This window comes from Apteryx mantelli, chromosome 1, assembly GCF_036417845.1.
Source record: "Apteryx mantelli isolate bAptMan1 chromosome 1, bAptMan1.hap1, whole genome shotgun sequence".
Taxonomy (NCBI): Eukaryota; Metazoa; Chordata; class Aves; order Apterygiformes; family Apterygidae; genus Apteryx; species Apteryx mantelli.
The window spans coordinates 62,455,645-62,599,823 of record NC_089978.1 but is presented as its reverse complement, the minus strand read 5'-3'; the positions used below and the strand labels follow the sequence as shown (position 1 = coordinate 62,599,823).

The following is a 144,179-nucleotide window of genomic DNA, read 5'->3' as shown; positions in this document are numbered from 1 at the left end:
TAGCCTTACTTCACATCTGGTAGTTATGAACACCACACCCCAGTGCCCTAACCTCATCAAAAAGTACTTTAAACTGGCTGCATAAAAATAACAGTCACTACTTATTTGTTGTTAGAGAATGGCTTTCATTTCCATGAGATTTGGAATTTGATGCATCAACCACTGGGATGAGCATTACCATTTTGTTTTATGTATTCATTATATTTGTCTGGGTCAGGTCAGAGCAGAAAAAGGTGAGACAGAAAAAGGTGAAGTTGTGAGTTCCAGGGTAATCAGGGTGCAGGGTATTTATCTGGTTGCAGATACATTGATATATATCAATAGGAACTAAAAAGGATGCTGTAGTATTGCAATATTACCAAATTAGTAAAAACAAAAGTAGGTCAATGTTGTATAAGGATTAAATGAAATGGTTTGGAGTTCCTAGGGAAATCGCCCTCCTGCCTATTGACCGTGGTCCTTATCTGAGAAGATTTTAGGTCCAGAAGCAAGCTTCAATGCACCTTAAAAATTAAAACTCAGACTTTGAATTGGATTTGACATTTTATGGAGAGCCATACAGAGCATCCAAGGCATCTCTGATTTGCTGGTGAGTCAGGACTCAAAGTTTCAGTCTGGCCTGGGGAAATGGACAGCCTTAGTAGATTGCAGAAAAGCCTCTCTTCCTTTAGAGCCTTAATATGTGGGCTTCCTTTCTATGACTTTCTTGACTTTTACTTTGAATCCAGATGCTTATGGAGTAGTTTGAGGTAAAAAAGATTGAGTTTTCTCTCTATATTCTAACTCTGACTCTTCTTCCACCTCTACCTTCTTTTTATCATTACATTAAGGACCTCTAACTGTAACTATGATGCCTACTGGATGCTCCTTGGTAGCCAGTACAGAGGCCTGCGACCCATATAAATTATAAATGCATTAATCAGGGTATAATTAATACTAAATTGCCTTGAACATGAATATAAGCATACTAAAATAGTATAACTAACAACAGTATGTAAGTATTTTGTAACACTGAAATGGCATAGCCAGATACCATGTATAAGCATTTTACATAAGTGTGCAAGCAACATGATCACCAAAGGGGCAAAGGATGCGTGCTGTGTGTAGGGAGATCCAAGTAACAAAAAGTTTCCAGACAAAAGACAAACACAAAGCACAAAGGCTGCAAATAGGCAGGACAACCTCCCAAATATACAAGAAGGATTACTGGCAAAACCAAAAATAAAATAAACTGTATCAGGTGCAGACGGGATCAGGAGTCATAAGCAAGAAAAACCAGAGAAGAAAGATGAGAAGCCCACTTCGGTTCTGACAACTCTCATTGAAAAGCTCTCAAGCCTGATCATCTTGATCTCCATGACAAATGGCCACCAAGGACCTTAGCCTTAATGCTAACTATGTGGCATCAGCTCTGCAGTATTGTATACTCACAGCTAATTTAGGATGTAAGTGTTAAAGACTAACAGGTTTATATGCACAACGGTGACGATTAATATTGCGTAAGATTTCACAGAATCACAGAATAGTTGAGATTGGAAGGGACCTCTGGAGATCATCTAGTACAATCCCCCTGCTCAAGCAGGTTCACCTAGGGCACGTTGCACAGGACCCTGTCCAGACGGCTTCTGAATATCTCGAAGATGGAGACTCCACAGCCTCTCTGGGCAACCTGTGCCAGTGCTCTGTCACCCTCACAGTCAAAAAGTTTTTCCTCATGCTTAGACAGAATTTCCTGTGTTTCTGTTTGTGCCCTTGCATCTTGTCCTGTTACTGGGCACCAGTGAAAAGAGTCTGGCCCCATCCTCTTTACACCCTCCCTTCAGATGCTTATGCACTTTGTAAGATCCCCCCTTAGTCTTCTCTTCTCCAGGCTGAACAGGCCCAGCTTTCTCAGCCTTTCCTCATATGAGAGATGCTCCAGTCCCTTCATCATCTTAGTAGCCCTTCGCTGGACTTGCTCCAGTAGCTCCATGTCTCTCTTGCACTATGGAGCCCAGCACTGGACACAGTACTCCAGATGTGGCCTCACCAGGGCTGAGTAGAGGGGGAGAATCACCTCCCTCGACCTGCTGGCAACACTCTTCCTGATGCACCCCAGGATACCATTGGCCTTCTTGGCCACAAGGGCACATTGCTGCCTCATGCTTAACTTGGTGTCCACCAGCACTCCCAGGTCCTTCTCCGCAGAGCTGCTTTCCAACAGGTCAGCCCCCAGCCTGTACTGGTGCATGGGGTTATTCCTCCCCAGGTTCAGGACTCTGCACTTCCCTTCTTTATTGAACTTCATGAGGTTCCTCTCTGTCCATTTCTCCAGCCTGCTGAGACCCCTCTGAATGGCAACACAGCCCTCTGGTGTAGCAGCCACTCAGATTTAGCCATTAGCAAGAAGTGTGCTGTTAATGAATGGATTTAGTAAAGCTGAATTTTAAAGTTGAAAACTGGTCTGATTTTTCAGTCTTCTAAACACTCCCATCACACTGATCTCTACTTCCCTAACAATATATGCTCATTTGTAACATTCTGTTTGCCTTTGGCTTCCTCCTATTCCATGAAGTAGGCATAGTGTTACCATTAAATTGAATGGAGGCAGATTCAGAGAGAGATTGCTCTCTTCAGTTAGGAAATATTCACTTTTTTCTCACTTTAGCCATCTTATTTCTCTCTCCCTCATATTGATTCTCATGCCTTTTTTCTCTTCCTTTTAAAACGGATCTGCTTTCTCTCTCACTGATCTAAAAAATTCTCTGTTTCTCTCTTGTTATTTTTGGTGAATATTTATTCTTCATGAAAGACTGCAGAGGTGCCACCCTACGCATATCAGTACACTGAAGTCTTTTATTTAGCCACGGAACCTATAAGGAAGAGGTAGAGTGAATAGCCAGGTCAAGATGTCTAAAATAGGTGAGATAAATCACCATGTGAAGGTGGTTATTTCTCCTCATTAACTAGAAAGGAAGTCCAGGCACTTAACTTTGAGATGTTTCAGGTTAGTGAAACAAGGGCTGCTCAGAGAAAAGAGCTGAGGAACATTGCTTCACAACACTGTCAGGAGTTCAAGGCCCTTGTTTAAACATGAGATAATACAGGAACAGGAGTGAGCCTTTCAGTAAGGTGGGTGGGCTCATGATGGATCTCTTAATTTTCTCCCCAAGCTTCTTGCTTCCAAGAAATATTGGAGATATGAGCTTTAAAGTCCTCACTTAATTGGTGCTGGTAAATATGACATGGGGATTGATAATTGAATAACAATGATGATGATAAACTACATGAATCAAAATTATTTCCTCTTGGGTTAAACTACAAAAATGACAATGTGACAAAAATTGACTGGACCATATGATCTTTCTATCATTGCTACAACAATTCATCTGAATTGCTCTGAGATTACTCTGCTTTCATTAAAGACATTTGTCTATTGTAATGAAAATGCATTTCTTGGTAGCAGAAGGATTTAGACTTCCTAATAGGGTTGCGTATTGCTTCCTGTTATTATATTTTTTATTGATGTTTCAGTAAGATTCAACCCTTCTTTTCTTCTAAAGATGTAGACACATAGATCTGGCTCAGAAAAGCACTGAACAGTACAGAGTTTGTGCATCTGATTAACAATATGTAGGTGAACTAACTTCTCTTTCTCCTTCAGCAGCATAATGATATAGCAAATATGGTATATGGTTTCCACTGAAATGCTAAACCATCTCACATTTCATGGCCCTCAACTCTGCATTCAAGTATGCTCTTGCAAACAAGTTTTTGCTGAAATACACATCTAAAAGGGTAAGGAAATGAAATTCTGCACTCTATGTTTGGTTCCTCCATCAAGGAAAATGACAAATGTTAGTTACTTCTTTTAATGCATTGAGGGATGACACAGGAATGGTGCAATGTTTGTTTAGCTAGAGTAGATGCAAACAGAATAGAAAAGTTACACTTACGCTTACCTCAGCAGAAAAGAAAGGGCCAGAAGCAAATAACTTTTGAGACTGATCAAAAGTGCCTAGAGCAATAAACATTGCCAAAATTGCATACTCTAAAAAGCTAGTAGTCAGCTAGAGTGGGATTCATCCTCACCTAATTTTCAACATCTACAATTTACACCTGAGTTAGTCATCCCCAGTGCCTTGGTGGATGCATTTTCAGGGCGTGATTTGTCTGACCTGTGTTTGACATCTACATTAGGATGGAACGAGTTGTACCCTAGACATGCTTATTTCTCCCTGTCAGCTAGATAGGAAGTTGACAGAAGAAACTCAGGCATAGATATCTCCCCTGTACAGGTGTATACTTGATACCCTCATGTTGTGAATTCAAGTTAATCTGCACATTTTGATTTGTCATTCTTGCCTTTTCACAGACAGTATTCTTGAAACTGTGCAAAGCACAGAGAAAATGGCAATTCAGGAAGACATTTCATCTTGGATCATTGGTGACAATTTGCCAATGACACTTTCTGTCAATGATGTGGAGTGGTTTGCAGGATCACAGATCCAATCCTTACCTATGCTGCTCCCCAAGGACAGCGAAGGACCTGAAGCTCAGTGACACTTACCATATGTTCACTGGAAGTAAAGTTCAGAATAACCATAAAACTGTCCCACCCTCCTAGGTGTTACCACATGCTGAAATTACTGCTGAGATTTGTCTTCCTAACAAACATGTAAATATTTTTAGATGCACTTTATCAGCATTTTTCTCCCACTGAAATATTCTCTAAATGGCTTTCAGGTCATTTTTAAATAGAGTGTTGCATTTCAAGGGCTGTCTCATATTAGAAACATATTAGCACACAATCTGTCTGTGTTCCACTGGTGCTGTGTCTGTTCCACAGGTACTAAGTAAGAATTGATTTATTTATACACAATACAAGAAGCCTAATTTAACTTTTAATTTGCTTTGTTCTTTGACAGGTAGTACTCTAGAAGTTCTCACTAATCAATACATTTTTTGCTCACAAACAAAAAACAAGAATGCATATGAATAGGAGACTTTCCAATTTCTAGATCCACTGCCAACACCTCAGTGTTTCCAAATCATAAGCATTGGCCCAAAATACATGAGGCTTTGAAACTAAAAGGATGTTGATTTCTGTTATTTGCTTGGTATCTCTCGAACCTTTAAGACAGAAGTCTTCCACCTATGCCATTCAGGCATCATATTCATCATGATCCTTCAACATTCCTCACAAAAGAAAATGATTTCTGCAAGGTAAAAAGGGAGCAAAATATGATTGTGCCTGGAGTACCTTACTTGTTTAATAAGGTTGCCTGGGGCCGCTGAAAGTTAGGGACCATTTCTTTAGAGTGCATTTGCTCCATATTTTCAAGCTCTTCTCATAAACAAAAAACTCATGGGTTTTGATTGTGTGTTGATTTGTAGACCTGAAACTCTCATGATTTACCTCAGTCCTGGTAGTCAAGAACCACAAAAAAACAGGAAGGGCAAAAATTGCTGTATGTTGAATTAGAGAGCTGAATGTTAAGTGGCATTTTGCAAGGGAAAGAAATCACTCTGAAGGGACTCTGGTAAGGGTCTGATTGTCATATAAGGTTGCTGTCATGAGAACACCTTGGAAGATCTGGTGAGGAGTCAGGTGCCTGGCAGAGTACGTGATAGCAGCCCCGGAGCGTGCTCTCCGCACACTGACTGAAACCTGTCAAGGCCGGACATGCAAATTCTGGTTTTTCAACAATGTCCAGCTGCTTCGCAGCCAGTAGCTATTCAAGGTTGGCACAGCTGAGATATAGAAATAGTTCTAGCAGATTTAAGGGGCCCTTAGGAAATGATGAGTTCAGTTCCACCTGGATGTCCGACCTGCGCATCCAGCAGCTTCCCATGAGTGACCCCTCTGTGCAGTTCCCAGAGCTCCCCACGCAGTTTGGAGTGTAAGGCCTTTATTAAATCGATCCTGTTTAACCCCTCACGAACACTGAGCATCTCTATGTCAGTATCAGACTTTTCCCACCTTGCAGCCACAGCTACTAAGTCTAAAGAATGGCAGTGGAGGAGATAATGAAGAGCTGTTTGTGCTCATTTGATATTTTGGCTAAGAATGGTCTGCTTTTTTTTGTGGAAGGCACTGTTACTGTCTATAGAGGCTGTCTTTAGGGAGACTGGCATTAAACCAAGCCCATGACAAGAAAGTATGGCTTTCTGGGATGAAATTTCAAACACATAAGACAGAATGGAAACAGAGAGAAAAATTCCTCAGCAGTTATTACACCTTCCCTTTTACACACTCCAGGTGGCCGTTTTTTCTGTCCACTTTTTTTAAATGAAGAGACTATGCACAGAAGCCTCTCTCTCTGCATTTTGCTAGAGTAACAGTGTCTGAAGTCCCAAGAGGTGGGAATGAAGTGCCAACAGCTTATTTATGGGAGTTCCTTGGCCCAAGGTTTATTCCCCTCTTTTATGCACTGAACTGACCTTTCCCAGAAGAAGTTGGTCTGACTTGTACCTGGCCTGTTGTCACAACCTCCTTGATTTTCTAGTTTTTCATGATGCAGCTGTATTTTTCATCTTGTTTCTGGCTCCAGCAGCAGAATCACCGTCTGCATTAAATTTACAAGCAGTATCTTAGCATTCAGAAGGGTAAAGCATGAACATCAGGTTGTCAAATAAAGTCAATAAATGCTTGCAGTTCAACAGCAAAGGACAGCTGTGTAGGCAGAACCTCAGTGGGCAAGAGCTATCCTAACTCCCTTCATTTTGGGATCATGTCAGCTGAGGGCAAGGATCTGCCCCCAGAGTATTGCAGTCATGAGGAGGCTGCTTGCTGGAGTACAGGAAGGGGTTTCCGTTCTCAGGAGACCATGGCACATGATAAAGGAGCATTAATTCACATGTGCGCCTCAGTCCAGTGCGGAATCAGGATATAACCAGGGCACACATTCAAGTTAGGAATTTAGAGGCACCCCATGATTTTGCAGTCTACAGGTTGGCCAATAACACCAAAGTTAAGATAATTGTAATTTAAGGACAAAAACATGCTTAAATAAAAATCTGTTTATAGCACATGTCACTGAGAAACACCTTCCAAGTGGAGTGCATTAGCTCCATACAGGGCATTAGCTCAATAGAGCTCTAGCTAAGAGACAGTTTCAGGGCCTAAGCTAGCAAACTGCTTGCTAGTTTATATCATTTCAGTGTTAAATTAACCCAACCATATCCGTAAAGAGAAGGGGATTAAAGTGTCAGAAATTATGGAACTTGAAGGGTGACGCCCTTAGACCCACTGCAAGGAAGTTCTATCCTGGTTTGCAAAGGGATTTTCTGGGAATCCATACTGAAAGCTTCCACAGTTAAGAGGGGAGAAACAAAGAGGTAGAATAACTTCCTTGGCAAAAGAAAAGTATTTTGAAAAATGAGGACACTGTGTAGTAGGAATGCTTTTCTCTTCACACTCCATCCTCTCTTTCACACCAACTTCTTACACATGCTTATCAATTTATGTCTAAAATTATATAGTAAGTATTGTGTAACATGATTTCTTTCCCTACTGTTAAGTGCCTGTCACTCTTTTAGGTGTTGAATGCATGTGTTAATAGTTACAATTAAATATTATTTGTAAGTTTTATCTAAATATAGACATTTAAATATATGACTATTCTTTAACTATAACAACCCTCAAAAAGTTATCTCAACTTTCCAACAGACTGACTTTTAGTATCCATAATTTTTTGTACAAATGTGTGTATGTCTATTTTACATTTCAGATTGTTTGTATGTATTTATAATAAATCCATCATAAAAACAATTCAAAACATAGGACAATTTCATAAGTAATGGTAAGGTGTTTCTGAACAATAATATATCAACTCTATCAAAATTAATAGGAAATTATTAATATATAATTATAAACAGATGTTTACATCAAAGTTAGCAGCTGATAGACTAGAAATTATCAAGTATCTAAAATTAAAATGCCAAAGCTGGATCAGCTGAATAATGAGAAACTGATTGCCTCAATTACCTCAGAGGAAATGAGTTCAGCAGTACAGAAATAAGCAACTGGGTTGATGGGTATCAAATAGAATATTTTATAGATTTTGAGAGAGAGCAAGCAGTCTTTTAGATGAGGAGTGTATAACAGAGTAATGCATGGCCGATGAGATGGACACCTACAGCTGTGATTCCTAACATGAATAAGGTAGAACTTCATTCAAAGCGACAACATTTGTCCTGTTTAATTAATTAATTGTGCTTCAAAATCCTATCAGGTAGTTTAAAAGAGGTCACAGATAAACTAATTCATAGAGATCAGGTTGATTTCCTCCATGGCCAATTTATGGCTGATAATTCTTGTAAATTATCTAATTTAATACAGCAAGTAAATAAATTAAACATCCCCTCTACAGCAATCCCTGTTGATACACAGAAAACCTTTAAAAGGCAGTTTACTCAAGTTCCCAAGTGAATTGAATTCCCAAGGTCTCTTACTAATATTTTACAACATATTTTAATGTCACCACATCTGTTTTTTCTAGCATTTGCCTACACACATTGAGAAGGTGGGGAGGGAGTATTTGGCCCTCCCTCCTTAGACATTTGTCTTGTGTCTAGATAGGATCAAGACTGAAATAAGCAGTCCTTCTCCTCTACAGTAGTTGTTTATATTCCATATATAGTCAATGGAGAGAATTAGGCGCTTCCTAAAGCCTCTGCAATCCTGACTGCTTAAGCCGAGATACCTCAGGTTACCTCTGCCTTTCGTGCATTTCTTATACACCAGCCTGAAAACTCTGCAAAGACTGCTGCTCATTTTTTCACACACAGCAATTTTCCTGGAGATGGAGCCATGCTATGCACCAATCCTTGTCAAAACAAGCGAACAAAACAATACCCTTGAAAAATGTGCTGTCATACCAGCGTTTGGTTTCCAGAGAAAAAGGAAAAAGGAAACAAAAACAAAGGGCTAGACACACAAGCCTATTAAAGGAGATGGCACATCCTCTGTCCAACAGCCCGATGGTTACAGCGCTCACAAATTGGTATTGCGTTGCTCCAGGAGAGCCTCCTAAGCACCCAGCTCTTGTGTAACTACCCACCCACTGTTCCGGAGTAGGTTGTAATCCCTCCTGCTGATGCCTCTTTGTTTTGTGCAATATTTTGAAATACTCAGATCAGGAGAACAGGAATGATGTATGACTTGAGGGAAACTCAAATCCAAAGCCTCTCTCTAAACTGGGTTATTCTTTGGCTTAAATGCACAAATGTGCCAGCGTTGGAGGAAGAGACTGAGCAAACCTTGTTGGAGAATCCCTGTGTCCAGTTCACGTCCCTGGGAAGGAAGAGAAGTATGTAACAACCTTTTGGCAGTGGAAGAAAATGGACCCTTGTCTCCTACATCCTACAGTACCTCCTACAGTAAGAGAGATATACAGACACATCTCAGAGAGGTCAGCCCTGCCTCCATTGAGCTAACATCTGCTATAAGGCAGCAGGTGAATAAAAACAAATTTGTTTTATAAAAGTAAATGCAAGGAAACAGTGTTAAGCAGCATGATGTACTGCAGCTTCAGCATACCAGCCAAATCACCATAACTAAGGACTAAAACACTTCTAATAAGGATTTGAAGGAGAAGAGAGAAGATAAGAAGGAGACTTTGTGAGTGATTATGGGGAGACAAGCTACCTAGGTATAAGGAAAAAGTCAGCAGGTTTCTGCTCTTCCGGCTACATGGTGACTGTCCCGTTTTGCTCCCGTTGGTATGAAAACCACCACCCAGTAGACAAATTTGGAAACAATTGTTCTGAAAAACATCAAAATAAACTTCTCTAACTTTTCCTTGTAGCTTTCTGACATTTCCATGTAACCAAATCTTTTGGCAAAACTGAGAAAAACATCATGAATTATTTTCAGCCACCTTGAAACTGTAGGGTTTTTTTGTAAATAGGATATTCAGAGAAAAAAACACTTTGCCTGGGTCTAATCAGAAACTAATTAGAATCAGCATATGCTTTTCTGCACAGTTACAGTGTCTTCTGGAACAGCTAGATATACAAATCCAGATTTAATCAAATTGAAATGCTTAAGTTAGGAACATTATCATCTGAAGAGGCTTCTACAGTCAATAGAAAAATAAATAACAGCATGATTCAGCTTACCTAGGATGTGAGCCATCCTCTAAAAATGACTGTTGCTCCCCACTGATTATAAGGGGAATCTGAGAGTGTGATTTAAGCCCCTGAATGTAGATAGCTAGCACTATTTTAGATGCCCCAGATATAGAGATACCCACCTCCCTCCTCCACCTGCCACCTTAGAGGAGCACAGATCTCTCACAAGTCCTGTGTCATATCTGCCAGGCCCAAGGGGGTTTTGGGGTACCCTGGAGGATCCCAAATGGCACCAGACACTGATGAATTGCACTTTAATAACTAGGATCATTTCCTGCATGCTTCAGATAGGGCCTACAGTCATAAAAGATGAGTTGGGCCTTTTGGGCGCTGCAGTAGCCATGAGTTAAGAGTAACAGAACTGGCAAAAGCTAATGTCATCGTTAAGCTGAAAAATAGCCAAAAAGTGAGGGAGCTGTCACAAAGCAAGCAATGAGTATGGACCTCAGTTTGATCTTGAATGAGGCACTGTAACGTTATGAGGTGATTGTTCAGACATTATAAAGTTGATGTGTCAAATTGTTTGCCTGAACACCCCAACTTAAATAAAATCATACAGTCATCACACACATACTTGCACCAACCCCACTTTTCCGTAACATTTTTGTTTTAAATCCATTGACATTAGTACAGATATACAAGTTATACTTAATGAGAACACTATACAGGGACAAGCAAACAAAATAAAAGCTAGAATCTGCTAAACTGTAATCTTTGATCAACATAAAATTCTTCTCTCTTAAATTTCCCATTCAATGAACTTCCTACTTGTACTTACAGTGTTTTCTTTTAGACAGAGCTAAATTTTTTCCTCTATCATAAAAGAAATTCTTCAGTTTTATCATTAATCCTAGAACAAAGACATTTATATGAAACAATTAATTTTATGGCAACACACTAGGCTTTTAAAAGGAGATATGAGAGGTTTTTCATCTTATGAGGATCAATGTCATTGTACAACCAAGAGCAATTTCAGTCCATTTTTCAAACCATCTGAAGTCCCATGTATTGAAGAAAAATCATTTAGCAAATATAGTTTCAATTCAAGTGGTAATTTATGATTGCAATGGCATTTGTAATACTGGCCACCAAAGTTTATCATCAGGACTTTGCCAAACAAAATAAAACAGACTTCCATCCTAATTGAAGTGTTTCTTTTTAAAAAAAGTGCTAGATTGGACATATTATTTGTATGATTGAAAACTGTTCATTTGATTTACACTCAGTAGATAGTGTTGTATAGTTAAACATGTTTAACAACTGGATAACTTCAAAGCATGCAGTTAATTCAGTCCCATTGCTCTTTAACACTATCTAGATTAAGGAAACTAGCGTAGGTCCCCGAGCTGGAAATCTAGGCAGTTTGCATAGAGAAGCAGGCTCTTAATCCTGACCTCTTTCCATAAACTATATGTGGAGCCTATGCTCTTTCCGAATTTAGGCACCTGCTTTAGATTCCTGAAGTTAGATCCTGTGGGTAGCCCCTACTGTGTGTAATTCTGAGGCTGAATGAGAGGTGGAAAGAAGTGTTAACATTGAAATACCTTTGGAGATGGCTTGAGGGCTGCAAACAAGCAAGAGCAACAATAATTTAAAAGAATATAGTAGGTTGCTTATGGATTATTTTGCAAGGTTGTAAAAGTAGTTAGAAAGGATGCCAAATATTAAAACCTAAGAGTAAAGGAATCTGTGCTGATATCCTGGCCTTCAAACCTTTTTCAAGACCAAACAAGACTGACTAAGAACTAAGAAGACCATGAAAGAAGACTTTCATTCATTTGCTATATGCAGAAATACAACTGTTTCTGTCTTCCATATTCAGGGATACCAAACTATCACCCAGGTATTATGTTTAAAACAAATGCTCCAGCATGTTCTACTTGCTAGGACCACTATGCAATCGATAAGGGTGAATGTGCTTTGTTTACAGGGTGAGTGGAACAGTGTTTGTGTGTGATATTGAACAAGTGCAATCTATGGAACTGGCTGAAGAACAATCAGCTTGTAAGGGTCTGTTGTTCCAACCTTCAGCATATGATAAGAGAAAGAGCTGTAATGAACAATTGATCTTAAAGAAGAACGATGCTTATTGATAGGACTAAGAAAGACTGAAACTCTTGATAAGGCTGAGGGAGAAAGACACTGTTGATAAGGCTTGGAAAGAGTAACACTGTTGGAGACCAGGAAAGAGGACGTGACATAAATCTTCAAAGACTACAGCCTGTATAATTTGAAGAAGGGTTGTTGCACGTATTCTGTGTAAGTGCCTCAACAGAGCAACCAAACATGTTGGACAGAAGCCCACTTCCACATCCCAGGGCCTTGGCTGGCCACCAAGCAAAGCTGTGGGCAGCTGAAATTGGTTAACTGCAGAGACTAAGAGAAAGTGTGAGTGAATGCATATGTTTCTGCTTGCAAGTAGTTTTAGCTAAAAAAAACATTTACGCTCTTCCCTTTGCACCAATCACACTTAAATAAGACAAAAATAAATGTTAAATATTAACCTGCTGGTATCAATTATACTTAAAACCTAACTGTGTAACATATCTTAGACTCCAACCAGTCAAATATTTGTGCCCATGACATGTTCCTACAGCCTGAGTAGATTTATCTTTGTCTTTTTAAATGTTTATAAAATTATAATAAAACTTGCCCCTTTAAAAACTAAAAACTTAAGGGGAAGAAAGCAAGGTCAATCCAAAACTAACAAGAGCAGAAAAAATCCTTTGAACAGACTTTGAAGCTGAATGACGTGCTAGAGCTACTTACTAGTGAGATATGCAGTGCATGCACCTGATGGCAATAATAATGCCATTATCAACACGGAAATGCTGGATTTAAACTTAATCTTTTCCCTGATAAACCATTCATCCAGCCCAAGGATTTATAGGCTAGACTTCTAAAAGTATTTCAGACTCAAAGTCAGGACCAAACTGTATCCATTTGCTCCCATTTACGTAGGGATTGGAAGATAGTGCATTTTAAACGCTAATAGCTAAAGTCCAGAAACTAGCAGACTAGCAGAGCTGAAGGAGCTGAGGAGGTCCCTAAGGAGACACACTGTCTGCACACTCCCTCCTCATAAACCAAGTGCAGTCAGCTGTGCTCTGAGTTGGCCTGGGGGGATCAGCAGCGCACCATGAAGCTTAACAGTAACGGAGCAGTAGGTGAGGCAGCAAAAGTGGGGTTAGCTGTATCTGCCTGGCTGCAACTAAATAGGGGAAATAAAAGTAATAAATTGATACTCAGCATCATGTCTATGGACTTGTAAGGAAAATAAAAGCCTTGTGGTAAAAATGCCAAAAATTATCCTTTTTTCTTTTTTTTCGGAAGAATGAGAATGGCTTCTTTGCTTTTCCCAAAGCCCTAAGATGCACGTTCACTTTCAAAATCATGGATAATAAATATTTTTATGTTTAAAAAGTTTATAGTTTTGGTAAAGTTTGGGTAATTTGGGTTAAAGAATCAATAATTCTTGTAAACTGCTATAGAAAGATCATTTTACTTTCGCTGAAACAGGACAAGTTCAAAACAGCTGAAATCAAAATAATGATTTTTGTACACATCATTTTCATGAGTTGTTCCATCAGTTCAACAGAATTTTTCCTGCACTTACTGAAGTGACAGACTCATGTGACCAAAGACAGTGAGTCAGAGCTACATTGGGAGGAATGGACATAGGCAATTTTGCTTTCCACAAACAGAGACAGTCAGTCATCAAGGGACCAGTCAACCTCATGCAATGGTCATTAATGCCTCAATATACACTTTGCATAGATAAAAGCGAGTAGATACTTAGAGATTTTGCTAATGTTCAGTAAAAGAAACAGCAGTGCCTTTCTTGTCTGTTACATTGGACTAGCGTGTGATGAGGGGGAAAATTAGTATGTCACATTTAAAGAGCACAATTCATTTTCTGATGGTGAGAATAGTATGTACAAACCCTCACTTGGGTTTTGTCATTGATAGGCCAGTAGTAATATTTGGGTTGCAACATACAGCTTTACAATACAATAACATTTATTTGGTACAACATATTTTTATTAAAAACTGCCTCCCAAGATGCTTTGCCAAATAAAGGACTAGTCTCAATTAAATAATAAATACAGAAGCAGGAGAGGAGAACAGTTAAGTGCTTTAGGCAAGGAAAACAATGTTTCAGTGAGATTTGAACACGGGGGATGTCTTTCATCCTTCTGAAGTTATAAGTGGGTCTCTTTTCAGTACATTTGTGCCCACCGGCAAGCAATTAGAGTGTTCATTGGAATAAGGAGAGTTTTCCAAAGAGAATTTTGTTCCCTTTGACATTTAATTTGTTTTTCTTCAAAACAGAAACTGTCATGCATCACCTTCCATGTAAATTTGTATAGGACAGTCCTAGGCAGCTGAACAGGAATCCTACCCTGAAGCTGAGGACAGCAAGCCTTAGACTTCACCTGTAACCTTCTGAGAGCCCATAGGTCACAGGGGGAGAAGGATGGATCATTTTATATCAAAGTTGGCAATCTCAGCACTTGCCCAAGAGGTGGGATGCTTTGACTCTAGAGCAAAGAGTTCCAGTTCGTGTCTTTCCTGTTCTTCTAGTGAGATGCAGCAAAGCCAAGGATGTATTCCTCTGAAGCTTTTTGCCTAAGTGTACTTTCAAGGCAAAAATGAAAGCCAGAATAATATCACACCTCTTAAAAAGGCCCCAAAAATGCACAACATAATTTCATGCAAATATAACTATAAAAAACTCATGGAGCAGTTATGGACAGGTCAATAGATGTAATCAGTCTCACATAAGCCAAAGCCACTTTCAGTGTTAGTCTCAAAGTTGCCATATACATTACCACCATATACACACATAAAATTTTCAATATGCCTTTTCAAATTAAGGCAGAATTTCTGCTGCATCCAATGTCAAAGTCATCTTAGTATTAACTACTGTTATGCTAAGGTGGAAAGTATCACATCCCACTGTGCTTATGCACACAAAATACATGCCTAAACAAAAGACAACCATTGCCTTTAAGAGCTCTCTATCAAGGTGGTGAAAGACAAATAAATGCAGAGAATAGAGGGGACCAAGGACAGCAAAAGAAAGAGGCCCTATTTTGACAAATGTGATGTCTCTGCAACCAGAGCCTGAAAGAAAATTTTTGCTCCAAAACATTGTCCTTTCCCAGCACCTGCCCCAGGTGCTCTCCCTGCCCCCTTTGATGCCCCTTTTTCCTCCTGCTCTCCCTGTCCCCACCAACCTGAGCCCCAGGGGAGTCTCCTGTCTGTCCTCCCCAGTCCCACGCTTTACAGTGTCCTTGGTGTCCTTCCAGCTGCAGCCTGCCCAGCTCATCGCCTGAAACTCGCACACTTGTCCTGGGTAGCAACAGCAGTAACTGGGGCTGCAGGCACTGGCAAGGCTTGTCAGGTGCCTGGGGAGGGCAGACCTTCTTCCCCATCTTCCTATGTTTCCTAATGACCATGCTTTGCCATGCTCCTAGCCATGCCCATGCTTGTAGCTATCACAGAGGTGTGTTTGCAGAAGAGATTAGGGATCAAGGATATATTGAAAGGTAGTATTTCCAAGCACAGGAGGCAGCATGGAAGAAAATAATTTACGTAATGTCATTTCTGTAGTAAAATAATACATTTTCAATTAGATTAGAAAATACTGATAATATATCCATTTCAAGTCCATTCTTATGATTTTGGGTGTCATGACCCACTGTGGGTTTTTCTTTTTTTTTTTTTCCCAGGGGACAGAGCCAAGACAAAATTTAATAGAGCACAGCTTAGTTTTATTTGGAGTATGTAGTCTTAACAGGAAGCCATAACAAGCATTTCTCATTCCATTTTCCCTTATAGGAATACCCTTGACTCTCCCCATAGCAGCAGATTAAAAACAAACTAGGTAAACACTATATGTGATCAACAGAGTGCTGTTTCTACATTATAAAACATCATGGAATTCCATATAACAAGGCTCAGCATATGAAACGGTTAATCAGGGTTCCTCATTTTTCTCTTTTTATTAAAAAATAATATATGTTAATGCAAACACTGGGACTGCTTAGGTGAGTAGAATGAAGCATTTGCACAAACAGTCACAAAATCAGGTCTCAGACTGTAAAATAGTTGGATACATGCTGAGCTCTGAAAAGTCAAAAATCAGTGACTATCAAGGGGCTCATGATGCCCTTACTAAGACGAGCTGGCATTTTCTGATGCCAGCCACAGCAAAATGACTATGAAATTATAGTAGCAATAAATGGCTAACACTGGAGGATGGATTAATAGCCTGGTGGCACTTTGAAGTCTAGATCCAGGAGTGAAAATGAAGTGCAGTTAAACTCTGAGTATCATGGAAGTCACGAAATATAATTCTTTCCTCATTCTCTTCAAAAGTGAGTTTAAAAGTTGAAGTGGAGAATTAACTTCATACTGAAAGTCTGTATTTAGACCTAGCAAGAAATCATTGAAAAGAAAGAATGACAAACCTGAGACACAAGTGAAATGAACTGCCAAGCATATTTTTCACAGTCATGATAATTATTTTTGAAATCTCACAGCTTGCTTTTCTTCAAGTATAAAGCAATTCTCCTCACTATTCTCTTTCATGACAACTTGGGCATCAGCAGTCTCAAAACTGATTTTCACTTGCAGAGGTATTGTTAATTATTATAATGAGATATTTAAGAATCTAAGGGGTTTTTTTTAAAAAAAAACAGATATGGTGCCTCATTGTCTATTTAATTAGAATACAATAGAGCAGAATTTATCCTTTTTAATGTTTTCCATGCAATTTTCACACATGTGGTAAGCCTGCTAGAAATTTCATGCATAGTTAGGTTTAAAGCTTCCCTGATGTTTGTCAGATACAACTGAAGCAGTGATTTTGTGTTGTAGATATAATTAGGTGGCATATTGCCATGAGTTTCCTTTTTTCCCCTCTTCTTTTTGCAACTCAGATGTCAAAACAAATTATTGATCAGCTGTAAGATGTGAAGGGACCCTGTTTTAGGAAAAAAAATAATGTTAAATTTTCATCAGCTTTCCATTGTAATTTGAGAGCTTCTAAAGTATATTCTTAGCTAGCTGGACTGTGCCCCCCCAATGCTCTCCTGTTACTATCTGATTTTAAGGCAATTTGTCATTGAAATGTTCTCACCTGGCAAATAATTACCTGTTTCAGTCAAGTTCTTGGTGGCTGTGTGTCCTCATCACAAGAACTACCACCCTGGTTGGTCTTTTTTGATTCTTTTGACACCAGCAAGGCCAAGAATTGACAGAACAAGAAATACGTCTGTACATCTTCTGAGAGCTCACCCACAGCAACGCTAACCCAAGAGTCAAAGCCTGTATAGCCAGAAAACCTGCAAGTGATGCCCTGGCACAAGCGAAGGGAACCTTCACTTGAAGAGCAGGCCTATATGCTCAAGCACAGTACATGGAGTAGTATGTGTGAGGTGAAACCACTCCGATGAGCTCTCTGCAGGTTGCAAGCCAGAAAGTCAAGTGGACAAAGTTTTGGGGCAAGCCAAGGCATACCTTGTGCTAGCAAGTGCTTTCACAACCACTTGTCAAAGATTGTATAGACCTAGTTAGAGAAATTACATCTCCCTTTCATCCCTTCTCCATAGCTTTTCTAAATTGAGGGCAAGAGAAAATGGTAGGGAAATGGGAAAATGATCCACTGCCATTTCCAAACTGTGGCTGCTATATGCAGACTCAGAAAACAAAAGGGGTGAGTTCATATGAACTTGTGTCATTTCCCTTTATAGTTAATGTTAAAAACCAGACTGTTCTGCAATACGATTCATCCCATCCTTAGGTAAACATCTATGGCAGGCGAGATGAATCACATTTTCAAGCATCTATTTTAAGGAGTTCAGGAAATCTGCTATCTATATGAAAAGTAGAAAATGACGACATAGGTACCTAAAACTAAGTAAGATGACTCCCAGGCCAAGGTCTAGAGATAATGATCTAAGCTTTTCCTGGATGTGTTATAAAAGTGAAAAATAAATATTCATCAGTACATTCCATAATGACAGATAAAAAAAAAAAAAAATTAAGTCGTATTTGCTTTTATTTTAAACCCCTTTCTTATGCTCCTTTAAAGCTTTGGTTCCTTCATACAGAAGCTGAAGATCCCTCATATTATAACCTTTCTTATAAAGGTTCTTATAACCTTTCAAAGCATAATTCTTTAATCTGCCTGATTATCATTAGAATTCTGTACTTTTTTTTTTGACTCATCAGTTTTAGAAAGCCTCTTAATATCTAAATGATGCTAGATATAATTATTCATATATTAAGAGAATTATATATATAATCTTATGCAATAACAGTTCCCTTAATGATAATATATACATTTCTCACTCCCAACTCAGAGGACAAATTCTTAAACAATTCTGGTGCTATCATCTCAGTTGTATGAACAGTTATTGTATTGATACCTTGAAGATTTCAGCAATGATAAATCAAGCTCACAGAATCTTGAGATATGTCTGAAAAGCAAGAATGATGGCTCTTCTCATTCGTTTTCTGCTTTTGAGTATATTTACTTGCGCTTGAGTTGGTTCAAGTTGTACTGGGCCGAACTAAGACCTACCTGCCTCTCTTCTGTAAATGAATGACAGCGTCTCGTGCCCCTGAAGTGTCCATCCTTCTGGTGCAATTGCATCAACCAAGGGTCATCCTTATTTTGCAAGGTGAAGGACAGTGATGAATAAATCCTAAAGGAAAATCTAATCACAAAGTTATATGATATTTAAACAATTGCAGAATCACAACACTACCTCCCTGAGCTGCAGCCATTATTTCCTGCTCTGAACATGAACTGAGTAATGATTTTTCTCCTGACCTATTTCTTCATACATCTGCAGCTTGCCAGTGAATCATGTAGCATTGCTAACATTACAGCCTTCTTGCTTTCAGTTTCCTGTCGAACAGTGTGTCAGTAGGTGGCAGCCCATGGCTCATTAAGGCAGTTCTATGGTGCCAAACTTATAGCAGAGTCTGGATTTACAGCTTTTTCAGTGGACAATTTATTATTTTTATGCCTTTCTCCACTGTCTGTTATACCAGGAATGATGAAGACTAGCAGTAATGTGTCTAAATCCAAATTTTACTGCAAATTGCCCAACTTTATGTTCTCTAAACTGTGGCACACAGTCAGACATTATTATTCACCATGTATAACGTGTAATGAAAGATGGGCTAGATATGTATGGTCACATGTGCAGCTGCAGTATCTTCTGGTGAGGCTACCACAGGCAAGTGAGAATAGCAGTCTAGGAGACAGACCCCAGCAATTAAAAAAAAAAAAAAAAAAAAAAGCAGAAATATTTCTTTTGTTTGTTTGTTTTTGAGAAAAATAAAAATAGAAGATGAAATTCCCTTGTAATTTTTTGATTCCAAGAGATGATGTTTCAGAAGCATATAGGTATTATGCATGTTGTAACCAAAGTCCCAACAGCTAGTAACAGTCCCTGCTAATTGCCCGCCCTCTGTGACTTGAGAATATACAACGCCACAAGGAATCAGAGAAAATGTCTTCTTTGCCTACACAAGATGTGGAAACCAGGCAAACGAGCTTATACGAAAGCAATGAGCTGCACACAACATATGCACATGAATGACTGCACATACATGTCCATCTGTGACCTCTTTCTGGGTCTTTGTCACACTCACTGCCACATGGCCAAGTCTTGTCAAGCTGAGGGGGTGGGACTGATGTGTCTTAACTGGTGGCTAGCTCCTGATAAGCCTAATAAGCTTTTTGTTTGTTTTTTTGTTTGTTTTGTAGTCTTAAAAATAAGAATGTGCAAACTGTTGCAGAGGAATGCCACATCTCCAAGCTCCTAGATGGCTCCAAGCCATCTAGTGCACATTCCCTGGCAGAGGTGACTTCCAGTGGAGCAAGAACAAAATGCAACAAGAACCCCTGGCTGAGAAAAAGCTGAGACCCTCAGGACAGCCCTGGCAGGCTGGCAAGCAGAGAGAGCAGGGAGGCTGGGAGCTCATCCTGGCCTGGTCTGAGAAAGGGAGCCAGGCTGGGGGAGCAGATACACTTCCCCTTTCACTCCCTGTTCTCTAACAGAAAGTTGGGGCAGTCTTTCCACCTTTGGATAAGGATGAAGCACAGAAATAAGTTCACTCTTACCACAGAAGTACCATGGCAAAGGCCAATATGATGTTCCGGTATTTGTTGGCAATGCTTTGATTGTCTGGAGCAGCCAACAGGTAAGGCTCACCTGTTTTAATAAAAAGAGGGCTTCATAAAGCCTGTGTGCCTGATGTGCCTTTCTGAGCTCTGCAGGAGCTGGGTTTTGACGATGAAGTCTCCTGGAGAACTGGGAAGCCCCCACAACCTGCCTGTGCTTCAGAATCACCCCAGTAGAGACGACGTACTCGCAGAAAGTTCAGAGGAATAAAAGGAAACAACAAATCAAATTACCAAGGACTGAGTCTACTAAAGAGGAAGAGAAAGTGAGAGACTGAATTGTTCCTCTGAAGGTAATTTGCTGTGAAGAAACTAAGAAAGGACATAGTGAAAACTGTAGGCATGAATTGACACATCCAGTTATCACTACCACCCCCTTATCTTATGTTTCATGACCCATAATAGCACAGGCTTTTCACAGAACTAGACTCACTAGTGCATGCAAAAATGACTTGCTTTAATCTGCTCCCATCAGCTAAAGATTGGGTAGAAGTTACAGCTACCATTTCATAAGAATTGGTATTGATAGAAAGTGCAGGGAGAACGTGAGCAGTTTGAAACCACAGACCCTGCAGGTTCTGATTATTGCTCTGAAATGTGCTACTGTGGCGGACACAGCTGAAACAGAAGGTGTCACATAACCTTTCAGGAAGTGAGATGAATTAGGGGCTCCTTAGAGAGATCTAGGAGAGGAAAGTAACTCATCCAACAACTGTCAGGCATTCCAATCAAATGCATGGGAACAGATCAAGCCCAGGAAAAACAGAGGGATGAACTGGTAAACAGACTGGAAATACTGGAGCATCTGAGAGAAGGCAGACCTCATAGTTCTCAGCAGGAAACCAATATTTGATGGATGGAAAACTGAGGCAGGAATGCAGCAGCTTGCCCAAAATCACTCAGTCAGTTAAAAATAATTAACACAGTTGAGCTCCAGGTACATCACTCTGCATTTGGTCCTGTTTCTCTCAGAGATGCTGATGTGGTGTTAAAGACAGACTGATGAATAATGTCTTTCAGATGTCAGATCTCCTGTTTAAAGCCTGGCTAGTTTTTATAGAGTCGTCAGCCACACATTCTAATCAGCAACTAGAGAACTGATTTTCCAAATTACATTGGATGTCAGGATCAAATGGTAACTGTTCTAAAAAAAATTCCTTTTAAGAAGTTGTCTGACAGTGAATTCCTTGCTGTGAATCCCCTGGAAATTACATTCTCTACCTCTGAAATCCTTTCGTCTTTCTGACATTCAAATTGATTGGTAGAAAAAGGATGTAAACACAAAACATTTGAAAACAACTGAGCTAGCTGATGCACTGTTAAGAGCATGGTTTCAATTTCCTCTCTGCAGAGGAATAAAGGAGGTTTTTAAATAACGAGTGGAAGCACCGGCACCCCGCTTCTCTCAGGACTCTCTCAAGTGCCTGTTGCTGCCCTTCCATACATGTCACTGACAGGCGCCACATAGGCAAGCGTGGGACTCTGGATGGTGCAGCCCATAGAAGAGGAGTTTGCTCTGGGATGTTCCCCAAGAGTTAACAAACTCTGGGTGCACCACAGCCAGAGCCACCACACTGTGGGGTTGCTGCAGCCTGGGGGCACACCCTTTAACGATCCCATGATTGACAAGTCCAGACAAAGGAGAAGTGACACCACAGACCCGTACCATAGACATCTCAATGGCCCTGTGGAGCCATTCCCCTCAGAACGACCTGCTGATGGGCACATTGCTACACGTGGAGCAGGGCTGTGGGCTGAGCATGAGGTGACCTGCTGATGCGCAGGCTGGTATTGACTAGAGCCATGTGGCCTTGGTATGGCTGTGGGCCGGCATTGTTCTGACTGGATATAAAAGGGAGTAAGCCACATAGCTTGGTGTGGACTTGGGCCCACCGTCAGCTGGTCTGTGGACCCAAGGACTCATCCACCAGCAGGGACACCCTGATGCGAGAGTGGTCATTGTACTGTGCACCCGTGATTTAACTTTAGAGCTCTGGTATGTTATAGATATTTTCAGTTCTGTTATGTTTCTAGCTTTACTATACTTTTAGCTTTGTTATAACCTCTTATTTTCAATAAATTCTCATACTTGACAAACGATGATCTCTTGGGTTCAGTGCAACTAACCCTGGAATCCGAAAGAATCCTGGACACCCCTCTAGTGGCACATCACAGTCACCCAAACCCATGCATGCACACACATGTCACCCTGGGAATCATAGCTGCTCCTGACATCTTCTTTGTCCCTTTTTCTCCAGGTCTGTCCTGGAAGTCCAGGTACAATCTCCAGGCTCAGCTCTCCCTCTGCATCAAAACCAGACTCCTTTTCTTGGCATCCTTCACAAGGGCCCTCCTAGCTCACCTGGTCCCACTGCCCTCTGCATGTCTCTGATGTGAGTCAAGCATAGGTTCGTGCAGTAGAAGGAAAATTGTGGCCCCCAGATAAGGTCTCTTCCCGCACTTGACTTTCAAAGAAACAAACTCAAAAGGCTAGTAAATCAGATCAAACTTCAAAGTCAGCATTTAAACCTCTCCAGTTTCTGCCAGCTGGAAACAGCAGAGCACATACCTTGACCCTCACATGGTGTCCTTTGTACCAGCCTCTCCCTTCTTTCTATAATCCTGTCGAGACAAGCCTTGCAACAGGCAGGAATTCAATAACCCCTTTGTGCCAGAGGATCTGTACAGGTTGTGGTACCCCTCGTGCTCTGCCCAGCAATGACACCAGCCATGAATCTTTTCTCCGATTTTCCCACTGTCCCCAGATGTCTTCATATGCATTTTTACCCTACCATTTACACATGGGAACATGCAATGAACCAACCTGGAATAGCATTTCTCTGTCTTTCAAAGAGTAGCTCAGGACTCAATTCAAATTATGTATTGATTGCATTTATGCACATTGTGAAGTCAAACATGTCAATATTAACATCCTAACTATTCCTTAGACAAGCAAGAGGTGCTGTGTGAGTCCATGAAAACACTAAACAACTCTTAACAGATAACTTCAGCCTCTAAAATAAGTGGCAACACTCGTAAGAAAGGGCTTGATGGGACAGTCACTAACGCCCGACTCTTAATCATTTTGAGCATATCTGAATAGAAACAAACATGCTTAATCACTCAGAAAAATCAGGCAACACATGATCTGAAATGGAAACATCAAAATTTACAGTTTCTTATTGCCTCTTTATTGAGATATGCTGTGATGCAGACATACAACCTGCAGCTGTAGTACAGTAACAGACACATTACATACCTATCCCAAATACCCTGCAGGGCTGTTGATCTCTGCGTAAGTTCGTTACAGGAGTGATTCACACTGACTGTATGCAGGCTAAGTATATAAGTATACAGAAGTATCTATAGGCTTCCACTTTGCAACTTGTTAGTCTTTTATCATACAACATGGTTGTCTTTCAAGCATATTATCCACACTTTGTGTTATCAGTGTCAGACAGTCAGATGTCAATACATATAAAAAATAATCAACCCTTAAGCATGCATGACTTTTCCATTGAACTGGTTCATTATGATTCCCTTCAGAAAAAGGTATGTGATGGAACATGGCTTATGTCTGAAATGCCCCAGCTTTGTGACCTTTTCTGCCATTTGGTTTGCCAGCCTGCATAACTTGTAATGAGCCTATTCCCGATGTAACAGGCAGATTGCGCCAAGCTAAATCTCTTGGCAGCAGCTCATGCTGACTCATCACTTTGACAGGCTGGTGGGATGCAGGGGGAATCCCCTTAAAGCTAAATTATAAAAGGAAACCAAGGTGACTGACTTCTAACTTAGGCAGGCCGATCTAGACCTCAGTGCTTTTAGTAGATGTAGACCTACTACACCAGAATCTCAGTCCCTCTGTATTTTCATCCTCACTTGTACTTTCCATATGCTGTTTGTTTTTAGCTGAAGGCTTTTTGAGGCAAGATCTATATCTTTCTGTGAGAGAGCTCCAAGGAGCAGCTATTAAAAGTGCAAGAGACAGGAAGCTTCATAAGCACCCTGGTTCAAAAATTTAACAGATTCTGCATCTTTTCAACAGTTTCTACATTCTCCAGTCCAATTCCAATTCAACATTTGAAGCTGGAGACATAGCTATGCCTGAGCATGTGCTAAAGCGCTTTGCTGAAGGAAAACACTTGGAGAATATCCGTATTACTAATAAAATTTTAGCATTCCTGAGCTGGCTTTAAACTGGCTGGCTCAACTACTGATGTCAGTACTGCTGCAGCAACAAGGAGCTCGGTGAAGGATAAAGGCTAGAAAATCTACCCACCTTTTCAGCTGGGTCTTGCAGCCTTCCCTGCTGTTAGTGCTATAAATACAGCAGATAACAAGTTTAAATCAAGGCATTTCAGTGACAGAGTAGCTATAGCTAGTTGCCACACTTGCTTATGCATCAGTGATCAAGGGCAACATGAGCTGCTTTTCGATCTTGCCCCAAGAACATGAGTGCACTGGGGCTTACTGTGAGCAGAGCACAGCATGTGCCTGCTGGAGGGCAGGTGTTGCACTTTACCATCCAGAGAAGACAGAGAAGGATAAAGGTAAACTTTCAGGAAATCTCAAAAAAAAAAAAAAAAAAAAAAACAATGTTTCCTATATCCTCATGGATTAGGTTTCCCAAAGAGATAGCCGGCTAAGGGAAGCAGGAAGAACTGTATAGGGCAGATGGCAGTTGCCTGAGACAGAAAACACTTTTTGATAGGAAAAGACCTTCACTATGTAAAGAAAACGGGCTCTAGCCTAGTTCCTCCTCTCTCATACCAAGCACTGTAAATTTTCATGGCGAGTAGAGAAGGGGCATGTGGGAAGTGGATTCCTACATTATTTGCTCAAAATAGTTCCTGGATATGCAGAATTTGCAAAAAAATGTGTCTAAATATGTCACATTTTGCAATCGGATTTTATTGTTTTTATCCCACAGTTTTCACACCGTTAATGTATGAAGCATAGAACAGCTCAAGCTTTAAACCTTTTTCTAGACAGTCACTTGCTAAGAAATGGTTCTCCCCTTTGGTAGAGCTATAGTGACCTCAAGTGGCCAATATCATCTCTTAGGTTTTTAAACTTATTTTGTGAAAGGTAAAAGTATCCCTGATCATTATCTGAGTGTGACAGGCAGGTCTGGAATTGGAGACAGAAATTGAAACCATGCACTTCCGGATGAAAGCTGAAGACTGACTAACTAACTATGTTATCTCAAAGTAAATAGCAAGAGAGAATTTTAAAGAATTCATTATCTCACCATTTCTTTAGCAGGTATGCCTTTAATTAAATAAGCTTTGTTTATCTATCTATCTACAAATCATCCTAGCAGAGTCTTCATTTAGTGTTAACAACTTTCATGGCTCCTTATCAAAAATGAAAAGCATCACAAGTTAAAAAAAATCATCCAATATTGTAACATGTGGAAAAGCTAAATTCAAATTAGAAGAATAGATGGTGGTGGAAGAATGCAGAAATACATAAGCTAAACATCTAAATACTTCGTGATGCTAGTACTGAAAGACATTTTGCATTTCAGCCTCTGAGGAGTGCAACAGCTTTGTTTCAGGTGATAAACCTTTCCTATGCTGGAAGATACTGAATTTTCATGGGAGAGGGAATGAAACTGCCATTAACTGTCTCTTATATAGCCCACAGTTGGACAAATCCTGTTCTGTTCATGGTCCCTGCCACTTACAGTCATATGCATACCCAAACATTGCCAAGCCAGCAAGCTCAGCCTCCTCAGACTTGGCTTTAAAGTGGAGCTACCATTTTATTCCACAGAGATTTTGGTAGGTAGCACTCATCATTATGGTTTTAAATCATCTCAAACACTTTAAGGTTAATGGTTTTCAAGGACAAATGCTGATACAGTCAGTAATGTGATTGTTGACAAGCACAAATGAACAAGTGTAGTTTTAAGAAGAGATCAAGCCATGGAAAAGTTACTTTCACTGTTCTTTTTCAATATGTTATTACTGAGTTCACATATGTAGTCACAGGCAGTATTAACACAAAATTGTTTCTCTTCTACATTATCTGTAGGGGCATACACAAGCATACACTCCCCTCCACAAAAGTATGTGCAGCCATAGAAGAGCTGCTTCATGTTCCTCTGTCTCAGCCACAGATTTCCAGGAGATCCTTCTAGGTCTAAGTAGGACAGGTAGGACAATTTTCAAAGTGCCTGCAGATAACACACCTTTAAAAGGAGTAAATAATATTTCTTTCCCCTTCAAGAGCTTGCCTACAGGTACCTTCATTTTGCAGGTGACTCCCAGCAGTACGAACACCTGAGAGATGAAGGGGTGCTTGGATGAATAAAGACTGAAGGACAAATGTAACAAAGCCAGCATCAAATTGAGAAGTTCTGGTACTATCACAAAGCTCCAATTAGCAACCTGCAAATCCCAAGAACAGAGACAGTAAAGTTGCCTTATGTCTGACAGAGTCCACTCCCAGTGCTCACAGTTGGTTCTCTCTCCTGTTTTCCACATATCTTTTACCACCATTGCATCAAAATGGCTAGTCCTCTAGATATTTCTTCTGTAGACAGATACATTTTCTTCTGTACAGATTTCTTCTGTAGACAGGGGCTTTGTGAGCAGTTTGAAGAAATCCATCCCAGCCACTACTGTGCTTACAGCTTTGGAAAAAAAATATTGAGGACAGATGTACCCATTATTGAGTGGACTGGTTTCCTATATGGGCAGATCACTGATCGCTGGAAGGGAAGGAAGACTCAAAACAAGCTGGTGCTGTGCATCTCTATTGACACAAGGTGGCCCTGAACACGCAGAAAGATGGCCTGATACCCATTTCTCACTTCTGAGAGCTTCAACACATTTATGTGTAGATCGTATTTCACAGGAGAGCACAAGCCAGTGGCTAGTTGGAAGAAACTTTCTGGCTGAAAAAAGGTGCACCTGCCACTGTCAACCTGAATGGGAAGGAATAGCAAAAAGTGACATGAACTCCAGATACTTAGACAGGATCAAGTGAGATGTTGCATGACAAGGGAAGAATCGCTCTCCTATTGCAGTGAGCTCTCATAAGAAGAATCCTTGTAAAAAGAAAATGGAGAAGGATGGGCTTCAGCAGAAACACAAATGGCATTGTGCAACCTTGAGGTAATACCACGAGTGTCCTGTCTGAGTATTTGTCTGTGATAATTAGGTCTCAGACATAGAAAAACCTAGACACTTGCACTCTGAAAAGGTGTATCACAGAGGATTATTGTGTCAGAAAGCAGGAGAGAAGATAAGGTTCGCAACTCTTGATGATATATTAAAATATTTGCTTTGACCCAAATTACCTGGTGCTCAGGACCTGACATGCACCGATTTGAGTTTTTGTGAAGACTTTATGGCTTCAGAAAGACCAAAGATAAGGAAATCTAAAAGACCTGAGCTATTCTGGGGAGCAGATCAGTAAAAGTGAAAGGGCGTCCAGAGATATGAATGGTAAGCGGAAGACTTCTGTGGAACACAGGTCTCCTTTATGTGAAAATTAAATGGGTCTCTTCCTGAAAAATAGGTGACTAGCTTCATACTTCCCTTTGGAAGACCTGAAAGGTCCAGCCAAGAATATTTCTGAGGTATCACTATAGGAGCAAATAGGCAGACTGAAAGAGTCCGGTACCTCCAATGGGGCTTGCAGCATTGCGTATGATAATAGTTAATCACCAGTTGCCATATATCAGAGGCCTATATGTTATGCAATGAAAGTCTCACAAACATCACCAGGTAGTCAAAACACTTGTCTGTATTCTTGGAAAAAACAGAACTGTGTTAATACCAGGAGCATCAGCTGCAAACTGTACATCAGGTTTCGAAGATGCTTTAACAACAGATGTGTTGGCATCTGTATCTTTCTTGAACTGCATCAGCTTCAAGTGATGATGATCAATTTTATATGAATAAGGTATCTGCATTTCCTTTGGTGATACTTGGCTGATGGACAACAGCAGACTGAGTTCTCTCTAATATCTATCTAATATCTAATATCTTTTGTCTGAGAAGTGCTGCATTATTTGGAGAGGAGATCCACTGGGAAGGAAAGGCTATCAACCAAGTGGTCTGGTTCAGTAAAGTCTTCTAAGGACTAAGAGGAATCTAACAAAAAAAAAAGAAAAGAAAAAAAGGAAATTAAGTTCTCTCATTTAAATGCTTGACTTAGGCATTGCCTCCATGAAATGTTAGGTGTTTGCCTGCAGGAACAGGGAGAAATCCAGTTCCTTTAGTATTATTATCCCGATAGAATTTACACACCTCAGCAATGCTATAATCTGCTTACATTGTTTATCTTCTTCTCCTGTTGAAAGAAATGGAAGGTGTCTCTATTGATTCAGACTGGGCAGTGACTGTGTTCCAATTTTATGTAAATGTCTAATGGTTACAGCACTTTTTCAAGAAGAATGAAACCCAAGCTCAAGGTCTCTTCTCATCCTGGAGTTAGGTGGGAATGATCTCCACCTTGTTTTGGGGATTGGGCTGCTGTGCATCCAGGATTGTAGGAGTTGTGGGCCAGACTTGGAAGACCCAAGAGTAAGCTTGGCTCTGCACTAATGACAAAGAGGGGAAGTAGGGAAAAGGCAGCAAAGGAGGCTCCAGATCAGCCCTCTGAAGTACATTTACATTTTATATCAAACCATGATGGGACAGAAAAAATGCACATCTCCTCTTTCTGTACTCTGCCACCCCTCTTTCTCCAACCACTAGAACCTGTGAGGAAGAGACAAAAAAAACTTGGGGACCAGCTACGTTTGTGCAGAGAAGGTATGAACAGAGTGTTTCTGTGTCTGGTGCTGATGTGAGGCCAACAATTAAAGACTCATAAAAGAGATCTTTCTTCCCCCTGACTAGACCTTACTAAATTGCAGCTACACCCCAGAGGGCTAATATCTATTCTACCACTATAGGAAGTGATGAGGTTACAACTGGGGATTATTCTATAGACTTATTAAAAGGCATCTTTTTCTTCACTGACTGCTTCAGAGACTTTTCTTGTTTGAACTTTCTTCTGCCTCCATTATTCAGCTGCTTATGGCTATTATATGGACTATCTGCTAGTTCAGTGAAAAATGGGCATTAGATTGAAAACAAGTATTGAATAAAGCTGAGCTATTTAAAATCATACAGCAATAATTTCCTTATGATTTCTTATCTCTGCAACCTTCTGAACAGCTTGTTCAACAGATTTCTTTCCACTGTGTTTTCCTAATTAGAATTACCTGGGAATCTTCTGACAAAGTAGGCTTACAGTACAAAATGCCAGTTCACTAAAACCCCATAGTTTTGCAGAATGTCTCAGGTTTAATGAACAAACTGATTCAATTATGTACTTGACTATTGGGCTGCTAGGAAAACCAGATTTCAAAAGTTGAGTCTCTGTCCACTGTGTAGTCTGAGCCAAAGTCTTTCAGGCAGCTGTGCTAGAGCATTGGGTACCAGCCATTTTGGGAGACAAGGCAGTAACGGGGCTCCTTGGACATTCAGTGTCATCACTGATGACTCTATAAAACTGTGAGGTTTTGGCTTTTCATCTTAATTCAGACTAAAAGATTTCCCCAAAGCTTCTTTCTTTGATGAAGGACTTCAATCTAGAAGGAAGCAGACTGTCCTCCCTTTTAACAGTCATCTATATCAGGGCAACACAGTGGTCTTCCAGATTACAGTCACTGTGATCCTCTGAATCAGATTTATCATCTGTCTCCACCTGTTTCTTCATACTGTAGATCAAAGCAACACTGTCCAAGATTCAATAAACTGGAATGAAACCATGTGTTGTTCTTACCCTTACAGTAGCAGAGCCTTTCCAGAATTTCATTGTCAGGACAACAGGACCAGTTTTTGTGATTGTTCAGGCCACTTGGGGAACACTGCTATCATTTTTATTTTGACATATCAATAAAAGAAATCACACGCCATGTGTTCCAAATACAGACTGCATCCTCCATTAATAAGAAATCCTTTCAATTACCCAGAATGTCCATACTTTTCCGTCAATTAATATAAGAGTGCTAGTGCTACTATAAGCTCATTGACTTCTGGGAGGAACACAGCCAATATCTAATAATCCTTTTACACTGCTGCCAAGTCTGAGCATCTCAGAATGCAGCTGTCATTGCTGTACACATGGGAGTAATCATGGGCATCAAAGGAACAACAATCTTTTCTATTTTCATGAACTCCTTTCAAATCTGAAAGAAATGTGAGTGGAGTCAGTAACATAGAGGATGGATGGTCTATAGCTAACATCACATAATTAACAATCTGATGATATATAATCTGAATAATCAGATAGTACATTGATCGTATATTAGAGATAAATAATCTCTAATAATCAATAAACAGTGTCCTATATACAAGTCTGCGTAACTATGGACCTCCCAGAAAATGAGAGCTCAGGATTTCAGTGCACTTAAACCTGATGTCTGGATAACCCCTAAGAGTCTGCAGAACCTCTTAAGTAATATTTTTGTACGTGCCTCTCAATCTGTAGTTACCACTCTTCCTCAGATATGGTAATAGAGTCATATTCGTATATTTCAGAGCCTTGTCTCTCAGATGAACAGCAGGACTGGAGCTCTGTGCTGGACAGATCTTTAAGGACAGGAGGGGAAGACAAAGAGAGGCATTTACACTCTATGTGAGGAATAGGTTCAGATGTATGGCACTCCACTGTGGAACAAGTGATGGGCGAGCCAAGAGCTTATGAGCAGGATCAGAGGAGAGACTAACGAAACATCTACTGCAGACCATCTTGTAGAGAAAAGGTAGTGGACAAAGCCTTCTTTAAGCTGCTGGAGGAAACCTCACGATCATGGGCCCTAGTTCTCTTTGATGAAGGACTCCAATCTAGAAGGGAGCAGACTGTCCTCACAGAGGTCACATTTGACTGTTTTAACAGTCATCCATATCAGGCAGAGATGGGCAACACAGTGGTCTTCAAGATTACAGTCACTGTGATCCTCTGAATTAGCCCGGAGAGGCTTTAACCAAACCTGACACCTGCTTGTAAGGCAATGCGCAGTACTGCAAGAAATCCAAGAGATTTCTGGAGTGCTTTGGAGTCAATTTTTTTGTTGCAGGTGCTAGACTGGCCAGATAAGGAAAGTGCTGTGCTCAATCTGCTACTCAAGAATAAGGAAGAACTTGTCAGTAGTGTGATATTCTAAGGCAGCCTTTACTGCAGGGACCCCTGAGATGGTGGTTGAAGATCCCAAGAAAAGTGAGGAAGGCAAGTAGCAGAATAAAGACTTTAGGTTTCAAGAGAGCAGACTTGAGCCTGAGCAAGGAACCAGTAGGTGGGATCCCATCGTAGACTACTCTGAAGGGCAAAGGGGCCAAGAGTCTAACTGATCTTCAAAAACAACCTCCTCAGAGCAGAATATTGATCTATTCCATCATGTAGAAAGTTGAGCAAGAGTGGCAGAAGACCAGCATGTATGAAAAGGAATATCCTGACTGAGCTCAAATGTGAAAAGGAAGTACACAGAGGAAGCAGGGATGGGCTACCTAGGAGGAATACAGAGACATTGCTTACAGGGATGTAATTAGGAAAGCCAAACCTCAGCTGTATTAGAAAATAGCTAGAGATGTGAAAGGCAACAGGAAGGGTTTTATAGGTGCAGCAGCAGCAAAAGGAAAACCATGGAAAATGTGAATCCACTTCTGAATGAGGTAGGGGATGTAATGACAGAGGAAATGAAAAAAGGCTGAGGTAATCACTTCCTTCTTTGCCTGGTCTTTAATGGCAAGGTCTGCTCTCAGGATTCCCAGATCTCTGTGCCTAGTGACAGAGTTTGGTGAAAGAGGTAGTAGGAGGGTAGAAGGGCCACATTTACTTAAGTAAACTGAACCTACAGAAGTACACGGGACTGGACAGGATGCTTCTGAGGATGCTGAGGGAGCTGGCTGGCATCACTGTAAGGTTGCTGTTTATCAGATCTGAGAGGTGGCAATGGGAGGAGATTCCCAGTGACTGTCAAAAGGCAAATATTAACCCATCTTCAAAAAGAACTAGAGGGAGGCTCCAAGGAACCACAGGCTAGTCTTCTTCAACTCAGTCCCTGGGAAGACTATGCAACATATCCTACTGAAAGAAATTTCCAAGCACATGCAAATCAAGAAGTTGATTGCAAACAACCAATGCAAATTAACTAAGGAACTGATCAACCTGATTGCTTTCTATGACAGCTTCTGTGGATAAGAAGAGCACAATGGATATCATTTTTCAGTAAAGTTTATGACATTGTTTCCTATTGCAAATTTGTAGGTCATTTGTAGAGAGAGATACAGATTGGATGATGGACTACAAAGTGTTACAAAAAGACTGCACCATTAGGCTCAAAAGGTAGTGATCGAAAGTTCAAAGTCCAGCTAGCACCCTTTATGATGTGGGTGGAGTCAGGACTGGGACTGATTTTGTTAAATGTTTTTGTCAGTGACCTGGTCAATGGAACGAAATACATTGAAATGAAATGCTCTCATGACACCAAACTGGGGTAAAGGCAGAGCTGCTGTTCAGCAGGACTTTGACAAGCTGAGGGAGCAGGCTGATAAAATCCTCATGAAGTCCAACAGAATAACTCCATGCAATAGCACAGGCTGTGAACTGACTGGCTAGGGAGCACCTCTGCAGACAAGGACTTGGGGGTCCTGATGGATAAGGAGCTGAACATGAACAAAGGTAGCAGTATGGCCTTGCAGTTGATGCAGTAAGGTATTTTGACATAACTATATGAAAAGGAAATTTGAGATTTTCTTCTTGTCTATTCCTGAGTGTTTATAATCCCTTTTTAATTATTTATTTAGAGAGGCATGGAAAATTATTTTCTAAGAACTAATAAAATCAATCTAAACCTTTCCTTAATGTGAGCAAATTCTGATAAGGTAGGGTACAGGAAATATTATTTTCATGGTGGAAAAACTTCCATGTTGGCCTCTCCAGTGTGACTGTTGTTAAATCACTTGACATTTAGCTCAGTTCCCTCTTTGCTTTATTCATGTGCAACAATATTTCCTTTATGTCACAGAACTATTATAAGAAATAAGATATCAATTTCTAAAGTACACATACAGAGCAATGACATCGTGACATCACCTGTCTTTCTTACTGAGTTTATCTGAGACCACCTTGCAATTGCCAGGGCAGTATCAGCGGCTACGAGTGGACAAAAATACCATATCTTTCAGGTTTCTGAAGTTCAAAGGGTGTTAGGTGAATCTGAATCTTCTGAATTCATTCACTTTTCCAGATCCCCTGCTTTTTGGGTACTAAGTGCAGTATTTCATCAGGTGATTAGGTTATATCTCCTTATATCTATCTATATCTTATATCAGTTATATCTACTGACACACTCAGTGGATCTTTAATACCAGTCACCATTAAGAAGGACACGCATGGCAGCTAGAGTCTTCCTTGTTCACCTAGTGCTGACTAGTGACTGTACAACATCTAATAGAGGCTGTTTGTCAGTCAATTGTCATTTGTGCCCTGGGTAGTTATCTGACTATTTCTTGGCGGTTGCATTTCTCAGGCTGGGCCTCTACAATATATTAGATGTTGTACGGTCACTGGTCAGCATTAGGTGAACAAGGAAGACTCTAGCTGCCATGTGTATGATATAACATAATCACCTGATGAAATAGTGCATTTAGTACCCCAAAAACAGGGAATCTTGAAAAGTGAATGAGTTCAGAAGACGCAGTATGTATAAGCTTATGTAGCCTCTCTAGCATTTCTCATAGGTGGAGCTCTTTTACCCACAAATTTAACAGACTTTTTTTTTGCTCTGCCTTTCAAAATGCTACCAGCTTTATAGTTATTTCCAAAAGATATTTGGACCAAAGTGCTGATATAAATCAGTTAGATGCAAATGCCATATGTTTTACTGACCTAATGCATTGAATGACAACTTGATTTGTTTTTGAAATATGGGAACAAAGAATAAATAAGTGGTTATTAAAATTATGGCTGTCTTTGGGAATCAGTAATACTTGACATTCTTCTGAGAAACCTGTTCTCAAAGAACAGAAATAAATTATATAGACAAATGCCATATATAACCTCCAACCTCCCATTGGCCATGGCTAATAAACTGCCAATCATAACAGAGGACAAAAGGTCACTACACAATAGAGCAGTCAGTCACTACAGCTTTCCCAGGAAATTTCACACAGCGTTGCTGGAAAGACTTGTGAGAAAAAAGGAGTAATGTCACATTACAGTAAATATTAACATAAATATTGGCAGGCTGCTGGGCCTAAAGGGCCCGATCCTGAATCCATTCCACAAACAGGTCTCCTGCTGACCAGTGGGAGCTCAGCACATCGACAGCTAGCAGTCCTAATGGAAGGACTAATCAGCAGAACAGCTATTCAAAAGTAATTGCATTTTACTGCTTTGCTCTAGTCTTCCTTTTCTCCTTTTGCCTGAATCATTTAGGAGTTCACAGGATATTTTCTCTGGTGGATTTTGGTGTGTGAAGAGCCTTCTTATTTGTTACCCATTAAATTATAGTGTCAATCCATTTATCCATGGAGCACGTGTAAGAAGGGATGCCCTTTGAGATGCAAGGATTATAGTTACAATTGCAGTGGATTTGATGGTTACAAGTGAGTTCAGAGGAAGGAGGAGAGGAAATCTAGAAATGGCAGAGACACAAAAGTTTATTCATTCAAACTCGGAACTGTTTCTGTTACATGAAGTGTGACAGGAAAAAAAGTTGTATTCGTGCTGGAGTTGTGTTTTTCTGAAGCAGTAGTAACCTCAGGACATAAGCAGAATAAAATGTGTAAGTAGAGATATTATCTTATACCAATTGGTATGGTCTAATTTTCTAACTATACTGTTTGATCTAATAAAAGATGTTAATGCTATCTACAAACGTTTTGTCACAGAAAACTAATTGATGAAGATGGGAAGATTTTCTTTAATAACCTCCTAAAAATTATAATAAACTTCTAATCCAGCCAGCCAAAATCTTGCACACAATCCACTGTCAGGAGATCCAGAGAGCACAATGTGCTTTGCTTCCTTTCTTCTCATTCTACTGCTCTGGACTAAGACTTACTAATTGTTGTAATGTTACTGCCGAGTCATCTTCTGCTGGCTCTCAGAGGGTGGCCCCTTAAAGTTCGGTGATAAGAGAGATGGCATACCATCTTGCTATGGTTCCCACCCTTTCTGAAACCAGTCTCACTGTTGTCCCCTCTTATCTTTCTCTTCCTCCACCTCACCTTCTCACTGCAGCTACATCTTCTTTGCAGTCCTCCCTCCACCTGCAGACCCTTCCTGCCACATCCTCCTACGTCCTCCCACTAGAATTTTCTCACCACCTCCTTTCATGTGAGGGATTGCCAGTTCCTGACCAGAAAAGCTTCTCAGCTTGGACGCTACTCTGTGCTCCACTTCATCTCTAATGCTGGGATCCACTGTCCTAGCAGACCAAATGCCAGGTTGGGAGTAAGAGCATGTTTCAGTCCTTTCACCCATTTAGCATAGTTCTGCCCCATACTTTTTCCAGGATGCAAAGTAAATAAATAACAAGCAACAAGAGTTACCATTAGTATGTTCTGGAAGTCATCATCATTAAAAGAAAAAAAAAAGTGCTCAGATTTGACAATATATAAAAAACTCCTGGAGGGAGTGAAAAAAGGCAAAGACTGACAGCCCATAGAGCCCTTGTATTGCTTGAACAATTGCCTGCTACAGCAGATGTGGTAAAGCTCTGCATGGACTTTAGCACTTGAGCTGCATTTGCTTCTCTAACCTACAAAGGTCTGGAAATACTCTCACACACATAATTACAAATTGAATCAGAAATTTTAGCGTGTCCAAAGAATCATTTTACTAATCTTCCCTGGAAAAAGTTCTCTGACTGGCTTCAATCATGTTAATTTTACTACTAAAGATGGCAACATGCAGCACTGAATGAGTAGGAGAAAAAATATTTTGTTCGCCCATCAAAAAACATAAGTCTACATATGACAATGACACCAAGTCATGTTGGTTTGGTTTTCTACCTCCAGTCACCATCAGCCAGCACTGTGAAGTGCTTCTCTTGATGACTATTGTCCTATTGTCGATATTGCATTGTTGTGCTCTGAGGGACAGATAATGATCTATTTTTGGAGAGACAGCCCTCCAAGAATTTAAGATCTTTGAAAGGGGAGTTGGTGATAATGCTGTACTATTTTTATTCAAGACCTTTGTTCAAGTAACAGGACAGTTGATTCCCTGTTGCGTCATGTGTGTGGCTGCCTGTGGTAGAATCCCTGAATCCAAATAAGTGGAAGGGGTAGAGAGCACAATCATTAAATCAAGGAGATATGTATCACATATTCTGTCCCTTTATTATGACAGTATACTTACCAGCATTTTTGTGAAGTTAGTTTAGTGTCCCAGAATATCCATTTAAAGAAAGGATTTACACACTATGGTGGGAATGGGGAAAGATCAGGTTTGACAACTCAACTTTTAAATCCAAAGATTTACCATAGTCTTAAGTTTCAAATGATTGGCTGACCTTATCAGGCACTGTTAAAAGCTTCAATTGAAAGCTATGAAATACACATTACACATCCCATAACAATAACAGTAAGGCTTGAGAAAGTTATTAATGTTGTCAGTTTAGCACATAGAAGACGTATTTCTCTGTATAAAACTATCAGCAAATTGAATTCAGGAATTCTTTAGGGATATACTAGAAATCTGATGTTTTGTTTTAGCTGTCTCTAAAAACACCGTTCATGCTGGTTTAAGCAACTACTAACATGGAACTTATTAAAAAGCTACAGACAGCTGAAACTGTCACCCTCATGTATCTCTTTTTCAGAGAGTCAGTTTGGAGTGTCTGACTTTCATCCTGCCTTTCCTCATTGCCTTGTACAAGGTTATGTTCAAACTAGGGAAATTGAAAATTACTTCTAAGTCAAACAGTGTCTGAAATCTACCCACAAATTGGTTCTCTTTGTCCAATCTAAATTTCATAGCCCAGAGAATAACAGTGTCATTCTTGCACAAGTGATCAAAAGTTAGGAGGAGTTCATCTAGGAAGGGATGGTGGTAAACTACATCAGCAGCCATAATGTAGTCAAAGTGACATGAAGATCTAGGAAAGTTCTTTTCCAGATCAATTCCCCAAGACAATTCCTTAGCACAAGGCTGGTGCTTGCATTTCAATTTTGTATTTTGGAGAACATTGTGCTGAAGGTTTCCCAGTAGTTCTGGCAAATCAGTGGCAGTCACACGTGCACCTGTGACAGGGAGAAAACAAAAGTAATCTTTGAATACACTTCAAGACTTGAGCAAAAGCCCACTCACAAAAACCACTGCCCAGGGAACTGATTTTACCGTACAGATCTCACTGAGGGGAACAGAACACTGTAAAAGCTCCCAGAAGCTCTTAGTCATTGTGCTTAATATTAATATTTGGTTCCCAGATAAAGAATCACATTTAAAGATAGTGGACTCTACAGATTGCCATCTAAATGAAGCAGGGGGGGTGAGCGGGAATAGGATCAAATGCTTACTGTGCCCTAATAGCACACTGGTTAAGAGTAACATGAGAGATTAGGGATCGAGGAATACTGACTCCAAAAAGTCAGCATGAGATTTAAGCATTGTTTCAGGTTCCTTCCTTTTCACACAGCAAGAAGCTTTCTCAGACTACAGAGTGTTAAAATTCTGTTAAAATGCAGAAGTTACTGAACTGGGGTGCTCTTGAGAAGAGGAGGCTGAGAGAAAACAGGACAGTGCTGGTAGCAGAAAACTCAAGGGTAATTGCTAAAAGAGAAAAGGCTGAACACATGTGGAGAGGAAGCAACTTGGCATCCCAGAGCTATCTGGTCAGTGGAAGAAGTCTTCCCTAAATCTGGCTTCTTCTAGTTGCCACTGACATTCCTCTTAGGCCACTAGTTTCTTATTTTGGTTCCCTGTTTAACACTTAACAGCAGTTTCATCTACTGGAACCTCCTTTATTGCACAAATACATTCATAATTTTACAGAGAAAATAACAGAACCAGTTTCCAAAGAAGCCTTTCAGAATTCACTTTTTCTTTCTCTTAACAGCTTTCAAGCAACTCTGTTTTTGAGGAACTGAGCCACTTCTGTGTCATCCAGTATTGATCTCGTAGATGTTTCTAAGAGCATAAGAGCAATGACGTACTCACCAAGCAGACTGGCTACTACGGAGACCAACCCAGTTCCAGCTCCAATTTCAATCACATTTTTGTCAACCAAATTGTATTGTTTAGAATTAGTTTCCAAAAAATAACACAGAACAAGAGCCTGTAGAGGAGGGAATCCATGAACATACTGAACAAATAAATGAAATAAAACCTCTCACTAAATAAGCATTGTCATTTATAAGCATGCAAAAATGGTGGGTTTTTTTGTAACTTCCCATCTGTTCAAATGAGCAATATTAATTCAAATGTTGTCCTGAAAAGATCACAGCTCACTATGATCTTTGAGCTCTGTAGGCTGACAAAATAAATGTCACAACATGCCTCAGTATATACTTGCAAAGCGTTACAACCAGAAGGAACCACTGCAATTATCTAATCTGTCACACTGTGTAACATGAGCCAGAAAATTCCAGTCAGCAACTCCAGCATGTAACTGCACTTACTTCTGGTTGAGTTAAAATGTGTCCTTCACAAAGACATCTTTATGTAAGAACTGCTTGTGCAAGAAAATCAACTGCAATCCATGTTAATCTCTTGCAATAATTAATTATTTGTAAGAATAGTTAATTATCGTAATGATTCAAAAGGGACCAACAGTTTTGCCTCTCTACCTTCACTTCAGTTTGCTTGTTTGCAGTTTCTGTGTGCTTACCAAGGTAAGCATAACAAACCTCTTCAGCAAACAAAACCACAAAGAGCCTTCTACAATTGTCTCCTTCTGTATGCATTTATATGCTGTGATCAAGAAGCTTCTTAAGTTTTTCTGTCCTGTCTTAATACTGACCAGATGGCTGTCCACAGACTGGCATATTCTGAATTATACTTTAGTTCACTGTTGAAATAGAAATTGCTACTTCCATTCCTCTTGCAATGATAGTTTCCAACTTGTCTCCCATACTATTTGCAAGACTTAGTAAAAGCCAAATGCCGGTTTGTACAGAAAATTATATTGTCTCCATTGACAAATATATATGATGGTTGCCACATTCTTTTGCAATATGGATGACCACTTGGAAAAACAATTATCAGTGTCTCAGTTTGGAATAGCAAAATTATACTCTTTTAGTTTTACTTTTAACAGATTGAGAAAGAAATAGAGAGAAAGGAACAGGGTGGATGTTGATCCAATACATACCAGAAACTCAAACAAAGTTTTTGCTCTCTACCTCTCAACTCAGAGTAAAAAGAGAAAGATCTTTTACATGAATGCACAGGTATCTCCTACTCAACAAAGCTTTGATATAGAAGTATAACAAATACTTGGTATATTTTTACATCAAAGTAACTCTGTGAGTACCAGGACTAATTAAGTCCAGGTTTCTAAAGGTTTGTATCTGGTGGTTAACTGACTTTTTAAACACATTATACTAAGATTTTCTCTTAGTTCCATATATTCTTATAAGCTCTTCCCTCAGAGTCTTGCCATATTCAGCTGTAGAAACTGGCTGGCAGGATCAAAGTTCTATGGATTAAATCACTGAATCTTTGAAACCTGGTTTCCTTTCCATGAAACATGCATAAACTTTGTTTTCCTTAAAGCTTCTGCCCTCTTGACAAATCTGGTTAACATTTATCAGAAGGGTTCAAATATGGCCAGATGGAGAATATGAAGAGACACAGAGGGGGTGTCTTCCTTTCATAGCAGAACTGGCTAAGCCCTTCCAGAGAAATTATGCTTTTCAGTACAGCTCATGATTTTGTGAGAACAGCTGGCAATCATCCAACCTTTCCTTGAAGAATTGCACTGAGACTGCTAAGAGATATAGCATAAATGACTTGCCCAGGTCAGCTAAGAGAAGGAAAAGTGTTTGGAGTTCAAAACAGGGAAATACACTATTTCTCCTCAGTTTAAACGTGGCCATATTTCTTAACTGGCAAAACCCTGCGAGCCTAACACTGTTGGGACAGAAATGGAGCCTCTTGGATTTTAGTCCTTTCCCTGCAGGAGCTCCTGGGGATCACACTGTTTCAGTGGTGTTCTCCAAATGCCATAAGCGTCGATGGTGCATCATGGCACATCCCCGACCACATCACTTTCTTTCACTCTTACTTAACAACTCCCAAACACTCAATTAGCTGCATCACCGCATAGACTCAAAACCTTGAAAAAGGCTCTTCCTATGGTGGATGTTAATAGTTCATATATCCAGAGCCATGAATGATATTTCCTGAATACAAGGGTTCTCCACCACATAGATTGCTTGTGGTTTAAAAAATTGAAAGCTTCAATTGAACCTTTTCCCACGACTGGATATTTACAAGGTTAATGTGTTTCTCACATGAGTAGACCGAGTAGATTCTCTCAGGGGTAATACCTGGTGAGATCATACCACAACTATTTCCACAATCTGGATCTGCCTGCTATACAGCCATCTGTATTTATAAAATGTACAGAAATGTAATCTTCTTGAGACTGCCATCTTTCCTTCAAAATGTGCTTGTAATTGGATAATAGGATAAAAAGTTATTGGCAGGAGAGGAGGGGAAAGGGGGAATAAACAAGAGATATTGTCTAAGCTTTGAGAACCAGGAACCCACAGGAAAGCAGGCTAAATACAGGTTTGTTGTTTGTAGACTGGAGACAGAGAAAAAGTAGGAAGTCATCTTTTGTCTTTACAACATCCAACAAAACATATTATCATGCAAAATAAATTAAAAGTGATAGAAGACTCAGAAACGGAAAAAAAAAAATTCATAAATATTGTACCGATGGCCAGACTACTGCCCCATAACAGTCAGCGGCTTCTGTAATTCTTATCTCATGGCCAGCAAAGTGAAAGCCTTCCCAGGCCCTATGAGTTACAACAGCAGGAAAGAAACGCCGTCTCATGATTTCTGCAACTATCTGTTCATCTTCTTTTTCCCCTGGAAGTGAAAGTATAAAAGGTCAAATAACTTATAAAAACATAAAAGCTGAGTGGGTTGATAATGAAACTACCAATTTATCTTAAAAAGCTGGTATGGAAGCAAGAATTTGAATTATGTCCATGAATGAAAATGCATTTTACCATTAATGGTTATCATGATACATGGGAAGTCTCCTGAATTCTAATTTAAGTTTTCAGTTTATGACACTACACAAAGTAATTTCTTTCCTGTTTTGCTGAAGAAGCTAAGTTCAGGAAAAGTAAAGACAACAAGTGGCATTTTATCATATCTTGCTTTCCATTCCAGCAATCCAAAGGAAAAATTTTCCCTTTCACTTTGAAAGCAGCTGCCACACTGTTCATTTTCATGCTTTTATGCACTTGGGTTTTTTTATTATTTCCCGTATCCTCTTATTCACTTTTTGCACATTATGGTTCTTTTTGACAGTAAACAAAGGAATTGTAATATCATTTATAAATCTGTCACAAAACTTGTGAAACAGATCCTAGCAATGCAAATTATGATGGACAGGAGAGAAAGCACTACTGTTGTTAGGAAAGCTTATCCACCCACCCCAACAGAACCTAGTAAAAGGGATTCTTTCCAGTTGGCTTGATATCCTGAATACCATCCTTGTTGCTATGCAAAGAATATTTATGATGGCTAACATAATCCATGATAATTCTTCTAAAGGAGAAGATTCATTTGTTTCTAGCCGAGTACAAAGACAGTTTCAGTTTTGCCATCATCACACAAAGCTGCTCCACAATGTTGTAATGAAATAGATAAGTGAATCTCTCCAGAGCACTTTCTTAGCAAAGTTTAGATTTATTCCAAGTTTTCTTAGTAAATTTGCTTTCACAGCCAATTAGAATCTCTTGGCAAATTAGCTAAAGCAAACCATGTTTACAAGCTACATCCCCTAGAGAGCATGCTACAGATTTAGATAACTGGGTTACCATCTTTTCCAAAGCAGAGTTTCTATTTCAAGTCTGCAGTTAACATCCAAATCACAGATATCAAGATCTGCATATTACATAATGCAGAAACTGCAGTTCCCAATGCCTATAAAATGAAAGCAAATGCTCTCTCATCAGCATGAAAACATTGGTCTACCATCCTTTAGTAAATTCACATAAACCACAAAGTAATTGGATGGCGGCTGTTGGCACTACTGAAAATTCTGCACATTTTCTTCCCCCTGGAATCACTGTAGCCACAGGATATCAGAGCCTCAATTGTTGTCATTCACTCTGCCATATGCTTCAGTACTTTCATGGCCATAACCTATTGAAAAAGTCCCTCTCCCTTTCCAGCTGTAGAAGGACTGCAGAGCAAAAGCAGAGGTGGACAAAGAAAGAAGGATAACAAACAAAAAGAGATCAGAAAGATGCTCAGGCTCATCAGCCAGTGCTTGAAGCTTGTAATTCAACTGACTCTAAGCATCAGACAAAATTAGAGAATGGCAATAAACACAAGGAAGAAAGAGCAAAAATGTTTATGCTCAGTCTTAGTTCTGCTGATACCAAGATTGATCTGGTAACCCAAAATGCTAACCATGGGACACAGCAAAATTAAAAATAATGTAATGCATATATTACTGTAAAGAAACATATAAGTAGCATAATTTTATAAAGTTAACAGAAAGAAAAGACATGGAAATTATGATACTTTAAGATGTTAGGAAATACCAGTATGTGGCCAGCCCACTACGTCTTCTGCAAGGCTCTAATGTTAAGTTGGGGAAAGCACATACTGAGTAGGGGAGAGCACATACTGTGCCTCCAAGCAGAAAACTCTGTGCAAACACAAGTTAAATGCCAGAAAAATGCTGCTCCAGGGCAAAATTCATTCTTATTATCAAATAATTGATATGAAGCTGCCTTATTACAAATAACCTAAGCGTATTTAATTTGTCATCCTGTTTCTAGGCATACTAAAACTAACCTTCTGTTAGTATTTTCTGATTGCTTAGAGCAGTCTGATCTTGTTCTGTGATCAGTACTGGCTGTGCAAGCAAAAAGCTCGTTCCTTCTATTACCTTCAACTACAACCATTTTTCTAGATTCTTCTTCCTTTCTGATCTGATTCTGCTCTGACATTTGCTTCTGATCTAACTTTCAGTAAAAGCCCTAATTTATTAAGACTTAACTTTATAAAGCTTCTGGCAAAATGTCTATGCAAGTTTAGAAGTATTACAGCTACCCCGCTAGTGTTCAATATACATCTCCCACCTTTTTTTTGTATTGGATAATCTGGAAAAACTAACCATCTTTTGCGAATGCTTAGTGGGCAGCTATCTTATCACCACTTGGTGATCCCACACGTGGGTTTTCCAGAGAACCTAACTTAACAGTTTCAGGGTTCTTTTTTTTTTTTCTTTTTTTTTTTCTTCCCATTAAGATCCTAATATTCTGTGGAATCAAGAAGAGCATTTGTTTCCTCAGGGACATCACATAGTAGACTGACTTCAAAACCATGACGAGAAATTATATCAGCATGAAGAAACTAATGATTCTGAAGAGTGCTGACAAAACGATGAGTGTAGTCCTTTAGTCAGATTTGCTTGGTTCCATGTAAATCTCCCTACATACCTCCAAAGACACTCTTCTATTTTCTGCTTTATATCATTCAGAATAGCTAAACTCCTTCTGGCACTGTATGAAGAAAGAAGTAATTGTTTGTTAACTGCATTCAGAGCAGTCAGAACAGAAAATAACAAACTAGCAGGAAATATTTCATGCAACAAAAAAATCATTATCAGAGTAAACAAAATCCAAATGAAGTCTCTTTTAATATCTGCAAATGTTAGGAAAGTTCTGCTATTTCACTCAAACTCAGGTTTCCTGATACCAGATTTAAAATTCTGATAGGAAGTTATTCTCCTGGAGGTATTTATCGATGTATTACAGTCCTTATTCTCTTGTTCAGAAAGATAACTTCTTGAGATTATGACTCAGTGAATGGATTTTAACAATTTTAATGATATTTTAAGATAGCAACAGCTGACTCATCAGTAGAATAGGGGCAGACAAAGGAAGAAGAGGGTTGATTTGAGTCTCAATTCTTTTAAGAATGGAAGTGCATATGGGCCATTTCCAGTGATACTACTCAAGCATCCATACCAAACTGGCAAAACTTTAAAGAACTAGAACTGGTTCCTCCCTTCGTCATTTACCTGAGTCTGATCAGGTAGGTTCTCCATAATTCTTCTTCTCTGTGATTTGGAGAGGCATGGAAGTGGTATACACGTGTAATTACCTTCTTCAAACTATTCATCTCTTGGTGTAAGCAAGTACACATAGATATTACTGGAGTTTCAGGTGGAAAACCTTATTTAGATTAAGATGTGATAGTTTGATCCTATTCAGTTAACATGCAGTGACTGAAATAATTTTCTACTAGAGAAACAGATCATGTTCCTCTGGCCTTGAATTTGTATTCACGCAGAAGTTCCCATCCATATATGCCCAAACCCTTCTTGAAATAACATTTGAATTTAGGTAAGTTTCTTAAGGCTTTCTGCCTAATAGGCTAATGACTTACAGTGTTCTTTGAAATATTTCAGGTATTTCTTTTATCTTTTACTATAAAAGTCTGATGTCTTTGGAGCACGTTCTTTGAAATCCCTTGGTTCTCAGCAAACATCAGGCATGAGCGAGATAGTCATATACTGCTGACACATAATTTTGCACTCTATCAACCACATCATTATGAAAACAGTATAAATATCATTCTCAAAGGCACAGCAAACATCATTATTACAACTAAAATGTGAACACAGTTTTCCAAAGAGACATACTAAATCATGTGGAAGACTGGAGTTCTTAAGTTAGTGGCAGGTTAGTTATAAAAATGTGTGACAAACTGTACAATCTTGTATAGAGAAACAGAGGATTTTGCTGATACATTTGAATGTCATATGAAACGTTTTATATTAGCACAAAACCTGAAGAAAAAGGACATGAGTTCTGCTGAGATGGAGAAGTCCTTCAAGTGGAGAGGGCAAGGGAGAAGGAAAATAACAGGAGACAGATCAAGTCAGAAAGTAACAAGCTGCTAATTACAGAATCTTTAATAATGAAGGAAATCATGAGAACAGGCCTTATGCTGAGTTGATTTGCACACTTTTGCTTGGAATCAGTAGAAATATACCTATTTCTAAATATGCTACATGATCGGCTGTTCTGTTTACACTAATTGTAAACATAACATCCACTTTGGTAGTATACTGCTCAGTCAGGAAGCAGCAACCTTAAAATTCAGTTGGGTGTCTTCCATCAGTTATTAGCATATGTTAAATCTCTCTTACTGTATAACTAATGATACTCCCTACATTAATGGGCTCTTAATTGAATAAAGAGAGAAGAAAGATGGGCACTGTTAAACAGCACATAAAATGCAGGAAAAGCAGTAAAGACAAGGAGTATGAATTAAAATTGAAAAAGAATATTGATAACATTGTTTAAATACCTAATTAGAATGTGGCCAAAAAAGGAAGTTAAATGACCCTTCCACATGGAAGCTATAAAGAATATACTAGCCATCCATTTTCAGTACATACAGTAACAAAACATCCTCTGACTACTTTACTAATGGATCAGGACAGCATTAATTCAGAAGCCATAAACTCACCCAATGATTCACCAAAACAGTTTACAGGAAAAAATTATAGAATACTCTCTTCCAAGTGCTGACCTGATCCTACTTGATTTTTTAAGGTCAAATGGTGTCACAGCCCAAGGTGATAGGAGTGCACGCAAATGAAATAAGACCCGACTCTCTACTCTGTCTACTCTGATGGATCTTTTCCAGTTGGCAAAAGTAATGAAATCCAAGCCTTCAGCATGAGCTTGATCTGACAAAGTTCAGTTCTAGAGCAAGACGTTCTCCCTTCAGAAGCAATATACTCTCTCACCTGTAGAGTTTAGACTTCACATTTACCATTTAAGCCTGTACTTACAAATATTGTAACAACCATGTATCAACAATTGTGAAGATCTACATGGTTTCTCTAAGACTTCTCAGCAACTGTTTTTGTGAGCTTGAGGAACAGGGAGGACCACCCACACTGACATACTGATTTGAGTAATACATGAGATAAAACACTAATAATTCACTATCAACAGGCCTTTTCAGAACTCTCCAATCTGGACACGCAGAACCAGAGTCATCCAAAATAAAAATTCAAGACATAGTTTATATATTTATCCTGCAATTAGTTAAATTTCAAAAATAAATTTCAAAAATAATATAAAAGATAGTTATTTGCGTCACCTCATCTGTAATTCTTTTGGTTGCACAGTTCACAGAAATTCTCTTTTCAGTAGTGCCCAAATACACAAAGTTGGTTTCTTTTCCAAAACCAATCTCTACTGGGGTTGCAAGCATGGCCTGTCTGTAGAGGCTTGGGCAGTGTTATCCACCACTCATATTTGTTGGTATTAAGCAATAGAACTCCACATTTCAGAGGACAGCAGCTCACAGTTCCTGCTCAGACAGCGTCTCTCAAAAAGCACAATTACTGGTGGATGTCTTAAACAGAGTAAGCCTTACCTTGAATGTGCTTTCCAGTGATTAAAAAACTCCTTTCAGGTAAGTCTGAAGTGAATTCTCTTCAAACTTTCCATTTTCACAAATACAGAGGCCTTAGTGTGGGGATATGTTTTTGTTTGGGAAGGAGGAGGGGAGCAGAAAGACAAGCAATTTTTAACATTTTGTTTGAAAAACATTCTCCTGCATTTTTTTACTTTCTTTCAGTAACAGATTGAAATATTCAATCAATAATTTCATCTCTCTCCTAATCTCCTAACCCCTATGGGCTGACAGTATGACTGACATGTGGGTGTCAGGTGATTGGGTTTAATAGGGAAGTGTGAAAAGCAGGCAAGAAGTAATGACTTGTAATACAGGTGCCTCAGCTGCTGTTATTCAGAATGTTATTTCATGTTGTGATGTCGTCTGTGGAGACTGTACTTCTGATCGTCACACAGGTGACAGAACCTGCTTTTTTTAAAAAAAAGGGGGGGCTAAAATCCTGTGAATAGAAAAGCCAAAAGATGAGCTGTAAAAAGAGACTTTCTCTTTCCAGAAGTTAATTTATTTTGGGACAGCTGGTCAGCTGCCAAAAGAAGGTGATAAGTCTATAAATTAAAAACAAAAAAAAGCTCTGTTCCTTTATAATACTTTTCTCCTCTCTTTATCTTAGTTCTCTATCTATTGCGGCAAACAGACAATATTTTGGATCAAGATAGCTGTTTGATCATTACAATCACTGTTCTGGTTAGTTTCCCAAAATTAAAGCTCACAAGAGATAAATACCATTGGACCTGTGGGTTAAGCCTGGGGACATACACTCACAAAATGAGTCATTAGTAAGAAAATCAGCAAACTCAATTCCAGCAGGACATGGTAAGGCCCAACTCCAAGAAGATAGCTGCAGAAATACCAGTACAGGCACAGATCTGCAGTTAGTTCTGTCACTGTTAGAGGTGACCAGAGAAGAGCTACATTATTGCACTGAAAAGGTAGCCCTGTGAATTCAGCTGAGTGTTTCCAAAGGCTCAGAGCAACGCTACTCAAATCTGTATTAGGCCCCAGTGCTAAGGGACCCTGAAGCCTCAACATTTTTACTGAGCTACTAGTGTCTTGAGATCAGAGCCCTGGTCCTGAAATTATTATAACTATTACAGATAGTTCCGTGGAAACATACGTAATACTGAATCACAGAATATTCCCCACATTTGGGGGAGCATCAGATTAGTGTCTTCATTTCATTCCACCCATTTGTCCTTATCACAGCCTAAGAATCCTTGAAAGAAGGGGATAGGAGGGAACTTTAGCCATGCCCTTGACTTTCCAAAAGTCAGAGGTAATCTATACCTTTCTAAGAATATAAAGCAAAGCGCTGTTCCAGAAAATTCACTTGCCTAAACTAAATGGTTAATTTTCCCTGGCTTCATCCTTACCTACAAAGGGAGAAATGACCATGTAACGGAGTATAAACATTCTAGTACATTCATTCCAAGCTAAGCTGATGAACTGATAGCAATGGCAAGGTATATTATATCGATTAATCTGAGAAACTACGTCAGTGTAATATAATGCTTGAAACTTTATACTTTGAAATGCAGAAGGACAGAACTGTGGCACCCATGGACAGCCACATCTCAGCCAAGAAATAAAATGCATTTAGCTCAGAGTATGAGGAGACAAGAACAGAAGTGAGGATATGTTCACAGCATACAATCTATGGATTTATCCAGGTTTTAGAAGTGCATTTTCAATTTGAAATTCACACTACTCATTTCCCAGCCCCATACAAATCATTGGTCATCCAAAACCATTAGAAGCCTGAAAATAAAAGCATCGTAGTCAGACTATCTTATGAGCACAATCAATCCAAATGTGGCAAGTACTCCCCTTCTTACTCAATCATATTTTTCTGTTGTGGAAAACAGCTGCAGGTCTAGGATCAGCAGCAATTTAATTGTAAAAGAAAACTAAATAACTTCCCTTTGACTACAAAAGCAGGCTACATTCTTAAGTTGGATGGTCTAAAGTACAAGAGGCTGACAACCAATTTCTTGATGGACAGGAAGGATCTGGATGCGTAACTTAGACCCCCTGTAAGCCATGTCTAGTCTAAACTTCCACCCTTCTTACCCTGCCTGGTGAAGATGGCTTTGTACAGTTGAAGGTTCCTGCTTCCTTGTAATCATACCAGGGCACTCTAGGTACCATGGCAAGCAGAATGGGAGGGACTCCAAAAATGCCTACCAATTTTCCCCTATCAGTAATTTTGGACTTCTAAAACTTTTCTTTGAGGAAAGAATCAGAAAGTAATTTGACAACATCAGTCCATGAGAACATGCCACTTTTTCTTGTGGCAGCTGAGAAATATTTCACTTACTGTTGAAATGCATCTACTGCAATGAAGAAACCAGACAAGAAGAAAGGGTAAAGATGTTAGAAAAGATAGGCATGTGGCTGAAAGGGAGGAACATACTACAGACTTCTCTATAGAGTTAATCTGTGCTATGATTACTTGAGCTTTGACTCCAACTTCTGTTCTATCCATACACAAGAAATTTTCATTCAAGGTTAGTAGTGCCTTCAGCAAAAGTAGGTTTACTTGTTGCGGGGAGAGAAAAGGAGCAGCAAAATGTTAGTTCAAAGTACCACAGCTAATCTGTTTACTCTACTATTTTGAATGCTGACACTTCCAAACAAACTCAGAGATAAGTTACTACAAGATAGTCAAAGTATGAATTTAGAGAGCAGATATTTTTGAGTGTGTTCTGTTTGCTGTGAAGGTGTAATTTAGTTCTAGTCACTCATAAAGTGAGTTATACCCAAGTCTTATTCCACATTAGCTCTTTTAGTCTTTTTCCATTTGGAGACAGCTTGTCACCTAAGAGGAGTAGAATTTGAGTTCCAGTATTTCAGGTGAATCCTGTAGTGAAAACAAAAATGTAGGTAACTAACACAAACATACTGCTCTTAAGAAGGTTTTTTATTATTTAATGCTTTTGAGATAAGAATTAATGTAACAGATTTCTTTCTTAAAGATAGAAGCATAATTCAAGGCTAAGAGACAGGAAAAGAGAAAGATGAAAGAAGGGAAGGCAGGTGGTGGGAAGATATAGTAAAACAGTCATTTATACATAGCATAAATATGTTCTTTTTTTACCAGCACTGTTAATAGCAAAGTCCACCATTTAGAGAATGGTTTGGCATTTTAAGCATTCATTCAGAATATGTAGAAATTGGGTCCTGGGTCTTCCTCAGAGTGACTCAGATGCACACAACTCTCATCCTTGGGGTGGTTCTAGCCATTCTACAGAATCGTGTGGTCAGGTGCATCTCCTCCCTTCCACCACCCTTACAGGTGAGCCATAAGGAAACCAAGAAAAGCCAGCAAGCAAGGAAAAGCCCAACTACGAACTGGACACTCAGTTGGGAAGAAGCAGTCTTAGGCTCTAGTTTCTGGTCCCAGAATGTTTTTTATATTTTATATCGTACAGTCTTTGAGGTCAACAGAAAAGGGTCAGTGGGAAGGGGAGAAAATAATAAGGGTCTTTAGAAGTAACCCAGGAAATAGGAACAGGACAGTAATTCATTCCATCTTCCCAGCTGAATATCTTATCTTCCAAGTTACAGGGTTAGGCTGCTTCTCACTTGCCTCAGTTCCAACTCTGCCCCATTTAAGGCATCTTTCTGGACTTCGCCCAGAGACTTGAAATTATGGGAGTAAATGCCATCAATGAGGACATCTGTCAAACAGGGGAAGGAGAGGGAGTGTATCCCTCATAAAATGCTGGAAGATATGTGAAGGTTACCAGGTCAGCATTTTCTCAGATATTTATGGATTAAATACTGGGCTCTGGCCAAGTGAAGTGAGACATTGAAGTGCCAAGGACCAGTATGTTTTGCAAACATGCTCTCCTCCTCCTGTCTCAGAGACAAAATTATTCTGAGGTGAATCCAAATAAGGCAAATGTGGCAAACAAATTCAGCATCCCAAGAAAGGAAGAAGGGAGTGGTAGAGTCTGAGCTCAGAAAAGTTTAGCTAAAGAAAGTAAAAGTGAGTGATCAAGAGAAATTATGAGAGGAAAGAGGAGAGAAGAGACATCTAATTATGCAGACATAATGAAAAACTGACAGGATAAACACATCAGGAAAGACCAGACTGAGCGAAGATCCACCTGTAAATTGGAAACTAGTAGTAATAGCAACCATGAGCAAGAATAAGGAGTTCTAAATTAGGAAAACAGAGCCTGGCTGGGAAGGAAAGTGGAGACAGTGAATATAAAGAGCTTGGAGCAGAACTTGCTGAGAAACTGAGCTGGAACAAGAATCCTGACAAACAGAGATTGAGACCAGGTAGGTAAAGTTAAAGAACTTTAATGAACAGGGTAGAAGAAAAGGATAAGAATAAGGGAGGCACAGGCAGAGGAGGTAGACCAGTTAAGTCCCTGTGAAGAAGGTTCAGTGCCCTTCCCTCCAGAGCTTGGCACGGAATTTAATAACCCGAAGCCTGGTGTCAGATGAAACTGTGAAACTGTCAATATATCCCATTTTTCATTCATATCTCCTCATCCCCTTAAACTAGTGTTGCTAGACACAAAAGGGAACACCTGCTATTGCTATCAATTCAGTTACTCTGTTAGCTAAGTGGAATATATTTCACAGAATCACAAAATAGTTGAGGCTGGAAGGGGCCTCTGGAGCTCCTCCAGTCCAACCCCCCTGCTCAAGCAGGGTCAGCTGTAACAGGTTGCTCAGGACTGTGACCAGCCAGGTTTTGAGTATCTCCAAGGACAGGGGCCTCCACAGTCTCTCTGGACAACCTGTTCAACTGTTCAGCCACTCTCACAGTGAAAAAGTGTTTTCTTATGTTCAGATGGAATTTCCTGTGTTTAAATTTGTGCTCACTGCCTCTTGTCCTGTCACTGGGCACCACTGAAAAGAGTCTGGCTCTGTCTTGTTCACTCCCATCAGATATTTATAAACATTGCTGAGATCCCCCCTGAGCCTTCTCTTCTCCAGGCTGAGGAGTCCCAGCTGTCTCAGCCTTTCCTCATATGAGATACTCCAGCTCCTTCATCATCTTTGTGGCCTTTCACTGGAGTCTCTCCAGTAAATCCATGTTTCTTTTGTACTGGGGAGCCCAGAACTGGACCCAGCCCTCCAGATGTGGCCTTCCAGTGCTGAGTAAAGGGGGGTGATCACCTTTTTCAACCTGCGAGCAGCTGCAGCTGATCTACAGATTCTGCCATACTGACTAATTTAGCATACATTGATCTAATGTCCTAGAATTCAATTTATATTCCTAATTCCAAATCTTAAGAATTTACAGGCAGACTCTTCCCTGCCTTAAATCCTGCATGAAGAAAACATCAATATTAGAAAACCAGGCTTGCAGAAGCATAGAAATGCCTATGCAACTTTAACTCAGCCCGCTTGTGTACTATAGAATACATAAGTCATTAATATTTCAGTCTTTAGTAGTTTTATCTTTAATATTTATACTTCTGGAGATTTCTTCCCCTAACAATCATGCCTCATTTATAGCATAAGATCAACTTGAGCTCTTTGTTCAAGTCAGAATTACACAATAGGAAAGGGAATTGCATTAAATAAAATCTCAAGATTAAGGCATTTAAACAGTGCTTTGTGGAAATGCAATCTATACCAATCTCTATGAGCCGTCTTCTTGTGCAGTGTCAGCTTTCCAGAGATGGTCATCAATTGTGCATACCTAATTTTCTTAGGGCTCCTATTGCGAAAAATACGAAGACGCAGGAAAAAAGCAAACAAAAAACCCTCCAAAAGACAACAGAAATTTTCCGGAAGAACTTGTTTTTCTCTCTCTTCCCCTAACTTTTCAGGTGTGATACATATTGCTTTTAAATTTTTCGTATGTGAAGTAGGTGTTCTGAGAAAACTAATATTTTAGAGCAATTTTTTAAATTTCATCTCAGTCATTCAAAACTCTTCTACTATTATCAAACTTTTCAAGTGAAATTATTTCAAAACTTACAGTGCTAGACAGTTACAATTCCTAAATACAGCGGGCTTACGCAGAGTATATATATTACATGTGTATTTACCTCTCCTCTAGACCAACCTTATAATGATTCCAAATAAGCAAGATTCTCCACTTTTTTTCTTTAAGCGCATGATTTTCATCTTTATTTACATTATAATCTCAGGCTTCTGTTTACAAACTGCTACTATAAAACTTACTTTCCTTTTTGGTTATAAGTCAACAGCCTCAATATTTTCCTTTTTAAAGCTTGATCCCCCCACCCCCACGCCATTTTACAGACACTTTAATAGTCAGAGAGCATGGAAATCTCTTAATACACAATGTTCTATTTCATTCTGTTCAGTTCAATTATATCCATTCTTTAACACTGTCATTATTGAAAAGACCTTTTTCCAAGAAAAATTCTGCTAAGTATCTGTACATCTGTAAGTAGATGTGCTACTGTATAGAATGCATGTATCACTCAAAAAAAAAAAGGCAAATAAAAAAGTTTCCATAAGCAAATAACCATTTTAAGTATTGCAGCCATCGCCAAAACTCCACTTCTCTCTCTCTGGAAGAAAAAAAAAATTAATTTTTTCTAAGGATTCCACACTGTCAGAAAATTTTAGATCTCTTCTTTAATGTTTGAGACCAAAGAGAAAAAGCAAGTCACTCACAGGCCAAGAGCTAGCAGCTGTGAGAGAGAGAGAGTGCGCGCACCCAAGAGCAAGCAGTCAATACTATCTCTGCCAAAGGCACTCAGGGCCACCTTGCATTGCTAAATAAGTGGTGATGTAAAACCAGTCCAGAGCTCTCTCAAAAAGCAGAACCCCAAAAGCCACGGGCCAAAACGGACCATGAATCAGCTGAGATTTTAAAATATGAAATAAAATAAAAAATACTTGGAAAACTTCCTTCACATTCAGCTGTAGAATATAACTAAACCCCACCTCAAAACAATACACATAACTTGCCCTAAACCCTGGTTAGGCCTAAAAACTGAGATTACTTCTGATGCATCTTGAAAGATGTGCAGCCATGGACTTGCTTAAGAGAAAAAGCTGCTAACAGTTGTTGATGAAGGTATTTGAGAATTAAGTTTGAGGTTGTCTAGACAGAAACCAAGCTTGTAATAACAGATTTTTGTCCAACTGACAGCCCACACAGAAACCTCTTCTGAATAGCTTGATCATAGTCACAGCTTCATTCCTTGGAACCAGTCATGGGCAAATAGCCGGAAGCAAGACGCCAAACACCGGTAGGAAATTGCCGGGACCAAAGTATGCTGGCAGAGCAGAAATTTGCTATGTAGCTAGAATACTACAACAGTGCTATCTATTGTATTTTCTGTATAAATGCCATAAACAGAACTCTTCAGGAAAAATGAATGAGAAAATAGCTCATTATCAGTAGGGCACCTTTGTTCCTTCTATTCAATAATTTTCTGAAGTGTAACAAAAAATACGGTGGATAATAAACTCTTTACCTTCTTGGCCTTCTATTTTTCTTCTCAGTTCATTATGCAGATGATTAGGTTGTGATGATGTCAAATCCATACTGTGCCACAGAACACTGCAGAGAAACACAAGCCTGCCTACCTGGTAAAATGAACAAAATGACTTTACTTCTAGTTTTCTTCACATAACACTTCTCAAAAAAAAAAAAAGTTATTTTTACATTTATTATGTTATAATTTATTCATTAGTAATAAATAATGAGAGACCTAGAGACACATAAAAATCACTCAGTATTCAGAGCATAACAGAACCATAGCAGCAAACTGTCTAAGAAAATCTCAAGCCAGTTTAACTGTTCAACTCCCCAAGACAGAAAAAAAGTAGATTAAAAAAAAAGAAAAGCTTTGATAACTGTTTAAAACTATTCCATAAAATTTTAAAATTAGAACTAATTCAAATGAAGGTTGGTAGATTTATAATTGATTGAAAGCAAAGGTACCATCAAATGTCTGAAGGAAAAGAAAACTTACACCAAAGGGTCTAATCCTATTTGAATTAATTAGCTTGGAAAGGAAGGAAACAACCTATTAGTAAAATTTGCACATGAGATTAAGTAAGAAGCAGGAATTACAGACATTATACAGGACACAGAATGTGCATGTGTCTATATAAATAGACTCAGAACATGCATATTCAGTAGAAAAAGGTAATGCAGAAGGAATGACAGAGCACAAAATTTATACAAAAAGTTGCAGCACAATATCATAGCAAAAAAGAACAATGCAATTTTCACCTGTCTGTAGAAGAGAGACAATCAATGCTCTCAAGTTCTTGACATTTTACAATCAGAAAAACACTGAGATTGCAGAATAAAAAAAAAATTAGTACTCTGAGAATTTTTAATACCCTTACACTCTTATTCAGAAATTTGACTGATTTGTGCAAGAATAGTTATAGGCAACATACAGCTAATAGTTTATAGATATCTAAACACCAGTGGGGATGCAATTAAATAAGGCAATGGATAGAGAAGGAAAAAAAATTAAAAATAAAAAAATGGACTGAATATCATAAAAAAAATCCTCACATTGCAAAGCCTTAGACAGATTTACTTCTCAAGACCCGAGGATGAAAAATGTATAGTATAGAACAATCCTGTCTTCTTACAGAGGAAATATCATACTCTCTCTGACTTTATCCTGTATTTATACATATGCAGGTTTAATCCTACCACCACAGTGCCAAAAGTCATTAACTTACTTGAAGGTGAAAAATAGCTTAGTGAGCTTCTACATATACCATAATATATAAAATAAAAATACTGCTATTGTATCTCTGTCCTTCTATGAACTTACCAATAGTAACACTATTATGTGGGGAACAGAAAAGCCATTCAATGGAATTCAAAATCTTTGTATCTATTTGTGTCTATCTTCAGAATACCAAGTAGCATTATAAACTACTGGACATGAAGTAGTAAATGTTATATACATTCATCAGCTTTTCACTACCTCAGAAGTGCAAAAAAGACAAATTGTCTTCTGATTAGAAGATAAAAATAATGGCTTAATAATAAATCCCTTTGCATGAAGAACAGATCAAGTTGCACTATAAAATCATTCTAAAGGGAAAAACCTTTGCATTTTGCTCCCATACATTTTTTCCTTCTAAAAATACCCTAGAAGTACACTGAACTACACAACAACCTGCCTGACTTTAAAAATATTAATTCAATAATACTACAAGTAACTAAAAACATAAGTACAGAACAGTTCAGTTACTGATTTACACTCTTTAAAATAAAGAATGCTAAGTAATTCAGATTAAGAGAACACATTTTGGAAACACAGGCAACTGAAATACTGTGGCAACTCACATCTACTGTATTTCAGTTAACATTACCTGAATCTCTTCTTTTAGTTTTCCGAAAATGATATTCAAAAACAAACAAAAGATATTTATTTGCTAGCTCCTTTCCTCCCAGTTAGCTCCCCAGCAGTCCCAGACAGAAAAGCTCTAATATGTGTGTCATATATTGCCAACATCCCCACAGCAGAAGGAATAATAAATCTTGACAGCTGCAGCGTGAACACAAAGTAGATACAACATACCATGTCGCCCAGAGAACCCAATACCCTTACATAAGGGAATGGAAGATTTCCAAACAGCAGTAGGTAGCTAGTCAAGAGAACTTGAACCAGTAGAGAAAAGTAACCAAATTTTGGAATATTTTCCACAAAAATAAGGTAGCCGCACAGTTTTAGTAACTTCTCATTGTTATTGAAAAGTAACTGAACAGAAAAAAAAAAAAATCAGAGACAAAGGATTCTTCCTTTGGCACAAAGCACCAAGGGCCAATTCACAAAACAGCAGGGCTATACTTGTGACAAGGATATATAAATGCATGCTCACATTAGAATGCAAAACCTTAATAAGGTACAACACCCAAACAAATCCTAGTCAACTTTACAGTCAAATATTAAATTCATGAAACAGCTGTCAACATACATATAAATACATGTATCACCCCTCTTTTCTATATCCAAGACGTTTAATCTCTCAACAGCTTCCAGTCAATTACTGCTATTGGAACAAAATACAGGTATCTGTAAGACTTCCTTTATTTAGACTGTAATCTATTCAGGACAGGAACCATATCTTATTTCATAATTTTTTTAGCAAAATGGCACACCAACCTCAACTGGGGTTTCTACGTGCCATTGAATGATAATGAATTACTGCAGGAGAACACTAAACAAGCCTTACAAAAAATTGAAGGTCCTGTACTCAGCAAAAGAAATTAATAGCTCTTTACACTTAGAAGCTGTCAAACAAATCAATGAGAGCTGATCTACACTTTTAAGGCAATTTCAACAATAGCTAAAGGATGATCTGCAAAACTCTGCTGTAAACTGGCTGTCTGGACTGAGAATATCCTTCAAATATACTTATCTCTTATAAAGGTACCATCAAGAGGGATATTTTATGCTCCGTAAACATAGTACATGAAATACTAGACACTCTGAAATTAAAAAGGCCAAATCTATCCAGTTCACCTCAGTCCTTCATCCTAACAGGGGGGGCTAACTAATGTTTTATATAAAATTGACTGTGGGGATTTGGACTTACAGACAACGAAACCATGAGAAATGAAATAAAAGCATTGAACAACCACAAATAAGGACCAAAATTTAATGTAAGAACATGAGTAGGACTGGCAGCATTCAACTTTTTCCATCTTAATCCACAGAAGCTATAAATAAATTCTGTAAATATTTAGATAGATGAGAGAAGAGGAAAAAAAGTCTGAGCTAACAAATTGTTTCTCTCACAAATTAATCTGACATGAATGCTGCAACCAGTGGATCTGCCTGCTGGGTTCCTGAAGCACTAGTAGGTAAATATGTTTTCCAGGAAGCTGACCCTGTACTGTTAATACCAAAGCGCACACAGATGATACTAAGGTGAGGGCAGGCAGGGAAGGAAGGCTAACTAGAGGGGGAAAAAAAAAATCAGAAAAATCAGACTGACAGAATTCTTCATGGAGACACAAGAAGGACAAAAAAAAAAAATCTGGCTTGCATTTAGGTAGTGACCTAGTCATAGGACTAGCTGAAGCAGCAAGATAAAGGAAGGGGTTAGGCAGGAAAGCAAAAGAAAACACATTGTATCAGTTTACAGATTATGCCCAGTGATAAGTGGAACCCAAGGGAATTAAAAAAAAAAAAATCTGTACTACTGCTGAACATCACTTTGGCAGACAAATTCTGACCTTGGGCATGCTTATATAACTCCAAGTCTAGAAACATGACATTTACATTTAGAGCATAAGCAATTATGCCATCTCAGATTATATAAGAATGTACTGCACTGTACTATATTCCATGAGATTTATAAGGCCTCATGTTGTATCATGAATGATTCAATATGCAACATTACTTTGAGCACAAAGATTTGAAGACAGGCATACTGAAGAGAATAAGGAAAACAAAACTAATTGAACTGAATTTCCTTCTCTCAGTACCTGGAAATTATCTAAATCACTTTCAAAATTTCGTTCAAGTTTCATGTTAAGGAAGCAACAGACTGCACGCGATTTTTTTTCCACTTCTGTTAGAGGGCAAATGAATGCAAGTAACTTTTTGGCTTAATTTTATGATCTCAAACAGAAAACTTTTACCAAGCCAAACTAGGGCTTTTTCAGTAATTGTGCTAAAAATATTTTTTCATTGTTTAAAATCCCTCCTACATAAATTCTGGACACAAAGGCAATGTAAGACAAATGCACAATGAATAGGGATAATTTATTGTTTTTCTATCAGAAAATTCATTAGAATATTTACAAAGTTTAAGTCATAAACCCCCCCCCCCCACAGTCTCTCTAAGACTGTCTCTTTTTTTAAGACCTCTTTTTTCTTCCTCTCTTACTCTGCGATTTATGTTTTTTGCCCTCAAACACAGGTTTGGCAGTCACCATGACTATGTTTCCCACTTCTTCATCCTCACCACTTGAGCTACTGTACCCTTTTTTCTCATTATGGTTTGCTGTCTCAATTTGAGACGCAGTTTTCCTCCTCTTGCTCTTGTCTAAATCTCTGCTTTCCAGTTCCTCTACTGAGGAGTCACTAGAGGTTTCTGAAAGATGCAAATTCCCAATAAAACCACCTCCATATAAACGTTCTCTTTTGGAATCTGAACGTTTCTTTCTCTTTATTTGTGTTGTCACTTGATGATCTGTGCAATCGACAGTACTTTTCCCTTTCCTTTCCTTATGCTGCTTAAGTTCATCCTCCATAACTGCAGTAGCATCCTGAATTTCATTGGCTTCTTCCTCCTTTTCCTTTCTCTTCAGACAAGTCACAGCTCGGCGAAGTCTCTGGCTCTTAATGGCTTGTTTTTCATGTTGTGCTAGTCTGAAGAATGAATCAATTCGAAGCTGAGTCTATCAAAAATAAAACAATGAAACAGCTTTGGATTTTTGGGGGACAGGAATTCAATAGTCATCCAAGCTATATTATACAGTATCCTAAATTAAGCAGGAGAAAGACTAATGAAATTAATATATGTCTAAATAGATGAGGACTACAAGATGCATTATCATAGTTATAGCTATAAATTATGCAACAAGTTTTACCTTCTCTAAAGCAAGAACCTTTACACTGCTCTTTAAAGAAACTAGGTAATGGGCAAACACCTGTGAAAAATTAAAAACTGTGTTGTGCTTATGATTAGACATAGGTTGCTATTTTCAACCTTAAAACCAAGATGCTCTTGTAGTGCTCTTAAGTATGTCCTTACAAACACATACTCAGCTGCAAGCTATTAAAACAATAGAAAGTTTACTAAGCAAATGCTGTATGTGCACCTCATATTTTGCACAGGCCAGTGCAACAAAATGCTATAATTTGACCCAAGTGCCTTGTAACACAGGCTGCTACAGCATAAAGATTAACAGTAGAACTTGTAGTAGTCACACACAGTGAGATCTGTTTTACTCAACTATAGCCAAGTATAGACTAAGCCAGTCTTCTGGGTTCTCCCAAAAATTGACCGAGAGAAACACTTGCAAAGGATGTTCCAGTCAACCTGAAAGTATACAGATCTAATAACAGTTTTTGTGGTACTTTTCACTCCTTTGACTAATAGAGAGGACCTAGAAGACTGGTTTAGACTACATAATCTATCTTGCTGATAGCAAAAGAAGAAAAGAATCTGATCTTGGCTCATCAGTTTTACAACCGACTTTCACAGTGTCACCACACGCATCACTATTCACTTTTAAATTGTATTAAAGTTGACAGCATATTTATTTATAAAATGGAGTAGTATTATAAACAGGTGCTCAATCAACAGCAATAGCTCAGTCTGCATTTCTCCCCAAAGATTATGGATGGTACTCAATGGTCAGTCTGACTTCACCAAAATCTTAGAGACACTTATATAAATCATTTTAAAATATAGGGCACTGTTTTTTAAAAGCATTAAAGGTGCTTAAGGTACCTGTAGTAATCAGCAACATGCAGAACAAACAGCAATCTGGACTTGAAATAGATGCTTGATAGATAACAAGATTTTAAAGCAACTATTGCATTTACAACCTTTGAAATTATGTAGAGTGCCTCACAGTACACTCAAATTATACAACAACAAAATCTATACAATTCAAAGTTTAGTGACTTTTAAAAATATAATAAAATAAAAAATATGGCTAAATGACAAGCTATTTTACAAACAGTATGGGCTATCTGAATTATGAAAGCATAAATTACAGTGAAGTTTCACCCAAGTTAGTTAAGCATCACTTTAGATTAAAGCCTCATTGTTCATTTTAAAAAGTTTCTGTTACAGTTATCTGGTTAGCCTTAAATTATACATAGTTTTATACTTTACCTGTTGCGAGTTCAGCTGTTTTAGCACAGGCAAAAGGACTTCATCTATCTTTGTTCTAGTCCAGCCAAAGTGATCCTGACAGAATGTACAGAAAGTTAAGGATCTTTTAAAAAAAAAAGAAAGCTATTACCAGTATTCTGTAAACACACAAAATGAAAATTCCTCAAATAACCAGCATCTGGAGAAAAGCTACTATAGCTGAAAGTTTTTTCAACTACAAAAAAAAGAAAATACCAGAAGTTATTATACCTGACCTATGTGGATGGTTCCAGTATTACGCCACGTGTCTTCATCATGTCACATTTCTATTATTTACAGAACCCTAATACCATCATTTCCGAGACTGTCTTTCAGTGAAGCTCCTTTTGGCTACACAGTACTGCCATAAAACACAATACCTATAAATAAACCTTATTTTTACACTTACACACACACAAACACATACACACAGAGGAAATTTTATTTATAGTTTAAAACAATATTAGCTCTGTGTGCATCATCATCTACTTTTCAACAATTCACTGCAGCTCAAGCTGCAACTGATGCAAGAAACATGCATTAGTGCAAGGAATGTGGTAAATAATAGCTAGGGATAAAGCACAGTGTCAATCACTCATTCTGATTAGGTTTCGAAACCTACATGTGGAAAGATGGCTAACAGATACATCAGGAGCATGCAAACAATCCCATGTTAAGTCTAAAAACAGGCATGGTACAGTTACAGAAGTGTAACATCACAACAAAGCTAGGTCAGTCCAGTTAAGAGACTCACTTTGCATTCAGAGAGAAGCAGCACAGCCTCTCAGGAAGGCAGAGCAGACTTGGATGCTGTACACACATAGATGCGCTCTTCTCAATTCCAGAGCTGATATCATTGTAGCAGAGCACATACAGCCTCAGGTGGGGGCTCTCACACTAATGAAATGTTAAGAATTTGGCTCTCTGTTATTGAACTAGTCTTATGAACTGTAGTCTGAGTACTTTTAAATAGTAATTCCTGTCATATCATAAAAGGATATTCTCTGATCTGCTCTACATCAGGCTTCCCCCAGATGAACGAACCCCTTGTCTCATCCACCACAGGCTTCAGGTATGCCTCTGCCACTGCTGGGTTTGGGAAACCTGAAGAAAGCTGCAGATCCCGCAGCTTCTTCTTGACTTTGGTATCATGTGGATTAGGTCTCAGTTTCTTATTCTTCTGAGCTTCAGTCCACCACTCACTGAAAAACAGAGGAAAGATTTCATTTGTATCCATAAAATAAAATTTGGAATGTCAAGAGCTACCATACTAACTTAAAAAGCCTTCTTTAGATTCCCTATTTCAGTTACTGTATGAGACAAGGTAGGAAATTTCCAAATTACATGACCTAAGGGGCATATAATTTAAAGGTAGAAAGGAGAAAACATATACAGTAAATGTAGCCATCTGGCAGCCACAGTAGCAAACATCACCTGGATTCCCCGTAAGTAGCCAAACAGAAGGCCCTAAACTCAGTCTCACTTGAGAAGGATGCTCCACACATAATGATCATTTTTGGAGGATTTCTGAAACAAAAAATAACTTCTGACCAATCCTGCCATTGCCAATAAAATTGGCTTGGTGCTCTTCAAACCCCATTCCCCCCACAGCCTACCTGTCTGTCTCTTTCCAGGACATCCACTCCTCACTCATCAAGTGTCTTTATGAGCAAGCTAGAGCACCTTCTCACAAACTTGGGGAGAAACCACCTCCACTCCACTAGGGATCCAGCTCTGCAATGAACTCAGAGGCAGTTGCACAGTTTGGAAGTGGTTCTATTGTCGTCACTAGTTTTGTTGTAATTGCTGTGTCAACATATCACCCTATTTATCAGCCATTTCAAATAGTGACATAATGGAATCACATATTTTATAGTTAATTTAGCCTCCTTAGTTTTGTCTATGTTTTGGTGCATGGTAAAGCAGCAAAAAAATATATTCACTAACATTCGTATTATGGAAAAACAAACAAAAAAATCAGACATAGCATACGTGAATTTTAAGAGCGGTTCCAATCCATGACCAGGAAATTCATTTAAAATCTCCATTGCTGTTACGAAGCCAACATTTGGGATGCCTTCAGTGTAATCACTTCCAAGCAAGTATGCCAAATTAATTAACTTGCTTCGATCCAACCCTGTAAGAGAAAGTCCATAAACCAAATAAACCTAGTGAATTCAGCCTCTATTCTCTTACAAATTAACAGAAGTATATTATCTGAAAGACAAACAACAAAAGGAACATATAGGCATTAACTGTGTAAAATTATACTTTCTTCAACATCAGAATTTGCTAAATTACTTTCTGGAGCAACATCATTATGCTATGCTAGTTCAAGTACCAGTAACTGTACTAAAATATGATAACTTGTGCAAATACAATGATGCCAAAATTAAAATGTTACAATGTAGAAACCTAGTTTTCCCCCAAACCAGGTCTTTGAAAGCTAAGAGATTACTTGACATATACTTCTGCAGTTACAGTCCAGCTCTCATCTAATGCTGACCTGAATTTAATAACTCCTGAAGCAGAAATTAAAGTATTCCCCAGTCCCCACTTTTGAACTCTAGTCCATAATATTCATGACTCTGTTTCTCAAAAGAATTCCCAAACTGCATGTCATTTGCTCTATGCTACTGTAGTTATTCTTATAGATCAAAAGAGCCTGTGAAACAACTAGAAAGAAGGAAGAACCCAGCTGACCACTTCTGCTTACTACATTGTAAGATACGAGGCAACCAGACTGATTCTTAGGGACTAGCTTCAGGACCTCAGACCAAAACATTATTTCAGTGGAGAAAAGGAGGGAAGTGTGTCTATGTATGCAAATCAAGACCACCTGAATGCTAGTAAGGATATCCACTGACTGTTATGAAAGAAAAATTGCCCAATACATGGAAGCAGTAGTAAAATACTGCAGAGAGAGATGACACCAAGACAGATGGTAACTATTTTTTAAAACAAAACAAACGAAACAGAAGCACTGGTTTACGACCAGAATAACAGCCAAAATCACAGGAGCTTTTAGAGCATCTGCCCCCCCACCACCACCATGTAAGCTACACTGGCTTCATCCAATTTGCTGGGAAAAGAAGCCAAAGACGTGTTTATTTTTTATCACATAAAAATGAAATTTGTGAAATTCCATTTCACAAATTGTGAATCGGTTACTGCGAACTGTGAAATTTTACGTGCTGGAGGCATTAAAATATTATTTCAAAGTTCATAACTCTACTTTGCTCAGAAATTTCAAAACTGACTTTATCTCTTCTGCCTAAGCAAAACATGAGGAAAAATTAGAATTTGCTATTATTTTCTTTAATACATTCCGCGACGCTGAAGCTTAATAGTTCAACTAGCAACAATTTGATGAGATTAGAACAAGAAAAACAAGAAAGAAGTAAAAATCTTGTCAATATTAAAAAATTTACTTCTACTTTCTACAGAGTGTATAAATACACTGCATCCTTTTCTAATACAGTATGAGTCAGTATGTCCAAACTAAACTTCTATTTACATAAGATTAAAATCTGCTGACATTTATCAGAATATAATTTTCTCACCATGTCAGAAAAGTCATACTGACATCTACCTACTGGTACCACAGTTCATGCTTCCAGCCTTGATTATCATCAAACTAACTTAAGTGTATTAAATGCAGGTGCGACTAGTAGCTGCAAGTTCAGATAGGTCATCTGGTAGTAAAACCAATAACCCGGCTGCATGTCCTCTCTAAAGAACAGACATCATCACAATGGTTACATGAAATTCCATAGGAAATTCATCTTCGAAAAGATACAGGTAAAAGCTGTCTTATCAAAGAGTCTCTCTAACTGACCGGCGAGTGAAGAGTTAACAGGACTGAAGTTTGGCAATTGCAAAGCTGTTGAACAGAGGAGTTAACAGGACTAAAGAAGTCTACCAACTGATACGTGCAAGGATTGATACGCGCAAGGCTGCGGAATAGAAGAATTAACAAGACTGAAGAAGTCTGCCACCTGGAATCTGCACGAAGCCCCAGGGAGGGAAGAAGCAATACGGAGGTGTTGTGGTCTTGCCTTGCTAGCAGGGTCCCCCCAAGCAGACAAACAGACAGTCCTGTGATTGTGAAACTTGCAAAAGTCAGCAAAAGCAGTGTTTGCCCAGAGCCCCAGCCGTATAAAAAGAGACTTGGGAGCTAGGAGAGTTTGAGCAGGGATGTAACGTGAGTGACTTGATCATCCTCTCCGGCTGGACCATGAGCATTCCCACCCCTCCCCTTTCCCAGGGACGCTGGGTTAAGGTAACTCCTCGACGTTGAGAGTCCTCTCACTAGGAGAGTGAACAAGAAAGCTTTCAAGTAGGGATAAGCAGTGCTTCCAATTAATAGCGCAGTAATTGATGGTTTCGGGTTATCCTTTCTAAATTAGTAACTGATGATTTTGTGTTATCCTTTCTAAATTAGTAATCGCATTATTTTAACGGATGTTACTAATCCAAGAACTTGTGTGAGGAAATAAATATATATATTTTTTATTTACTACGTTACTGTCTCAGTCGTTGCTATCAAACCTTCATAGTGTGACACCAACATACTTATATCTGAGCCTTACCTAGCTGGTTTTGAAAATCAACATACTGATAATATTCCACGTATTTGTTCTGACTGAAGAAGTTTTTATAAACATGCCGTGCACCAAATAACCAAACATCACTATCATCGGTGATTGTCCCAGAGGTCTGATCAGTAAGGTCCAAGATAGCACACTGTGCCTCTGCTTCCATTGGAGCTTCAATATATGGAATGCCAAACAGACGGAGAAGCTCCTGTAGGATGGAAGAAAACAGTTAGTATTTCATCTGAGAATGAGCTTCTAATATACTACTGCTTGACTCAGAACTGCTAGTTTCACACTTGGGAGGTGTTTAATCTTTCACAGCAAATTTTAATTTCCCCTGAAAAGCACTAAACGCTGTTAAGTTAAGGGGGAAATCCCACTTACTCATCTCAGGCAGATAATGCCATGTAAGTCAAGCACTATTTGACCATGCTATCGCTACAATTTGAGAATCTGCTGTTTTAATTATGCAAGCATATTCAGGTATTTTGCTTTCCATAACCGCTGCTGATTTAACATGGAGAAAAGTTCATGCATTACAGTGATGTAGGATGCATGAAAGAAAGATGCAGGCAAACAAAGTCAGTAACAATTTTAGCACAGAAAATGGTAACAGAAGTATGAAACACACATCAGGCAACAAACAGTGGGCAGACTAGCCATCCTTTGGACGGTGTTTTGATATACATGTGTTTTGAAATGCTTCACACAACCTGCTTTTATGGAATATGTTACTTAATCTCGGTTAAATATCCCACATGCACTAGTTTTACATACTAATGTTGGTTACACAATTCTGAATTATTTCATCTCCGTGCTTTCCACTTATTCTGTTCCCAATTTGGATGTAATAACCACCGCAAAATCTAGGTGTAAAGTTTTTATGTTTAAAAAAATATATAAGGGGTTTTTTTTTCACTGCAAAAACTGGCTTTTGTGCCCTAACAAATTCAACTTTGAAATTGTTGTTTTAAAACTTTCATTGTAATAAAGAGTAAAAGCACAAGGTCAGAAGACTTACAACTATAATGGCATATCTACCAATATATGGCATGTGATACTACAGAAGTGTAAGTTACTGGCCTTTAAAAAAATCATCTGAAGATAAAAGTATGAGCAAACATTTAACATAGAAACAAAAATTTCAGTCATCTTAATGACATCCAAACTATCCCTTTTATTCTAAGAAATATGTAAGTGTTCATATTTTCTTTGAATATATGTATTATGCCATAGATCCACCACTTGTCTACTATCTTATGGCTATATTAAATTCAACACATTATATTGTTTATGACTGGATAATCTAAAATGCAGTACTCTTTGCATTAGACAGAGTTATCTTCCCAATGCTAATACTCAAACAGAAGTTACAGGTTTGTCCAGGAATTACTGGTAAAGTTCTTTAAAATAAGTTACCCAGGACGTCAACCTGCGTTACAATAAAGGTTTCTTTTATGCTTATATCTTTTAATCCCTAGGGAAATCACAATTTACCTAAACTCAATTAGATCAGTTCCATACTGCTGAGTTTAATTTCCTATTCAGTTAAAAAAGTTTGGTGCTTAAAAAGTGGAAATATTTTCATTCATAATGAATGAATATTTAATAGTGTTATAACAGTTATTTCCAACTCTTGGAATTGAAGATTAATCTTCTCTCAGCATTTTAAATCAAGCAGTCTGAAGAAAACAACCACCTACGAGGAAAAAGGTGACCTACAGTTAAAAAAAATTACAAACAGCTTTTGAGAAAACATTTTACTCCTGAGGGTGGAGATTACTTCTTATCCCACATCATGTCAAAATGATTCAACAAACACTACCTGACTTTCCAAGAACATCTGTCCCGTTACAGAAGCAGCAACACGTTCCTGCTGCTGTTTTTGAGCCTGAAGAATATTTTGTTCAGCAGAAAGATCATTTTCCAGTTCTTCCAGTTCTTCCTGAATAATAAGACAAGATTTTGGTCATTACAACAATTTAGTGCTTTACTTACTTAAGTATACTTAAGCCTCCAACTATATTTATACTAAGAGTATATGCTCCATTAATTCACACCTGTAAGTTGTCATAGCTTCTCTAATGCAGTAAATTATAAGACCATAACTAGGTCTATTCATCAGAGTGCTAAAACCTTACAATTCCTCTCTGATTTCAGTGGCAATTATGGCTAACTCTCATCTTTAAAAACAACAAAAAAAAACATTTTCCATACAATTCAAATAAACAAATGCATGAAAAAGTGATAAAACAGTATGCAGCTACTGTAAGTAGCTGTAAGATAGTTGTAAGATAGTTTTCCTTAAAATATATATTTAGCTACAGAGCACTTCATTACTAACTTAAAACAAATAATAAGGAATTACCAAACTGATGTCTTGCCACTCATCCACTGCATCTTTACCATCATTTTCACTTTCAACACTCTGATGGTTTGTGAACTGCACTTCATCAGATTCCTCTACTATGTCCTTGGTGACAATATCATGTCTGTCTTTCTCCATTTCTGTAAGTGCTGTTCTATCACCCAGTTTCTCATCATATTCAGTACGAAACTCAGCCTTATTACTGATTTCACTGTCCACTTCAATAAAGCTTCCTATAAAAGAAAAATAAAGAGTTCAGCTTCTTGCTGCTAGTTTAAAAAGAAATGTTTGAGTCATCTCTTCTTAATTTGTGCTGTGATGTTTTTTCACCCACAACAGATGCTATGTGCAGTAAATAGACATAAGGACTGTGAAACTACAGAAACCATGTGGCTGGCCATTAATACACCAGTTAATGAAGTTCAAGCTACAGAACAGCATGCTTTCCAGCTTCTCCATTTTGTATACTCATATTTCAGCATTACAGAACAACATCGGGGAAAAATATAGTTCAGATTTTCTCCTCATCTAAAACATAAATTATAAAGCATTTTTTACTATGAGAAAAGGTTGACTTCAACTGACCGCAAACATAATAATGCCCTATTTTCTTACAGAACTGTTCATCACAAAAGTCTTCAAACCCTGGCTGGAGTCAAGAATGATCATAAACACAAATACACAATTAAAAAGCAGATACCATCAGAATCACTGTCTTCAGACTGTGATATCTCTTCTACTCTTTCCTCATTAGGACCTTCTGCTTGTGGAAAAAGGCTAAGTTCCTTTTGTACCTCAGATACACTATTTTCTGTTTTTGAAATTACTTCCTCTATATCTTCACAGATTTTAAGATTTTCCTTATTTTTAGAAAAGCCTGTTGTTTCAGCCTGAATCAAAGCTTGTGTACTTGTCTGTGCAGGGGAACAGCTTGGGTTCTGCATGCACATGTTTATATTCTTATCTTCCAAAGAACTTAAGCCCATTTTGGAACCATTTTCTTCTTTGTCTACATCATCTTTTCCTTTTCTAGTATCATCAACAGAAGAATAATTTTCAGTTCTGGCAATACTGATGTCCTTGGTTGCGATATGAACCTTTTCCAGCTCGTGACTCTTCTGGCCAAATTCAGTATCTTGAATAATCACTGGGTTTGATGAATGAATTGTAGATGTAGGTAATTTTTTTCCCTCCAAAACTTTAGGAATCTGATCATCCTCATCTGAACTACTGAGGAGAAAATCCTTCTCTTCTGACCTTTCTGTTATCATTCCATCAGTTTTAGAGGTAACAACTTCCTCCCTTTTATCATCATCACTCAGAGCTTGCTGAATTGCCTGTAAAGTTCTCGGAGATACACTGCCTTCCTCTGATCTAGGTTGGTCCATATTCAATCGTCCTTTATCTTCATCCCCCAGTTCTTCTTCTGAGCTGCTTTCTATCATAGCTGCCTGAATAGCAAGCAAAGTCTGGGGAGACGGTGGTGCTGTCACCCCATTGTTATCTTTCTCTGTCTGCAACTTCTCAGACTCAACAGGGTTTGTATTAGCAGGAGATTCATTAAATATTTTAGTAGATTTAGTAAATTCTAGCCTTTTTGATGAGTGTGCCGCAGTAGTTTCCAAATCTCTATCAGTAGCTTCTTTTGCTTGAATACCTGAAAAAAAGTTTTTTGTTAATTTTTTTTAATACATAACTGTTTTATGCTAATATTCTTTTTACATAATGAGAATCAAAATCATAATTAAAGATTAATAAACCAGTTTTCTACATGTTTATTATCACAGTTAATTATGTCTAACCAATACCACATATTCCACATAATCATCAGGTACATGCATCTCTAAACAACACTCAGGTTTTTCCTAAAACTTACAGCTGCAGACTGCACACACCCAATGAGAAGTTTTATAAAATGAAGAACCAGCACACCTTTTATTAGGATATAGTGAGAAGTATCTTCAGAGATTACCCTCTTAGACTCCACTTCTTTCACAAAACCACCTTCATTTTCATATTGTGTTTGGATTTGACCTGAGTGCTGCTGATTCAATTCTTTTTCTACATTTTCTATGTATCGATTGAGGTTGCTTTTCTTAAGCAAACCCCTAAGCTGATACTGGGAAAAGTCATTGGATTCCTTAAAAAAAAAGAAATCAATACAAGTTAATTTAAATAAAATGGCATGAATTGCATTTTTTAAGCAAGTGTATTTACTATGCTCTGGGAAGCTCTTCGGTAAAAATATTTTCTTATTTTTTTTAACCAGAGAACACATATCTTTACTGATTGCTGCACTCCCAAGTGATGGTGATATTAACATATTAATATGCAACAGAACTTTAAAAGGTATCACTAAATAGTTTTGAATGTTGATTAAACACAGTGAGATCTAAATAACATGACCAACAAAAAACAGCTGGCTAATAGAGCTGGACCCCATCTCAAATACAACTCAATTATAACAGAAGCCACGTGTGGGTAGTTTTAAGATGTTGCCCATCACAAAATGGTTCTTAGCTTACACTTTGATACAAGCTATCATTTGATCAGAAATATATTGTATTTTAAAAATCTTACTCTGCTCTGAAAAACTATTCTAGAAGTGGCACTGTAGGATTCCCTGTTTGTCTCTGAATGGCTTTGGTGTCACATCTGCTTAATTTACAAATATAAAGACCTTTTTCCCAGCTACCAGTTCCTTCAAACTGAGAGTCTGAAAGTCAAGCATGTGATAAATCTGCATGATTTATCCACACCAGTAATACGTTTTCATAATTGAAATGTTGGACATAATGCTGATGAGGCATGAGACACAGTATGATATTTCCATTCTTGCCAAAAGGACTTAGTTCTGCCAATTGTAGTAGAAATCAGGAGATAGGACTCTGCATATACCTATGGGAAGGATCTGTTAAGAATTATTACCTTGCCTTTTTTTTTTTCCCTAGACATGAAAATTCCCCCCCAAAATTTCCCAAACATCTTTTGTAGAATAGGTCTGGGGTTAAAACTTTCCAGATGTGATATTCTTATGTAGTCTTCATGTGCATTAACAACAGTAACTCCTTTGTAATGGCTTGAAACTATTTTAAATTTTACCTCTGGCATTACTTCAAATAATGTTCTTTTTCGCTTTGTAAATTCTTTCATATCAGTCAAGATTTCGTGTTTTACTTCTGGAGGAAGACTGCTGAAGTCTTCTGATTCAATATCTACAGAATGAGGATTTTCAAGTAATTCTTCCTATAAAAATGAACAACAACATATATAAACACTTATTTTGTATTACAGACCAACAATAAAAATGAAAATACCTACGGCACCACTCCAAATCTAAAGAAAAAAAGACAAAACGTTTTTGCTACTACTTATACTGTGAAGAAAACTGTAATAAAAAAAAAGTAACTATTACCTAATTAAATAATTTGTTTAATCTCCATAATTACTGAGATACAATATATAAAGAAACTACTACTTAAAAACTCACAGGTTTTTGCATAAAAAGATATTTAGTGCAAGTCACAGAAGCAGATCCTACTGCCCAGTAATTCTAACTTTTATCCTTCCAAAGACTTTCTCTTTCTGAACACAGACTACTTCAAACAGTAAGAATATTTCCAAGAGAGTTTTTTCTTTATTTTATTTACTTTGATGACTGCTTGAAAGCAAAAATAATAACTTTACTGTTCACAGAGATATTCTGCTAGATGAGTTATTTCTATTTTCTCCTATTCCCCTGAGATCAGTGATTCAGAAGGAAATATTTATATATGAAAAAAAGAATTGAAGTGTTGCACTGGAGTTCTGTTAAATATGCTGTCTTATTTTTGCATACATATGTGCACTGTTATGTTTTACCATTGTAAAAAACAATGTTTGTTTTCTTCACAAGTCCAGAGAAAACAGGTGGGGGGGGGCGGAACCTCCAGGGTATTCCTACTCTGTTGTACTACAGTGAAGAAAATTACATTTGTATTTTACAATTAGTAAGAATTCATGGAATTCTTAAAATTAACTTATTTGCTTGTCAAGTAATGCTATTCTGAGATTTATACCTCCAAACACTATTAAAAATATTTTTTAAAGCGTAACACATGAATAACAGGATATTTCAAAATAACAGGGCAATTAGGATGCATTTACCTGCAGTATCTTCTTTTGACTCATTCTCTCTTGCCATTCTTTTTCATCTTCCTCTTCTGAGCTAAAAATCACAAAGAGATAAAAGACATAGATTCTCCCTCTCCTCTCTCCCTTTCTCGTCTCTCTCCCTCTCTCAAAAAGCTTTGAGCAGAAAGCAAGAGGGCAGACTGCTCAGTTAAATCTATATTGACACAACTGTTGCTGTGTACTTGGTTGGCATTTACGTTTTAGCGCAGATCTTTTAACACTGAAAATGTGTAAAGACTATTATAAAGGACAGCTCCATGTTCCCACTTAGTCTTATTTAAGAAGATGACACAAATTTGACAAGCGCATATGAAGTTTACCACTGCTAAACATGTCCACGCTACCTAAATGAAGAGACACAAACTGGAAGCAAGCTGCCACACACTTCAGTAGCTACCCAAGCTTGAACAGTTAGGTTCATTTAGCAGTAGAGATATTGCCAGAGAGAGTGAGATAGCATTTTCATCTTTAAAGATGATTCCAGGGTAGAAATTTAATTTATAGGCTGATGTAAGAAAGCTTGTTCTGTTAGTTACTTTCCAGCAAATAACTAGAAGGCTTCTGAATCCTATAACCCTACTTCTCCAAAAAGAAATTGAAATAAAACATAAATTAAAGAAATATACTGTATATGTTTTGGAGACATGAGTCAAAGATCTCTTAGCACCTTCAAAAACAGTATTTTATATTTTTATCCAAGTTTGTTATAGCCATTTTTCTTAATTCTACTTACCTATTCTTCTCTTCCTCCTCTAAACAAGGCAATACATATATATCATCAATTTCTTCTCTTCGAACTTGCGTAATACTAGGCAAAGCTTCATTGCTTAGGGAAAAAAATTAAAAGTGATTAACAGTGAAATAAAAACTTATCTTCCCCTTATAAACAAGAGGAAAATAATTTTTATTCTTGCCTTTTGCCTGTTAGAGCAGTTTTGATAGCTTGTCTCTTCAAAAACGTTTTCAAGAGTTTTTCTGTAGTTTTTCTGGAATCACTGACTGCCACTTCTTTTCTTTGTCTTCGCTTAGCCTGTGAACATAAAATTAATGCAACATAATTTTACTAAAACAGCATTTGATGGATACTGAAGATACACATCCAGTGAATTATTCTTATAATTGTGCATGCTGAGTCTGTGGCTGACTCCTAACTCATACTACATCAGTGGGGGTCAGAGCCTTCAGATCCTCTAAATCTCTCTGTCTGGTCACTGTGGGACTCAGGACTAGTTACCAGCTTCTGAGTACAAATGCTTGCAAGAGTTGTGTTCAGGCTCCATTCTTGAAGCAAGACCCAGACTTATGCCATCATCTACCTCTCTGCAATTTGATTTCTATGCAAAGGAAACCTGAATGTGTGAATCAAAAGGAAGTTAGCTGTTGGAACACGCAGCAGCTGAGACTGGGATTGCAAAAACATCTGCACAGCACTGTATTTCAACCCATCTGTTGTCATGGCTTGAAAGCATAAGCAGTATTCAAGGAATCTGAAAACAGCTACTTAGCACCAACAGACATATGTTTGCATGGCAATATTAGAACAGTCTACAAAATAAGTCAGTAAAGTTATATACCAAGGTCTGTCTCTTTAGAAGTGGTGCCTCTCCATCAAAAACAAAGACAGGCCGAATTCGAAAAAACAGTAACTTGCAGAGTCGATGAAACAGAGTGAGGAGGTGAGCATTTTGTATGGAATTACCACAATGATCTCTGGCTCCTTTTATTGCTTGGTTCAACCAAATACTGATATCTTAAAGAATAGTTAAGAAAAAGGAAAAAAAAGATGCAATCTTACACATACATCATATTAACAGTTTCTATAGAACGCGTATATACAACCACGTGGACTCTTGCACACTCTTTTAAGTTGGTATATTGAAGCTGAGGTTATCCAAATGCTTGTGAACTTCAAGAAGAATAAATTCTTGTCCCTATCATCCTGAATAAAGAACAGAATGAAACAACTGTGCAAACAGTACCTCCCCAGTTATTTACAAAAAAATGAAGGGTAACATCTTTCTAGCATTTAATTATGTATGCATGATAGGAAAGCAGATGTAAAAGTATTTCAAACTTTTTCATATTCTAGTCCTATTGAGAGCAGCACAAAATCCTACAGCCTGACATTTGTATAAGAAATTTATGACAGAAGTTTCATTTTTTTCATATATACAAATATCAAGATTTTTGTTTTCTGCATATTAAAAAGCATAAAATCTATCTTATCAAAATATTGTCATGATTTAGAATTTTAAAAAACACAATAAATCACATAGAAATAAGTGAATAGCTAAAATAACCTCCCTCACAAATTTGGTGCATCAGCTTTACTTTCAAAGGATACCAACAGCAAGAATTTTCCCTTCTAGCGTTTCTGGATTTATAGGTCTCCCAGTGCATTCAAGCAGTTTCCAAAGTCCTTGAACTCCCATTGTCCTTTCTTAGCTCCTTTGAGAGAAGAGAATCTATGAGGAATAAATGCAAATATAAACCAAAAATTATATGATCCACTTTATTAATGAAAACCCAATGCATTATTACTGCAAATAGAAATAGCGAAATAAAACACATCAAGGTCACCAAAACTGAAGCAGGGTTACATTAAATCCCAGCTGTTAAAGTAGTCTGCCAGACACGTAATTGCAAGTCAAGGTCTCTGCCCCAACTCTCTCACAGGCAAACCATGGACGTGAGATTTAAAATAGCAATATTCTGCTTTGTTGTGCAAACAACAGAAAATATATCACATATGGTAAAATCTGCTCTCTGGGAAAAAAAATCAGATCTGAACCTTTTTCACATTCCTTTTAAGTTGTGTAGCAGGTTTATCAAGAGAAAACAGACACCAAAAGAAACACAGAATGTAAACTGACTTGTCTCAGATATTATCCTTGTTCAATTAGCTTATGAAATCTGTAGACCAAGAGAGTTTTCCTTTCTATCTCACATATAACACTGCTGATATAAAACAGGAACATCTAGCTAGCTAAAGGTAAACACAGACAATGTTTAAGCAGATCTGACAGAAAAGAAGTGCTGAAAGGAGCTGCATCGTCTGTCATGTTCCACTACGCAGGGCAACGCTTTCCAGTTGAAGGGATTCAGTTTCCTCGCTGCAACTGGTTAGACTGGTGCATGCTGCTGGAATCTGCCATGGACGCTGCGAGCAATACATCAAGTGATTTCTGAGGTTTTTACTCCTTCTGATTCTAATACGTGAACACCCTGAAAATCCGGTCGGGTACACCGTGACAGCTGCTCCGATCCAGCAGCCCCGGAGCTCTCCTCTCCGCAGAGACCACGACGATCCCACCCGAAGCACCCCCGCGCCCCGCTCGGCCCGAGCCGCGTTCACACCGCCGGCACCTGCCCCCCGAGGCACCCCGCCCCCTCCGAGCTGGCGGCCGGGCCACAAAGGCCGCAGCCGGCCTCTTTACTCCCGCGCCACCTCCCAGCCCACGCTCCCCGCGACCGACGCGCTCCCGAGGCACGCCGCTCCCCCAGGCTGGCGCCGGGCAGGCCCGGGCGCGGCCGCCGCTCGCCACCCCGCGGCCGAGGCGCCCGGGCTGCGAGGGGCAGGCTCTCGGGGCATGGCGGCGCGGGGCGTCCGTTGGGTTGGGGCGCGCGGCGGCACTCACCTTCGCGCGACGGGCACGCAGCGGCGGAGGAACGGCGCCGTCACGCGGAGAAGCCCCCTCCCAGTGCCGCCGCGGCGGCTTTGGGGCGCTCCCGCCCGGCGGCCTCCCCGCTCCGTGTGCGCACGCGCGCCGCCCCCGTGCCGCACTGCCCGCCGGGAAGTGTAGTTCAGGGCCGCCTCGCAAATTCAGCTTGCAAAAATGAAGCGTGCAGATAGTTCATTTAAAAAAATGCCTGCGTTTTCAAAAGCTACCATTAGCCTACAGACTTTGGCCAGGTAAGTATTAGAGGGTAAGTGACAGAGGTTGCACACCCAAGTGGTCCCACCTGCATCCCACCAGCAGGATGACATAGCTACGCAGGGGTTGCAACTCAGATCCTTCAGTCACCTAACACCAAAGTCTTCACTGAATGTAAGGTCGTTGTTCCCGAGACAAAAAAAAAACAAAAACAACCCAAACAACAAAATAGAAAACAGATTTTATTGAATGAACAAAAGTCTAAAAGTCTCCCATTTTTGGTTAACAAAAGCAGCAAGCTACAAAACCCCTGCATTCCATGACAAACTTTTTATGTCAAAAAATTAATCCTTGAGCAGGTATGAACGTTTGTACACAGAAAGTCAAAGTTGCTGAGATGTCATTCGGCAAACAATTATATAAACCTTCAAATAAAGAAAGGACTGCACATGAACACCTGAAAAAACAAGTTGTCTGCTGGCCTAGAGGTATATCATCAGGACTGCCAACAGTTTTCGGCACTTGCATCACCTTCATACAAATTAAAGGAGCAGCATAAAAGTTTGACAGGAGCAAGGAAAAGAACTGCCAACAGAACACAGTGTTCAGCTAGCTCATTTGGCTAATGGTAAGTGCAGCTTTTTAAAAAACTGCATTTTACAAGCTTGTAGTAAGTGTTAAGTGAATCAGTGCTCTCAAGAGATTGCAGCATAAGAATTCAACTACCATAACCAGAAAAGAAAAACAGTAAGGAATGGCCATCCTCAAGCTTTTCCTGCCATCGGGCTATCCTGACAGCCTACCATAGGTTCCCAGCTAAGAGAAAAGTAACCGGTATCCACTTGACAAAATAGGATTATCTGACTGACAAAAGTCTACTAGGAACTGAATTGAGAACATTAATTCACCCCATGAATCTGACAAGGGTTTTTAACGTACATGATTTTTTTCTTTTTACTGGATACTGACAGCCTTAATAAAATGGAGTGTTAAAAAGGAAGGCAATGTTTACTTCTATCCTTATACAATATGCAGAATAACCCTTTTTGTAAAGTCATATGGTAAATTTTCATGCTTTTAAATACTAAGTATTTTCAATGAAGTCCCTTTATTACACTTCAATCTGCTTTTTTGTTTTCAAAGGTCAGGACACAGTACAATTATTTCAAAAGAAATGATTGATTTTGCTATCATATATACTTTTGATTACAAAAGTACAATAATCTGTGCTTATCTGTCAGTTTATACATCAGATCTCATCCACTGCAACCATATAATCAGATATATTTAATAATTATGAAGCTGTATCTTATACCATAATTTCTATTCATATGTATTCTAGGACTAATAGATCCCTACTATATCTTGATTAAAACTAACTTTAATATATGAGCTCTCTTATTCTAAAGTTAATTTTAATCATTTCCATCATAATCATTGTAACTCTGATATCCACTGTTCCTCCTCTCACGGAGATTAGATTTCTTCCACATAGATTCTTGATGGAAACCAGCGCTAAAAGACCTACCCAGTCGTCCATGCTGTTTCTTAGAGATATTGTCTTCACTCTCAGATTTGGCAATTCCCTGTCCTTGTGTTTGGGATTGTTTATCCTGTCTAACATTTCCAAATGGAAAGTTCCAAGGACCAAATCTTTGCCAGTTAAGTCTCTGAAAGGCAATAATGCAATGAAGATTTCCTCCAACCTAATGAAAGTAAAAAAGTTCTTTGTTAAATGCACATAGGCAATTTATAACATGAGTAGATATTTGAAATAAAGACCTTCGTGGCTAACAGAATACCAAAAAAAAAACCCCACAAACTCTCTGCTTTTTTTTTTTTTTAATTCAGTTACTGTCTTCTTTCCCATCATTTAAGTTATCCTTTTTACTTTTCATGGTCTAATATAACTTATCTTCTGCTAGTCTTTTTACTCCCCAGCCACCTTAACACAAATTATCTCTTCTGGTCCCTTCTCATCTTGTTGACTTCATCTTCCATATAGTATCCACACTTGAATTCATCCCTCCTGCCTATTACTCTTATATAGGCTTTCAATCTGCTAATCAAAAATAAATTCCCCACCAGCCCTATCGATAGAAAAGAAAGCTATACGCACTGATGATAAAACCACAGAACATGCATTTTCTTCTTTTTGATCCTACTCCACTGTACTTTCTTTCCTGTTTACATGCAGTTCATGCACCAAAAGCATCAGTCTATTATTTATCTGTAGACTATTTCTGCCCTTGTTGCTGCTAGATTTTAAGCCAACAAGGGTAAATATTGCAACCATAAATATTGTATATACAGACATCCCAGTTCATCCTAGCATATACCAAGCTACTACTGCATCATGTCTTGTCCTGCAAGTAAATGTAATTGACAAGTCTGTAAGTATACCTGTTTGACTTTTGTTTTCAGCAATACTTCAGCTTTACTAAAAGAAGTTTAATCTATCTTACACTGCTGAAGTATGAGTATGTTTGCTGAATATCTATGAGTTTTCTCCCATCTTATAAAGTTTACCTTACCTTCTTTGTTTTTCGATGCTGTAATCCTCTCTCTAGGTGTCGAATATCTAGGTATTCTGGATTTTGAGTGTTTAGATCAGTAACAATATCTGTCCACCTATAGAATAAAATATATTATTACCCAACTGAGATTTATAAAACCTCAGCACCAGTAAGACTCATTCACATACACGAATAAATACATATTTGCATCTTTAAATAGCCTAACAGTGATTTAAAGGTAAATTAATGTGTAAAGATATAAAAGCCTCAGTACAGGAGACATCAAGCTAGATATAAAGGCTTCAGTTCTAGTTACATCATTCAGAGTGATCATTACTACTCTTGGGAAGCAGCTTCCAAACTGAGTAAGAGCACCATGAGTCACTATCAGCTCTCCTTACCCTTACCAATTTGCCACTTTGTAAAAGGAAGAAGAAAGGTGTTTAGGCAAGGAAACACATTACCTTTTATTGTATTTAACCATCTCTTACTCTTTTATAGTATGTCATTTGAATCCTTTTTTCCTCACCCATTAAACCTGTTTTTACCAGGCTGCTCTGACCATAACTCACTCCTCTTTTCTATTTAATTCCCCTCTGTAATAAGCTATCAGTTCAATCATTCCCCATTCACTCAGCTCTTCAGAGTTTCATAGCTCCTTTTAGCCCAATTGAAACATATCCCCATACTCAAGACATCTTTAAGCCTACACACCACCTTTTCAGTTCTTTCAATCTCCAAATACGTTTTTTTTTTTTTAACATCACCCTCCAAATTCAGAAAAAACATTTCTACTTCAACCTTTTTGCCCTCCTACCTAAAATACACAACTTTCTGCTGGCTTCTGGTGCGATTGAAGTGGGAGGAAAAATTTCTCCATAATCAGAAATAATATTAGAGGTTTGTATTCCATATTCAGGAAGCTTTTCCTGTGCTGTTTGTAGCTTACTATACCACAGGAGAAAAAGTCTGTCAGTGGGATATCAGTACTCCACTTCTCAGTACAGCAACCACATGCATAGTGCAATTTTTATTTTGTTACACTTAAATGCTCATTAGTCCAAAATAGCCAGCTGTTGCTGACATAGTCACATCACTGACTTACTGATCTGAGACACTTATCTGAGTCTTAGGTACTGGAATAGATCTGACACACTGTGAAACAGAGAAGTACTTTAAAAGAATTTTTCTAAGTATTTAGGAAAATAAAGAGGAGGAAACAAAGAAGTTGTTTGACTTTCCCCTCACACCCCAAACAGCTTTTTTCCTAATGTATGAAAAAAGAAAATCACTCCATAATTAACTGGGGGGAAATTAACTTCTGACTCAGATTTTGTTATAAATTCTTTGTTTTAATGCACATTTAAGCTACTATTGTAAAAGACTGCAGGCTGTACTTACAGCTGAGCAAAGAGATCTAAGGGTAGCACGGTATCCAATGCTTACCCAAGACACAGCTATGTACTTTCACAATAGCAGCCTAAACTCAACCAAAGTTCATAGAGCCTATAAATTCCAACTGGCATTATTGCAGAGAGCTTAGGTGTCTTTTCCGTCTGACTGATGTCAGCAGCATCACACTGACACAGAAGAAAATTGCTTTGGCTCTCAGCAGCCTATACATGCCTATGTGCAGTATAGGTCAGTGTGTGCTGCTACATGGTCTAAAACCCTAGAGCCAGACTTGAGGTTACTGAAAGAACAAATAACCAGAGTAGAGGGTCAGCAGATCTGGCCTTGGATACTCCCTTGTGCTAACATATTAATTGCAAGAATTATTGGTTTCTCAAGTGGAATAAAATAAACTGTCAGAACATGAAGTCTCTCACTAGAGCACTTGATTCTCTTAAAACTATAGTATATTCATTTGAAAGAACTGAAAAGTCACTTTATGGTCCCTACTAGGGAAATGCATGTTGTTTTTAGAAGAAAACACATGGTTTTAAATTCTTACCAAGTAACCTACCTTTTACAGTGTATTGTTGGATGCTTCCTGCTTGGCTCGCCAATTAAGATCCAGTATTCCACTTCTTGCTGCAAGACACGACCTCTGTTCAATAGAAGATACAATCCTAGTAAGACTTATTGTGCATACTAAAAAGAAAAAAAAAGATTAACATTCTATCTTTTTTTTAGGTTTTTCTATTATTTAAATTTGTTTCCTCAGCCCAAAAAAAAAACGAGCTCCTGTGCTACAAATAATGTATGCAACTGCATACACGGAAGCTTTTAGTTTCACAAGACCTGGAAGCAAGATAGAAGCTACTGCTCGTTAGTCGGGAAAAAAGAAAAATCTCCATCAAAAATAATTTTACTCTGTTGAAAGGCAGTCTTAATGTAAGACCTAAATATATATGCAGCAATGGAAACAGAATTCTGTAAAGACGTGTGAGTGTGGAACCTCAAAAGAACCCGTCAAAGAGCCCCTTTCACTGCTCAACTACATCCCAGATGACAGTTGTTACTAACAGCTGTAAAGTAACGTATACGAAATCAACTGGTGACTTAAACAGCTTCCTTCTAAACATTCATCCACCCATATTAAGCAAAAAAAGAACACCAAAACAAAAAACCCTCAACTGATAGTAATTCAAGTTTGTGAGCAACTTCCAAGAAACACAAAGCCTGCAGTAACTTTCCCAGGGATGCTCTGAGACAGACATCAGGGCACAGTGATGAGACAGAGTCCTGTTCTGCAACCTTATGCGCATAATTAGCTTGTGAAAACTACTTCAGTTTCAACAGTGACAAGAACTGAGATTTTTCTACCTACGGGATTAGACAGCATATGGCCTTATTGTTTGCAATGCTTTATCCATATAATACCCTGTAAAATAATAATGCAGACTTTAATTTTACAGGTGGGAAACCAAGACACAGGACAGATTGACTTACCTAAGGTCACACCGCAAGTCTGTGGTTGAACTGGGAACTGAACCCAGGTCTCCCGAGTCCAAATCCAGCAACCTAAGATCATACAGGAAGTCCATGGGTGACCTAGGAGCTATCTCTTAAGCTCAGGCTAGCAACCTATCTACTGATTTATTTTGAATCTTAGTTTCGATTCTAAATAAAAACCTTCCTCATAACTAGAATGCAAAAACAGGTAAGTAAGAATTACTGCAGAATCTATTAATAGAGCTTCTGGAGTCTAAACATTTTTCCCAATCATATATTAGAAGACATGAAGAGAACATGGTGCTCTTATGATCTGACCTCCAGACTAACATAAGGCTAAAAACATTCCTCCAACTCAATATTTCACATTACATTTTTAGGAGAGATGTTTTTAGGAAAAAAAATCCAATATTGACTTAAAACTTACAACTGAGAACTCATTTCAACCACTGCTAAAGTATTCAAATTGTTGATCTCTCTCACTACTAAACAATGAGAATTCAAACTATAAGGCATCTTAAGTTTTCAGCCATTGGACCATATTATTTCTTTAACTGCATTTCCAATCTAGTAGGCAAAAGTCTTCTTTACTTCTCTCCTCTCCCTGTGCAGATACTTAATATCTGATCAGGTAAGCAAGCCATTAACCTTTTGGTAAACATAAGCAGACTGAGCTGCTGAATTTCCATTTGGGGCATATTTTCCAAACTCATCTCACTCGCACGGCATGTCAGTGAAGGCAACCTTAGTAAAAATGTCTGTATTCTTTTGTTCATATACTGAAAGCTTTCACTGACCCCTTGGTCTCAGTCTCACACTGGGAGCAGATCAGACTTAGATGATTACACTTTCTTGCCTCCACACAATTATTTTGAACTCTAGAAGTCAAGCCAGCATTCTTCATTCCTTGATGTGACACTACTTCTTCAAAACAGCCAAATGTAGACTGCTTGGTAAGCAAAGGTTCACCTTACATCAGTGACCTACTCTCTTCATTGTTTAGCATTCCCTACAGTCAGTATCTTCTGATTTTGTCAGAGATTGGTTTCTTGTGCTCATAGATAATATGTATTTACCAACAGCTGAACCATGAGCAAGTCCAACAGAAACATCCAAAACATACTGTGTTTACAACTACTTTGAGACAAAAAAGTTTAATTTAATATGATTCTTTGAATGATGTAAAACATGAACTACTTTCAGCGTATCAGACAGTGGCAAGTTAAAAGCTTTACAAAAAGCTCAGATACACTGCCTCAAGATTTCAAAATTTGTCAAACTTACCAAACTTTGTATTTTTATGCAAGGCTTTCTATAAACCCAATATGAATATCAATATTATAATCTAATCTTCTAACTTCTATTATCTAACTATCTTTTAACCCATATTTAATTGAAACCCATATCAACTATTCCATTATTTTATCCTGTCAGGGTTTGTCACCCTGAAAAACCTGAAATCATTTGAGTCATAACTGGCATATTAACTTTCTCCTGGTCTTCTAGAAGTGCTCCAGCATTCCAAGAGCGATTAAAAGAGATAAACACAATGATATTCTAGTGATCTCTTCAAGCAGATCAGCTAGGAGGTTTTTGGTGGTGGTGGTTTTTTTTTGTTTTTATTTTTTGTTGTTTTTTGTTTGGGGTTTTTTTTTTTTTAAAGATTTTTGGTAATAAATTATTCAGATCTCTTTATTTTTTCAAAGCCTTAAACTCCAGGAGTTGCAGTTTATCATTATTCTTAGTAATCACTGCAAAAAAGTATGTGGACAGCATCCTGCACTACTGCAATATCCTCTATATTCTCACCATACACAAACACTTATTTCTGCAATGGCAAGTTTCATCATTACCATTTCATAATGGATTAATCAATAGCTAAGCTTCTTTTTACTTCTAGCTTATCAAGAAAATCCCCAAACACACACTTCTTTTCCCTAAGCTCTCTGGGCACAGACTCTCCCACCTAATTAGTTGTGTTTTTGTTTTTTTCTGTCCATTTAAAAAAATTACCTTGCTTTTTTCAGTCTATATAGTTTTGTTTTTCAGCAAAGCTGCCTTCATTTGCCCTTCAGGTAAGAAACTACCCTCTCTACACCTGTCTAAAATGTCTTTTAAAAAGTTAATACCATTCATAGTCTTCTGTTTAAATTCTCTCATCCAGTTATCTAAGCTGTGCTTAGTTTTGTAAAATCCAGCCTTTCAAAGTACACAGTAGTATTTTGCTAGTTCAGATATAAATGCTTTTCCAGCTTGCACTGAAATACTATTGAGGGAGAAAAATGGTATCAACTTGCAGTAAATTTCTCTGTAGATTTTCTCTACCAAAATAAAAATAAGCACAATATCTTACCTGTATGCTTTACTAGCTTTTACAGGAGTTGCCTCAAATCCAATTGGGCAAAAATAATGATTTTGGCAATGGTAGATGTAGGCCATTGATTCATCTTTCAGTCCACGTGTTAGCTTTGCCAGGGCCCCTGCAGCTATAAAGAAAGATCAGGTTACACTTCAAAGTGCTTTTGATCCTGTGTTACGCATTCAGCAGAAAAAAATCTATGTGATAATATAAAATAGTTGCAAAGCTTTTTTTAAACCGACAGGCACATACAAAATACACTTTTGACTTAAAACTTGTAGCTTAGGATTCAATTTCCTGCAGGGCACAAAAAGGTAACATCTGCCACATGAGTGGGTACTACGGAAAGACAGTATAAAGTAGACATTGTTTTTAGAACAAAGTCACCCTAAAGATTACTTGCCTTGCAAAAAAGAACCAAAAGTATCTCTGAACTCAGGAAACATACTACAATACAAAGCAGTCCCACTGCCCTAAGTCAGATGTAGCACATAGCAGTGATAAAACCGGAACTCCTGAAAGCTTTCAAACATTTTCATATCATGAGCTTCTTAAAGCTTCATAGTCTTGGAAACACCTCCCAGATATGGCCATGCCACATTCTGTTGCACAACTACAGTGCTCAGTTTCAGGAAAAGAGTAGAAAAAGCACTGGAATATGAAAGAATTCTCAAATGGGATACTAAGGACAAAAAAAGATGCCTGAAAAATACAACAATTCCAACAGCAAAGAGCAGTTTGCTTTTAAATTTTAAGAAATTCCCCATAACTTGTCAGTAGTCCAATTCTTTTAAATTACCCTTCCGGTCTGAAGATAATTACCCAGACTACCTCAAAGATTAATAATCTGTATACAAAAATATAGTTTTTCTTTAGTTAGCACACTTAAAGTATACACAATGGAAAAATGTAGCTTCAGCAGCTAATTCAGAGTAATCACCTAAATTTTAGAGATAGATGCTAGCTACAGTCAGGCATGAAGGATGAGCTGACTAACTTCAAAACTGCATTTTTAAAAGGCAAAAACATTTAATAAAGGTATTAGTAGCTTGGATGCTGTATATTCATCATTTTAGAAAACTGTGTAAAAAACTCAGAAATAGAAATGTGCTCTTCTCTTGTGTTTTAAAGCAAACAGGGATAGCAGCACAAAACTGGAAATGCAGCATCCTCCTGGATACCTTAGAAGTCCAGCTCTTTCACAGCAACTCCACAGCCCAGAATATATTTTTATTAAAAGAAAAGTATAAATAAAGTTTTAGTAAAATAAGAGAAAAAGTAAAATAAAAAAAAACAGCCAATTTGGAGCTATTTGATAGCTTATCTGAAACTGCAAATAAGGACTATTTACATAATCTGTTCTGTCAAATCTTACACATTGTAGGACTTTTCCAGTTTATATACTGGAAGATGAATGCTTTAGGATTAGCTACTTACCAGTTTCTCCAGCTGTCTTGTTCTTCCCATGAGGTTTATACAGAACATATGAACATCCTTTTATATGGAAGTGATCATTTATTTGCCTAAACCATCTGAAACAATAAGCTTAAAGATTTTAGTATCTCAAGAATTAGTAAGTACAATTTTATTTGTTTTCTCCCACTCTTCAACAATTTAGGAAAGAAGTCTCAATGTGGTACCAAGTACCTACCACAGGCATACAGATCTCAGATGACCATGCTACCATAATACAAATAAAACATAACATCTCCTAGAAAGCTATATAAATATTTAAAGCCTTCTCCATCTTGTTTTTCCAGACCTGGCACAGATCTGTGCATAATAACCAAAGGGCTAGATTTGAAAACATTCATCCTATTGTGTTCAGTCCAGTTCCATCTAACTTTCAGAAAAAAGTTCAGTTTCTGAAGTGCTAAACTTTAAATATGGTTTGCATGCTACACCTTCTAAGACAGCCATTAAAAGGCACGACTCTTTAGTGAGACTTCCTGCATGTCATGTTTGGCTTTTAACACATACAATTCACAATCCCAAAGCATTTCAGGAATCCCATACCAGAACTCTTCACAGCAGCAATAAGTAACAACTGGTCTCAGATATTCACTGCATTTTTCTGCACTAGAAGATTCAAATTCACATCTCAAGACAGCACCTGAATTATAAAGCTATCTTAGGATGGATCTGCCTCTCAGCCCTCCCGTTTTCCAGTCTGACAAGTACTTAAAAAATGATTGGGCAGAGAGTGGGAAAAAAAAAATTAGGATAACTAGTGCAGGGCATAGCACACTCACATTAGGAAAAGAAAGAAGAATTTTAGGTTTTACTTTCTGCTCTACAGACTGTTAATATAAAGAGACAGACTAGTCTATCAGCTTCTTCTGAAAGGACTGCTATACCCTGACATACTCCTAAGAGATACAAAATAAGATAAGTCTATCAAGGCAGAGAAGGAAATTTTCATGACTGCCCTCAACAATCTAGCTAGTATGTTATTATTTAAGAACAGATTGCTGCCACATTTTCTAATCCAGCACCCATATGCTGTGCCAAACCATATATATTACCTTCCAAATATACTAACGAGATAAGATGCTACTGATGGAACAGGCAAAAGACTGCAACATTTTTTAATCTCACAAATGGATAACACATTAAAGCCCTGTCAAGATGTTCAGCACTGTCAAAATATGTTTCTGGCCCTGTTTAATTCTAAGACTTTTTATGAGTTTAGTAAAACAAAAAAGCACACAGACTTTAGGCCTAACTTCCCAAGACCAGGGAGCAGCAGAGCAGAAGTTAAACAGAACTTTAAAGTTTAAATGCTTTTGTGACTCCGGTCCCATTCCCCTTCCCTGCCCCACCCTGAAGAAGTCTTTTGTGGTAAAGGTGCAGGGAACACTCAATCTCATTTTCAATTCTAAAATGAATTTTTACATAGAGCTATTATTATATGAAATGCCTTTACAGGCTATTTTAACAACATTAACAAGTATTTAGCATGGCTTTTGAAGACAGGTGAATGAGTGTAAAAAACTTTCCTAATCAAGACAGTGTTTGCATTCATTAGAATATTACACCGTCACTAATCAAACTGAACCAAAAATCAAACAGAATTTCATGTTCTCATGATTTCTGTACTAACATAGTACCATATAAAATGGCTAGTGCTCTTTTTGAAAAGTTCCTTTGGGCTCTGTCAGAGCACCAGATATTCTTCATTATTCAGAAGACTTAGATGACTAATTTGTATCAGCCACACACACACCCTTTTTTTTTAAATACACCAATACTATTGTGTTTTTAGAGATTCTAACTCTCAGCTTTATCATGTTATTTTTGCATATATTAACACTTTAGCTGCATCAAGAGTACCAGACATACCTCATCAAAGTTGTATTTCCAGTGAAAGGACCAAATCTAATCTCCTCAAATGGTGGTTGAAAACCCAGTATATGCAAAGCTTCCTCTTGAGTAATAGGTGGCAAGCTGAAAAAAATTTTATTTTGTTTGATAAAGTAATTAAAAACATATTTTAGACTCTCTGGAGGTAAAGTGGTCTAAGTGTGACTTACCTTCCAGCCCCCAGTGTACTATATAAGAAATTCCAGCAAGACACTAAGGATGAAATTCCACAAGACGTCTTGTACTGCGGTCGGCTAATACAATACCTATTAAAAAAAAAGTCAGTAAGCATTCTTGAGCTAGTCACATGAGCATCCTGAAGTATTTTTGTGTATGATAATGATTTTAATAAAAAGTGCATTATTTTTAAAAAATTTGGAGCAAATACATTAACCCAATTCCTTCAAGTTTGTCAGACACAACAACCTTATTTCATACAAATGAGTCACCATCAAATTTTTAGCAGCCCCTAAAAAGTTCTCTGCTAATGATATTGTAGGTAAATGATTGCATACTAATATAATATACAGTTTCAGCCAGTCTCTTTTAACACACAAGCTTTTAGTAAATTGCATCTCTACCAATTTACTAATGAATGTGATTCTGGGCCACAGGTTCCCAGGACTCTAATTTCCTGATGTCACAGAAATACAGCAAGTTAGAATTAGATGAATTCACTAAATTAAGTGAACTTAGTGAACTACGTCCATATGATATACATTCATAGGTTGGGTAGAACGGATAAATTTTGCTCAAGTATTTCCAAACCAAAAGAAAAATCGTGAGTAAGACGATTACATGCAAGGTTATTTTTTTGCCTGACCATGCTAGTGAACTTACATTTTATTAGCAACAAAGCCCCCCATAACTTGTTTCCTATTGAAAGGGAAAATTGTTTAGAAAGCAAAACGCTCCTAGTATTTTAACATATGGGAGGGAAGCTGTTATTCTCACCATCCTGTGGAAAGTATGTTAAACATATAAAGACTAAATCTCATACCCCACACAATATTTCTACTAAAAAAATATTATTAATAAGTTTTAAATAAGATAATCAGCAACAGCGTTTACCAACAGACTATACGGGGATAATCTTAAATACAGGTCATAAATACTACCATCTCCGGAGGTCCAACACTTTCCTGTCTTTCACCTCTTCAAGAGCAGAACGCTGAGGACACTCTCTGCATTGTTTGCTTTTTTTGTCTAAAGATTTTTTCTTTGTTACTTGTTTCTTCATGTTGCCTGCAAAAGAGATTTCAGAAGCAAACAAACTGCTGGTTTACCTTCCTCGTTGAATCTTTCTCTTTGAAAATTTTTATTAATAGCATGCATCTCAAATAGAGATGCTAGCTGTGTCATTAAATGCAAACTGGGACCAAACATTAATCGAAGAAAAAGCTTAAATCAGCAATCAAGACTGTCAACAGGTTTGTAAAGCACACACGAACCACCTAAACAGCATCTTGTTTTTCCTGAGCAGAAGTAATGATCACCTGCTCAACTGTTTGGATGGGACAGTCAACCTGATTACTTTCTAACAAGTTAAATCAGCCATCCCAGAAACAGGTTCTCTGAAAAATCATACACAGCTATCATAATGCTGTCCCACTGGGGGGGGGGAGGGGGGGGGGACAGGGGGAGGGAGCGATCACCAGCATAAACTTCCCATCACATAATGTTAAATACATGGGGAAACATAATTAAATATTTGTTTTTCATGGCCAAGCTGCATAGCCAGCTACACTTTCTGATGGAAACTACTATGCAAATTCAGTAAGAATAATATACCCCCAAGGTCTTTTCCTTTTTGTAAACCACTGAGGCAGTGGCAAATTAAAACAGTTGAGCCACACGTCACAGCAGGAGTATTTCTGTCCCATTCTGAAGCCATCATATCCGAATGAAATATATTGCATATATCTTAGCAAAATTGACCTCCCTGTAAGAGGTTATCATTGTTTCTTATTTTTATTTAAGGACACTACATGTACATGTAAAAAGACAACTGCAATTAGCCAAAAAATATTTAAGTTTTGCTAAACTGGTTTCACAATAAGGTAGACAAAACAGCAATCTGCCTAGGTAGCCAACACATTATGAAATAGCTGCAAGCGGCTCTAGACAAGCAGAGGGATTACAGGACAAAGAAAGCCATGTGTGTGCAAATGCTTGATTCACAGCTGAAATCTGTGACTATGTAGAGAAAGATTATAGGAGGCAGTAAAGGAAACAGTTCTACAGAAATGGGTTCCCTAACATCATATACATACAGCAAAACAAAATATACACAGTTTCATTACAGAAAACAGCTGCTTTCCTAGATAACTGTAATGATTCCACTTACTTATTAAAGAAGAGCTGGGCTTTATTTATAAGTGCAAAATACAGATTGTTCTTCCATCTCTGAAGAACCTTGTAATATTTCTGCAAATCATAAATCTGTACTTAATAGTTAAAAAAATTACTGATGCACTGGGTGCTGTTAATAAAAAAAAGAAAAAGCAAACTGCAAACAATGCCAAAAAGCACGCAAACAGTTAGATAAAAGCCAGCCGTGTTTTAGTGGCGCTTACCTAGCTAGCTACATTTGTCCTTCACTCCTCCTCCTTCACCCACTCCCTTTCTATCAGACAGATCCTCCTGTTGTGAGAAATGACTTATAGGCTCTTCTACAGCACTTCACTGAGAGAAGTGCTGACTCTCCCCTTCCACAACAAGTTCTAAACATGAAACCTTTCTCTGTCACAGCTCCAAATGTTCAGCCTCTTACCTGCTTTGTTCTTCAGATTTGGGGTCATGCTGTTGAATTCTGATTTGTCGATTTCCCATGCCAGTGGAAGCTTGCCAAGACTGCTAGACAAGCTTTCCAGGTTAGCTTCTTCGCTATAGATTATCTCCGAAACACCTGTTTGAATGCCGATTAAGCTAGGTGTGTTATCACCAACATTTAAGGCCGCACTGCCTGACAGGCAGGCACTAACTGAAGCACTTGGGCTTTTACAATTAGATGTTACTCTGTTTAAAAAAGCATAGTCTGAGCAGATGGTATAAAATTTCTCTCTTGTATGAGTCACAGGACATCCCCATGGATAATGCCCATCTCCCCTAGAAACCAGTGATGCAGTGGAGGCATCTGACATGCAGTATGGCTTTATAGGATCATGAAGAGAAGCTTCTGGGGATTCCTTCCCAGGTCTGTTTTCAGTGTTTCCATTGTTTCCAGAACCATTCTCCTTTTCATCTTCTGAAATGTTAGGCATTGAATGATACTGAAAAAAGTATTATACAGCTAAGAATATATGTATTTAAATTGTAGTTACAACACAGTCTACGTCATCGCAAGCTATTGATGAGGTACCTGAAAACAAAAAAAAAAAGAAAAAAGAAAAGTTAGTACAGGTGCCTCAGCTGATAATCAATCAACATACAAATATATACAAAGCTTATTTTTGAACTTACATCCCATAAAAGCTGAAATACCCTTCAAGATATATCACTGCACACACTGCTACATATTTTTTCCCAAGCATCTCTAGACTTCTAAAAATGGAACTTTTTATTATTTGTGAAATGCCAACACCACACCCTATGGTGATACTACGATGATGACATCATGTGAAATTAGGTTTTTAAATCAGCATAGAATTTAAAAAAAATAAGTTTCCTACACTTACATAATTGTGGTTGATCACTTCTGCTCCTTCACAGTCAGAATACCTCACATATGTGGAGCATAAAATAATTTATGCAAATTACTAAATTACAGAGACAGCAACTTAAGGTCACATAACTCAAAAATCCTCCCTATTTTTGATGCAAGTGAAGTTCAAACTTACAGAAAATGATGGTAACTATAATCTCTGCTTATAATGAATTGACAACATTTGATTTAATTGGTTTCACTGCTTTCTTTGTATGGTTTTTAAAGGTTCTCTTTTCTTTTTGCATGCCTCCCATTCTTCAGAACAGCAGGAAGAAAAGTGTCAGGTTTTGTTTACAGTAGCTAAGAATTACCAGAAACAGATTTAGAAGCACATGTGATGAACTGCTTTTAATTATCTTCTTTTTTTTAAAGCAAGCTGATAGTATCTGTCATTTCAGCAGTTTGCGCTTCTATGGTGCAAAGACACATTCCACAGATGGAAAACACTGCACAAAGTTGTATTGGAGAGCAGACTTCTGCAATGCTGACTTCTGAACTTAACCCACAGTGCAGTAACCTTCCTCTTACAGAAATGCGTTTTGTAAGTAAATACCAGCAAGCCTGTAGCTCTGATTTCAGCAGCTGCAAAGATCACAAGGAAGTAGAAAAACACATATGTGCATTTATTAGCTGCCTGGAATAAGTGCAGTGGTAGCGGCGTTACTGCTGCTGGCCCACTCTGCAGAGCACTCCACCGCCAAGATCCGCTCCAGCTGGCCTAAGCCTCGCAGGGGTGCGGCGCCGCCAGGAGCTCACCCACCCGGGGCACTGCACAGCTCCCCGGGGCCTGGGGGGCCGCCCACGGCTCGGAGCAGCGGCCAGCAGCCCCCAAACCGCCCCCCCCCCGCGGGCCCGGCCACAGCGGGGGCCGCGGAGAGGCGACAGCCTCTGGTCTGCTGCCGCCAGTCGGTTCCAGAGTTAACAGCAGCGGGATGGGGGAGGGGGCACCAGGGGCTCCGCCGGGGGCGCCATCGCTCGCCGCGAGTGCCAGCCCGCCCCTTTCCGCCGCCTGCCAGCGCCCGGCGGTGCCGCAGCCGCGGAGGGAGGGCGGCGCGGCCCGTTACCTGCATGGCGCCCGCCTGCGTCGCCTGCCCGCGGCCGCGGCGGAGCGGGGGAGGGGGGAGCGCGCCGGAAACGCACACTGCGCGCCGGGCGCGGGGGGACAGCACGCGGAGCCGCGCCGCGCCGGGGCTCACCTGCGCCCCCTCCTCCCCCTCCGCCTGCGCCGCCGCGCGGCAGCCGGGCAGCTACCACCTCCCGCAGCTGCCCGGGGAGAGGCCGCGGGCGGCCGCCCCGCGCAGCGGCCGCGCACACCCCGGGGGCCCTCACGGTGCGTCAGGAGAACCGCCCGTGCTTCTCCTGCCCGGGCGGCGACGGCGGCGCGCCGCCGTAAGAGGCACCTCTACTGCCTTCCTTCCTTCCCCCATCGCCCCCCCCCGCCATGGGTGCTCCCATGGTCTCGTCCGCTGCTGCCCAGGGGGCGGGCGGGAGAGGGGAAGAGCGGCTCGGCCGGCGGCGATGGGGGGAGGGGGGCGCTGAGCAGCCCCCTGCTGCGCGCCGCGCACGTGGAGGAGCGGAGGCTACGCGGCGCTAGAGAAAGCTCTTACCCGCCGGCCGAGCGGAGAGGGCGTTTCAGCGGAGGGATTTCGGAAACGGCAAGAAGGACGGCGAGGGGAAGGACGGGTTGGAGATACTTTAAAAAAAAAAAAAGGTTGGAAAGAGTCCGAAATTTGGCTTTACCTGCTTGATCTCTGCCAGGAAGATGCATTTGAAAAAGTAGAGCTATGATGACTAATGGATGCCTGGCTGCAGAAACTCCATTTATAAATTACCTGTTGCTGACAATCATCCAAACGAATATACGTGGTGACCAAAGCTACCCAGCTCCAAAACGGTAAACCAGCAAAATTCCTAGCTCAACAGCTTTGGGATCACCTACCTTCATTAAAGACATCCCCTTTTACTTTGAGTGTCCCTTCTTACCGCCGTTGTGTGATGTGCACAACCCCCCAAACTGGCCCCGCCTGGGAAACGTGGCCTCAGCACCCTCCTACCATCAAATTTTAGGTTATTGCATATGGAAACACTCCCCACCCAATCAATCAGCGCAGCCAAGAGCAGAAGGTTGTTTTGGCCGGGAGATGAAGCAAGAGGCAGCTCCTCTGGGGTTGGCGTACCCCAAAGGGAGCAGGCTGTCCTGGATTTCGCTCCTGGCTGCCAGGCCTGCTCCTCCTACCCTGAACAGCCCTTAAATTAAAGTAGAAGAATGGGCTCACGGCAAATCTTGGCTTAAATTTAGGATCACCCTTTTAAGGCAGCTAAATCTTCCTATTCAGGGTATAGAAAATGTGGGGGCATAAAGCAGAGCTTTGGGTTCCTCATGGGGAAGGAGGGAGAGATATCTGATTTTTTCATTTGTATCAGTTTTCTCTTGGTTTCTCTCTGATACTAGTAAGGAAAATGTACCACAAGTAAAAAAAATGCTTCTGGAAAATTTTAGAAAAAACAGTGCCTAGAAATGCTGAAAATACTTCCCCTTTCTTCACTGCAGTTAGCATATTTTCAACATGAGCAAACACAGTGACATTGAAGACATGAATGGCGCACTTTGGGCACTTGCACAATTATTTAATATTTATTTATTTCAGAATACTCAGATTTGTAACATTAAATGGTTGCTTGTATGGCTTGCTATGTAGTTATCACAAAATTAAAATAAAAATTGGAGGAAGATCAAAAAGTTGGTCTCCTGCTAACAAAAGATTTGATATTATTAACTATGGCGTATTGCCCGTAAATCACAGAGCCCCTAATCCAACTAGTATGAGAGGCACAGCAATAATGGAAAGAAGCATCAGGATGTGGGAGTTGTTTGATAGTTCTCAGTGATTAGGCAGAGGAAAGTCGCAAAATTCCTCTCATGCTTGGTGGCACAGCCAAGTTTGCCAGTCCGTGGAGACAAATAAGACAAGACCTATACCAAATTCAGAATTTTATATGGCTTCATCCTGAGGAGACTTACCTCTCATAATTGAGAATGTCCCTTTAAGTCTTTGCCAGCTGGAAGCCTGTGGAGCCTTAGTCGGCCAACAGCCTTTGAAGTAATTAAGCAATTCTGCCTCCAAAGCATTTTTTTTGAGCCAAATTATAGGCATTAGGATAGCAACAATGCTGGCTTTGCCAGACAGAACTAAAATTAGGTTTTATGATTTATTTTACAGCTTGTTTGGGTGCTGAAAAATAGTGCCAAATGTGTACACAGATTCCCTGAGCAGTATTTATGTGGGGGAAGAAAAGCTGGAAGGTAGAAGGCAGGAGGGTAGAAAGGTGTCACCTTTACTTCATTGATACTCTGCTTTTTTTAATGTGCCAATCCCCTTCTACTAGGAAGAGGAAGTACATTCTTTGAAGTCCATAGCTATGGCATTTCTTGTTAAATAGAAACATATTTAAAATTCTTTTCCAAGGGCATTAAAGGAAACTGGCTTGTTTCATACAGCAAAACATAAGCTGAGGAGTATATTTCAGTTTATAAAATAAATGTCAGGAGGCAAAAATTGTCTCTATAGAAGCTGAAGCTTGATAATTTTTAAGACATTCTATGATGAAGTTGCTTGTCGGAAAAGACTAAATTCAGTGACCTAGGTGGTCCTGTCTCAGCCTATGATTTTCTAAAAGCAATTTATTTTTTATGTGCCTTTCTATAAACATATTTTCAGTATTTCAAAATGCAAACCACAAAATCTCTTCAGAATTCAAAAGAAGACTCCTTGATGAGATTTAATTTACTGTATTGTTTAACAAGAGAAAAACAATAAAGAGCAAAATTAAAATTATCTTTTAGGATTGAAGTTCTCCCACAAAGAAGCCTTCATGTTGATGAGGTTTCTGTAGCTAAATGACTAAGAAAGCATTTGGGTACATGTGTGCACAGAGGTATTAAGAACAGTGTCAGTGTTTAACTCTTTCTGTGTTTGCTCTTCTGTGCAAAAGAAGTTGCATCATTTTTCAGAGTTCAATGGTATTAACCACAACCAGCTTCAAGAAACTAAAGACTCTTTTTAAACCTCTATCCCTCAAGCCTCATCTAAAGTCTTTAAGAAACGTATCTGATTGACGGTCTACATACTCTGGTAACCTTTCCCATGGTTTCTTCCTTATTTGGAAACCCAGGTCTTGTTCTATGTTTCTTAAGAAAAACAGTAAACCCTTAATATTATTAAAACAAGGGGAGTACAACAAGCCCTTTCCATTTAGCTCTTTACACTGATAAACCTGTGGATCCAGATTCTAGGAAGGCATAATCAAAAAGGGAGTAAGTAGCACAAACTACACCCACAAGGTTGATGAAACCCATCATCTCAGAAGCCACCAAGATCGTGTTTGTTGCAATCCAACCCGCTACCCTGCCTGTAACTCCTTACTATGTAATGAAATAAACCCTGGCTGTCCAGAGCTTTCCCTGACGTGGTTGTCCTTGTCCGCACTCACACCCTGGGTGCACAGGGGCCTCGGGCTGGAGGCTGGGAGTCAGCTGAACTCCCTGCTGTGCGCTGTGGTCCCACCTCTGCGCTTCTTACATGTAGTACAGAGCACCCTATGTCATTGATGAAGAGTATTTCTTTTTTTCTCTGAAGTTCAGGCAAAGGTCTTTGAAACTCTTTGAAGCCAATTCTAAAAGTCTCTGAGGCAACAGAGAAGCCAGACTTTCCACAGAGCCTGAAAGCCACCTATTCAATTTGGATTCCTTTCCACCTCCGCAATATATTACCTCTCCACTCCGGAGGGGTGACTCACTCTTGTGTTCACAGTTTCATTCCTACCTTCATAAAAACATGCAGATATACATATAAAATCATTCAGAAAAGCACAAAGTTATAGCAAAACTCTGTTTAGAAATACATAAGTGCATAATTGCCATTTGCCCAGCTTGAGTCATCTTGGCTTTCTTTCTTGTTGATAACTTAGAAATGTTGTATATATGTGTATGTATATTATTTATATATGATTTATATTTATATTATTTATGTGTATGTATTTTATATTTTTATTATTTATTTATATTTTCGTGGAATAATTTTTAGGATGAAAATCCATGTAGTCATGGTTTGAAATGCTTCAATAAACTGTATCTTTTCACGTTTTCTATCTGCTCATAGAACCAGAATTTGGATCATTTTACTAATACAGAACATAATGCATGACAACAGGAGACTGGTTATAACAGCGCGGTGGGCTTAGGTTAGCACATACTGTCGTATCACCAGAGCTTTAGTGCCTCCGCTAGGACTAGTTAAGTGATTATTTATGTTAGCATGGCATCCCGAGCGGCGGGCAGCTCCGGAGCTGAGGAAGCTGTGGGCAGAGCGCGCGCGGCTCCCCAACGGCCGCCAACAGCCAACGGCCGCCAACAGCCAACGGCCGCCCTCGGCGGAGCCCGACTACATCTCCCAGCAGCGCCGCTCCGCGCGGGAAGTGCGACACGGCCCGCCGCCGCGCTCCTTCGGAAGCGGCTGGGCCGGGCGGCCGGCCCCGGCGCCGGCCACTTCCCGCTGACGCCGTGCGGAGCCGCGGGATGCTGCGGTGAGGAGGGGAGCCGGCAGCCACACGCAGGCACAGGGCGAGGGCGGCGGCCCCGCGACCAGGCGCCGTGTGCCACCCCCGCCCCATGCAGCGGCGCCGAAGGCGGGACTGTCCGGTGCCGCGGTGAGGGGCAGCAGGCAGCTCTGCGGGCGCCTTTGTCCTGGGCAGAGCCCGGTCGCGGCGCAGCCGCTGCCTGGCCTTGCCCGCGCCGCCTCCTCCCTCTGGGCTCCCTCCTGCTCCTTGGCGGCGTTTCCCCGTCGGAGGAAGCCCCGTCAATGTGTAGCATTTGGCTGCTTTGCTTCGCTGTGGGAGTCATTGCGGTGGGGGCTGCCACGGGTGGAGGGAGCCAGCTGAGTCCGGAGCACACAGCAGTATGGGGGCCCGGCCTGAGAGCCGAGGCCGTCCTTCCCGCTCGCTACTTTTATGTGCAGGCCGTGGACACTGAAGGGCAGAAGTAAGTATGGCAGCTTCTTTTCGCAGAGACTTTGCACTTTGGTTACAGGCAGAAAATTGAGAGATCGGTTAAAATGTCGCCTTCTTACTCCACGGGCATAATTTCATGTCCACCTCCCCTCTCCCCATCAAGATGGTGAAATAATCTACATTGAGAATTACAGAGCTCTCTAGTTGTCCTTCTCCAGGCTTTACTCCCTCCCAAAAAAGATGTGCAAATGTACAGTTTTCCTGAAGTTAGGCACATTCTTAAATATTTGCTGGGTCTGGGTCCAAATCATGATTGCTGGATTTTTTGGGAGCATGTGAAGCTTCTTGCTTTTCCCCTTTAACACACAGCCACACCCACATGTCTAAATTCCCTTTCAGATCTGTGCATCCTCAGTGGGACTGGCCTTATCTACTCGCATCCCCACTTAACTACTTCAACATTTTATTAAGGAAGTTACTTAACAGTTTCTTGCAGAAAGGGAAATTACTGGTGCTGAAGGCTCCTTACATGGCTTGTTCCGTATATCACTTGGAGAGCCAGTTTAATCATTGTATGGGTGTCAATACTACATAACACTCTCCTTAAATTAATTCTAGCAGGCCTGTTTGCCTGGCGGTAATAAGAAATGTGTATTCTTGTGCAGTACTGGACTAAAAAAAAAAAGTTCAACAAAATGCCAGGGCAAATTTATTTGTGGAATAAAAGACCATGGTGACTTCAGTGGAGCTAGACTGTTTCTGCCATTGGTTAATTTGTTTAATTGGTTTGATTTTTCTCATCTGCAAGATGAAAGTAGGGAATTATCTTACTTATTAAGCAATTACAATCTTTTCCAAACTCCTCTGAACTTGTTTCCATCGACTAGTATAAAATTTAATTTGTATACCATTTTTTATACCAAATTTTATTTGATGTGAGATGAGAAAGGCAGTTTAAAAAGTTAACAAAACACGCACTTTAGTCCAACCAACAAGTTATGATTTATTTTGCTTTGTCAAAACCTTAACGATAAATGATTAATTTATTATATGCCCACTCAGGTTTCCTGCTTGTTTCCATTGCTAGGTATACCAGTATTTCTTCTGAACATGTAGGCACCAGCTCAATATAGTCAATTAGAAAGTACTCCAGGGACTGTTAGGTAAACTGGAAACATTTTGGTTCCGTTTATGTAAAATAATGGAAGTGCTAAGCTGGTAAAATGAAGCTTGTTCTGGTATTTTTTTTATAATGACCAAGTTCCATTTATCTGCATGCTTACTACCTTTTCATCACTCTGCACCTGGGCTATTACTAATAAAGGGCTGCACTGCATTTTTAAATGTGCTCTGTTTCCATATAAGCCAAAAAAGACAGTATTTCCGATACTGTTCAACATGTAACATCAAGTAATTCTGGAAGTGTGTTCACAAGTATCTGAGTGGAAACTGCTTGTAACCTAGTGCTTCTGACAACACAGGACATTGTGTCCTTACATGACAAGGTAACGTATTAAAACTCTCTTTGGAAAAATCGTGCCTTCCTTACCTGAACATTAGGACATGTGGTTAATAAAGGCCCAGTGCAGCTCAGTGAAGTCCCTGGAAATCTGTCAGCTTGAAAAGGAATGGATCAGGCTCTAAGAAAACTGTTGTGTGTTTACTTTTTAATTAAGCTCCCACTTCTTTTCTGGTTAGGTTCACTTCGTCACCAGGTGAAAATGCATTCCAGGTGAAGATAACTGCTCCAGATGAGCAGTTCACTCGGGTTGGTGTGCAAGTATTGGACAGGAAAGATGGTTCCTTCATTGTGAGATACAGGATGTATGCAAGCTACAAAAACCTGAAGATAGAAATTAAAACCAGAGATAAACATGTTGCAAAGTCTCCGTATATTTTAAAAGGTAAGAAGCAGCACTACACAGAGATTTCATATTGTGGCTTTTTCTCACAAACTGTGAGTGCTTTCTAGGACTAACATAGAGCTTCTCATGAAATGCTGTGAACTATCAAATCCCACTGGAGTTATGGACAGTTATAAGTGCCCTGCATATACTATTCAGTAGAGAAAACAGAAACAAATGCTATGAAACTAATGCGTATTGAGTACATGTAAAGTGTTCAGTCAGAAGCAGCTAGACATGACTTCACTGGAGTCAGAACGTGTCCGTTCAGAGTTGCAGAAGGATTAGCCCTAAACAGTGAATGCTCAGTGTCTAACCCTTTTGTCTGATCTCAATGGCGTAGTATGACTTATTAAAAATAAACTAATAACTGTGTTCCTAAAAGGACCTGTTTACCATGAAAACTGTGACTGCCCTCAGGAAGAGAGCAGTGCATGGCTGGAAGAGATGGGCTGCCCTCAGACCATTCCACAGATTCAAAGAGACCTAGCAAATTTTCCCACTGTTGATCCAGATAAGATTGCAAAGGAAATTCCACAGAGGTTTGGACAAAGACAGAGTTTGTGTCATTACACTATCAAAGATAATGAGGTACAGTATGGGTTGATCTGAAGTCCGTATGGGGATCTGGTGGCAAGTGATCAGTTAAGCTACTTGGCTTTTTCCAGTTCGGAGGAATGTGTTAATCTGTTCTTTAAGAAACTGCCTCTGTTTGCTTCTCTGTCCTTGAAGTTGAATGCTTTGAATAGGAGGTCAATAATATCTGTCCCACTTTGTAAAGTGCATTCTGTCGATGTTACAACTGAAGCAATTGAAACATAATGAAGACAAATTACTTTCCAAGATTGTACAACCAATCCCAATATGAGAATTGGGAACAGAACTAGGTCTCCTAAATGCTAGTTCAGTTTCCTATTCTCTGAGTAATACTGCTGTGGAGTGTCATGATCATCTAATTGTGACATGCATCAGTAAATTATGCTGTGCATAATTCTGAGGTAAGGAAATACCACCTAGCTCCATTGAGGATCAGAGCTACAGTTCTTCATAAACAAACAAACAAACAAACAAACAAACAAAAAACCCTACTGCCTTGAGTAGAGTTTCACAGGGAAATGAGAACGAAAGATCACAACAGAAACAGGCATCCAGTTTCTGTTTACACGAGACAGCTCTGAAATGTCTGCAAAGAGCAAGTAAAGCTTGTCTTTTTTCTTCTGCTTTCCTATGATTTTATGAGAGACAAGATTTCTAAAGCTTCTCAGCTGATTCGTAAATGTATAGATAAAGTCATACAATCTGTTTGACTAGATCTTTACTATGAGATTGAAAGAGCTCTAAATTATGCCAGCCATTCTCTGAAATGAAAACGCTAGTCCAGTAAAAACTTTGGATTATTTTCAGGTTTATATAAAGACATACGGGGAACATGTTGGCTTCAGAATTTTCATGGATGCCATACTTCTTTCTTTGACAAGAAAAGTGAGTACATCTATACAATCAATTATTCTATATGTCATAATTTAAAGAAACATGGGCTCAATAAATACACTTTGGTATATTTATTACTGTATTGGTTAAAAAGCTGTTTTTGTTCTTTGATTAATAACTCAAAGATCAGATTTTTCTGGTTGAAGTTGGGATGTTCTGGAATGCTATGTGATCAGTGTATGGAATATCAGAAATGTTAATTGGTTAGCAGAGTCAGGCAGACTTGAAGAGTGTGATTCTTCTATAGAGTAAATTAGCCATCTTGTAGGATCTAACAGAAAATTCTGTCTTTGCTATTACATTTTATAGGATGAAGTAAAAAAATAGGGACTTTATATCATTCTCCATTAAATTCAATATTTTGAAAATATGACAAGAAGGGTTGAATGGGAGCACCAAAAGCCCACCAGGTGGCATGTGGGAAAGGTCCCTCAATATATAAGCAAAAAGCACCACACAGGCTCTTTTCTAGGGAATCTATAAAAAAAACTAACGTTCTGTACATAGAGGCAGAAGGAATAAAGAAAGGGCTGAAGTTTCAGCACACACAGATTGGGGCGCTCTGAACATCAGTGACGCCTGCAGGGCAGCCTATGGAGGCGTTCATAATTTGGACAAGTTCCAGCACTATCTAAATCATGGTAGGGATGTCCTGACACCTGTAAAAACCTCAAGCATAAGAGGTGCAGAAATGGCTGCAAGTTTGGTGTTGCATTACCTTCAAGGCACAATGCAAACACTGAGCATTTGAATTGTAAGTCCAGACTTTAAGAAAAGTGACTCCAGGGAACTGAAATCAAATATCAATACAGAAGATAGAAGGCAACTATCAGGAAAAAGGGAGTTGTTAGTTCCTCTAATAAACAATATTAAGGGCACAAGGACAAATTCTCCAAAGCAAGAATAGGGAGAGACCAAGTTGGCTAAGGAACCAGCTTTCCAGTGACCTGAAATGCAATAAGGAATTGTGCAGGAGGTGGAAACTAGTTCACATTACTGAAAGATTCATTAACATTATAAATACATGTGATTATTATGTACACAGAGTAGCATCAGAAATATGAAAATATCTGAGTTAAACAATAACTGTTTCTGACTGTAAAAAAGATACAGTACTTGTCTTTGAAAGGGGAAAAGAAGAGACAGGAGCTACCAAAGTTTGGAGTTGTTTAACTAAATTCCTTTAAAATCTATGTAAAAAATAATAAACACATTATTATGTTGATGCTTATCAGTATCAGACAACGTGGATTTATCATGAACAAATCGAGCCAAACCTATATAATTTTCATCTATAACAAGATAATAGATTTCATGTATGATGTCAAATATTTTTATTTTAGAAAGGCTTTTGAGGGTAAGTCTCTTGAGTTTCTCATGAACAACATAGGAAATTTTTGATTAGAAGAAACTAGTGTAACATGGTTGGAAAACCCTTCTTAAAGAATAGTTGCCAATGGTTCCAGACAGGTGAAAGATGTACCAAATATTTCTTCAGAGATTTGTCCTAGGCCCAGTCCCCATTTAATAGTTTAGTTGTGTTTTTACTGAATGATAAATAGAGAATATGCTTATTAAATTTACATATAACATAAAGCTGGGAGAACTTGCAGGCACCTTGCAGAACAGAGTCAGAATTAAAGATTTTCTTGACAAGCAAGAGAAATTGTATGAAAAAGTGGATATAAATGAAGTGAAAAAGGCAGCGTACTACATAAAGGCAGGATAAACCAGATAATTATAATGAGTGGTAATTTCTGCAGGAACGTGGGAAGGTTATAGTATCACAAATTTAACATGAGTCAGCAGTGGCATACTGTTGCAAAAAAAAATACACATATTAACAGAACAAACATTGAAGTAAATGTGAAGTATTTTCCTTTCCACTATGGTCAGGATTAGTAAAACCTCAGCTGTGCTACTGTGGTACCTACCTTTGGGTACTGTGTTTTAAGAAAGATTGTTCAATTAATGACATTACAGAGGGAAGTGGTAAGAATGACTAGATGTACAAAGAATGATTCATTTAAATGAGGATTGTTTCATCTAACAGAAACTGACAGAGATATGAAGATAGTCTTTGATTATCTAAAAGGTTGCTCTGTGGAAGATGGAAGGAAGCTGTTCTCTGTGGCAGTTGTGTAAGATAAGAAACAATGGAATTAAATCACATCAAGGGGATATAGCTTAAATGTTGAAAAAGACTTGTTAACTCCAAAGACAAACTATTTATGGTTCTAGAGAACACAATTTGCTTCATCCCCAAGAGATGGCATAGGAATTTTTGTTCAATAATGTGATTGAACAACAATACAGCCGTTGGGTTGGAGAAGAAAATTTAACCTGTTGGATGGCTTTGTCACTGCTGATGTAGATAAAATGTGATTTGTAGCTTTTTTATGTCCATTATAACCATTAGATGGCACTGTACTAATAAAGATTAGTGCTGAAGATTAGAAAGTGTATCCAAACTGCCTTTGAAACAAAGATACAGAATAAAACCTTTTCTGTCAGTGTGTACACAGAAGGCAAAAACTATAGCTTTGTGGCTCTCTCTTTAGAATTTCTGGATTTGTCTGCCAAAGGTTTTCATATATCATCAGGTTAGAGAAAATATATTCAAGCATTTGGGAGTGTGTACCCCAAGTTTGATACCTGGCAAATGATTAATTCCTGTTTCTGTCCAGAAAGATACATTCAATTAGAAACTTAATAAAATGTATTTGGGCCACAGAAAAATCCTGAAATGTTAGAACATGACCAGCCATTCTGACTTCAAGAATAAAGGGGTTTAAAAGCAAAAAAGTTTTCATACACATATATACCGGGGAGTCAACATTATGCTTATAACTGTATTTTTTACATGTATATGTGTATTTTAATTTGTGAATTATTAGCATATTATATTCAGAATTGTTCTTCCTTCAGAAAAGGTATTTTCTCATATAGATATTAAGATATTTGATGATAAAACATGAACAAGATATTCCTAATCATACATGATCTCTAAATTATCTGATATTACTCAGGACAGAGATCCTGGAATTATTCCAAGAGATATTCATAATATTCAAATACTGCATTATGAATTATTAAGGAAGGAAGCAAGAACAAAAGAGAAAAGATTACGTTATTGCATAAAACCCGTGACATTCCTATCTTGTGAATACTGTGCGCAGTGCTCATTTCACTGTCTCAAAAAGAACTATACAGTGACAAGGGTGTTCAGATGTCAGATGACTTGCATATAAAAACAGACTAATTTGACTAGCATTCTTTTGCTTTGAAAGAGGCAACTGAGGGAGATGTAGAGATTTATATAAAAAAAATACGTCATGAAGAGGGTGAACAAGGAAAAGATAAGCATTTTGCAGTCACATTATCCATGTATTCAGTATTCTGTAAAACTCAATCATATTTTCCCTTCAGCCTTCTGCTATTCAAACTGAAGTGTCCCACATTTTTAGTTTCTCCTTGTAAGGCAGCTGGTCCATCCCCATCAAAGTAGCTGCCCTTCTTTGTACCTTCTCTTACTTTGCATGCAAAGACCAGAACTTCACACAATGCTTAAGATGTAGGTGCATCAAGGTTGTATATAGCAGCAAAATTATGCCCTCTGTTCTGTTCTCACAACGTTTCCTGGCAATGGCCAATATTTTGATAGCCTTTGGGCTGCCACTGCACATTGAGACGTGATTTCAGATAATGGTTTCAGTATTACCAATGTTTTTTAAATAAGCGAGGATGCAGTGCCATACTATGCTTAATAATTAACCCTAGCGTTGACTAAATGTGGTCTTTCCATCATGGCTGTTCATTCCTGTTACTTCTCTTGTGTTGGCTGTAGCCACCATGCAGATAGAGGGCAAATCGGATCAGTTCACTGATATGTCAGAAAAGTAGTTGACCACCCAACAACAGTTTTCCATACAATCAACAAGATGGTCCAACTTATGCTGGAACCAGATGATTGCTTACTAGATCCCAATGCTAGACTGGGACAAAGAATATGTGGCCAATTATGTGAAGTATAACATGAAATTATCCTCTAAACGGAGGCGTTCATATCCCTTAAAAAAGACATGATTTTGTATGATTCTTAAAAAAAAAAAAGAAAGAAAGAAAAAAAAAGAAAAAAAAACTTGTAGGCTTTACTGTCTGGTCTGGGTACTTTTAATACAACATTTCTGAACTTTAACCATCTATTATGGATGGATTGGGTATATAATTGACCTGGCTCAATTTTCTCTCAGTGTAGTTGTTCTCAAAATGTCAGACGCCAGCAGAAGAATACTGCTTTGTACTAAAATACATTTGTGCCTACTTTGTTTCTGTGTAGGTGAAAATGCCAGATGTAGAATTTTTTGTTAATTTGGGTGATTGGCCTTTGGAGAAAAAGAAACCTCCACAGATCCTTCACCCTATTTTCTCATGGTGTGGGTCCAGTGAGTCAAAAGACATTGTCATGCCAACATACGACTTAACAGACTCAGTTTTGGAAACTATGGGACGGTAAGAAATTACTTACAATTTTCATAAAAGTATTACAGTGAATAGTCTTCCAAAAAGACATTTATATTACCAGTATATTAACTGTTTTACTGTTTATTTATTCAAACATTAGTAGCCTCTAGATAGGCTAGAAATATATAATTAATATCTTAGCATAATCAATTTATGCATTGTATAACATATGAATTATGTCTATTAAAATATACTTCACTTTTATTTCAGAAATCAAAATTAATCTGAATGTGGTCAAGTCAATGAAAACAGCACTTGGAGTGAACATTTCAAGGGGTTTTTGTTTGTTTTTTACTCTGTAAACATGTTGACAACTGGCCAGGTCTCTTTCTTCATGATTTTCCTAGAATCCAATCTGTTTCTTTTAAAACCCTACTTAGCCAAAATTCTCAGCCTAGGTCTTATCATCTCCCACTTTGATTCCTGATAATAACTGGCCTTGGTAACAGCTGTACTGCTGTCTTGAAACACTAGAAAATCAGTTTCTAAGATATCTTCACTATCCATTTTGAATCTATTTATCATTTCACTGTATTCAGTTCAGGTTCCTTCTCTTTATCGATAAGACTTTTCCTAAATGTGCTCCCCATCAATTTGTGTGTTTCAGTTGTTTAGTTCAAGCAAGATTTTTAAGGAAGTGAAATACCTCGCATTAAGCCAGTTACATACAAACCTTGCCTTGGACTATCATGGCTGCCTCATCACCATTATCAGTCACTGCATTATCCTGCACCACCTTCACCTGTTTGTCAACCATATCCACTTTCAGCCATTTATTTTCCCATGACAACAGATAGGTATCCTTTCCACACACAGTGTCACCATTGAACTGATGCTGTTTGCCACAAACCTGTTAACTTGACATTCCTTATTTATTTTTATTATTGCAAAAATACGAGTGCCAATGCATATATGAGTGTACCCATGACTGACCTTCATCTTTTGTTATTTGTGTGTTGGTGCTGTAAAGTCTTTCAAATAATGGCACTGAAATAAATTTAAGTAGCATTTTTAAAAAATTTCTGATAGACTTTCTTATTAAATCACTTCTTCTTTCTCTGCCAGAGTCAGTCTGGATATGATGTCAGTTCAAGCTAATACTGGCCCATCATGGGAGGACAAGAATACCACAGCATTTTGGAGAGGACGTGACAGCCGAAAAGAGAGGCTTGAACTTGTAAAACTCAGCAGAAAATATCCAAAGATCATAGATGCTGCTTTCACAAACTTTTTCTTTTTTAAACATGATGAAAGCCTCTATGGCCCCATTGTTAAGCACATTTCATTTTTTGATTTTTTTAAGGTAGGTCACTAATTGCTTTCTGTAGAACTAGGTTCTCAGTGTTTCTTATTATCAAATAACTTTGTATATATTATTTATAATACAGGGATTGCAGTTTTCCACCCCAACACCAAAGACAAGCGTGACTAGACATCCCTCCAGTGGGCTTAGCTGCTGTGTAGCTCTTAGATTGAAGACAATTATGTTTGATTTACATCTGAAGGTTCAGTAGAACCCTCTTGTGTAATCTAATAACTCCAAGTTCCTTTTTATTTCTTTTTCCTGATTCAGTGATCAGGACTACTAACATAATTAACATAGTGGGGAAAAATCAATGGATGAAGTGGCACATCTACCCTCACATCAGAGGATGAGCGTCTTAAGAATTTCCGGAGAACTTAATTGATGAAGAGGGCATCTCTGTGTACTCTCTGCATTGTGATGAATCCCAAATTAAATAACAAAAACTACTTAAAAATTGATGCTTGCCTAGCCAGTCCTACATTTCTCAATATCAGCAAGTCTGTAATACCCAGTGCCCTCAGAATAATAAAACCTAACCAAGCTACTCAGATCTTCTATTTGTTAATAACTTATGGTCATTTTTTTCAGTATAAATATCAAATTAATATTGATGGCACAGTGGCAGCATACAGATTGCCTTATCTACTAGCAGGAAACAGTGTAGTGCTAAAGCAAGACTCCATCTACTATGAGCATTTTTATAATGAGCTGCAGCCATGGAAACACTATATTCCGTTTAAAAGTGACCTGAGTGATCTACTAGAGAAACTACAGTGGGCAAAAGAGCATGATGAAGAGGTAAATATATATTTATAATGCAATGTTTCTTGACAAAAGAAGAGAGCAAAAAGTGCATTTGTTTAAAATAAAAAATCTATTATAAGGATTTCTGAATGAGTGTTATCAGCTGTATAAATAAGAAAAACACTTCTTTATAATATATAATACTGCCCTTAATTTGGAAATTAAGTTGAATTTTTGAGAAATTAAAAATATTAATGCCTCCCTTTAAAATTAAGAATGCTTAAATTCTTAATCTCTTCCTTTTATCAGTAGGGGATTTATGTTACTGTTTTATGGACAATTCAATTCAGGGCATGTAGGTATTAGGTAAAAATAAATGATTAATTATTGTAAACAATCGACACTATATTTAACGCCAGAAGCAATACCAGCATCCTGAAATAACTTTATGACAGGATTTTTTAAGACTTGTTTTCTTCACAGGCAAAAAATATTGCAAAATCTGGACAGGAATTTGCAAGAAATAATCTCATGGGAGATCATATTTTTTGTTACTATTTCAAACTTTTTCAGGTTAGTACATTTTTAATTGCTACTACCACTGAAATAGAAATTCCACAGAAAAAAATCAGGGAGACAGAGCTGCTGGAAATTGGCCAATACAGTACTGAAGCCACAAAGCAAACAGCAGCAATCAAAAACTTTGACTGGATTATAGACATTGTATGCAGTTATTTCCTATGAAACCTCTTAAGACTATGTTGGCAGATTGAGAGAAGGAATCAGATCCCATAAATCTTGATTTAATCTGCAAGAATATGTTGCCCGCAGTGATCAAAGAATTCCACATCAGACATACACCCTGTGAACCACAGCTGAAAATATCTGTGCATTAGCACCAAGATATTGAAACTACAGTGAGGCACCCGCAGGGGTTCTTGTCAACGATTAAATATCTGTTTACCCTTTCCATGACACAGTATGGAGGTTTAGGAAGAGACTGTGTAGCCACATTACTTTTACAGAATTATTCAGCTGAGTTGTTGCAGTATTTGCAACCAGATGTATAATTTAACAAACAAGTTTATGAACTAATAATGCCGCCTTTTTTTAATTAGGAATATTCCAGTTTGCAAGTAAATGAGCCAAAAATCAGAGATGGCATGGAGAGAGTGCAGCAGCCTGATGATGACCTCTTTCCATGTACTTGCCACAGAAAAAAGGTACAGTACATAGAATATTAAATGTAGTGCAAGAGCTGAATGTCTTCAGTTCATTTTCAATTAAATTGGTACAGCTATTGTGCAATAATGCATAGTATCAGTTACCACAATATTAAGACCTATCAGTCTTGGAAACTTTTTTTTCTTAGTGCATTTGCAGCACTAGACAGTTGAAAATTGAGTTTACAATTAACTGAAAAATGGCTGTTCCTGCTTGATTACAGACCAAAGATGAACTCTGACAGAAAGAAAAAAAATCATTTTTTGGAATATTTGCCCACATTAAGAATCCTTTCTTAACGAAAGAAGGAAAATTTGAATTAAAATTTCAATGGATATTACGAAGTTTATTGCATCATGATCTATGTTTGGAAGAAAACCAACCACCACCAATTTTCTTTTTATCATGAAGTCATTGAACTTTGTTCAAAATGTTTTTATAATGTTTTTTAAAATAAAAAACATCTTCATATCAGAGTCGTGTGTTCTTGTTCTGAGATACCCTTGAAATGCAGATACTTTTCATGAATACAAACCACTTGGTGTACTGGGTCTAGTCACAGGTGTGTTCTGCAAAAATGACTAAATATGAATTGCAAACCTCCCTCCCAGTTCATCTATCCAAAGTGGTCTTTCTCAGACCATAACTGTGTTCCTTCTGAGAGAACCAGCATTCTCAAAGAAAACGACGTGGATTTTTTAGTATATATATATATATATATATATATTTAAGTCTTACAGAATCCTAAAGGAAAAGCTCAGTTCTATTGGACACTTTAAAAATACTAGATAAAAAATTTTAAGTTCTGTAGGATTTCTTACAGATGCTTTGTGAAATTCTTAGTCTCTTTGGCAATATAAAGAGAATTAAGTAGAGTTTAGCAGTGACTACTGAAACTAAACCGATCATTATTTCTCAAGGCTATTTTATTTTTAAAATATCTACTCTCTACTGAAACTGCTCAAGTAACTCAACTGTTATGAGCATATTAACATCATCTCAAAATGCTATATAGGTAGATTCACAGTTAAGTCTAAATTCATGAAATTCGAAGTCAGAACATGTTTCCAGCCAAAAATGAATTTGTTTTACTTTGTTTTACATAGCCAGTCAATTTAAAATCTATATGGCTTCTTTCCTTGTGTGTCTGTTTTGGAAACAGCTGTGAACATTTAAATGTGTCCTGTGCTTATTAAATAACATTACTGTTGGGAGATCAGCATTTATGAGCTATCCTGTGAGAAACAAAAGAGGAATATTACATCTGACCAACGTTTAACTTTCATCTATTGATTACTTTTGCTATAGCAAAAATGAGCCTACAAGTATATTGTTAGCAGTAGCCTTCTAAATGCAACACTGATAACCCACAGTTGTCTGCAAAGTAGTTTTATAGAGCCAGTTCTTATCTAGTAAGCTGATTAGCTGGCTTAGTGTCGTATCTAATTTACTTAAGTTCTTCCTTTACTGTAGCAGAAATCTCTTTCATATGGCTAATAAACAATAAGCACTAAGCCTTATTGATCATATTTGCAATTAAACAAAAAGAATTTTAAAGAAATCAGGCCAGCTGGTTTTGCTCTTTCCCCATCTGGGTTCTGTGAATAGTTGCGGAAAAGTAACTTCTGTTGTTTACTCTTGACAATAAGGAATACTTTGTTGGATCATTTGGTAAGCCACATATGCCATATATTTTAAAACTATAATAAGCTAAAGTCTTCAATGATATTTTTTACATTACAACACCAAAATAAAGCTATCAATCCAATCTCCTGACCAAAGCATTGCAGAAATCATCTGAGCTCACCAGGGCTGGCTCGGAGTACATTTAAGCAGCTCTGCAATGTCAGGCACAAAAGCTGCTCCCAGGAAGGACCTCCAGGCTAGAACTGACTATTCACCTCAGACTGATTGCTCTGTAGCAGCAAGCTACAAGCCATAAAGGCACAGAATGACAGAAGCAGGTTTGGGGAAACTGTTGGTTGTGGAGATGAGCCGTGTACTCAGGAGACAATACCAAGAAGCTTTTTACAGGACCAACCAGCCATTCATCTCAGGGTCAGGACTCATGACTATAGCTGAGAACAGAAGCCATTTCCCAGTAAAACAAGAACATGGCTGAGCTTTGCTCTTTTCAAGGCCCAGGTGTGCCAAATCTCGGCTGGACCAATGAGCACCTCCTAGTGGGACAATGTTGTCATCCATATGAGATCTTTTAGAGACAAGATACAAAAGACATGCTTCTGGCCTTATGGGACATTGGTACTGGCTTAAAGGAGCAGCACACAAAATTTCTAGGCCCATTTTCAGGCAGGTCCCTGGTGGCTAATAGCTGATCGCCACCTGGGACATCCTGGACACTATCAACACCTTCTGGATGTGCAACTTGCTGAAAAGTACCAGGCTGATCCAGGAAAGTGGGCTTTCCAGTTGTCTCAGAATACAAGATCTTTCCCAAGAGCCTCTCTGATTTCAGAAATTGCCTTCTGTAGAACAGCCCACAACAGGAAAGCACACAAAGCTTGTGTTTCAGAAATTCCTCCTGGGACAAACAGGTTTTCTTTCCCACAAAACCAACAGTAATGATGCAATAATACTTTGTGCATCAATACAGTGACTGTAACACATACCCCTAACACTTTCTACCAAAGTCCCCATTCGTATTGAGCGGCTAGTGAACATACCTTTTTGTGGTTCAAGGTTCACAGGCCCTGCCTCCAAGATCAATTTGACCCCTGCACAAGATAGATAGCACTGTCCAGATCATGAGCACTTGCTGTGCACTTTGCATGCATGCAGGGAACCCTTTCGAGCCCAGTGGACAGGTTGTTCTTGCCCCTCAGAATGATGGATGGGATGTTTTTATTAGATACACAAACAGGTGCCCAATTCAGCAGTGTGCCAGGGAAGACTAAGTAATTAACTCCAAACCCGTTCCACCTTTGTACATTCGCTTATAGTCATAACTGCAGCTTGGCATTATGTAGCCTTCCGGTTATTTGGCTTAAGGCAGTGAGCATATTGTGATATTCTTTGGCTATACCAACAAACAGGTTATTCATAGTGGGGAGGCCTGCAGCTGTAACACATACAAAGTACATGTCCAATCTTCAGAGTTCAGTGTTGGAGACCTGACTTCCTCCTTCTAATGGATGATGAGGTCTGAACCCCCACAGGCCTCCTCCGAGTCTTTCTGCCAAAAGCCTTGTGAAACACATCATATAGGCAGAACTGCTTCCTCCTCCAGGAGTTCCTCCACTGGTAAAAACATCATTTGGTTTTTCTCTGTTTTAATCTAATAGTCTTCTCCACCTATCTCTCCAAAGAGCCTGTGAGAATAGAGACTTTTCTTTACATAACAGATTGTAACAAGCTAACTTTTCAAAATTGTGACCCTACTAACATTCTTTGTTCCTGATGCATAAAACTGCTTGCAGTACCTTGCTCCCATTCCCCTCCTCCTCCACCACATGCAGGTTCAGAATCTGGCTCTGTAGGGTAGAGACATTGTAAGAGTGGGAGACTGCTCTACTTCTGCCACAGTTTTTGAAGTGGATTGAGGTCAAGGATATGGCACAAAGGTAGGGGAGTACAAGCCATATTGGGCAGTCTTGTAGGACATGGTGGCAGAATTCTACAAATCAGTAGAAAAAAGTTTAATTTTAAAAAACAACTTTTCAAAATAAGGCTTAATTTGAAAAATATCTTTTCAAAACAACCATAACATCAGTAATATACCCAGAAATAAAATATAGCTAAAGATTCAGAGGCTTCAAAATAGATTTCCCCCCCCCAGGATATTACTTTGAATATTAGTCAAAAAACCATTTATTTGGTAATGCAGATCAATAAATGTATACAGGCATTTTCATGGAGATATAGAAGAGAATGCTGCCCCTGTACTGAATATTTGGTACATTGTGTCCTTCTCCTTTAGAAACAGTTCTTTATTGTTTTACACAGTTTTTACATTCATACAAAGTTATACTTGTATTTACACTTAGACCACTCCGAAAATATTTGTTTTCAAAAACCTGTCTATCAGAAATAACAAACTCTCTCATCTGCTATATTTAGGAAATGTTAACCTAAGGTATTACTTAACAGTTGATAATCATTTGTCCTCCAGTTCAATGTTTTCTCTGAGCCAAGAAAAAACCTGTGTGTTTATTTCTTCCATGATATCATCTGTTGTTCGTCCTTTGACTGCCATCCCATGGTTTGCTTTATCAATCCAATGGATTTTTTTAGGGGCTTTCATTTTGCTTGCCACATCTTCTAACAATTGCTATGGAGAAAATCAAGAATGGGAAAAGTCAGAGAATCAGATGCTAAAAATTGTGCAAGTTACAGCTGTTCCTTTACCTGTGCAAAACATAATAGGCAAATATTTAAAAAAAAAAGTGGAGTTGTGTGCACATTAAAAAGATGTTGACAGAAAAGATGTGACAATCCCATATTCAGTAATGGAATTTGCTAAAAGGTTAGCCCTCAGTGTCAGTCCATCACTCAAATGAAAATAGCAGAAATTTAGAACTTCAAAAAATTGCAGAGGTCATAACCCTGTGAAGGCTCCTTCCCTTGCACTGATAAGGAATCTACTCTCACTGCCAGAGGGTATTACTAGCAATAAAATGATAGAACTTGTTAAGTCAAAGTTGTCTACAAGGGCAGAATATCAATATAGTTCCCTAGAGACTAGCTTTGACTTGACTTTCCCGGGAAACAGATCGAAGATAAATGATAAACCAGCCCAGAAATAACTAAGATTTCCGCTGTTAAGACTCCAAGTATCTGCTGGTTACTAACACAACTAATTTTGGTTGCAACCCCTTAAGAAAGTGTTATGACTCCCTATAAACTGTCCAGGCATGGAAAATGCTAAGCACACAGTCTCAAATTCGAGTAGGACTGCTGAAGGACAACATACATGTACTTTGCAAGAAAACAAAGCAGAAAAACATTATAATCTGATCTCTGAACACTTGTTTTTCATCTCAACAAAAATACCACTTTCTTTCACAGATGTCTGTCTGTGGGCAAAACTGCTTTGCTGGAAAAACGTGTCACGAAAATATGATGAATGTGGATTGGTGGCATAGTACAGTGTTTCTATTTTGTAACCTGAAATGGTTAAGACAGAGTTAAGACAGCACAGCAAGTAACTCTCTCCTTCCACATACTGTTTATAATTTGGTACAACCTCTCCTATCAAGAAGGACAAAACATTTAAATCAGCAATATTTTAGTGGCCCAGAAATGAATTTATTACAGCAGCTGATCAAATATGAGCCAGAAGTGCTGAACAGCAAAAGAAAGCACCTCAGGTTTCCTTAATTCTGATGGAGACGTTTCCCACCCAAAGCTTCCTTCAGAATATATATATTTAGAGAAGACTATTAATCAAAGTCACAGCTGTGGATACCAATACTAAAGTCATTATTCCTCCATACTGCCCTTCATAGTGGCATTCACTGGGATACTCACTTTTCCACACATCTCATCTGCTGATCCTGAGACAAATAGCACTGGACACCTGATAAATAATAAATCCTCGTCCCGGAGCTTGGACTGAAGTTTTGGTCGATGCAACGGGTAAGATAAACATACTAAGCCTTGGATGAAGTCGTCATCACTATCCTGGCTAAGCTGACGTATCACTGAGGCAGCAGCTCGTGAGCCCATGGAACGGCCTTTCTCCCATGTAAAAATAAAGCAAGAAAATATATCCACTATCACCTCATCTACATTCTGTTAGAATAAACAATTCCTAAAAACAATCTTAAGTGTTTTTCAGTGCACCAGTGGTACAAAATACTAGAGATACTCTCATTCATCAACTCTGTGGAAAATACTAACCAGAATTTCAGTATTTTCTGATAAGATAACTGACTGGTTATATTATGGTTTCACATCACTATTTAAAAAAGGCAAAAGAAACGGAGAGACATCCTTTGGAATACCAGAAAGGATAATAGTTCATCCTATGAAAAAAAAAAAAAGAGAGGAACAGGCCCTACATTCCAGACCTTTGAAATTCTAAAGAACAATGCTATTATCTTGTATTGCTTTTCTTATGCGACCTTAATCTGCTCAGAGTAAAAACAAAGTTTTGTGTTCCTTGCCCCCAAACCAAATCCAGTAAGTGTTTATGCACACCTCAAATTTCAGTCTAAAACTAAAAGTAAAAATAGAAAGGGGGTGGGGGGAAAATGAACCTGCTGCATGAATAACAGCAAGGGGGTATCAAAATATCTCCTTGAAGAAAAGGCATATGAGTTTACGATGCTCTAAAATTGAGTGTTAGAAGTGGCCGATTCCAAAGGGACTAACTTATATTAAGGTGGATTTGGTTTAGGTTAGTTGGAGGACATTCAGATTTTCCACTATCAAGTTAACCCCAGTCACCCCCAAGGAGTCAGAAGGATGTACTGGGAACCCAATCAATTATTTTTGTATTTTGTCAGAGAAAACATCCAAGATCTAATAAAATTGCTCTTCCCATACTACATCCCAAGCTTCCCCTGCACTGCCATGCTTTCCAACTTTTTGCCAAAAATAAATTTAATTAGCACATATCTTCTCCGTCAAGCTTGTTAACAAGAAATATTAAACAGATCAGTTCCCAGACTGAGTCTTGAATTCCATCAGCAATCCCACTCTAGCTCATTAATCCCTCTTTTGGCTGCTTCCTTGCCCATCTAACAATTCTTGTACTAATTTCTAGCTAAATTATTTCCCACTTGGTTATATAGCACAGTAGTAGCTGGAATCCAGGTAGGATGCATCTACTTCACTTTTCACATAATATAACTGATTTTCTATCTGCCACTGGGTTTATTTACCAAAATCTGCCTTGGGAAAACAGCCATTTGCAATAACTGGAATTCTTCAAAACCTGTAGTAATCCCGTACATGTGGATTATCAGAGAAGTCATGCCCTTTCACTTAGAAGTAGAAAGTTTTCTCTCAAAGAATCTGGAAAACATGGCCTATTGCTCCTTCTGTCCTTCTTCTGGAGCAAAATCTGCAGCAGCCATAAGGATGGTGAATAGGTCTAGACAACCATACTCCCACAGGAATTTTTTGAAAACGTCAAGCTAGATATTCCCATTTTTGATCCAAGAAGCAGTGCTGCTCAACGCAGCTACTAGAGAGCCAAGTTGTATACCTGCCTGGCTCACTCACCAGCTACAGAGCTTGTAGGCTTCAGCTCCAGGTTGACACCCAAAGGCAGATGATGTAAGTGGCTTTGGCACCCATGTTCCCATTGCAGTCAGTGGACAACTAATCAATTAATGAAGATCACAAAGCGTCCAACTTTCCATAAAGGAGATCCTACTAACAGACAGTTGAATTGCTCTCTCTAGGCAATCTCTAGTCTCCCTAACTAGTAAGAGTTTATTTAGCTTGTTCCCATGTTAGACATCAAGTGTTTGGTGCCTATCTCAAACTGAAACCCATCCTCCACATCTGAAGTTCATTCATTTTTTTACCAGAGCAGGGCAGACTTCAAAAGCGAGTAATTACAGATTACAACTACTAAAGCCAGTATAAGAGAGAAAATTATAGATAATGAAAATCTTACCTGCAAGGAAGACACCTGAAAGTTTATAATCATCAGAAAGCTTTAAGTATTCCTGAAGAAATAAGATAAAGTGAAATATTTCAAGTCACCAAGTCAGCAGCATTAAGACAGCTGAAGGGTTTTGTTCCTGTGTGTGGCTACTAAACATGAAATGGGAGGCATTTTCCCCTACCGATTAAACAAAGAACATACATATACACAACATTTTGTTTTTCACACAAATAACCACATAATACTTTGTGGCAAAAATATAAGATAAGTAATAATCATGAGCAACTTCACATTAGTTCTCAGCAAGTCTGAAAGTTCAGATAGGCTATCAAGTTACCAAAACGTACCTAATTACCGTGTATCAGCCTAGTTATAGTAACAGACCACATCCAGGCTTTTGGCCCATCACAAGGTACAGTAAATTAAAACCCCCAGTGAAGGGTTTTTGTGCTAAGGTCATGTATTTTACTTTGTATTTCCAACAAAAAGGTTAAGTTACAATCAGTTACTTTTGACAGAAAAGATAAAATTCAGCAACAGAACTTTTTCAGTTTACAGAAGATAACTAATTGGATTTTTTTAAATTAGTATCTACTATCTTAGCAGAGCCCTTTAAACTATGGTTATGCAGTAGCTAGCATGTAATATAAAGTGGCTAACAACATTATGCTTTGAAGAAAAATATCAGACACATATAGAGCAGACACATTAATACTAGCAAAGTCTTACTTCAAAGTAACAGGCAAATAATCACAATGACTTCATGCAAATTAATTCTTTAAGAACTGGACATAGTTCCCCACGTAAAATATCTGATGCCCTTACAAATCCTACCCGAATTTTGGATTTGATGCAAAGTGCTCAGATTACCTTCCCATGCCCTAGATAATCAGGGGAACAGTTTCACTCCTTTCTACACACTCCAGAACAGACTCTAAGCTGATACTATTATAGCAAAAGGTTGCTCATTTTAACAAAATCTAGGTATGTAAGAGCATCTTAAATAAAATAGTAGCAGCAAAAAGAAATAAACACAAACATATAATGGTTTAAACTGATTTTGTAACCAAAAATTATTTCGGCATCTAGGGCCCTCACATGCTGCTTCCAATCTCCTCTGCCCCAAATCTTTCTGCATCCCAGAGTCCCCTGCTCTTCCTTCCCCAAAGTTTGTTCTCTCAGTGCCAAACACTCAGAGACCCAGCACAATCCCCAGGTCACTTTCTTTTATTTGAAATCCCCTCTGAAAGCTGTATCCCTTATTCCCCTTCTCCTCACCAAGCACCTCACCAGGCTCCCAGAACATCTACCTTTCACCCCCACCCTGCCCAAATCCTTTCATTTTTCCCAGCTAAAAAATCTCTCCCACCAAACATCCTTGCTCTATTCATGCCTTTGTCTCAAGCTTTTCCTGCTCTCCTTGAACTCAAAGCCATATACTTGCTGCAGCTGTTCCAACTACTACCTATCTAAAAACTGCTCCTGTTGTTTCTGCTCATGGCCATTAGCTCCATGGTGAGCTCCATTCAGCTAACTAGTGCTTCTGCTTTTTCCATAGCTGCTTGACTAATCTCTGGTGGTAATTTAGGAAATTCAGAAGCAGACAGGATTTTTTTTTTTTTTTAATCAGCTGAAAACAGTTCAAATCAAGGAAAAATTGGAGGTACTGTAGCCCACTCTGGAAATATATCCATGGATCTGAGCTTTGACAGAATTTGGTCACTTCTTACCACAACTGCTTTGTATGCTTTAGCCCTATAAGCAATGTTAAGGCCTTTACAAGTAAACCGCAGGCACAGAATTCCACGGGATACAAGATAGGCTGCCAAAGAAACTAACTGACGGAAATTCATATCTCCTCCAGCTCCATGGGTAAGAATCACTCCATATGTTAATTTCTTCTTTGGGACAGAAAAAATAGCATCCAGATATTTGTTTCCAAAAGGTATTTTCACTTTAACCTAGAAACAAAAACAAAAAAATATAATGAGAAAAATGAAAGTATTATTTCCAGCCTATAAATTATGATAATGAAAACCAAATGATAGGGGGAAAAATTCTGTTTAAGAGTACTAGATGGCACTACAAGGGAATACTGTAACTCTACCTCTGGTTCAAATATTTTTCCATGCGATTATGAGCAAATCCCCTTACCACTCGGCACTTCAGTTTCTCCATATAGAAAATGAAGGAACCAAAGCTTCCCTAGCTTCATAGGATGTTTCACAGCATAAATTGACTTCTTACTAGACATTCTATGTAGCTCTATATCTATTGAGTGCTAACTGCCACTGTTGACCTGAATAGCTCCCCACAATTAGAATTTCCTATAGTGAAAAAATATTTAGACTCTGATCACTTATTGCAATGCTTTTGGATCTACAGAGCCCCATGGAGTCTATAGGGCCAAGAGAACTCCGTGTTGGCTGCAACTGTCTAATGCTGTAGCTGTATGATCCATGTTCAAACTTGATTACATAGGGAAAACACTAAAACGGAGCACCATGAGAAATGGATTTGAATATACTAGTTTTAGACATTAAACATAACTTTAAAGCTCTTGAAAACAGAGGAAAACATACTGGGACCAAGATGGGACCCCTATTTCATACCACTGTATACCCAGCTGCCACTGCTTCTCAAATATTCCTTCTTGGCAATGATCAGAGGAACCAAGCAAGGAAAAAAGCGGCTGTCAGCTGTGTTACAGAATTGCTACCTTTATAGCCTTTTCACTGCTCAGCTGAAATGCAGGAATGCAAACAGAGGGTGCCAAAAATGGGATGGCAGTATGAAGTGTATGGCAGTCAGCAGTCACCTATATACACATAGAGAAAGAACACCAGAAATCTAAACATCCAACACTTCTGCTTCTTGGCTACTGAGATACTGCTCAGGGTAGCCTCTCAAGGAAGATACCAAGTCATGCAGGGCTCCACTGGTCAACACCCATACTGTAAGTTTCACCTAGAAAGGCAATGGTAGCAACACAGATCAAAGCTGATATGACTCACTAGGAGGGATGTACAGTTGCCACAGACTTATTACCTTAAATTTCTAATGGTAAATTAGGAATATAATTCCAAGTAGATTGTTGCTATGTATTCAGCCACAGCTGTTAAAAGAAGCGAAGCATTCTGCAACCTTTCTAAGCAAATTACACTATCTCCTCGCAGTATGTAGGCACTGCTACCCACATGGTAAACTCAGGCATGTGCAGACTAAATGATTTTTCCAACAATACACAGTAAGGCTGTGGGTGAGGACTTGAAACCAGAATTGTAAACATTTTGTTAGTCTACTAGAGGACACCAGTTCACTTTTAAAAAAAGCAGCAATACATAAATAAAAAATGAGAATTATAAGCATAAATGCATTTTCCAGTATCCGCATGAATGCAAAGCTACAAAACACCACGTTGCAAATGCAATGTTGCCTGAAATATTTTGACTTTCTCTATTTGCAGAACTTGAACTCTGTACAAAATTTAACCAAGAATTTCTTTCATAGTTCCTTTTTAAGCAAAGACCACAGAGTTAGAAGCAGCAAGCTTGGAAAACAACCCAAAGCCACAGGCCACCTGAGACTGACAGCTCGGCCACAATGACCGCTTATTTCAACTTTTTCACTGATTCCAAAGGGCCGAACCAGCAGAGTCACAGTCATCGGTGCGCTAGGCGGGGAGACCTCCCGCGCTCGGGGGCAGCGCGGGCACAGGAAGGCCGGCCATACCTCTGCGTGCCCGCTCATTCCTCTCTGAGGGCAGCGGCGTCTGCCCGCAGGAAGGCGCCGCGGTAAAGACACCGTCAGTGAGGACGGCCGCCTGAGAGGGGAGGAGACGGGCCCAACCGCGCAGGCCACAGACACCTCAGCCGCGCACCCAGCTCCGGCTGCCCAACGGCCGCCCCACGCGCCCCGCCCCTAGCGGTTAACGGCCCCCAGGGCTGGCGCGGCCGTTGGGGAGGGCGGTACGCAGAGGGGGAGAAGAGCTGAGGACCATGCGCGCGCGAAGCAGCAGCTTGATCGACCCACGCCGCCGCGCCGCTCGGGATCCTTCTCCCCCTCCCACCCCCCGCCCTGCTTGACGTCACGTGAATGACAGCCCTCCGCCCTCCCTCCTGCGGGCAGGGCATCTGCAGAGGGCTGCGGCGGTGCTTGATTGGCGCACGGAAGAACGAGGCCCCGCCCTCGGCTGCTAGGGGCGGGGCCTGAGAGCCGCCTAGCTGGAGGCGAGCGGCGGTGGTGGGGGGTTAATGGCGGAGGCAGGGAGGCGGAGGTGGTTGTAGCTGTGTAGCTGGCGAGGGAGAGGGAGAGAGGGGGAGTAGGGGCTCGGAGGCCGCTGAGGGGCTCGGGCTGGGGGGGTGCAGGCAGGATCACCTCTAGAGCTACAGTTGCATGCACACGTTTTGCATAATGCTGGTAGAGTCATCCTTTAGGGAGGTAGGATGTATATTTTGGAGAATCTCATAGTGACACCCATATAAGCAAAGAAGGCCTTGAAGAAGAAAAAAAAATATGGACTGCAAGTGATAATTCTGAAGAAATAAAGATTATTACTGAAGAATAGCCTGGAAAATTGGGTTCTCACTGACTTTATGGAATATGGATTCGAGCCTTGCTATGAGCTGGGTGCCCAGAGCTACATTAGATAATTTTTCTGGCTGCTAGCTGCATACTGGGTCAATGTGGTGGTCAGTAACAGAAGAGACAAACTACACCATTAGAGTTTCAAGTGCCAAAGTCTAGCTATCCCCTAGGTTGTACTTAAGCTTGTACAATTAAAAAAAAATTAGCATGGTCAATAAAGACAGCTTTTATCCAATCAAATGAAAGGTAGCACCAATATTCTAAAACAACGTATGCAATATTTCAAAAACTTTTTTCTGAAATCCTCTATGGCAAATTATTTAGTTAGAGATCATCAATCTCTGATTTATAAGATGTCATCAGCAAATGGAGCTCTACTTTTTACATGTTAACTTAATGAAAAATAAATGTGCTCTGACTCGTGTGCAGTGTCACCATGCTGGCTGGATTTTATGAATGACTGATCCAAAAAATCAGGTCTTCTGAGAAGTTTACCCAGCAGATAAGTTCTGATGTACCCCATATCTCACTGATGATCTTTGCTGTCTGGGGACTGCCATTTAAAGGTACATTCCAGGCCTAGACATTATTACCATAAAATGAAAGTGTTAAGGCTGGAAATGGAGAAGTTTAGCTATAATAAAGCTGAAGAAGGCAAGGAGCTGTATTTGTCTCAGAAATGCCTAAAAAACGTAAAATCAAGAGACAAGCGTAAAATTGAATGAAAGCCATCAAAACAGTTCACATGGATTCTACACATTTCAAGTCACTGGGAAAATGACTTTAATAGATTAAATCTTTTGTAACTGCAAAGAGTCTTGAGGTAGCTGTTACTTGAGACACAGCTCACATTCAGGGAGTCCTGCAGACTGGTGGAAACAAAGTGCCCATGGGCTTTCTTTTCTGTTGACTTAGTAGCTAATTGCAGAAGTGATCCATTCAAAGTAGTGCCGAAGATACTCATCTTGGTCAGAGATTGCACAGTTCTGATTAATACTTAGCACTAACAAAGAACTTATAAATGAGATACTTAGCAAAACTGGGATTAAGAAGGTTTGTTATCCTGAAGAAGATAAAATTTCAACCTCAATCTCAGTTCTTATTTCAGAACAAAGGAATGTGGAAGAAACACAACTAAGGAAAAGTTTATGTTTTTGTTTTCCATTTATTTCTTCTTTGTTGGTTTTCTTACTATGCTTAGCAGATACATACTCAGGTATGGTTTAACTTTTTTGAATTTTGTTTTGTTTTCTGGCTGGTTGGATTTTTACATTCTCCCTTCCCCTCCCCCTCCCCCCCCTCCCTTTCTCACTCTAGTCCACCTACTGTGTTTCTCCTACTTTTCATTATTTGTGCACTGTCTTTAAAGCAGTCTGCATGGAGCATGTATCAGATTAAATTTATCCATGTTTAGCCCCTGCCTGCCTGAAAACTGTGTTTTCTTATGCTTTTCGTATATAATAAACTACTACCAGCTTACTTCCTTTTTTTATGCATTTTATTAGCCCCAGTCTCTTTTCAGTAGTTAAACCCTTTCTCTGTAGAAAACCCTTTTTAAAAATAGGCTAGCTAATATCATTTACAGTCCTGAGCAACTAGAATGAAGGCATGAATGTGCTGAGGAAGGAGAGATGCCTTTCTGCTTTAATATTTAGGTCAGTGGGAATAATGTCAACCTAGTCTGTTTTTCCACAGTTCTGCAATAGCCTCTTTTCTGGATGATAAGGATCCTTTATAATGGCACAAGTATTTATAATATTCAAAGACTAGGAGTTTTAAATTTAAGTATACATATTAGCTGCAAGCTCATGGATGTTTTGTAGGACTGACAAATTGTTTTTTATGAATTTCTGCATATGTACGGAAATGTGTTAATTTGAATGCAAAGGAAATATTTTTCTAATTTCATGACATACGACAGCTCTTTCATATTTAGGTACTCAAAATTAAGACTCTGTTTTTAGGGGGACATCTAAGTAGATTCTGATTGATTTGCAAGTTTGCTGAGTAACCTGCTGCAATCCAAAAGTACGCAGGGCAAGGAATATTTAAAAATCAGACTCTTTTTTAATGTGCTTAAATATGAATTAGGAATCTAACTGTAAGCTCCCATGTTTGAGAATACTGACTATAAATCTTTTCTCAACTTCTGAGTTCATGTTTTTAATTAAAAACATGGGGTTTCTTAGATCTTTGAGTTTGCACTTTGCTAAAGATGAAACTGTTAAGTTATATAATTTTTTGAATTTTACCCTTAAATCACTCCTGGAAATAAATTTTTTTTGTCAAAACAATATATGATGCTTAATAATCTAAATTCATCATCAAATATGAAAATTATGAACAGTATGTGTTTTGACATGTCTCAGTATATGTTGTATGTTATAATAACTTATATATTGCTGTACGCACCTCTGACAGATTTGATATGTCAAAGGCAGCTGGATTCAAAGAAACAGTGGTTTGTCAAAGAATAATATTATCCATAATCTAAGCTTGGAACTTCTTGACTTCTATAGAACATCAGACAATCCCTGTTTGTTTCTTTGGATTATAAACATAGCTTCTCATGCCAGAGACTTAGGTTTATATGCAGTAGGAACAACAGGGATGACCTTTCTCACTGGTCTTGTTTCTGAATAGATTTGTTTAGAAAACTAGTGTATAAAGTATTGTCTTTTCTGTTTATCAGTGCAAAATAACTAAATGCTGAAGGACATGGGGAATCAGAAGCAAAATATTTGTTTCTTTTCTCAATCTTTTTAACAAAATAGCATCAAAGTGATTTTTTGTTTTAGACTGGAGACAGATACATCTGTTTAGAAAGTTCTACTCTCATTTGAAATTAGAAACCTGGCTTTTGAACATGACCCTTAATTTTTTTCTTTTTCTTAGTGTATGTATATACACCAACACATGCATGTGTTGTGTGTGCAGAATACAAAAGGTATCAAACCTTTACTGAATTTCTAAAAGTGAATAGCAAGCTATTATTTAATTAGCCAATATATTTTCCTGAGTTAAAAAGTAGTGATATCCAAAACTGACTGTTTTTTAACTATTGAATTTTCTTTAGGCTTTGAAAAGATTTTGAGTTCTTAGGGATAAACAAAACCACTATGATATGCGCAAAAATGTAAGATTTTATCAAGGCATGTGTAAAGCCCTACTTTATTACATTAAACCAAAGAACTTGGCCTTTAGCACTGGATGACTTCCCCTGGAAAGGCTGAAAGACCAGGCTGGATGCTACATTGGGCAGCTACTGATGTCATCCACCAGGAAGGTCAGCCAGCTCTCTTGGTTAGAACATCATTTGGGACCTTGGACTCATCAGAAGGTGAATTACTCAAATAGAATTAAAAAAAAACCCAACTATTTCTGTTAGTGCTAATTCTATAATTCAGTCTGATAAGCTGTTGTATTCATCCGGTGATTGGATCAATTGACATCAATAACAAAACCACTGGTTTATTATTTTAGTTTTTAGCGTGATCTCAGCTTTATCATTGTGCACATCTGTCATTTATCAGTGAGACTTGCTCTAGTGAATATTTGCTAGGTAATAACCTAGCAATGAAACGATAACGTGTACAGGGAACTGGCTTCTTTTGTGGAATTGTGTTTGGCTACCAGCTCTGGGAGCACAGATAACTTCAGGTAACAAATGTACAATGCATAAAAACTTTCATTTTCTGTAGCCCTTTCAAACTGCGCAAGGCTCCTTGGGAAGATTTCTGACATTGTAATTGTAGTGCTAAATGGAAGGTCCTTACTTTAATTAAGGAAGTTGTCATCATAATGCGTGCTTCTGAACAGCAGCTTTTGGATGCTATACATTTCTCGGGGTCTTTGTAAGGGATTTTGTATTCCCTCATTGTTTTTGATATAATGCAATCACTTCATTTTCAAGTAGCAGCTGTTACAATTCATTCGTATGCTGTACTGGGGATTGTTGGCAGGAGATAGTTCTGGCTATGCTCTCCCCTGGACTTTCCGTGAACTAACCTGGCTAGGAGCCAGTGGAACAAACCTGTCTGCTTCCACTGCTACGAGAGAAGAATTAATAGTTTTGGCATGTTCGTATAATCTTTGAATGCAGAACTCGATTCCATATATATTTTCACCCTGAAGTTTCACTCTGTTTGTACATACTGCTTTTTCAACAGATCAGCATGCTTGAGGATAGTAAAGAACATTATTGCCACTTCTAGGTTACCTTTATTTGAACTAAGAACTTTGTGTTAAGATTAACATTTAACTCTCAGTCCAAAAAACTGATACCCTTTGCAGTCATGTAGTCAATCATCCAAGTGAGTTACTTATCCAGAGATTATTGCTATTTATAATTATAAATGCTATGTTACAGCATCTAAATGTGAGAAGTCAGTACATTTTGCTTCTCATTGCAAGCTAATGCAGCAAATGACATTGCACTTCTCTAACTCACACAAACTCATACAAACGTTCACACAAATTAGAAAATGAAGTCCTTCATTTATCCATAAATTGTCAGGGCATGGGCAACTGCATGGCAATCCTGACCACTCCAGCCTTTAACTGTGCCTTCACTCCAGTCTACAGGGAACTCAGCTGTGAGCACAGGAAACAGAGGGATATCTGCACAAGTTCAGTTTTTGTTCTCCTTTCTGAAAGGATCTAAAAGAATGTTGATTAATTTGAATTATTGTATTATTTACAGAGTTTTTAAACTCTTCTTAGCCTTAGACAAGATTCCAAATGAAAAAGTGTTCATCACAGAGCACTTGCCAGCTGGAGGAGAACTGACACATTCAGTGTGTGACAGGCTCCTAGGAATGTGAAGCTGCCCCTTTATCATGGATAGAGCAGTCTTTGGAAGATAACAAGTTGTGGTGATGTAAAACATAATTTGTAAAACATCACACCCCAGGTGTGCACAGACTGCCCTGTGGTTGGCTGGCAGGACCAGCCCCTCCTTCCAGCTTACCCCAAAGTATCTCAGATCCAGAAGTCCTTTCCCCTTACACACACGGGGACCAACATTTCGTAAAATGTCATTGCCCAAAGAGGAGGCTCTGAGTCCACCTGGGGGTAACAGCTTCCAAAAAAAAGCAAGCAGCCAGTCACAGAGCTGTAGGAAAACATGAGGGGTAAAACATTGTCAAAAATGGCAGCCTCCGTGTGTGGAGTAGGCGGGTAATTCCTCTTCTGACACGCTTTTGGGCAATGGTGTTTTACAGAATGGTGGCACCTGTGTTTTTAGTGGGGGAAGACTTCCTGCTCAGACATCTTTCCAGGGTAGACAGGATGGGGCGGCTGGTCTTGGCAGGCATTCACAGGGCTGCTTGAAAACACATCAGGTGTGATGGTGTGATTCCCACCCAGAGGTTCAGGAGCAGGTGATAAGTAGAAGAATACAGATTTGTTAATTTGTGAAACACTTGTTTGGGGTGTAGAGCAAATATTTGATCATTTACGCCAGCTGTTTGAACCTGGTGATTACAATCTGCTCTGTCTTGAAGCTGTCAGCATGCATGACTCTATATTCTCCAAGTATTAATTTAAACTATATGAATGCTGTGAAATTTTTAGACTGCATCTAAACTGGTCTTTGCTCTCCTGCAAAGCGGAAGAGAGCTATGTTTTGATCAGACTTTCCTCCTGGCTATCATTATTGTAAAAGTCGTTGGGGCTGGAATATGCAGAACCCTATAGTCTATCTCCCATTCCAAAATTACAGACAAAAAGTGGGACTATTTAATCAATCTAAACAATAATCATCTCTGTTTTGCTGGGAGTCTCACAGCACTTACAGCAGCAAGCGATCTGACGTGCAGAACTGGTAAGCAGAGCAAAAGAGCTACATGGCAAACTGGGGTGCTCTGTGCACAGGAAGGTCACGCTGGGTGACATCCCCTTGTCTGAAGAGCTGCTACATGTTAATATACGCATCTTTCTCCTATCTGAGGTAAAAAAGGGTTGGGTTTTTTTAAAGTCAAACAACAGTCTTAGATATCCCAAGACTTTTGGGACAATGGCACGATGAACATTATTATGGTGTTAAGGATGTCAGGAAGCTATCTGGGGCGGGAAACTTTTGTGAGCTCTGTCAAACATTGTATAACCTCAGCCATAGCTGTAAATATCATTGCCAGCTCTGCTTGTCTCGCGACTGTGCAGTTAACTTGGGGACAAGGATAAGGTGCCCTAGCTGCAGGTATGCAGATCTGGGGAATGTGTACAGAGGCACAAGGGCCTAGCTGTTGAAAAAGAAGCTGTTTGGCTATACTGTTTGGCAGAATTGGTTTCTGTGAGAAGTGCAAGGCCTATGTAGAAAAATATCATAAATGTAAAGGCTGGAAGTGTGGAATGCGCTAGGAACAGATAGGTGATGTAAATCAGGGATATTCATGCCCATGATCAAAAACCCACAAGCAGGGCAGGGCTATATTATCTATGACATGGAACATATGCAGGAAACAAGGACATTTGTCCCAAGCTACATTTTTGCCATGGAGTTAGCTTCACATGCCCCTTGGGATGAAGAAGGGGCAGAAAGGAAAACTGAAGGAGAATGGGAGTTTAAAGGGGACACATGCCTCATGGACTTTATTCAAATGTTTATGGACACACTACTTTTTCCTAGCAGGTAATGCCAAAGGCTATGATGGCTACTTTGTTGATAGTCAGCTCCTGAAGGAAAAAATGGATATGCAATTGATCACCCAAGGCGGTAAACTCATGTGCATAGAAGTATCCAGCCTGAGTATATGTTTCATAGACTCGTTAAATTTTTTACCCATGAAACTAAGCAGCCTTCCCTAAGCTTTGGGTATGGAGGGCTGCAAAGGTTATTTCCCCCTTTTTTTAGCACTGCTGAAAATCAAAGTTATGTTGGCCCTCGGCTGCCACCACAATATTATGGGGTTGACAGCATGATGCTTGAAGAGAAAAAGCAATTCTTGGCATGGCATGCAGCTAGTTAGGAGAAGATTTTTGATTTGAAAAAAGAACTGAGTTACTATGGCCAGCAAGATGTAAAAATTTGGGGGGAAGCCTGCAGATCTTACAGGAATGAGATTATGGTGATGACCCCATCGCACATTCTATGAGGAAAAGGGCAATGAAAAGGTGAAGATTTATTGCTGTATAGATCCCTTTCATTATACTACACTGACCTCTACTTGCATGTTCATATACCAGTTTAAGTTCCTTAAACCTAACACGGTAGCACTCCTCCCTCTATCTAGAGATGGCTGTTATCAAAGGAAAAGGAGATATTTGATCTCCTCTATTCAATGGCTTATGTATGTGGCTGAAAGGGAAAATGTTCAAATCCGTCACACATTGCAAGGGGTGAATATCAAGTAGGATCCTACTTCTTGGATGGCTGTGCAGTCATTGATGGGGTGCTGACAGCTTTCGAATTTAATGGGTGCTTTTTCCATGTCTCAGAATGGCTGGAACCCTCTGGCAGGGGCCACCTATAGCTATTTGTATTACCCAACACAACAAAAGATGGAACACCTAAAGAGAGCAGGTTTTAGCATCAGACCTATATGGGAGCATGAGTGGGTTGCTATGAGAAAATCAGATGGGGAGCCTGCAGATTTCTTAGCCAGGACCAAACCGCTCACACCGCTGATCCCCAGAGGTGCTCTTTTCAGTGTCAGGACAAATGCCATTTGCCTGTATTATAAAGCAGCCCCTGATGAAAAGACATATTACTATGATTTTACTAGCCTCCATCCCTTCATCAACAAAACAGAGCAATACCCTCTTAGGGCCCCCAAAGTTATTTTGGAGAAATTTGACATCTTTATAGCCTACTTTGGGATAGTCAAAGTAAAGATGTATCCACCTTGTGGGCTCTTTTCCCCTGTGCTTTCTGTGAGGGTAAACAGCAAGTTATTATTTCCCTTGTGCTGCACTTGTACTGAAACCTGCCAGGTCCTCTGCACCTGCGGTGATGAAGAAAGAGCCCTTCTGATTACCTGGTATTCCCCAGTACTGAACAAGGCTCTGAAGAAGGGCTACAGGGTTTGTGAAATCTATGAGATTTGGCATTTTGAACAGCGGGTTAACATTCTTTTCTCAGGTTATGTAAAACTCCACCTTTGCTGGAAGCAGGAAGCTTCAGGCTACCCAGGCCAGTGCACAGATGATGACAAAAAAGCTAAATATATTGAAGATTACAGGGAGAAGACGATGTTGTTTTGCAGCCTGAACATACTAAGAAAAACCCTGCCAAATGCCAGATTGTGAAACTGTTTTTAAATCCTCTGTGGGGAAAATTTGGACAGAGATCCAACCTACCCAGCGTCACCATTGTAAGAGAACCAGATGAGCTGTATGGTTACATCTTTTCTCCAGCTTATGATGTGTCCTCCTGTGATTTTATTGATGAGGATGTGGCCACTGTCTCATGGAAGCATGCCAAAGGATGTGATCCTGGAGCTCAACACTAACATTTTTATAGTTTGCTTCACCACGGTATATGTGTGCCCAGACCTTTATGATATCTTAGATACAAGACCGTTGCCTTTGTCATGACACAAACTCTGATATTCCCAAATCATCTGGGAGATTGGAATGCGCCCCCCACTATGTGACTATTTAGGCAAGTTGATGAGTGAGTTGCCGCCAGATGAGAACATTACTGAGTTTGTATCATCAGGCCCCAAATCATATGGCTACATGTAGTCTGGAGCAAAGTGATGTTTAATGCTTAAGACCATCACTGAATGCAACAAACAGAGAAAAGATCAATTCTGAGGCACTGAGGGATCTCGTGTTGGATTATGCCATAATTCCAGGCAATGACAACCCTAAAAAGATCATGGTAAAGAAGCACTCTATTGTCAGGAACAAGCAGAAGTGGGCAATAGGAACCAGGCCCCTCCACAAAGATGCAGAAGGTGGTCTATGAGAAAAAGGTACAGACTACAAATTTTAAAAGTCTCCTCTATGGCTTTTGATCATGGGCATGGGCTGAAAGCACCCCTTTTCTGCTGTTCTGGCAGGGTCTCCCAACTGTGGGAAAATTCTTCTGGAGAATGCTGACTGCTTACTTTCTATTATGCCTGAGACTATTGTTTGGTGTGGCAGTTGTTGGCAACTGTTGTATCATGAACTGCTCTATAAATATTTTTTTATCAAATCTGTGGAGGACTTACCTGTAAGTCTTAGTGCTAACTGTTTACTCCCCCATAATAACGGAAATATGGTTGTGATCGATGATTTGATGAACTGTGCCTGGGAGAGCAAAAAAATTGAGAAAGCTTTTACTAAATATTTGTATCACAGAAGTCGTAGCATCCTGTATGTTTTCTAGAATGATTTTTGCCAGAGTAAAAAGAGCTGGTAAAAAAAAACCCATCACTCAACACAAAATATACAGTGTTACTTAAGAACCCCTGAAATAAGCCCCAGGTTGCATCCCTAGCCAGGAAGATGTCTCCTGGCAGGGCCCAGTTCTTTTTAGAAATGTTTGAAGGTGCTACAAAGGCACCATTTGGATACATGGTTGTCGATTTTAATGCTTCTACCTCTGAGGCTTTTAGGGCAAGAACTGGTCTTTTCCCACCAGAGCCATTGCATATGGAGAAAAAAAAAAAGACTGATGCTTGGAAATAAATAGCAAAGAGCCGGACTGACAGCCTGCATTGCTATCAGTGCAGACTCAAGAGGATGATGTTCCAGTGTCTGAAGAGCAGTCTGTTCCTTCTGAGGAGACTGATCCTGTCCTCACTCCAGCAGAGGAAAGCAGTACTCTGCTCTGCTTCTGATGCCTGATAAAGGCCATTTCTGAAACTGCACTGAACACCTTGAAGAGGACCATTCCATTAACATCCCACCAGATACAAAAGGGCTGCAAATTTATTAAAAGCCTGAGTAGTAAAAGTGTGTCCTGCAAAAGAAAGAAGCTATTGGTGAAGCAAGCCAGTGGGTTTATTGGTCCTCTTCTAAGTTTTGCTGTTCTGCTCATCATGGGGCTTTTGGTAAATCAGTGATGGAATATGTAAAAAAAAAAAAAAAAAAAAAAAAAAAGTATCTGGTGCCTGCAAATCAGCTGGAGCAGCTAAAGCTGCCACCATTAACTGGGCTGACATTAAGGCTGATGCAGTCCGCTCTTTGGATGCTGAAATGAGGGACATTCTCCAGAAATCAGGCTTGGCGGCTTATGAAAAGGTGTATACAGCCACTCTTCAAAAGTACTTGGCACACATGAAGCAGAGAAGTCAGGAAAGGGGGAAAATAACTCTCTTGTTTTTCTGGAAGAAAATGAGACAGAAGTGGAAAGTTCCTTGAGATTCCTGAGGACACCAACCCTGTTCAGGAAGTGTTGGATAATGTGCATTCATGGGATAGGAAGAATATACAAGTGCTCCTAGGTAAACAAGGTCAACACAAGCATATTTCTTCTTGGGATAACCAGGAAAGTTGTGTATACACAAGAGATGCCATCAAAGAGCATCCTTCAGACTCGTGCCCCTTCAAGCCTGAACGCATAAGGCTGGAATGTTTTTATGCAAGCAATGGCCGTGGTGAATGCCCTATCTTCTGTCATGGGTAATACAGTGAAACGGGATTTCTGTGTCTTGCAACACCATGCAAAGCCCAAAGTCTGCCCCAGTAATACTGCATGGTCATCCTGTTGGGCTGGGACTGGATGTGAGGGCCTCTCGGTCCAGCTCACAGGATCGGTCTCTTCTTTGACTGCATTTGCACAGGGGGCCCACTGGTGGCCTTCTGGAGGGGCCTGTAGTCCTTGGGCACCCCACCCTGTTTGTGCCTTCTTACCCTTTTGGTGCCCCTCCACATCTTGAGGTTCCCCCCACCCTAGACCTGTTAGGGCTTATTCTGCAGCCGTGTAAAGCAGAGAGCCCCACATTTGCATTCAGTTTTAATTACTTTCTCTTCACATTTAAACTTTAACTATTCATTTCATTAGCTCTTTTTAAAGAATTGTTTTATCCATTTTATACCTGTGTTTTTATGGATACATATATTTCATTTATATATCTTTGTATATATATATATATGCTTTATATATACACACATATCTACACATATATATAATAATAAACTAAGAAGTCTCTTGGAATAAGTCTGAAAGACTTGATCTGAATATGTCATTTTTTTCTCTTGATGGGGTAAGCCAACTGGAACTCAAATGAGATTAAGAGAGCAAAGCTTTTATAAAATTGTATAGAAATGGTTCTTACAGTCATTTCAAAGTCTTTGCTAGGCTAGAAGAGAAAGTCTGGGAAAGCTGCAGATAGTTACACTCACATTTTACATGTGTGGCTCATTAAAATCCAGAAACCAGAGGAGGATGAGGTGAAGGAAGAATATAAGGTAAAGGATGGTCACAGTCTACCTCCATCACCACTGTCACAGAGCCATGAAACATGGGATCCCTCAGGCTCCAAGGACTCTGGAGGTCTCTTGTCCAACCTCCTGCTCCAATCAGGGTCAGCTCTGAGATCAGATCAGGTTGCTTTGTCCAGTCAGGTTTTGGAAACCTCCAAGGATGGAGACTGTAGAGCCTTTCTGGGCAACCTCTCCTAATGCTTTATTATCCTTACAGTGAAATTTTTCCCCTGTAGCCTTGTAGCCTAGAAGTATGGTGTTGTCATTGCTTGTAACAGGCCACAGGCTGTGTATTAGGCCACCAAGACAGGCCTCAAGAACTGTCAGGCTTTGTCTGGACTTGTCTTGACCTGCCTGGAGATTTGTTTTAGCAAGTAACAGCAATTATCACATAACCAGGTCATTATTAACCTTCTTTAGTTTTGCTTTTCCTCAGCTTTGTACAATTGTGTGGTGTAATGTTTATTGTTACATATATATTTTGTACTAACAGATAGCAATGGCACACAGTTATTTTGCGTGGAATGAACTATGTCCCTATAAAAATGTGCAGCATCAAGGAGTACAAGCATGCGGTGACAGCAGAGACCTTGAGAGTACAGACACAGGATGATATCTGAGGCCCCAGGACTATAAACAACTCACAAATGGCCAATTACTGGTCATCAAAGGAATGCAGCTGGGTAAAACCTGGTTTAGGGGCAGTAAAGGGAACAAAGGCACATACAAAACACACTATAGTATGTAGTAAATGGGAATTACAAACCTATGAGGAAATAGCAAGGAGTAGAAAATGTTAGCAAACATATAGAAATAACCTTGAGTGGATCTTAGAGTGAGGAGGAAGAAACCATCAACATCAGCCTCCTCCCATTGAAGGATCTGGGATAGTGATGACCCACCATAGCCACCCTGACTAAATAAATACTTTCTTTACAAGTATTTCCACTCTGCTTTCACTTAAAAAGCAAGCACTGGCTCTTTTTAGAATTTATACACCCCTTGTACACCAGCACAAATTCGGTTTGGGGCACTACCTTAGAATAATACATATTTTATATCCTTATTGCATTAAGTGATTTTTATGGGCTTTTTACTGCTAAAGTTGGTCACATACAACTGCAACAAAAATATGTCATGTGAAGTTGTTTCATCAGCTTTGTATCCAGAGTGCTAAGCTTTTGCTGATTCACAGATATGGTATTTCTACTTACAAAGTTCAAAATAACATAAACATTCTTTAGATGCTAGAAAGCTGCCCCCCTGAGCATCCCCATGTCATTTCTGGCATTAGAGCTTTTCCGGTATACTTATGCCAATGAATATGCTTCCTAGATCATTTTTCCATCTTGTATCTCATTTTGTTGTTTTTAGGCCACATTCCTAACCTCTCCAAGTTTCCTTTATTATTTTCAACTGTGAATTCTGTGAATTTTCCATATTCTTCATCTTAATATAAACTACAGATATAAATTCTTTATTATTGACCACATTCTTGACACAGGTGGTGGAGGAGCCAACACGGAGAGGTGTGCTGCTGGACCTCGTACTAACAAACAAAGAAGGACTGGTGGAAGATGTGAAGGTCAGGGGCTGCCTTGGCTGCAGTGACCATGAGATGGTGGAGTTCAGGATCCTGCGAGGAGGCAGCAGGGCACCAAGTAGGATCGCAACCCTGGACTTCAGGAGAGCAAACTTTGGCCTCTTCAGGGACCTACTTGGAGTAATCCCATGGGTTAGGGCCCTAGAAGGAAGGGGCATTCAAGAGAGCTGGTTAATATTCAAACATCACCTCCTCCAGGCTCAAGAGCAGTGCATCCCTATGAGTAGGAAGTCAAGCAAAGGAGGCAGGAGACCTGCATGGATGAGCAAGGAGCTCCTGGCAAAACTCAACCAGAAGAAGGAAGTATACAGAAAGTGGAAAGGGGGACAGGCCACTTGGGAGGAATATAGGAACGTTGTCAGAGTATGCAGGGATGCGACGAGGAAGGCTAAGGCCCGTTTGGAATTAAATCTGGCAAGGCATGTCAAGGACAGCAAGAAGGGCTTCTTCAAATACATCAGCAGCAAGAGGAAGACTAGGGAAAATGTGGGCCCTTTGCTGAATGGGGTGGGTGCCCTGGTGATGAAGGATGCAGAGAAGGCAGAGTTACTGAATGCCTTCTTTGCTTCAGTCTTGACTGCTCAGGCCAGCCCTCAGGAACCCCAGATCCTGGAGGCAAGAGAGAAAGTCTGGAGAGAGGAAGACTTTCCCTTGGTGGAGGAGGAGTGGGTTAGAGATCATTTAAGCAAACTTGACAACCACAAATCCATGGGACCTGATGGGATGCACCCACGAGTGCTGAGGGAGCTGGCGGACATTATTGCTAAGCCACTCTCCATCATCTTTGAAAGGTCATGGAGGACAGGAGAGGTGCCCGAGGACTGGAAGAAAGCCAGTGTCACCCCAGTCTTCAAAAAGGGCAAGAAGGAGGACCCAGGGAACTACAGGCCAGTCAGCCTTACCTCCATCCCTGGAAAGGTGATGGAGCAGCTCATCCTGGAAGCCATCTCCAAGCATGTGGAGGAAAAGAAGGTGATCAGGAGTAGTCAGCATGGCTTCACCAAGGGGAAATCATGCCTAACCAATCTGATAGCCTTCTATGATGGAATGACTGGCTGGGTAGATGAGGGGAGAGCAGTGGATGTTGTCTACCTAGACTTCAGCAAGGCTTTTGACACTTTCTCCCATAGCATCCTCATAGACAAGCTCAGGAAGTGTGGGTTAGATGAGTGGACAGTGAGGTGGATTGAGAACTGGCTGAATGGCAGAGCTCAGAGAGTTGTGATCAGTGGCACAGAGTCTAGTTGGAGGCCTGTAGCTAGCGGTGTCCCCCAGGGGTCAGTACTGGGTCCAGTCTTGTTCAACTTCTTCATCAATGACCTGGATGAAGGGACAGAGTGCACCCTCAGCAAGTTTGCTGACAATATAAAACTGGGAGGAGTGGCCGATACACCAGAGGGCTGTGCTGCCATTCAGAGAGACCTGGACAGGCTGGAGAGGTGGGCAGAGAGGAACCTCATGAAGTTCAACAAAGGGAAGTGCAGGGTCCTGCACCTGGGGAGGAATAACCCCATGCACCAGTACAGGTTGGGGGCTGACCTGCTGGAAAGCAGCTCTGCGGAGAAGGACCTGGGAGTGCTGGTGGACACCAAGTTAAGCATGAGGCAGCAATGTGCCCTTGTGGCCAAGAAGGCCAATGGTATCCTGGGGTGCATCAGGAAGAGTGTTGCCAGCAGGCCGAGGGAGGTGATTCTCCCCCTCTACTCAGCCCTGGTGAGGCCACATCTGGAGTACTGTGTCCAGTTCTGGGCTCCCCAGGACAAGAGGGATGTGGTACTGCTGGAGCAAGTCCAGCGAAGGGCCACAAAGATGATTAGGGGACTGGAGCATCTCTCTTATGAGGAAAGGCTGAGAGAGCTGGGCCTGTTTAGCTTGGAGAAGAGAAGGCTGAGAGGAGATCTTATCAACGTGTACAAGTATCTGAAGGGAGGGTGTCGAGAGGATGGAGCCAGACTCTTTTCAGTGGTGCCGAGCGACAGGACGCGAGGCAATGGGCACAAACTGAAACACAGACACTTCCATCTGAATATGAGGAAAAACTTTTTCACTGTGAGGGTGACAGAGCACTGGAACAGGTTGCCCCGAGAGGTGGTGGAGTCTTCTTCTCTGGAGATATTCAAAACCCGCCTGGATGCAATCCTGTGCAATGTGCTCTAGGTGACCCTGCTTGAGCAGGGGTGTTGGACTAGATGATGTCCAGGGGTCCCTTCCAACCTCAGCGATTCTGTGATTCTGTGATCTTTCAAGTAAATGAAGAGGTTAAATAAAGCCGAGCCTCACAACAACTTCTCTGATACACCATTAAATGTGTCCTGACCTAGTTCTTTTCTGACCTTATCACTATGTGAAGTTAATCACGTCAGGTATTCTGATCTCCATTTTAAGTTACAGGATGCATATCACAAAATATGCTTTCCTTTTACAAGAACTCAGTGCCAAGTGGAAAATCTTCCATGAGATGGTGCAGGGGCAAGAAATTACTGGAATCCACCTGACGGCTTTTAGCCCCAGACATGTCTGGCACTTCTTTTCCTCAGCACTTGTAAATCAATATCTTATATGACAAGAATAAGTTTAGAAGAAAGATGAAACACAGGACTTCATCCATAGTGAATGCTTCAAAGATCCTGTAGCATCACACGACTTTTATTTATGAGGGACCAATCATCCCAGTTTTGACCTCTGAACTTTTCTTGAATACTCAGCCTTGCCTGAATCATCTAGTTACTTTAACAAGCAAAGACCAAATGTTTACTTTGGAGATTGGATATAAGATCACAAGTCCCTCACATGTCTGTTCTGTAATAATCCCATTAGCTAAAAAACAACCAAGAAAACAGCCCATTGCACTTTAGCCTTCTGGGAAAATGCTAAGGATAGTAACATTACACTTAGAAGTCAGAGAACTCATTGCCATAGGGAATTTTTAAGTCTTTGCCAATGACAACAAATCAGACTGAGGATGTCTGAGCAGTGACATCAGGCACACTGTCCCTGGTGTCAAGTGGCAAGCTGGTGACAAAGTCAGAAGGAGGCAGACTTGGCAAACTGCATCATGCATATGCCAGCTTGCATTGGTGCACACAGCAAGGCTTTGGCCCTGTGCTTTATCAAATGACGGACAGGAGCAGGGCTAATGAAAGGGGTGCTGAAAAGGGAATCTGAGGAAAGATCATCTGCAGAATGGAATTTTATAGTGCTATTTGTTTTGTGATTTAATTGCTGCTTTCAGTCCTTTCTGTTTTATGCACTCCAAAAGGCAGTATTTTCTCTCTGTGCTTTTTTCATTTTCCAAAGTGAACAACTGCAAGGATTCTGGGTGGTGAGTTTGGAAATTTGAGCCTTAAGAAGATGAATCAATTGCAGGTTAAGACAGGTCTATCAGCCTTCAGTTTGGATCACAATCAGATTTAGTCCAGTGTTGTACTGTAACAAAATCAATCTTAAGATCCAAAGGTGGCAAACTGTGTTTATAAAGTCATCATTCTCTTAGAGGACAAATTCACATTGAGCTCTTGGCCCCATCCAAATGCTGGGCTGAAATTCTAGGCTCTCACTGTGGTCTGTGCGCTATCTAAACCAAAAGAAATCATGTATGAATTTGTATCATGGAACCCATGTTGCCATTCTGTTGCTTGAAAGAATTAGTATTTGCAGTTCCAAGTTTTCCAGCTAGAGTTGAAACAAACACATTTCTTGAGACAATGAGCTCATTCAACAAGATTTTTGAAAAACTACCAAAGACATGCTTTTAATTATAACATGGCAGTTCAGCACAGAAGGAGTTAAGATCAGTAAAGTGGTAGGATCAGTCAACAGAGTAGTCAAACAAGAGTTGGAAGAAACTAATGGTTTTGCATCAATTTAAAATTTTAATCATCTGTTAAATTCTTAAAATCTTTTTTTTTTTGTATATGTTAGTGGAATCCCATGGAAGGTGATGCAGCAGCAAAATGTCTCAGTAGATGCTTCGACATCACTGCAGTTAAGTATCTTGTTAGGACATTTTCCTAGGACCATAGAAATTAGAGAATTGGAAGCCAGCTATGTCACCTAGTCCTATCCCTGCAAGTGCGGCGTTGGCCCAGTTCAAATCTGAGTATTTCAAAGTCTAGAATTTCCAGCACTAACTGGAGGAATTTATAATTATAAAAATCACTTCTGCAACCTATTTCCAGATTTTGTATGTGATGCCTTGATCAGATCCTTCTCCTTTGCTGCAACAGGCTCCTGACATCTGTATTTTTCAAAGAGGAGAAACAAAGTACACCTTCTATGGGTTCCCCTTCTACAGTGCAACAGGTCTCAGAGAGCTGGGACAATATTAGCTGCTAGTATGCTGGGGGCTGCACATTGCCCAAATCCTAAATATAAGTGTTTGCTTTCACCCACATAACAGTATATCGGGTTGTGACACATTCCACAACTGCTCCCTCTGTATCATTGACTCTTCCCATAGTTGTGTTGGGGTCTGCACTTCTCTTTGGAAAGTATTTACATGCCTCTCTTCACAACAGATGTGTTGAGAAGTGTGAGATGCATTCCCAGGCAGCAAAGGTTCACAAGGATTCACTACACAGATGCCTGTGGCAGCAGTTAGAAGTGGAAGTGGAGAATCAATTCTGTGCAATGCACCAGCAAGAATGCAGAGAGGGCCCCAGCGGAGATTGTGACCCTTTATATCAGAGAATATCATAAGGAGTCATCACACACTGTGGTCAACTCTGGCCTAGCTGCAGGCATTCAAATTGCACCCACTGTGAATTTCTGGTGTTACCAAGGCTTTGACATGAGTTGTTTCTTTCTTCCTCAGGCAGAAAAACACAACTGCTACTGAATTCTTTACCTGGCCGAGGTACAACCATCTCTATTAATAGCAGGATCTGCTGGTGTCACAGTGCATATCTTAAACCAAAGGCAAGTTTGAGGCTGTGCATTGACTTCAGACCATGCTATATCATGTCACGGTGGTTCACTCTTGTACAGATCAAAACAACCTGTTATTTTCACAGCAAATAATAATGACTGCAGCAAGAACTACTGCTGTAAATATAATTAGTTGAAGAGTCTTAAAAATGTTCTTTCCCAAACAAAGTCATCAAAGAATTTTGCATCTCCTTTTAAATACAATAGGCTCAGTCAGTTATCAAGTGTATGTTATACTTAGAATTACCTAGCTGCTTTCCTAAATATTTAGCCCTACTTCAAGTAATTAAATATTTTGACTCTGATCACAGCACATTGTATCAATTGTATCAACATAAAGAATTTTAATCACAGAAACCCACACAACAGGTCTATATAAATACCTCCCTATACCCTGAGCTATATCTGTACCAATGAATGAGACAGTACCAGGGCATACGCTCAGGCTCTTGATCACCTGTGTTCCCTGGCACAGTTTTAGCCCATGCCAGCTAGCCCTCTCCAGGAGTAGCTTGGAGTAGCATGGGCCAGGAAGAGTAAGAATGAGGTTACCCTGGTTTTGGCAAAGAAAAGGAGATTTGTCTCAAGGTTGCTTTCCAAGCTGTGTTTGTCCTTTGAGCCAAAGCACAAGCCCGAGCCTTTTATTTACCAGGATGGACATAGTCACTGATGAGGTCATTTCTACTCTATTCGTGTATGACGTTCACTGCAGTGGCTGTTGAGAACTTTTAAAAACTACACTGGATGAGAATGCCATTGTATTTGTAGCAACACAGCCCCAAACAGGGGAAAAAAGAGTCTGTGTCACTACAAACACACCAGGTGACACAGAATCTGTGTCCCTTTGGTAATCTGCTTAATCCTTTCAGCCTTCTCACTTCCAGTAAATTTATACCTACATTAAAGAATATAATTAACATCAGATGTTTATTCCCTCACCCTGTGCCAAGGGGAAGTGGGCTATTGTGTGTCTTCTTTTGAAATGAGTTGCTAGTTTTTTAATTGCACACAGTACAGATTACTACATGCTTATTTTCATGTTTGTATAACAGAGTATTTATGTGCAAAGTCCCAGTCCCAGGACTTGTTTATATAATGCTGAATACTGTCTAATACAGTCTAATACCATTTAATACTGAGCTGCCTTTACAGTTACATGCTCTGCTCAAGTACCCCCAAGAACCTTTCTTTGTTTTGTCAGGGCAGGCAAACTTTCTGCAGATTGACTCAGTTTACAGGGACCCCAAGTAGCTTGGCTGAGCAGTTTGTGCTGACTGGAGACTAAGCAGAGCTCTCAGATAACTGAAGGTGAATTGATCAAGCAGATGTCGGAGGATGTCACATGCCATTTTGGGGCCTTCTCTTTCCTGGACTGAGCTCTCTGTCCCTTGCTCTTTCTGATTTAGTTCAGTGGAGGGTTGTAGAAAATAATTTGTTTTCTGTATTTCAACCATTCTTCAACTCTGTGTTGAAGGACTTATGCAGTCGCCACCTTTTACCATAGGAATTATGCAGTTGCCACCTTCAACTGTTTTGGCTTGATCCTAGGTCTCTGCTTATTTTCCCAATTAAACATTTGGATATTTTTCCAAACTAAAAAGGTTTATTACACATAATAAAGATACAGCTTAAGCTGGGTGCCTCCAAGGAGGGACCCCCTCCACAGATTCTTAGTTCTATTTATCCCATTACAACCCCATTGCAACCCCCCCCCCCCCCGCCCATAGTCTGATCCCTGTTAACCAATCCTGCATCCAATGGACCACCAGAAAATCCACATTTTCTTGTGGTCCATTGGCGCTCTCTGTTGCTGGGAGGGGTTTCTTTAAGTTACCTCTGCAACGGTTATCTGCAGTGGTTACAATACTCCTTGTTCTGTAAAAGCCAGCTCCAGCTGGCCTTGGCTGTGGCCTTGGCTGCACCCTTGGCTGTGGCCGAAGGCTCCAGCTACTTTAGTGACTAATGCTAAGTGTTAGTACTCTTGCTTTTCCCTCCTTCATCTAGCAGACCTGCTTGCACATTTTGGGGTAATGAAGTGATTGGAAATGCCACAACGTTATCTCTCAAACATGTCCCAAGGAAACTGATGGGCCAAAGTTGTTTGTTACCAAAGTGATGAATCTGGAGAGCTGGCAGTCAAACAACAAGGATCCAGTCTGTCCTCTCACAGCCAGCTCTACTGGGTACACACACACAATGTGTAAAACAAAGCAGTGATATGTAGCCTTTGCTAGGAGGGTCTCACCAGTCCATTGGCCAAACACCTTGAGATTCCGGAGAACCTGAAGATGAAAACTTCACAGTTTCATGAAGATTTACTCCTTTAAGTTCAAGTGCTAGGGAATATTTGTTTTGGCCATCTTTTATAAGTTTTCTAATTTGCTGTTTGAGACTGATAATACCTATGCTTATCTCAAATGTTGCTTTTTCTCCTCCAGCAGTTACATCCTTTTCTTTGCCTTTCCAGGGACACTTTCCTCAACTTTTCTTCTTTCTCTCTTAAGGAGACTTAAATCATGCAGTGGCAGTAGCTTTTTTTGTTATCTTGAGTAAGGTTTGGTCATGACCTACTTATGCTAACAGTTTCTCATACCAGCTACAGGCAGCTTGGCCTACATTGTACCTATAAGTACCATCAGCTATTGGTTCAGCAATAGCAACATTGAAGCAACCAAAGTGGTAGCTGTGCTGGTACAGCTAATAAATGTTACAGGTTAGGTGTTCGTCCCTGTGGATGTCCTATTGCTGGGTTTGTGTACTGAAGTACATTGTCTTCCTAGATGCTATTGAAGTTACTGTCCCAGCCAGAACTGCAAGAACGCAGTAAGTATAGGCTTCCTCCTCCTGCATCTTAGTGAGAAACTGCTGATAAAAGCAAGAGAAGAAAATCACACACATATTAATGAAACAGGTCTTCCATTTTCCAGCTTACTTTTCCCAATTCCAAAGCAACTGTAAAAATAAGACCACATTTTTGGAAGATAAGTGCACATGTATTACATAATTTATATGGTAGCAGGTCTCTAGACTAACCTAAAGGGAATTGAACAAAGTATTTTCCAAGCTGCAAGGGCTGACTGAACATTTTGAACATCAAGGAACCGCAGGGATCATCTGTAATTTTTTCTGTCCTGTGCACAGATGGAGACTTGTAATATGGACCCATCAATGGGCAACATTTACACTCTTGGAGTTTACTATTCCTCATCTGCAGTGCTAATGTTTAGTTATCGCAGATAATAAAGTATAGCAGAACAAATCCACTCCAGCTCTTCTCATGTTTGTATTTATACTGTTTAATCTTTGGCCAGAGACTTCATGGGGTGCATTTTCACATACCAGCTCATGGGGATACCCACAAAAACATGTACATGTACTTATTCGTATAGAAAGCAGGGACTTTTTTGCTTATACAACAGTTACTTTCAAGTTTATGCATGTTAGATATGCAGGATGAAATTAACTTTCCTCTGGAAGGTCTAGCAAAAACTCAGCACTTAAACCTTATTAACGTCCTATTTTGAGAGCTTAAATAGCATTACATGTTGCAGGAGCCTTGTGCTGGGGAGCAGGTAGAGTTTGTTCACTGTGAAGTAATGTTTGTGTTAATAGTTACAGGTAGGGTGACTAGGAATCCAGGCCTGGAAAATCTGTGATCTTGCTGATTTCAGTGCCCTCTCTGGAATCCTGTAAAAAATCTCACATGACAGCTTTGAGTGTTGCTGGATCTCTCGCTGGGCAGCTGTTCTCTTTAGAAAATTCTAGCAAGTCTTGTGTGAATATTCCCTGGATGGCAGAAATTCCAGTCAAAACATGATTTAGAAGAGGAAGAGCAGACATCCTGTAAAAAACAAACAAACAAACAAAAATCCACAGGTGCATCTATAGTGTCCTAGTTTTAGATAAATCTATCAGTCAGAGCTACTTCTAGTTTAGTAGTATAGAAACAGCAAAGTAACTGTTGCAGCATGGAGCTCAGCTTGAGCTATTTTCTTCATTCGTCAGGTACATTTTGAAGCCTACACTTAAGTCCATGCTGCTGTGGGTAGCTGGCCACCCGTGCTTAGGGTAATGAGCTTAATGACAGTGTACGTATGTCAAAAGGGCAGACACAAGTATCTAATATCTGCCTGACATCCCGGTCCTTTGGGATCAATCAGTCAATAGTATGTAAATAAATAATGCTTTGTGCAAGGAACTACTCATTTACAAAAGGCATCTAATGTGTGGCTTAGGCAAAATGTATGTTCCTAACTCCAAGAATGTGATTACAGCATCTCCTCACACATAACCAAGTAACCTCAGAAAATGTTTGCATCTTAGCAGGGCTGAATGTGTCAGTGGTAGTGTCCTAGCTTAGACCATTTAGAAGCTGCGAGACAAATGCTCCCTGGGGAACACAATTTTTTAGATAAGCCCATCAGACCATGCTTAATATACATAGTATTAATCTATAGACTAAGTCTTTTGAGGGGTACCCGAGGTACCCTGAGTACTTCAAGACCAAAGTCCAGCAAACTTAACAGGGGTGGGACCTCTCATGGTCAGAAGATGCTGTCCAGACGTAGGAGCCCTGACTGCCCAGTGGTGTCCCATGCCACAGGGGTGGCTTGGGTACCATCAGACGCTCCTGAACAGGAGCTGGTGGACAGTCTGGGAGGCAACTGTATGGGCCAGAGGCAGATCAGGGAGTTCACTGTGTTGATGGCCATATGTGATGTAGCTCTTAAGAGGGGTCTGGGCACAGCAAGGTCTCAAGGTGTGCCCTCAAGGTCCTGTTCCCTAATTGCCAGCGATGTCTAGCTCTAGAAGAGCCTCCCACACTACTGTCACAATGCCTTACAGGTGGACAGTAGTGCCAGAATATGATCAAGAATTGCAGGATACCTGCAGGAAGGGCAAGAAAAGCAGGCCTGGGAATGGCTGTGCAGGAGAGAGTCAAACATATGAAATGACTGAAGGAGCTGTTGGCAAGTAACAACTCCTTACTTGGAATATTATTTATTTTCTGACTCTTCTAATTTGGGGAAGGAGGGCTCAGGTTAAGGTATATCAAGCTACAAGGCAGATATCTGAGGTGCTGGCAAGGACAAGGCACACTCCCACGGCTGAGTCTTGTCTCCAGCATCATACTAGCTCCTGCTGTCTGTGAGCCCCTGAGGAGTGAGGGAAAAGGAGGTTACAGTCCACACTTGTGCAACTTTACATCCCACGTGTGCAGCTTGCATATAGGAATCAGACTGCACTGGCAAACCATATATGGTTTGGCAGCCTCCTATAAATTAATATTCCTTGGCCTTCCATGAAACCAAAGCACTTGAGGCACCTTGACTAAAAGTGAGGACCTTTTTCCTCTCCCCACAGTTGTCACAGAGAAAGGGTTAGGCTCAGACTTTATTCCCTCACAGCATTTATCAACCTGTGAAAGGCATATTGCCTCCAGTAGATCAATGATACAGCAGTGTGGGCTCATGGCAATTCAGCAAGTGAGCTGTGGGAAAGGCTTGCTTGCATGGGGTTTTGCTTGGATGTTGCAGCTCCATGATGGCCATGTGTCACCATGTTTCCAAGCAAGGAAATCTGATGGCCCAAGGATCACCTGGCATAAAGGTAATGATACTGTGGGATGCAGAGGAAAGAAGCACCAGGGTTTTGCCTTGTATTGCCATGCCACCTCAGTCACAGCTATGCCCTGATATCTCCCTGGCAGCAGACAGCTACCTGCGTTGTGTCCCATACCTCTGGTTTCCTGGCTGGACTCTCTTTTCCTGAGCAAATGAGCACCTGCAGTATTGTCCACATGAGCCCAACATGCGTTATCAGTAGGTCAGGACAGAGGACAAACTTCCTTGGCAGGATGCAGCCCTGAGGTGCTTAGAGGCCACTGGGCTATATTTGGGGGGAAGAGGTGATTGCTGTTTTTCTTTGTTTCTATAAAGATCTGAAGGACAGGACTGACGACTGGTGAAGCAAGACATAGAAAGTTCATTTTCTCTCTGTTTCTTCTGACTTCTGGAAGTCATAAGCATGTGGTCGGGCCCTTGCTGTGAGATAAGATGTGCATGTCACATTGACATGCAGGGACATGTGAGGTTACAATCCCGTTAACTTGCCTGTTCTCATATTTCCCTGTAAATCTCTGCTTCGGTCTACTCCCATTTCATCCTGTATTTCTTAAATGAGTTGCTTTAAGACGTTCCTGTAGAAAGCCTTGCTGAATTCAGGGAACTAAATGGGCAAAAAGCTACAGAAAAGTATTCCTTTCCTATCCCAGGTAGGAGTAG

The 144,179-nt window shown here is 39.4% G+C and overlaps 4 protein-coding genes across 7 annotated transcripts; 1 reads left to right on the top strand and 3 right to left on the bottom strand.

Moving 5' to 3' along the window:
- Positions 1-37,159: 37,159 nt before the first annotated feature.
- LOC106493984 (protein-lysine methyltransferase METTL21E-like) lies at positions 37,160-58,448 on the bottom strand. The gene is made up of 6 exons (XM_013954117.2): positions 58,404-58,448; positions 56,491-56,670; positions 54,409-54,520; positions 41,226-41,383; positions 38,501-38,618; positions 37,160-37,584 (listed from the first exon to the last, which is right to left on the bottom strand). Exons 1-6 carry the CDS (start codon positions 58,446-58,448, stop codon positions 37,160-37,162), a joined length of 1,038 nt encoding a protein of 345 aa, XP_013809571.2.
- Positions 58,449-58,664: 216 nt separating this feature from the next.
- Positions 58,665-91,786, bottom strand: LOC106494024 (DNA excision repair protein ERCC-5). Its single transcript, XM_067293785.1, has 25 exons — positions 91,708-91,786; positions 89,711-90,298; positions 88,056-88,182; positions 87,108-87,203; positions 86,917-87,021; positions 85,012-85,106; positions 83,569-83,701; positions 81,213-81,284; positions 80,284-80,367; positions 78,336-78,432; positions 77,258-77,507; positions 73,501-73,676; positions 72,841-72,956; positions 72,660-72,752; positions 71,900-71,960; positions 70,856-70,999; positions 69,686-69,893; positions 68,454-69,410; positions 67,754-67,986; positions 67,211-67,330; positions 65,380-65,593; positions 62,780-62,924; positions 61,789-61,989; positions 60,770-60,854; positions 58,665-59,321 (listed from the first exon to the last, which is right to left on the bottom strand). Exons 2-25 carry the CDS (start codon positions 90,198-90,200, stop codon positions 58,779-58,781), a joined length of 4,845 nt encoding a protein of 1,614 aa, XP_067149886.1. The 5' UTR covers positions 90,201-90,298; positions 91,708-91,786; the 3' UTR covers positions 58,665-58,778.
- Positions 91,787-96,149: 4,363 nt separating this feature from the next.
- Positions 96,150-108,316, top strand: POGLUT2 (protein O-glucosyltransferase 2). Of its 2 annotated transcripts, XM_013954246.2 has the most exons (10): positions 96,154-96,680; positions 98,348-98,553; positions 98,939-99,144; positions 99,958-100,035; positions 104,384-104,556; positions 105,634-105,871; positions 106,463-106,672; positions 107,102-107,191; positions 107,737-107,841; positions 108,066-108,316. In XM_013954246.2, exons 1-10 carry the CDS (start codon positions 96,502-96,504, stop codon positions 108,081-108,083), a joined length of 1,503 nt encoding a protein of 500 aa, XP_013809700.1. In that variant the 5' UTR covers positions 96,154-96,501; the 3' UTR covers positions 108,084-108,316. The 2 variants fall into 2 exon arrangements, with proteins under 2 accessions (XP_013809701.1, XP_013809700.1); XM_013954247.2 differs by lacking the exon at positions 107,102-107,191 and having other exon boundaries at positions 96,150-96,680.
- Positions 108,317-111,654: 3,338 nt separating this feature from the next.
- Positions 111,655-119,442, bottom strand: TEX30 (testis expressed 30). 3 transcript variants are annotated; one of them, XM_013954231.2, is made up of 6 exons: positions 119,154-119,411; positions 118,141-118,239; positions 117,152-117,382; positions 115,431-115,482; positions 113,330-113,535; positions 111,655-112,130 (listed from the first exon to the last, which is right to left on the bottom strand). In XM_013954231.2, exons 1-6 carry the CDS (start codon positions 119,169-119,171, stop codon positions 111,957-111,959), a joined length of 780 nt encoding a protein of 259 aa, XP_013809685.1. In that variant the 5' UTR covers positions 119,172-119,411; the 3' UTR covers positions 111,655-111,956. The 3 variants fall into 3 exon arrangements, with proteins under 3 accessions (XP_013809685.1, XP_067149860.1, XP_013809686.1); XM_067293759.1 differs by lacking the exons at positions 118,141-118,239; positions 119,154-119,411 and adding an exon at positions 119,419-119,442; XM_013954232.2 differs by lacking the exon at positions 118,141-118,239.
- Between the last annotated feature and the right edge of the window lie 24,737 nt (positions 119,443-144,179).

Excerpts from the sequence above, each read along its gene's own strand:
- LOC106494024 (XM_067293785.1), bottom strand. The coding sequence starts at position 90,200 with ATGCCTAACATTTCAGAAGATGAAAAGGAGAATGGTTCTGGAAACAAT. Across the intron at positions 72,957-73,500 it reads TTCTAAAGAGACAGACCTTG|GCTAAGCGAAGACAAAGAAA; the intron begins GTATATAACTTT and ends TTATGTTCACAG. Across the intron at positions 71,000-71,899 it reads GTCAAAAGAAGATACTGCAG|GAAGAATTACTTGAAAATCC; the intron begins GTAAATGCATCC and ends TCATTTTTATAG.
- LOC106493984 (XM_013954117.2), bottom strand. The coding sequence starts at position 58,448 with ATGAAACTTGAACGAAATTTTGAAAGTGATTTAGATAATTTCCAG. Across the intron at positions 41,384-54,408 it reads AAAAATAGAAGGCCAAGAAG|GGGAAAAAGAAGATGAACAG; the intron begins GTAAAGAGTTTA and ends TTTCACTTCCAG. Across the intron at positions 37,585-38,500 it reads CGTAGTAGCCAGTCTGCTTG|GTGCACGTGTGACTGCCACT; the intron begins GTGAGTACGTCA and ends TCCCTGTCACAG.
- TEX30 (XM_013954231.2), bottom strand. Across the intron at positions 117,383-118,140 it reads GCAGTGAAAAGGCTATAAAG|GTTAAAGTGAAAATACCTTT; the intron begins GTAGCAATTCTG and ends TTTTGTTTCTAG. Across the intron at positions 112,131-113,329 it reads CAGATGAGATGTGTGGAAAA|CAATTGTTAGAAGATGTGGC; the intron begins GTGAGTATCCCA and ends TTTTCTCCATAG.
- POGLUT2 (XM_013954246.2), top strand. The coding sequence starts at position 96,502 with ATGTGTAGCATTTGGCTGCTTTGCTTCGCTGTGGGAGTCATTGCGGTG. Across the intron at positions 96,681-98,347 it reads GTGGACACTGAAGGGCAGAA|GTTCACTTCGTCACCAGGTG; the intron begins GTAAGTATGGCA and ends TTTTCTGGTTAG. Across the intron at positions 107,192-107,736 it reads ACTATTTCAAACTTTTTCAG|GAATATTCCAGTTTGCAAGT; the intron begins GTTAGTACATTT and ends TTTTTTAATTAG.